General features: G+C 32.7%; 9 protein-coding genes across 19 annotated transcripts; 7 read left to right on the top strand and 2 right to left on the bottom strand.

The window, feature by feature from the left end:
• Window positions 1–6,627: 6,627 nt before the first annotated feature.
• On the bottom strand, window positions 6,628–8,475 carry LOC122520716 (farnesol dehydrogenase-like). Its single transcript, XM_043640938.1, has 5 exons — window positions 8,213–8,475; window positions 7,809–7,980; window positions 7,604–7,730; window positions 7,348–7,477; window positions 6,628–6,946 (listed from the first exon to the last, which is right to left on the bottom strand). Exons 1-5 carry the CDS (start codon window positions 8,342–8,344, stop codon window positions 6,743–6,745), a joined length of 765 nt encoding a protein of 254 aa, XP_043496873.1. The 5' UTR covers window positions 8,345–8,475; the 3' UTR covers window positions 6,628–6,742.
• A 4,054-nt stretch (window positions 8,476–12,529) lies between these two features.
• LOC122520958 lies at window positions 12,530–26,720 on the top strand. Its single transcript, XM_043641296.1, has 9 exons — window positions 12,530–12,758; window positions 17,239–17,512; window positions 18,048–18,245; window positions 18,443–18,835; window positions 19,804–20,224; window positions 23,635–23,759; window positions 24,298–24,540; window positions 26,373–26,515; window positions 26,630–26,720. The coding sequence occupies exons 2-9, from the start codon at window positions 17,387–17,389 to the stop codon at window positions 26,718–26,720; spliced, it is 1,740 nt and encodes a 579-aa protein (XP_043497231.1). The 5' UTR covers window positions 12,530–12,758; window positions 17,239–17,386.
• Window positions 26,721–32,026: 5,306 nt separating this feature from the next.
• Window positions 32,027–46,635, top strand: LOC122520821 (chromatin modification-related protein EAF1-like). The gene is made up of 3 exons (XM_043641104.1): window positions 32,027–32,104; window positions 41,432–41,640; window positions 44,492–46,635. Exons 1-3 carry the CDS (start codon window positions 32,080–32,082, stop codon window positions 46,502–46,504), a joined length of 2,247 nt encoding a protein of 748 aa, XP_043497039.1. The 5' UTR covers window positions 32,027–32,079; the 3' UTR covers window positions 46,505–46,635.
• Window positions 46,636–51,031: 4,396 nt separating this feature from the next.
• On the top strand, window positions 51,032–52,669 carry LOC122520955. The gene is made up of 4 exons (XM_043641288.1): window positions 51,032–51,424; window positions 51,565–51,922; window positions 52,041–52,213; window positions 52,295–52,669. Exons 1-4 carry the CDS (start codon window positions 51,032–51,034, stop codon window positions 52,667–52,669), a joined length of 1,299 nt encoding a protein of 432 aa, XP_043497223.1.
• Window positions 52,670–54,382: 1,713 nt separating this feature from the next.
• Window positions 54,383–56,236, top strand: LOC122520873. Of its 2 annotated transcripts, XM_043641191.1 has the most exons (4): window positions 54,383–54,553; window positions 54,708–54,907; window positions 55,149–55,449; window positions 55,728–56,236. In XM_043641191.1, exons 3-4 carry the CDS (start codon window positions 55,231–55,233, stop codon window positions 55,806–55,808), a joined length of 300 nt encoding a protein of 99 aa, XP_043497126.1. In that variant the 5' UTR covers window positions 54,383–54,553; window positions 54,708–54,907; window positions 55,149–55,230; the 3' UTR covers window positions 55,809–56,236. The 2 variants fall into 2 exon arrangements, with proteins under 2 accessions (XP_043497126.1, XP_043497127.1); XM_043641192.1 differs by lacking the exon at window positions 54,708–54,907.
• Window positions 56,237–58,205: 1,969 nt separating this feature from the next.
• LOC122520954 (helicase sen1) lies at window positions 58,206–65,387 on the top strand. The gene is made up of 15 exons (XM_043641287.1): window positions 58,206–58,486; window positions 58,892–59,953; window positions 60,053–61,660; window positions 61,730–61,902; window positions 61,982–62,253; window positions 62,333–62,580; window positions 62,659–62,755; window positions 62,978–63,145; window positions 63,244–63,398; window positions 63,508–63,651; window positions 63,736–63,866; window positions 64,069–64,216; window positions 64,307–64,704; window positions 64,825–65,035; window positions 65,127–65,387. The coding sequence occupies exons 1-15, from the start codon at window positions 58,403–58,405 to the stop codon at window positions 65,247–65,249; spliced, it is 5,022 nt and encodes a 1,673-aa protein (XP_043497222.1). The 5' UTR covers window positions 58,206–58,402; the 3' UTR covers window positions 65,250–65,387.
• Window positions 65,388–66,188: 801 nt separating this feature from the next.
• On the top strand, window positions 66,189–73,687 carry LOC122521185. Of its 3 annotated transcripts, none has more exons than XM_043641694.1 (7): window positions 66,189–66,425; window positions 67,349–71,409; window positions 71,584–71,753; window positions 72,104–72,279; window positions 72,390–72,600; window positions 72,677–72,820; window positions 72,969–73,687. In XM_043641694.1, exons 2-7 carry the CDS (start codon window positions 67,398–67,400, stop codon window positions 73,119–73,121), a joined length of 4,866 nt encoding a protein of 1,621 aa, XP_043497629.1. In that variant the 5' UTR covers window positions 66,189–66,425; window positions 67,349–67,397; the 3' UTR covers window positions 73,122–73,687. The 3 variants fall into 3 exon arrangements, with proteins under 3 accessions (XP_043497629.1, XP_043497630.1, XP_043497631.1); XM_043641695.1 differs by lacking the exon at window positions 66,189–66,425 and adding an exon at window positions 66,528–66,703; XM_043641696.1 differs by lacking the exon at window positions 66,189–66,425 and adding an exon at window positions 66,528–66,987.
• A 1,344-nt stretch (window positions 73,688–75,031) lies between these two features.
• On the bottom strand, window positions 75,032–87,572 carry LOC122521184 (supervillin-like). 7 transcript variants are annotated; one of them, XM_043641687.1, is made up of 27 exons: window positions 87,431–87,571; window positions 87,089–87,273; window positions 86,235–86,420; window positions 85,856–86,014; window positions 85,678–85,778; window positions 85,444–85,576; window positions 85,071–85,320; window positions 83,582–84,988; window positions 81,960–82,705; window positions 80,916–81,636; window positions 80,566–80,821; window positions 80,215–80,488; window positions 80,044–80,139; window positions 79,795–79,963; window positions 79,537–79,694; window positions 78,873–79,114; window positions 78,425–78,623; window positions 78,185–78,336; window positions 77,494–77,955; window positions 77,197–77,347; window positions 76,957–77,108; window positions 76,601–76,873; window positions 76,358–76,484; window positions 76,047–76,241; window positions 75,643–75,917; window positions 75,360–75,515; window positions 75,032–75,197 (listed from the first exon to the last, which is right to left on the bottom strand). In XM_043641687.1, exons 3-27 carry the CDS (start codon window positions 86,416–86,418, stop codon window positions 75,111–75,113), a joined length of 7,125 nt encoding a protein of 2,374 aa, XP_043497622.1. In that variant the 5' UTR covers window positions 86,419–86,420; window positions 87,089–87,273; window positions 87,431–87,571; the 3' UTR covers window positions 75,032–75,110. The 7 variants fall into 7 exon arrangements, with proteins under 7 accessions (XP_043497622.1, XP_043497621.1, XP_043497626.1 ...); XM_043641686.1 differs by having other exon boundaries at window positions 87,093–87,273; XM_043641691.1 differs by having other exon boundaries at window positions 85,678–85,760; window positions 87,093–87,273.
• Window positions 87,573–89,044: 1,472 nt separating this feature from the next.
• On the top strand, window positions 89,045–121,003 carry LOC122521182 (serine-rich adhesin for platelets-like). Of its 2 annotated transcripts, XM_043641685.1 has the most exons (8): window positions 89,960–90,046; window positions 107,301–107,723; window positions 110,507–110,649; window positions 111,269–111,486; window positions 111,736–111,962; window positions 112,080–112,406; window positions 112,513–118,624; window positions 118,708–121,003. In XM_043641685.1, exons 2-8 carry the CDS (start codon window positions 107,721–107,723, stop codon window positions 120,546–120,548), a joined length of 8,871 nt encoding a protein of 2,956 aa, XP_043497620.1. In that variant the 5' UTR covers window positions 89,960–90,046; window positions 107,301–107,720; the 3' UTR covers window positions 120,549–121,003. The 2 variants fall into 2 exon arrangements, with proteins under 2 accessions (XP_043497619.1, XP_043497620.1); XM_043641684.1 differs by lacking the exon at window positions 107,301–107,723 and having other exon boundaries at window positions 89,045–90,046.
• Window positions 121,004–123,540: the final 2,537 nt, after the last annotated feature.

The following is a 123,540-nucleotide window of genomic DNA, read 5'->3' as shown; positions in this document are numbered from 1 at the left end:
TAAAATTTTATTATCCAAAGTCATCATGGCACAGGGACGTTAAAACACATGTATATTAGTTTAAACAATTACACAAAAATTGAAGGAATGTTTAAATCAGAACGTTGCCATGTGAAAGTTTTTAGTGTATATTGTCTTTATTTTACTCGTTATTTTTTAAATATTTACCAAGGAACGATACACCTAATAAAACTAAATTAGATAGGAATAATTATTAATTGGATTAGTAATTAGATATTATAATATTCATAAAAATTGATATTTAATTATTGTAATAATAAATTATGTAGTTTTTCGTTCTGCTTTGATGAGTTATAGCATATTGTCTTTATTCTTTTCGTTATTTTTTAAATATTAACAAGATACGTGTACCTAAATAGTAAAATAGAATAATTTTTTATTATTTAAAAAATAAATTATCATATCTAGCTTGACTAGCGTGGTCATGAAGAAAGCGATTACGTACGTGACGGGGACGTGAGCTTGTGTGCGTGAAATTCTATTGGTAATTGGGAATTTTGATTGGTCACTTATCTCTGCAATAATTATCAGCCAATCAGGGCTCTTTGCTGATCATTCTTCTTTCTTTCGCGGCGTCGGTGCTGGAGATCGGACGGATGCTACGTCTTTCCGTTAATCTCAGGTAATTAAAAAATATTTCTAACGTAAATAATCTCCTATTATACTAATAGATTCTTCTAGCAAAGACTTCCAAATGATAATCGAAAGATTACGATAATGTCGAGGGATAAAAAGTATTTGCGTAGAAAAAAATTTCATGTACATTGGTATGCATTTTTCTACGTAATTTATATATATCTGTTTTACGGCATCATTCTATGGATATCGACTTATATGTTCAATTTTGATTGTTTGGATAATTTAAAGTATATTTCGACAATTTTTATGTTCCTATATCCTATTTTTAACTATTCGATATTTTCTATAATAGGTGGAAAAAATTCTCAAGTAGCCATTGGTCAACGGATTTCGCTATTTTTTGAAAGTTGACTACCGCGCATACTACGCGCGCAGCAGATGCGCAGCAGAGGCAACGCAGTGGCAACGGAAGGGGTGCAGGGGAAAGGTAGAGGAAACGCCATTTTCTGTCAGCTGTATATGTTCCACGTACTGCGTCATTCCGTTTAATTCAGGTAATTAAAAAACTTTTCACACCTTTCTATTATATATCAAACGATAGCTAAATAAGATTTTCATACGTGAGTGTTTTCAAAACGAAATATTGAAAAGTTCGATAGAATATGTGAAATATAACATCGATATATCTCGCGTCCCGCCAATTTCACCAATGTTACTTAACAATATTTCTTCTAATTTCCAGCTTTTTTCATGGTATCGATACTTACTACCATCTCTAATGCTGCTCTAATTAATTATTTTTCATAATTATTGTATTCAAAGATCGTATTTCGTATTAAATTCGATTTTATCACATACACACACATACAGGTATATATACATAAGTATAGGTAGCTCGTACACATACACTCATATATTTGATTTTCTTTATGTTATACTAATGTAATCTTTTTTTTTCTTTTTTAGGTACCGAGCATTAGAAGAGTCCAGCAGGAATACATATACTCAGTCTAACAATTGTGTTTACTCTTTTTTATCTTCATATTCATCGAGGTAAGCGTTATTCTTTTTTTTAAACCATACAGAAATGTATACAAAGAGTGAGAACGAAGTGAGAGAGCGAGAGAGAGAGAGAGAAGAGAGAGAGAATAAGAAAACAAAATTCTATCTACGGGCAATAACGAATGTGTACGTATATTCCAGGAATTTCTCGAACGAGAACAGAAGAAACGAAGACAGCCGAAACAAAACGACGACAGGCCGAACGTTCGACATGAAGGACGCGATTACGTGTTCATTCCAGATCGTTCCTTCAACGAGCTAACAATAAGATCTAACGACGTGACGTATTAAACTATTATATATTAATACGTCGTTTTTATTACAATTTTACTGATATTAAATACTTTATATGTAATTTTATACAAGTAGTGAGATAAGGCAATTAATATTGCTTGAATTTATATTGATTCTTTATGATAAAATATCTTTAAAAGTGTGCAATGCCTTCAGGAATGATTCACAGGATATATTGTTCTAATCTTTTTAGTATGTTTCAGCTTTTCAGAGTTTTCTTTAATTTTATTTATTCATCGTCATCCTAAGGGTAGGATACCCATCCTGCAGTCATCAATGAAGACTAAAAGTAAGTATTTTTCCTATTAAACGTTTCTATGATAACTTTAATGGTTTTTATTACGACGATGATATTAATTGTTCTTTTTCTTTTTCTGTTTCAGAACATCATTGCAATCGAGCGCGTAGGCAATGAGGTACTCGTGTGTTGCATCGTAAAAATAAAATACAAAGAATCGGAAAGTAAAGTCAGTGTTGATCGTCGCATGTTAAAGTTTCGTTTGCTCGGTTAAGAAACTCCGTAAGTTTCTTTTATTCGGTTTAAACGTGTGCTCATCGTCATCCTAAGGGTAGGATACCCATCGTGCATTCATCAATGAAGAAAAACGTAAGTCTTTTTATTTTAACACTTTCTCAATAATTATAATAATTTTTTTACTTACACAATGATATTTATAATTTTGTTTTTATTTCTGTTTCAGATCATCATGGGTATATCAGTGTTGGAAGTGTTTGTGAATTGTGTTTGTGAAGTGTTGCAAGTGTTCGTGCATTGCTATCGTGCGCGAAGCAATATACGGGAGTGTTGTATCGTTAAATATAATTAAAATCACGGATTAGAAGCACGTTCGTTCGTTTTCTTTTCAATTCCGTCGCGTTCGCGAACTATTTTTGAAATTTATATATTAAATTAACTGCGACCAATGCAGTAATTGCATTAGAGTTTGTTCGAGTAAAGTTGTATTTTTATCTTTAAACAGTCGCACAGACTGTTCGCGTATTAGAATCAGTGCATCAATGAAGATTTTCTACTTGCATTGACTGTGTGCAAAGCAGTCTTTGAATTAGTTGTGTAGAATCAGTGATCGGGCGTATAGTAAATTAAAATCATACGCGAATTAGAATCAGTGTTGTTCGACGTATAATAAAATTTCGGTTTCGCGATAAGAAACTCATCTATAGTTTCTTATTTTCGTTTATACCGCGTTTTTAGATTCACGCGAGGTGCATCGCCATGGTGCAATTGAATTTCATCCCATTGGAATGCATTGTAAGTATCTATTTTATTTACATTTTATTCGATTTATTTTATATGATTTTGGATTATATTGCAAATAACTTATCGTTTTGTTCTATTTTATTTTACAGATATGACGACGGACTTTCTACCTTATCAAAGATGTGGTGAATTCTTCGATGGATCTTCGATGGATCTTCGATGGATCTTCGATGGATCTTCGATGGATCTTCGATGGATCTTCGATGGATCTTCGATGGATCTTCGATGGATCTTCGATGGATCTTCGATACTTCGCATTCTACAATACTTGCTGCAAGTAGGAGTGTTTTGGAGCCATCGTAGAACTTCTTATGCCGTGAGTTAAAATTTAAAGTCCCTCCGGTGCTCAATCATGTCGAGGATGAAAGGTCCTAATCGGCACGAGTTACTGGTTGTAATTATTTAAATAAATTAGTGACGAGCACATGAGTAATTCCTTTCTAGGAGTTACTCATGAAAATTGTATATTATATTGTATATTGTATTGTATATTTTTATTAGTTCAGGATAGGTTTTCTTGTCTCATCGGTTAAATTCATTTAATTACAGTGCAATCAATTAATGCACTTTCTTTTTTATTACGTGTTTTGTTCGTGGTTAGTAGTGACGAAACCGAGCATTAATTTACTCGTTTTCGTCCAGAAAAGCATGTAATAAATGTCTTACATGCATTGCTTCGTACTTAGTTTATCTAATCGCGATTAATTTTGATATATCGATACTTCGATATTACAAATAAATGAGCAAGAAAACAAACTCATTCGCGACGGATAGATTCTAGCAGTTAAGTGGTGGCTCAAAGCCCAGTTCTTTTATTAGAACAGCCAACTTAATGAAAGGAGTCGTCCGAGGTTTTTAAAATTATTATATTAAAAGATATTCAAAGTCATTTTATTAAAAATTGTAGAGTCCTTAGTCGCTTAGATGAATTTTTATAAAAATGTATTTATATGTTATGTATATATGTGTTTTTAATCATATTTTTTAGATCAGGATTTTCAGCTTCTAATGTACTAATCTCCCGTTTCTCCCCCCTATACTTTCTGCGTTCTCATCTATACGTGTGCCCAGGTGCTACTCGTATGGGTGAGAAACAGTTGGTATAGGTTTAGTTTTAAGTTTTTCCCCTATTGGCGGCTGTCATTGTGCTAGTGATTGCACGGTGTACGTTGCACCTGTGTGTGCGTTTAGGTGTGTGCATTGTACATCGTTTCGCGACACGTAATACCGCGCTTATTATTTTTTTAAGTTATTGAATAAAAATAACTTGTAGAGTCACGTGTACGATACAAACTTTTTTTTTTTTTTTTAACAATCGTTTTGCATAGTAGAGTTACCGCATTTATTTGTGGAAACTTTGATATACTCGTATATTACTAGTATGCATATATACTAGTGTATACTTGTATTTTTGCTGTAGTTTTTTATGCAATAATCACTAGCCTTGGCAGACGATTACAGCAATCAGTACGTATACCCTTTAGCATATAAGTTTAGAAAACGTGGTTGAACTAGGGTGTCGGAGGTGCCCCGGGGCATGCTCTCTAGTTTAGGCTTTTGCACCCTGGTGGTATGTGAGAGAATCGTGGAGTGAGTGGGTGGGTACGTATGTGTATTTGCTCTTTTTAAATACGGGTAATTGGCAGACAGGTAGCATACTTCTTTGAGCGAATGTGAAAACTTTAATTTTAAGTAGGTAGGACCCAGGAAAGGCACTAGGCTTACTTTCACTCCGGAGTGGAAATTCCGCCTCCTGGTTTATACAGAATTGTTGCAAAATTTTATCATCTCATTCTATTATGCTTGTTTTGTAAATTTATTTTGTGACTCTTCTGTAATCTTGAGTATGTATCATAATTTATAGAGGCATTTGCAACCACTTGGAAGATTCATTTCTTTTTCGATTCTATCTCGAACGAGATAGAGTCGAATCAAATTGGCAAAGCCTTTGATGAATTTGATACTTAGTTTTAAGTATTATGAGATTAGCACTTCGCACAATAGCCATTTTCTCTTGTAATGAAAAATATTTGATATAGTTCAATATAACAAATGAATGAAATGAAAATATTGCAAGAAAATGCATTACATTTGTTGCATTATTAAATTTCAATTGAATTTTGTTATTTGATATTAAAAGTGCGACGTGTTATTAGGTCATCGAGGGAAATTATCTGCTTGGACGTTTGATTAATTGTGCTCGTGTAATATTATGCAATGAACTCTAAGTTCATCCATGGTTATACGAGCTTGAATATTAATTGCTTGAGCATTAAATATAAATTAATTTTTCATAATTCCATATTAGAATCATAACGAAATAAAAGTTAATTTGCAAAAAAAGATATGAGATATCTTATCTTTCTTGCACGTTGAAAATGTCCAATGCAGTTTTCAGGGATGAAGAAAGAAGAGGCTAAGGCCGAAGAGGCCCCCACTTAATTGTGGCTGAAGAGGGCAACTACATAGACTATTGAGTTATTTTCAAAGGTTCAACAGCAAGTTCGAACTTTTCGAGAATAGCTTTCTAGTCATATTTTATATTTATTATTACATTCTTGCTCGTCATTAATTTGTATTGTAATTGGAGATGATGGACCATTCCATCTCCTTGGCACATCAATCTGTGTGCCATATCGTCCAAAAGATGCATATGTGTTTAGTTACAGTCAGAAATATTACAATTTGTATTATTCAATTTTAAAGCTTAAATAACGTTCGGTAAATATTACAGTAATTTCTCTTTCTTGTTTTTTTTCTTTTTTTCTTTAAATTTTTCACTTTGATCGTATTTTATTAAATTTCAATTTTTCTTTTCTATATAATGCAGTTTAAAAGTATTTCTATAATTAAAAATATTACTTTTTTAGTAACTTAGTATTCTTATTTTTCCTATTTCTTTATTTTTATTTATTTTATATAAATGTAAAATCACGCGTTTAAATTTAATTTTATTGCAACGGTAATTAGAGATTTGATAAAAAGTAATAAAGGATTCAATTGAAAAGTGCATCTGCGAATTGGACCACTTATATGTTAGGCTATTGTATCACTTGACTGTATGACTAATATAGTTTGCTTTTTGTTACAGGTGATCATCGTTGGATTTATCATCAAACCTTCTGGATTCTTTTTTATTTGAGTGGCTTAAATTGCTTCATTTTAAATATATATATATATAAATGCATTTCTGAAGGCACACACATTTTTATATATTAAAAATTAATATAATTATATTAAATTTTATATTACAATATAACTATACTATATACTATCAAAGTATATGTCATATACTATCAAAGAATATTACATTCTTTTATAGTATTGTATCGTCGTCGCATTAAGTATTTACTATCGCCCATTGATGATCAGGTTAGTAACTAAGATTAATGTGGTTTCGATTACTTATATTGTTTTTTAATCAGTTCTCTATTAGACTTGAACGTATTAACATCGATACGTGTTATTGGAGAATAAAATTAAATTGTAATAATATTGTAAATAATATTACTTTTGACCCTCATACTTAAGTTCTCCAAATGGTCTGATAACTAAATCACAAATATGAACACGTTGTGGAGTTCCAATGATATAAATAACGGCATCTGCGATATCGCTGGGTTCCAACATGGGTTGATTCATATTTACGTTTGATAAATCGAAATTATTAGCTTTTGTAATATTCGTAGCTACCAATCCTGGACTGATGCCCTATATTTTTAAAATAGATTTTAATTAAACAATAATGCAATATTATATAAAAATTATATAAATTAATTCGTTCATATTATGTTGATTTTTGTATGTTCTCTTATTTTGATTTCATCTTTAACCCTTCATATTTGTATATAATTTGAAAATTTTTTATATATTTTAAATCAACTATTGTTTCATTGTTTTATAAAAAAATAATTATTTACCAATTATAAGATTTAGTATAGTATATTAATACAAATATTTATTATATTAATATAATAATAAATATCAAATATGCGAGTATAGAATACAATTATGTTGTGTGTTATGAAATAATAACTTTTTAAATAATGCAACAAAATTCAATTATAGAAAATTGATAAATTCTTTGACATATAAATTTAACATAAACTCACCGAAACTCGTATTTTGCTACCATAAAATTCCTTATGAGTGATCTCGGTAGCAGCACGAGTAGCATGTTTGGATGCTGGGTACAAATTAACAGTCATACCATCAAAAGTTATTATTTCGTGGCCACCGGTACTATCGTCAAAAATTTATATAAATAAATATATTGAAATAATTAAAAAAATAATAGTATAAATTTTATTGTTATCTACAAACAATCGATGATAACAATGAAAACTTTCATAAAATCCATTATCGAACCTGTTCATGTTAACAATATGACCTTCCACATTAGCATCCATCATTATTTTAGCTGCACGTTTGGTACAATCGATATATCCTAACACATTGGTATTGAATAATTTTTCCCAATCGAGTCTGGACGAATCTAACAAAATGAAAAAATTCGTTTTTTATTTTTTATGTGTTTCAAATAATTTCAAATGTTAAATAATTAAATTCGTACCCATAAATTTCTTATTTGTTGAAACACCAGCATTGTTCACTAGAATATGAACCACCCCCAAATTGTTCTTGACCCATTGAAATGCTTGTTCGATACTTTCAGGTTTAGTGACGTCACATTCGACAGCATAAAACTTTCCTTTATCTTTTCCCTTAACATTTTGCATCTCGGTCTAATCAACACAATTTGTAGCTTATTGTTTATTTTAGTAATAGAATACGTACGTATATAGTACGTATATATATACATAATGTGTATACGTATACAAATCAATTTTGTATATGTAATTTGATAAATAAATAAATATATGATAATTTACTGTGTTAGAAATATTATATAATATAATATGCATATATATTACAAAACAATATAATATTTTATAACATATTAATACAACAAATTACCTGCATTTTATTTTTTCTTCGTGCAAATCCAACCACAACAACGTCATGTTGTACAAGAGCTTTAGCTATTGCTAATCCATTTCCACTGGATGCACCAGTAACTATAGCTATTTTACCAGCCCACCGTTGCATTTTGACTTAATTTTCAATCTCGCTTAACAGTAAGAGAAAAATAAACAAAGAACAGAGATAGAGAAAGTTATCTCGTTAAAGTTACTTCCTCGACTGATCGCGGTGATCCTCTCGTTTGTTACTTTATTTTAACTGCACGATCCCACTTCGAAGTATTTCCACGACAAGTAGAATCATTAATCAAGGTTACATTGCAAATATAAAAAGGCACGAGAAAAAATATGATGTAACAAGAAAATTGGAGTCTTCCTATTCATACTTTGTATTGTATTATCTATACGTTGTTATAATAATATCTTGCAATCGTGTGATTAATAATAATTATGAGAGGGGGAAAAACGCAATTACTTTACGCATCATTCTTCTTCCACACACACATTTTGTCTCTTCTTTATATTATATGCATATATGTTTATTATACGCGTATTCGCGTCGATTTGTAATAATTTATTAGTCCAGTGGTTCACAAACTTTTTTCATTATTGGCGTCCTTGCTGAATAATGTTATATATGCGTTTATTTGTTTATTTGTGTCGAATATATATATATATACCTATATATATATATATACCTATAGGTCATAGTTTTCTTAAGTAATTAGTAAAGGCTAATAAAAAATATAAAATACGAGTAATATGTCTTTCTTTCAAAAATGTTATCATTGTAAATCAGTGTTAAAACAAGCATAATTCTTTATTTATTTTCTTCAAAGTTACGAAAAATTATCAACGTGTCTTTCACAAAAAAAACAAATCCTTGGACGTTGCATTTCAAGTAACAAGATCGTGAAAGAACTTAGCCGAGATCAAAGTTCAATACGTGGGCGTACGGACTTAAAACGGGAACACGATTGTGAATTTAACGAACTTTCTGTGTGAGATAAAATAAAGACACAAGTGAAATCTTCTTAAATAAGGAACACGGACATCATTATTATTCTTTTCTTTTCCATCGTTTCTTCTTCTCTTTCTTTTTTCTTTTTATTACTTTTTTTATATGTGGACATCATTCCAGTTTTAATCAAGAAAAAGGATATACGGGAACAGATCAAAAAGATTGTTTAAATAAATTAACCAGGCAATATATTCGAAAAATCATGTTTGATTCCAATTTAGAAAGTTATAGTAACATCAGACAACTCGACGATTATTCTTTATGATTTTGGTCTAATTTACAATTGACTTCTTTATCTATTTATTTAACATGAGAGAGTAATCAGATACAGAGACGAGTTTGTGAAAGGTGAACGCTAATGTAAGCGTTAGTAAAATTAAACGTGATGTCACGATATAATGTTAGAAATATAAGTATGTATGTAATATATACTGTTTAGAGATTATAACAAAATAAAATAGAATTAAATGTTTTTTACCTATTGCAACCAATTAAAATTATCGCCGACGCGCGGCGATAAATATATCTTAAAAAAAGATTATAATAAGATACAAAATAACGATTTTCGAAGTAAAATAAACGAAGAGGCAAAAAATGATGATAAACTAATTCTGTCGAAAGAAATTGAGAAACCTAACGTCGAATTGATTCACGAGCAATTATAATTCCGGAAACGTACGAAATTCACATCTGACAATTAAAAATTGTTATAAGTAAGTAAGTAAGTATTTCTCACGATTATTATACGCTAGTAAAAAGTGTAGATTTCAATTGATTCACCTTCCGGAAGATCTCGAGAGGTGTGCTTTCTTTTTCATACTCGTTATAAGTTTCAAATAATTATTTTTGTTGTTGTTTGTTTTTTTCTTTGCCGCTTACATCATGCAGAGAAAACGATCTATTCTTATTCATTTCTTTTATTATTTTACCCCGAGAAATCGGTAATTCATATTACATGTAAAAAGAAGACACGCATATATGTATATATGTTTTTATATGTACAACATGTGGGCTTTGTTATTTTATAATTTGATTTTAATAATAATAATAATAATAATAATAATAATAATATATATATATATATATATACATATATGTGTGTGGGGTTAGGGAATATTCGAGAAGTGTGCGTGTGTCGAAGTTTCTAGATCTATTAATAGACGATTTCTTTATAAGTATCACCAAGTAAATGTTATTCTATATATATATATATCATTAGGATCACAATCATATTAGGATTACAATGACTTCATTAACGTAACATAAGTCTTTTTGAAATCAATTAACTATGTCAAATTTCACTTGCATAAGATCTTACTCGCGATTATTATAAAGAGAAGGGAAAAAGAAAGAGAAAAGATAGCAAAGCGTCACGTTCGTTGACGTTTCGTCGTTGGACGAAATGTCGCGAGATAATAAAGAGAGTCTAACGTTCGTGTGCACAACGTGAGAGAGACCTTGATTCGAGTCACTTGTGAAATATAGCCGTTAATCGTATTACGCCGTAAGAAACACTCTTGTATCTTCTCTCTGGATGCTTTGCAAAGATAGAAACAAATATATTTATATATATAAATGCTTGCGGATGAGTAATCTAGTGCTCGAAAGAAAAAACAAGAAAAATGAAAAATCTATTTAATTTTAAGGTCGAGTTTTTCTTTCCAAAATTTTTTTATTTTTATTTATTAACAATATTAGTAATACTGAAATTACTCCATAAAATAAGCATAATTTACTCAAATATTTCTCAAATATCAATAAAATACACACACACACACAAACTTTTAATTCACTCTAATAATAAAAAAAGAACAAAAAGAAGAAGTGAAATAATTGTTTGTTTTAGAAAAACTTCGGATCATTTTATTATTACACGCGCGCGCGCGCGCGCGCACACACACACACACACACACACACACACACACACACACACACACACAGTGTTATTTCATCTAGTAATAATCATCAATTCTGAATGCAACAGTATATGAATGAATGATCGATCTAACAGCTGGTATTTTGTACAAAAGATTAAGTAAAATCCAGCTCCCACGTTCTAATTTGTATTCAGTGTCAGCCATTGCTATATGAATTTTATTCGTAACACATAATACGCGTATTATAATATCATAGGAAAGATTTTAGTAATACAATCATAATCATTACTTGCGTATCATTTGCACCTATTGCGTGTTACATTCTTACATGAATACAACGATCTCATAGAGTGATAAAACATAATCGCATGAAATGAGAGAGAAATTATTATATGTACTAATGTGTACGTTTATTATGTATTATTAACGTAAATTTAATCAAATTAATTTAATAGTTTTTAATTTGAATAATCAAACACTAATTAATATTATTGATGATATTGCATTAAGAATAAAATGAAGATAAAATAAAAGAGAACCATGAAAATAAATGACTCGAAATAAATGACTTAAATTTGAAACAAGTTTGAATCTTATCCATATAGCAAAATAAAAATAAAGATCCATAGATCGATCAATCGGTCGATATTTCAAGCAAAAATGAAAACAAAAACACGTTATTGAAATTTTTCAATCGAAACGCTTCACGTTATTATCGATAAAGGTTTCTACATAAATAAAATCAATGCAAAATCATGCATCGATCCATCGATTTATGGATAAATGGATTGATAAATCGAGAACATCCGAGTAATTTGAAATCGTCATTGAGACGTAGTATCGGTCACTGTGGTAACGTCGATCACCCCTCCGATATCTACACATATTACAAGTTAGAAAGAGAGAAAGAAACTCGGAATTATCCCGGTCGAGCCGGTGAAAGTGAGTTTCGTACTCGAATCACGTGCTTGAACCTCCCTGAGTATATCACGAGGAGAACTCTTGCCGGCAGGCTCAGTAACATCTTCACCATCCTTCAGCTTCTTAATTCGAAACCGTTTGGTCAATAACCATTCTCGTTCTTTAACGCAATTTATTAACTCGTGAGATCGTCTTATCAATTTATACATATTTAAATGCACACACGCGCGCACGCATATACAAAGATACAAACGACAAACGTAGCTATCGCTGATCTAATTTTTCATCTATTTGACGAATGTTTAATAAAACAAATAAATAAATAAGATCAAGCGTAAAGAGAAAACAAAAAAACAACAATTTAAATTAGTCAACAAAATTGATCAATTATTATATTATATTATATTATATTGAATTAATTGATTGATGAAATTAGTTAAATAAATTAATACATTTTGAGATTCTGTGTGTTTTTAAGTAAAAAGAAAAGAAATATGCACACGCACACACACGTATAAACAAAGAAGAAAAAGAAAATTGTTTAAGGTTGGATAGTAAATCGTCTATTTGACAATTGATACTTATTACATTTTAATATTGTGTATTTAAAATAACAAACAAACTAGAAGATAGTGTAAAATTTCTAAGTACAGTGAGAGTGTCGTATCCTTATTTCTGTAATATTAGTTTTGGCAGAAAAAATCTGATATTTAATCTCAAAGGTAGGTGTACATGTACCTTTTTTATTTGTTTGTTTTTTTTTCTCTAAATTATTAATTATCTTTCGATAATTACAAGTGTGCTGTAAAAAAAAAAGGATGATATTATAAAAGAAAGGAAGCTTTGATCGACCTAGCTATCCTTTCGAAGACGTTTCACTTCGATGAAGGATAAAGCGAGAGTAATTAACCTTCTTCAAAGTGTTTCTAATTCTTGTTTGCCATCTCTTTCCTCTACGTCCCTCTCTCTCTCTCTCTCTCTCATTCTCTTTTTGTTTTTATTCTCGTCACGAGATCGGGGGAAAGTACGGAAAGAAAGAGACAATAGAAAGAGACCTATAGTCCTTTCACGTTATGAAAGGCCACCGTCTGTCCACTTCCAAAGACGTGACATTCGTTCCATTTTTTCAACTAAAATCTCACAATAATTGCTTTTAAAATAAATGTTATATAAAATAATGTTTAAAAAAGAGAAATCATTACTATTAAAACATATTTTTGACATAAGTTGTTTAAAGAACATAACATAAACATTTTTAGGGAACATTATACTTGAAAAAAGTTGGATCAAAAATTGAATCGATCATTGACGGATGATCATTGACGGATGATCATTGACGGATGATCATTGACGGATGATCGATCGATAACGAATTGCAAAGAATACGGAATGAAATATTTGGACGAACGTTTGCACTTTACTTGTCTTTCGCCTCGGGCAGATCATTAAACACATGCCACGCGAATCGAAGCACGTCGAGCAATTTACCGCGACAAATTACTCTCTGGATATCTTGTCCATATTTTTTTCTTTTTTTTTATTCTCTCCCCCAACCCACGCCAAGAATAGAAGAGATAGAATATTAAGAATTAAAATAAGAATCCTCGAAAGCGAATCCTTTGTAAACTTGATTAATATTTAATTACTACTAATTCGTAATTAATTAATACTTTTCATGCTGAAAGATGAAGCGAAATTTATTGCAATTTATGATCTAACTAGTATTACTTTTTTTTTAAATTTCATCTTTTAGTTTGTCTCACTTCGCAATCAAACTTTTTTCATTTATCTCTTTCTTTATTCTTTTCTTCTATTAGGAGATTTTCAATATTTTAAGTAATCACAATAATCTTTTTATTTTATTTTATTTTATTAGTTTTATTTTTTTTATTTCGATTCAACTGTTGGATTCACAACCTTTAAAAAAAATAGGGAGTATTATATAAATAATTGATGAGCTACTATACTACATAAATCGTATTCAATCGTTGAGAAAAATAATGCACGAACAGATTCGATTTTATGTAACATTATAGAATACTAGACGATATATGATATATGTATCTCATCGCGAAATTCCTTTCACTTCCGTTGCGTTTTCGCACGTATCTTATGCAATATATAAACTTAGTTTAATAATCGATATAAATAAATCGATTCATCCGAAATCGAATCGTTAAGTGGCAAGAATTATATCAAGCAATGTTATTAACTTTCTCATCTCTCTCTCTCTTTCTCTCTCTCGTCGAAAGATGTTCAACTTTCTACAAAACGACGATTACCAGCAAATATCTTAGCCTTTTATAATACCACGATTACTGGAAATATCTTGAATAACGTTAAAGAAGTAAATTTCCCATAGAATTCCCATTGACTTCCCATCAATTTTCTTGTTGATATAAGAAATTTATAGCTAAACTATTCTACGAAATTATTGTTTCCGGATGGTAAAAATATTAACGACCTTTTATTTATAATTAATCTTCAAAAACTTCTCCATTTCTATTTCTCTCTTCCTTCGAGGGCAAAATAAATGCACGAAAAAGTAAAAGTAAAACATCTCGAGAGCGCGAAACGATCAAACCAGCTGTTTTTTTCGTAAAACAGGGATTAAGTCACACTTCACTACCGAAGTAATCACCTAGACTTGTTATAAACTCTAATTACGCTTATCGTCAACATTCTCTTTGTTCGTTCCTCATTTTCTTCTTATTCTTCTACAATACATTTTTTGTGTTAAAAGAAAAACATTATTTTCTAAATATTATTATTTTTTTTTATTTACAATATTCCAATCGGACTAAAAACAAATACAAATTGAAAATACAAATTATTTAAAACTATTATATTTCAAAGAAAATATTTTTAATGTATATGTAACATTTTCTATATAAATATTTCCAATTTCTTGAAATATATATTTTATTTATAATTAGTGGAAAGAATGTGAGAAGGTAGAGTGATCAAAGATAAGATTAACAATAAGACAAATTATAGGAAAAGAAAAGAAAAAAGAAGCAGGGAGTTGGCTGAGGGAAGTAGAGAAAAAGCTATAAATAGAAGCGAGCAAGACCAAATGAGGTAGCGCACCAGGCATCCGCAGAGAAAAAAAAAATAATATTGTATTTATATTATTTATTATAGTATAAAGACTAATTTAAAATAAAAAATTGTTTAATTATCAATTTCAACGAAAATGAAGAAGAGGAAAAAGGGAAAAAAGAAATAAGAATTCGAGAGAATGAAGAAAAATAACGACGTAGTTGTTTGAGAATGTTATTATTTAACCACGAACAAACGCACACTCTATTATTCGCACACTCGCTGACAGGATTTAAAATCGTGTGAACCAGAGTCGTATACGCCGGCTTGCACTTTTCACAGTTTCATCGTCGACAAATCTTCGAACGTATTTTACTACACGACTAACTATGTTGCGTAATACTCTCATCGTTGTAAAATAGAAAGAAAGAAGGAAATACAGATAGAGAGATGGCGAGAGGGAGAGAGAGAGAGAGACAGAGAGAGATAAAAGTTATTTATAAAGGAAATATATGTTGCTTCAATTTTTCTTATTTTCTTCTTTTTTATAGTGCGAAGAGACGAAGAAAATAAAATTACATGCTTCAAGTATGTGTGTTAACTGAGAACATGACACTACTTGCATCCCAATTAAAGAAAGAGAGGGAACATTTCTTTACATAGTATTCGTAGTTACTTGCTTTGCAATTTTCTCACATGCAATCGTTAATTAATGAATAAGGAAACTTCTTCAAAGATTTGTAAGGTTCATTCAACATTATATTCACTCGTTATACATCATGTCTACTTACGAAGTAATACCTTATTTACCTATTCGATAGGTATAGGATAATATATTATTATTATTGAACGAATTTATTACTTTATTTCATTATTCGTGACATAATATATATATCATATAGTTTGCGAATAGAATTAAAATGTTCAATTTTATGACAATAATTATGTAGCTTCGTAAAAATATTCAAAAATTAATAGTTTTTAGGAAAAAATGAAATTGACAATAATATTCAATTTATATATAAAATATATTTTTGTTTATTTTGTAGTAAAAAATATCTTGCGATTTGTAATGTAATTTTGTTGATAATGTTTCATATAATAGTACAAGGACGACTTGATTCGAATAAATGAAGCAAATCGAAATCTTAAATTTAACACGAAGTGAACTTCAGTCATAGATGGATAGATACGTAAGAGTATATTTACCGGCAAAGAGAGAAAGAGATAGAGATGAAGAGATAGAGATGAAGATGATTGCAACAGTTTCTTCTCGTGAGGAACGTAATTAGAACAAGGCTATGAGATCCTACTGAGAGTAGCGATCATATCGTTTTGTTAAATGGCGAAGACCAAATATAATAACGTTTGATTATGATCATCATGGCTGACGTACAAAATGAAATCCTTGTTTCATACGAAAAATCTCGGAAATATTATGAAAGAAATCAAATTATCCCTATTCATGTCAATTTAAATCCATTTAATTTATTCCTTTGGTTTCGATAAACTGATTGAAATTATTTCTATTCTTAATGTTTAAATTTGATCAAATTTAACTGTATCCTTGCTCTCCACATGAGAAATAAAATAAAATAAAATGAAAATGAAATAAGTATTGGCGTCGAAAATAAGTCAAAGATTCCGGATATTTTAATTTGCATTTAACAAATCTATGCAAGAGAGAGTTCACACGTGCGCTCGCCTATCGGTGCATCTATTTCGTTCTTTATCTCTTCATCTTTCTGGAACACACGTGACTACCGGACGTTGCATAATTTGAATATATGCGCGCGAGAGAATACGCGGGACGAAGTAACGAATGCGCATTCCATTAGCTGCAGTGATTCTAAACAAAATAACGATTGACTCTTTTTTTTTTCTTCTATAATACTTAAACCTTTAATAGCATCATTTTTACGCGAAGACGCGAAGACCTTTTAGAAAAATGGTATAGAATGAACAATATAGAAGAATATAAAAATATGCTAATAACTAACAAAATAGTATAGAAGATAACAAAATTGAATAATGTAGAAAATGTTGTTTTCTTCAAAATAGTATATAATAAATAAAAAATAAAATAGTATATTTTTAAATTAAAATGCCTCTTGTATTTTGTTCAACGCTTAAATATCATATTTCGTCATTGTATTGCAGAAAGAACGATACATCAGCATATCTATCTGACATCATTAAGCAAAGTCAAGAAAGATAGAAAGAATGCGATCACTCGTATAGATTTCAAATATTGGAGACGAAACCGAATTGATTGATCAATTGATCGACCAATTGTACGTCGATTAAAATGAACGGAAACGGAACGAAAAACCATAAAAAGAATAATAATAAGAATAATCTTAACAATAATAATTGGTGTCAGCTGACATTGATTCTTGCGGCTTTATTATTTTCCGTTACAACTGCTGAAAAGGTTAAATTGCTATATATTTGGTATAAAGAAAATGAAAAAAGAGATAGAAAGAGAAAATGAGAGAGCTCGTTTGATTACACTAATTAAAATTATAATATCTAAAGTGCCTTCATTTATTAAGAAAACTTGTTCTAAATGTTTAAAGAGCGAATTGCAATTAATTAAATATTATTCATTGTTATGAATTTTTCTTAAGATATATTATTTTAATGAAAATGATTTGAAAAATATGTCGGAATTTTCCAAAATCAATTTATCCAAAATTTAGAAACATAATAAATCGTAAAATTTATAATTTATAATCTTTCTATTTTCATTTTTCTTTACTATGTCGAACGATAGATAATTTTTCTTTAATCTTATTTCTTTCTCTCTCTCTCTCTTTATTATTGATAAGTATTCAAATATCTCATTAATTTGCGTGACTTATATGGAGAATTTGCATAAATATTTTCTTGGTTATTTGAAATAATGAAAATATTAAAAAAAAGAAAAAAACATAGTTCGCACGAAATCCTTAGGATTTTTGTTGCAGCAAAAACGTCAAATCTTTAGGGAACAAGTGTTACCGGCTCTTGGTGGGAAAATACCTGAGGAAGCATTCAGAACTGATCGTTTGGCACTAAATCGTTTGAACAAGGAAGGCATTTCGATACCGGATGGCGTTGTACTCGACGCTAGACACATTCACAAACATCCACGTACTTCGCAACATACGCCTAAGATTATCAAAGTAAATTTATTCGATTATCAAAGTTATAATATTTTAAATCTAAAAAAACAATACTCTCGGCGCTTATATTGAACTACTTGGACTTATTGGAATACTTAGTTTTATTGAAAAATCCAGAGCATATTTTTTTGTTTAGCCTACTATCACAATTATTTGCACGTATAATAAATATGGTAAATAAATAATTTTGATTAAAGGTATATCTGACTCCTGATGGTCGATACGTTTCACCCGAAGGTCGAACGCACTATGATCGTCCGAAAGCCGTGGACACAACTTATATTATTCGAACGCCTTTCGGAAAACATGACAAGCCAACGAATAACTTTGGAAATTACAAACATCATCGAGGACACAATAAACAACAAGAATCGTATCTTAATCACAGACAACAATTCGTGCCGTTAATTCCACCTAGCAAGCCTGGTGTTTACAAACCAATAGTGACACAATTAATGTTACCAGCTAAACCTAATTTCTTGAATCGACCATACTTGCCTAGTTGGGATCTTGAATATGATTGGGATACTATTTATCAACCCTTCAACAATTATTATGTCGATAATATTGCTCTGTTTAATTCTCACCAGGTAACTTGCATTTTTTGCAATTGTTTGTAAAAGGGTCACACTTATTTTGTTAATATAACTTATGTATAATAATTTGTGTGTGGTATGTAAGTAAATTATACATATTTTGCTAATTATTTTATAGATTGAGGCTTAAATACAATTTTTGAAAAAAGTTTTATCACACATTTTTCGGTACATACAATTTTCTACAGTTCGAAACGAATAATTAAAATACATTTTCTTCATTAATTTACACAAAATGATATAATATTAGAGGAATAATTATAATTATTATTATTATTACTATAAAAAAATAACTTTGGTTATTTTAATTTTTATTCGAATATTCGAACGAGAGAGAGAGAGAGAGAGAGAGTTGTTTTCTAAAGAATGGTGCATAATCAGATCGATCGGCAAGCGTATGTAATATCTAATGCAGATGTTGCAAGCAGTATACACAGACCGTGAAAGGTAACAAATGCTACCGACATAGGCGAAATCCTATTAGTTTACCTACTTTGACGATCGACGAGCACACCACAAGTACTACCACAGTACCACAGTACCACACACAGTTTTCTAATATTACCTGGTTAGGCTGAAATGAGAATATGTATATGTATGTTACCTTATACTAGACGCGAAGAAAAGAAAGAATAAGTACTAAGAATCTTATACGTACCATCTATCAAGCATACAAATCTTCGTGAAATGATCGCTCATCGTTATAATACCTTGATGATAGAGAGTAAAACGAAAAATAAGCTTTATTTTTTATACCATAACGACAACAATTTAACCATTAAATTTATATATATTTTGGTATATTTATTGTTTATTATGAGTTAGAAAAACATATTAAAAATAAACATACTTAAAAATAATCATTTTTAATACTACTATGATATAATCAAAATTGTTGATATCATTTTATTTCAAATTTTCAACTATTATCTTGATAAACACGACGTACGTATATTTTACAGATTCTAACGGATTATCAAGGATTTCTCGACGAATTTCATGAAAGATCTTTAAGACACGTTAGCAACAAATCCAACGATAAAAACAATGACAACGACGCAGATCGATACAAATACAATTCAAAAAATGCTCGTACGAATAATCATTCTAGTGGTTATCGTAATATTGGACCAATTACATCTAACATTAGTTACACGAATCTCACACAAATTCCAGAAACTGGATTTTCTTGTCGCGGAAGGAAGGGTATGTTTGCCGATATAGAAACCAAGTGTCAAGTAAGTTCGTCCGACGTATTAAATGCTATTACTTTAAATCCAATGATTAGATCGCGGTTAACTTTCGAGGCTATGTTTGCACGGTATTATTGCAATGTATTGCACGGTATTTGCACCTCTTCAAAGAGAAGTCTTTCGAGACTTCGCATATAACATTTTTTATAGGGAAAAAAAAAAATATATATATATATATATATATATATAGTTTCTACGCAGTGAGAGGAAACGATTGGAAACGATTTGAGAATGGTAAATCATTTGCATATACGTAATACGTGTATACATTAAGCGAAAGTAAATCAAAATAGCAAAATAGTGCAGATTACATTTTTGTTGTTCAAATCAATTGTAAATGAATTCTTTGCCAAATAATATTAGCAGAAAACATTTCAATTTAACTACCTACATTTTAACGATTTTTCTTCCTTTTTTTCTAGTTACATGAAAGACAAATTTATACTTTTCAATTAAAATATAGACAAATTATTTTCCAGTTATTTTCAATAACAAATAAAATTCATTAGAAAATCCTCGTTGCAAAAGATTCTATATTAAAATTACTGGATAATATATAAGTAACGAATATAATCGAATGAGGAAGTGTATTAAAAGAAGAAGAACGAGGAAGCATTTCATAGAAACTTTCTCCCCTTCCTATTTTCTCACCTAACCGCTTTAGAGTATATATAGATAGTATTAGTACTATCTATATTCTATATATTGCTAAGAGATTAAAATACGGAATATTTTCAAGCTAAAAGGTTCCATCTTATACAAAAATTATATTCTTATGAAATTCTATAAAGTAAATTTATATTTTAATTACTTGTAAAATTGATATTACATAAAACGAATTAAAAAAAAAAACATTATTTATGTATGCTGCCATAAACTGCCATAATTGCCAAAACAAGTAATTATAACTTACCAAAGTAGTATAAATAAAAATATTCCAAGTTCAGAGATCAAACGATTGATTGTGGCCTCCGTTTTCATCTTTTTCTCAGGTGTTTCATAATTGTTCGGCTTGGTCAAGAACGTCTTCTCTATGTCCTGTTGGAACGGCCTTCAGCAAGGAAAAAAACCGATGCGAGTGGTGGAACACCGTTCAATGTAGAGAATGACGAGTTGATTGAAAATAATGATCGTTGTTGTTGTTGTCTAACTGTCAGAAGTTTATACACATCCTTCGTTGGATACAAAATTATACTAAATTATCCAAGTATTCTTAACGATCTTCATTAGTCATTCTAATATAAGAATTTGTAATAGATATCAATGTGTTGGATTAATGAGATACAATATTATTCTAATGTAAGCGCAAATAATTGATCTAACCAGTTTTACTCGTTAAGGAAAGAAAATAAGAGAAGAAATAAAAGTCTCGATTAATCTTTTTCTTGATAAAAAAAGAAAAAGAAAAAAACATCGACGAGAATGATATACAGTATATATAGTCCGTAATTACAATTCAACATTGTAAGGCATTCGAATGAAAACAGTGTTTCGCTCAAAGAATCCTGTATTCGTGGTTATATAAAAAAAGTCACGTGTCACGTATATAGTAGCATCAGCTGTACTGACACCAACAGTAAAAAAAAATATTCAGCAAGAACGCCATAGCATAAATCGTATGCATTAAGATCTACGTAAATGTAAGAAATTTTGTACAAGTTACTTTTTATATTAAAATATGTTAATATACGTATAATCGTAATTTATTTAATTACGCATAAACGATCAGCTTCGTTATCCTAAAATAAGCATCTCGTCGACGAGATTTCAACCATCGTAATTGACAATAATAGTCTGTCTTTTAGTCCAACTCTTTTAGGTAAAAATTACTAGAATTTTTCCTTAAAATTACGTATAAAATTACAATTTGGTTTCAACATAATTATAAATATTGGCTCAACATTTAATAGTATAAACATTTGCATAGACGATAAATAACCATTAACGTAGTTTGAATGTTAAATAACTTCAATCTGATTTTTTATTAGATGAAAATTTTACCCCACCACCTCGAAGTCATCACTAAGCAGGAAGGAACGTTAAAACAAATATACCTTTGTTGAAAGAATTACATAAAAATGAAAAAAGTGCTAAATTCGGAACGTTATTATCTTAAATTTACTTTATTACGAATATTATCTTTGTTATACATATGTAGCCTTAGGGAAAAGTCATATAAATAACATTTAATAAAAGAAGTTTTATAGAGGTCAATGACTCAGTCTAACGGCGAATTTCGAAGAGGACGGTGCACCGAGCATATACTCAGTGCTTCTAAATTACAATATACATTTTTTTCGATTATTTAACAATTATTTTAACGCGCTAATGCACTTTTTACTTATATTACAGGAAAATTGGATGTATTCTTTGATAGTATTGTAACGTCATCGCGTTAAGTACCTACTATCGTCCTCTTGTGGTCCCGCTAGTAACTAAGATGAAAGTGATTACGCGAAAAGTAAACTTGCGAGAGTTTCTGTATTCTTATTCTCTGTAATCTCTGTACTTTTGATAGTAGAGTTCTATAGTAGAGTTCTGTAGTAGAATTCTGTAGTAGAGTTCTGTCTTACATGCCGAGCAAAAATAATAGAAACCTATTTTATTTACAGGGGTAACATAGAAGAAAGCTGTGAATAAAATGATTCATTCAACGAAATAAATAATAATTTACATTAGACAAAATGTAAAAATCGAACATACTCTTCATTATAATAAATTAAATCAAAGAAAAATGTATCTGAAAAGCTACGATAAAAACATTAATTTACTATACCATTTTCGTATTGTTATACCATCTCTAAATTATACCATTTTGATAGCATAGCGGCAAAAATCAGAATAATAGATCCTGAGTTCTGTAAATATCCGCATTATGTTGGTAAAATACCACAAAATCTTCTTTTTCACTCAAACTATTACGCTTGAATTGCATTATAATTTTCAACGGCGTTGGCATTTTCCTCGGACACGATCCTACCTTAATAAAAATAAAAAAAGAAAACAGAGTAACGAAATTGTAATTTAAAAAAAAAAACGGATAACAAAATGTCAATAAAATTATTTGTCGAATAAAAAGATATTTACCCTAATGTAAATAAATTGATTGATACAAATGAGGAAGTTCCAATTGAGAGCCTGTTTAAATTATTGAAATTATTTACGTTAGTTGTAGATATATATATATATACTTACAATTAGATATATTTATACTTATACACATATACAAGATGGTGATATGTCCCAAGATCATAATGGGCATATGATTTTATGAATTTTTTCAATGTCCTTGTCCTACGAGATACGTCATGAGAAACTACCCCTGTGAAATTATAGGAAAAAATTTGGAAATACTCTATATGGTATACCAGCGTATATACAAGTGTATAAATAAATATAAGGTGGGGGTAAGATGGATAGAAGGGAAGGAAGGAGTTAGTTTCTGAACTGGTGTTACAGAACAGACAGACTTTCTCTCTCTCAACTGTGACATAATTTCTTACACACCTGGCAAAGTGTTCTCTCTTCGCGGTTCAACAGAAACTGAACTAGTTTCGTTTATCATCAAACCCGGTACGGACATGTTAAGTATTAACGGTGTCCTTGTTGCGCTTCTTTTCGCCACCCTTGCGGTTGTCATCGTATCCGACAGCGTCGTTCACCAGGTAAATAATACAAAAACAAAGCAAAAAATACTGAAAAGAAAGAAATCAAAATTCCAACTCATCTAATTTCCCTCGTTTTCATTCCGTTAAAGAAGCAAAATTACAACTCACGATGAGAACGTTAAAACCACCGTTACAGAGGACACATCGCTTTTTACGTTTACCTTGTCCTACGATTTTCATCTTTTTTCTCGAATTTTTCTCGAATTTTTCTTTGAATGCGATAAGGAAAGAAAAAAGAAATTATTGTGAAATTATTTTTAGATCATTTATCACCGTCTTATTATCATCGATCACCATCGAGTAGATATAGTATATAATCGATGTTCGTTCGAGTCGATTAAATAAAATAACTACGACAATGATGACGAAAAATTACTTTACCTTAGCCTAATGAAGGCTAATCTAAGTGTAATGTAAGTTTTTGTGTCTGTCGCAGTCGCACTTTTTGTTAATTGACAAGTTAAGAAAATGGTTAAAAGTTATATTGTTTTCTATGTGATTATTATCATGACGATTATATTGTTGTTTTTAATAGAAACGTGCAACGAATTTCGACTACTACGACGATGGCTATCAGAATTTTCAACCTGTGGTAAATTTCCGAAAGCCAATTGTCGTTCCAGAATTCCCGAAGAAGGATCAGCAAGATTTAAGTAAGATTCCAGGTATACCTGGAGTAGACTACCCGATCTATCACAGCGTACCAAAGACCAGTTTCTCTTGTGCACATGTACCCCATGTACCAGGAATGTACGCGAATGTAGAGACCGGTTGTCAGGTAAATCAATATCTTAATAGTCTTATGGTTTATTCTTTATCAATATAAACTGTTCTTGTTTTTTTTTCTTTTTTTTTTTTGCTAACTTTCAAATTGTCTAATCATTTTTCTCGAATATTAAAAATTCTTTCGATTATAACTATCAATATATTGTAATAGGATACAATTGATTTTAATTAATAACTATATAAAATATATATTTTCTATCTAGATTCGAACACGAACATAGATTTCGTTATAGAAAGGTAAGAGAGCGTACGCCTAAACGTTTGAAATATTTCATAATGTTGCATAATCCTTCCGCGAGCTTGGAGATTGAATTTCCAACATTGATAAACTAGAAAGAACGTCCTGAATCAAGGACTCCGACAATGAAAGTCCATACCATGCGAATATCGAAAAGTATACTATTATACGTTACATTTTAACGCGTATTAACTTCCATCTATATGTACTTCAATATCGATCTACTTATAGGAGAGAGAGATCGATCTAACAATAAAATTATTTAGATTATTTATATATATATATATATATAAATCTTAACGCGTTACATTGTTTCACTTGGAAACATTTTCTTTATTCTCTCGAAGCAACTTCAACAAATTACTAATTCTATCTCATTGTTGTAATGTAATTTATCAAAGCAAATTACCGAGTATATCGCAATAGATCGGAAGACGAGAGAACTTTCATTAAGAAATCCTTAATTACGTTCGAATCCTTTGATTATACCGATCATTTAACAGGAATTTGTATAATTCTTACAATTATTTCGATTCCAAGTATCTTGTAAAAGAGAACAAATATATATTATATTAACCCTCTCTGACGTTATTGTGCCGTGAAATCGCATTTAAAAGGAAAAAAAAACAATAAACATTTAATTTTCCAAATTTTCTTTCGCATCTTATTTGATACATTTTGGAAAATTTCTTTTTCGAAAGCACACACGAATTGAATTGCATAGAGAGTTCAATTGGAATTGAATGAAATTACAAAGTCTCGAGAAATTCTTATCCATTCTCGTAGTTGGCATCGTGAGCTCAGCGAATAATCGGATAAGCAGAGCATATAATTATGAAGCAACAGTTATAAAGGAGAGTGGAAGGGAAACAGTCGTCGATGTTAATTCAGTTAATGAAGGACTCAGGAAACTCTTCTAATGCGACTTATGACTTACAACATGACGGACGTTATACTTTTATGATTACATACATATGTTACTTGAGAAATCGTATCTTATACGTAATACCTTTGACAATATATTATATTAAATCTTCATTTCTTTTCATAAAAAAAAAAAACATATTTTTGTCTACTTTCCCTTATTTTTGTAACATTTCGGTTAACATTTCAGAAATAATGTAGACAATCGATCGATAATCGATTAAACTCTCGTTCTTATTTTGCGATAGAATTTAGTGAAACGATGTGTGTTATACTTACCTGTAATATAATAACTCAAACGTACATCCAAACGCACGCGTGTATAATATTATATTTACGGTCATGCATCGCGATTTTACTTTCCGCGACGTCGAACTTTCTTCGAGAAGAATGTCACCAGTTTTCTATCCTCATTTACTTTTCTCGAGACTCTTCGCCAACGCTCTTTTTATATATCTAATATTACGTATGTCTCCATTTTTATACGTTTGTCTTTCTATTGTTAGAAAAAAAATAATCTGTGTCTTTTTTTAATCATCCTAATTGTTAATAATATACATTTTTTAAATGGTATATCTTTAATTTTAATTCTAATTATAAATTAGAATAAATAATTATCCTTTTATAATTTGACATTTATTTTTATGGTCATGATATTTTAGGCGTATCACATATGTCACGATGGCAGAGAAGGTTCGCAAGGAGCCTCGTTTCTCTGCACAAATGGTACTCTCTTTAATCAACAAGACTTCGGTTGTGATTGGTGGTACAACGTTAATTGTGCTTTAGCGCCGCAATATTATAGGTAATTAATCGATCAAGTCATCCAAATAAAAACACGAGTATCGTTCATTTACAAGCCATTTAAATACAAATCCGGTTAAATCAACATATACGTACAATTTAATTTTTATTTCAGATTAAATTCGGATCCCCTGACGAATCCTTATGTTTCGAAAGAAGAAAAGGATGCCATCAGACAGAGATTAAATCGCATCGTTGTACTTTAGTTTATAATTTTAAATCATTAGAGATCAGATATAGTCATTCCAAAATTATGATGCAAAATTAGTTCTTTCGAACGAAATTCTATGCAAATTTTAATTATATTTTTATCTTATTGCAAAGTTTATACGAAACGAGCATACATTTAAAGATGAAAATAATAGAATAGAATAAAGTAGAATAGAATCAAGATTTAGATACAATCTACATATTTATTCCTATCTTTCTTATATTTTGAAAAAATATGTTTGTCGCATTGTACGATATGTATAAAGTGGCGCAACAAGGACTGCAACAATTTGAATCCTTTATTAAACATTTTCTCTACGAGTCGTCGATATTTGACGAGGAATTAAAGGACGAGAAAAAAGAATTATATTTGTAAATCAATACAAAATAATATCTTTATAAACACGTTTCTCGTCAAATTTCACACGGTTCGAACTGTGAATCAGTGTTCGTTCGTGACTCAGGGCAACAATGTGAGGGTAATTTTTCTCGAAGGACGTGAAAGTCAGAAAGCTTTCGCGTCGAAAGGAAAGGAAAGGAAAGGAAAGACTCAAACGATAGTGAGAGATGTAAACTGTAATAGAAAGAGAAAGATAGAGTGAAGTGAAAATTCAAACGATTATAACTCAATTCTATTGGAAGAGATATCTTTCCTCTCTCTCTCTATCTAACCTCTTCTCTACCTTTGATCATTAAAAAGAGAAAATAAGATAGAAGGTAAACCAGAAACTATTAATAAGTAGGATAACGAAAACGAAAAGCATGAGAGACCGATTCGAAAGAGAAGATGTTTGAAAAATATTCTATCAACTATCTGTAGAAATAAAATAACTTAATAAAAGGGAAGAAAAAGTAATGACGTGATAACTTTCAAAGTGGATCATCGTCAAACTTGATTTCTGTTCAAGAATGTGCATTGATTCTAAGTTTCTCTTTATTTACAATTAATAAAACTTCAACTTCTCCGAGTATTTGAAATTTGTATATTTTTATTTTTTCTTAATTTTGTCTTGTAAATGTTTTGTTATTTTGTTTAAATGTATTTAAACAATTGAAATATTTGGAAATATGAAGAAAGTCAACTTTATGAGCTCATAAGTATTTTCTTATTGATTTATTTTTTGTTTTAATTTTTAAAAACTGAGAACTGTGTGAAATGAATAATTTTAAAGGTAATAATAAAAAAGTGAAGGAAGGTTATAAGAACTTTTTATAGAAGAAAATAAATTCAAGGCAGTTCTCTAGACGTTCAAAATATTATCGAAAGTCGAAGGTAAGAAGATCACAAGTGTGCGCGCATACATTTCTATAAAGATACATATGTTCCCAAAGTCTTTTAAATATAAGAGAAATGTTCTTTCTCTAGGACGTCGATCGTACTAAAGCGAAACGAGATGCGGCCGGCGACAGGATGGGTCAAACAACATGGAGAAGAAACATTTTCCTGGGTAGCCACAAACGTTTTCTACTTCCTCTTTCCCATTCAAACGAAAGATACAAAATCGGATCGTTCCAACTATGAATTATGCGAATTAATATAACCGATCCAATTTAACGGTTAAATATCCAAGAGGAAACGATTTCTATCTACGATTTTTACGTCATTTTCATATCGTTATCTTACAATCAAACCTAATGAGGATTACTTTCCAAAGTCACTCTCTAATTTCAGTAACATCGAACGATTGTTGTTAAATTCAATAATGTCGCAAAGAAAATTTATCTATTGGAAAAAAAAATATTTAAAATGATAACATCGGTCATTCGTGATACGTAGCATTCGACGTGTCAGCGCCTTGTTGGTAATATCATCGCGGCTAATCTCACAGTCGTGCGTAGTTAAGAATATACATATACTATATAGATAGATAGGTCACAAAGAACAAGAAAAAGAGAAGGTGGGGGAGAAAGAAATATCCTGGAGAAACGAAAGCACGAAAGAACGAGGTGTAGTCATTTTTCCTGACGCGATACATTAACGTGAACATGATACATTGCAATGATAAGCGTAAATACACTATATGACACCATTATATCGTATGACTTCAGTTAAATCGTGAAAACCCTAGGTTTATAAAGTAAAAAGCACATAAAAAGAATCTTATTATACGCTTGAACTAATTGTTTTAGGAAATAAATAGGTTATATATGAATTTACAAGAGGCGAGATGAAAGTGAAACTTGATTCGTCTTTAAAGTCTGTTTCTCTTTCTACGACAATGCCCGTAGTTATCCGTTCTTATCTATTTCTATACTTTGAAAACCAATGTTCTGTTAATCGTGCTGTTCTATCGGAACTAATCTACGGATCAAATTTCATATTTCATACCTCAACTATCCGCCTCATATGAATTCATATCTTTCCCAGTTGAAGTAAGTAATTTTGTCTTATTTCCTACTTTAATCCGTCTGTTTAATTATTTCACGAATTAACGGTTCACAAGATAACAGTAACATACACACAAAATACTTACATACACTTAACATACACACAAAGTACATGTGCTTTTAAATCAGCACAAACCTTACCAGCAACCCAATAATTAAATCATTGCCTTACCCGGAAAATTCGTGCCGACTTGTAGAAACAAAAAATGTGTATGTGTGAAAAATAAAAGAAATAAATCCTATAAAGAAAATTTAAAGAAAATTTAAAGAAGAAGTAATCCGGATGTTGACAGTAAGATCAGGAGACGTGGCTTGGGCACGCGTTCGTGTCGCGCGTGCGCACACAGCAAAGCAAGCGAGGAACACAAGCGCAATTTATATGTATGGATATATTGTGCACCCGCAACTTACTTTTCTTTCTTTCTGACCGATTACTTTTCCCACGAGAACGGCAATGGCGGTTCCAACTAGAGTGAAAGAATCAGCAACATTTAACTTCATCGCTCTTTTGTGTTCCCTCTCCCTTTTCTTCATATCACTCTCTTTTTCTTTCTCTTTTGTTCTTATTGTTAGTATCTTAAATGAATGTAGAATATAGAGACCGTACGATCTCATAAAAGCATGTAATATTCACAATACATGAAAACATCATGCATTCATGTACACATACGTATTCGTATATATGCGTGCATTCATACAAATCATTTATATGTTATACATACAGGGCCGTGTAAGATTCCCAATCGTAATGACGCAATCCGCGATAAGTAACAGAAATGAAGTTTTCGAGTTGATCATCTGAGAGCACTCTTTAAACCAAATTTTTCCGATGTTCATTCTAACGTTCGATTTTAATCTATCCGATCATACGATAATTCTCTTTCTTCGATAATCTACCGTTATTATTATGATTTTTGTATGTTCATTGGATAGTACAATTCAAATAATATGAAATAACTTCATATCTATGTTTAATTTTGTATTACTTCTTAACTTTCATTCTGTAATAACTGTCATTTGTAATATGCTGCTTTTAAATTATAATGTTAGAATACAAAAGGTTATTGTACGATTAACAATTACTTCTCTTCGTTTCTGTTATAATTGTAAGAGAAAGATTGACAGTTTTAAAAATGTATATCTATGCATACTACTTTCCTGTATGCTTCAATTAAAAACGTCATTCATATAAATATCATACTGAAATCATACTGATTCTGAGTTGAAATTTGAAAGGAAAAATATAAAAAAGGAATGAAGAATAATTTAAACATTCTTCTAAAGTTTCACTCGCGCGTTCACAAAGAAACGAAAGAAACAACTTGTTTTATCAACAAAAAGAAGATGGAATTCGTGAAAAAGATTGCTCTAATCAAATAGAAAACTGAATAAAAAGTGATATCTTAAACGATGACGGTCGAATGACGACCAGATGCATAGATGACTAATAAGGCAAGAAAGACAAATTCTCATTACTTCGATATCTTTCAAAGATGATTGCTATGATTTCTCGTGATCAATGATTAGATTTACTTGGCGTTTTCGATCAGAAACGTCAATGTAAATGTCATATATAATGCTATATGTATAAATAAATAAGTCAATTTCCTAACAGCAAGAGCAATATAGTGTTAAGTATAGTTCGCGAAAAACTCTAACATATATATGAACCCACAAGCTGTTTCGGGCATACCTAATAACAAATATATAAAAGTACGGTGTCCTTTTGCAAAATCTTGTGCAAGACATTAGCCGCTAACGACGAACTGTGTTTCGCGCTTCGGTCATATTTCCTATTCCTGATCTCGTCTCCTTGTCATTATGTTTGACCTCTCAAATCGAGTTTCTTTGTGGTGGACCAAGTACCGTGTGACTCGGTAGTTTGCTCTAAATTTCCATGCATTCACCGTTTACCGCGTTGACCTCAACGTAATATTACTATTCCTACTACGACACGAGACAGAACACAACCGATTTCAATCTCAATGCTTAACTTTCGATCCAACCACTCAAACTATTGCAATTATCATAGTCGCAAGTTCTCATCTTACTATTAATTAAGAACATTTTTGTCTACATTTTAAAATACATATGCATAGATTTAGTTTAAAATATATACGCGTGTATATATATATATATATATATATGTAATCGACTAATCATTTAATTTATAGTTAACTTTTTGAAATAATCCAATCATCATTTTTAATTTTAATCTAATAAAAGGAACATATTGTTTGATAATTATCATTTCAGTTATCGCGAAATAGAAAGTCTACTTTCGAAAAATAGTTTGAACTTGCGGTTAGTCCAAGTCCAAAACGTAGAGTCTATGACCTTACACGGAATTAGTAGAAAATCTGAATATATTTGTTAAATCAAATTATAAGATGATTTCGAAGATAGGATGAATTTTCTTCGAGTAATCGCATTCGAGAAAACGAATCTTGCGGTTTTCATGGTAAAAGAGTTTATTAGTACACATATAATTCTCGTTGAAATCTGTTAACTTTAAGATCGTCAAATAACTTTTTATTTTTGTTAGAGAAAATGGCACGTTAGTTAATTAAATTTAAACAATTAGAAATACCATAATTTTGATAAATAAGCTTTATCATTTTGGGCCAAAAGTATAGTCAAAAAGTTTAGATCGAACGAACATAATATCAAAATAAATGATTTTGTTATTATAAAATATCGAAGAAAGTTTATTCAGATTAGTATTGTAATAATAAAAGAAGAGGGGGTGGGGGAGATATCGTCATCAAGTTATTCCATTGTAATCTGGTTTCCATGTATCCTGCAACAAAGTTAAATAGAAGCGAGACGAGAGGATCGTGTAAAAGTGGTTAACAACCCCACCTGGTTGGCTGTTCCGGGCGCGGCCTTTCCCCTCGGTCTATAAAGCTACGAGAAACTCACTTCCACCGAACATTCGCTCGCCGCTTCGTCACTCATTTACTCACCATGTGGCTCTTGTTTATCATCGCAGGTGAGTGCACCGAGCTACGTCACGCTTTCCTCCTGCATCAAGGACGAACCTTTGCAAAGTGATATCAATATCTTTGATCCTTCCGCATGTTAATCTTATATCTTCTTCTCTCTCTCTCTCTCTCTCGCCCTCTCCCTCTCCCTCTCGCTCGCTTTTTCACGCGTGTGACAAAGAAATTCTCGCGTGTGATTTTTTTCAAGCTTGTGCAATTTTTATGTGAACAATTCTTTTCTCTCTCTCTCTCTCTCTCTCTCTACTGTTTCAAGTGTGTTGAAAAACGTCCAAAAATATATATATTTATATTTATATTTATATATTATGAAATATATATTTTTTGGAAAGAATTTTTACCTGTTCAACGCAACAAATGTTGATATTAAAATTTGAAATATAACATTGTAATATTAACATAATTTCTATTAATATAATTATATGTACGAATGTAAAATGAATTTCTCGGGTCTAAAGAAGTGAAATTTTATATAAAAGTTATACTAGCATAACTATATATAGGTATCTCTACTTAAAAGATTCAACTTTAAATATAAATTAACGATTAATTTTCTTCTTACATTTTAATTTACGTAAAAAATATTCCAAAATTGTAAGAATTCTTATAGGCTAACGCAATACATCTGTGCATGTTTTAAATAACGTAGTGCCGCCTAATCTTGATTCTATAAACTGTTAATATTTGTCTACAATTTTAAATTGACAATGCTATCGTTTGAACGCGTACACGCATCGATTTATCGTGTTTAAACCAATAAATCGGCCTTTCTCTTTTCTTTAAACGCACACATATATCCTGCATAAGTATTTACGTATTAAGTTTTTCATTACACACATTGAACGTATCTTTAAGTTTTATTTTTCAACGGGACATGTATATGTAACGTACAATGCACTTGCACTTATTCCATGTAACTTACGTCAGTCTATTACTTTCTCGAATACTATTCCCTCACTCTATTTCCCTTCTCTAGTGTCTTTAGTCACCTTCTTTTGTTTCTTTTTTTTTTTTTTTTGTTTAAATCATTGCACGATTAATGGCGTACATATGTGTTTCTTCGATCATAAATTCTAACTTGTTAAATCTAAAATCTGATATATAGTTAAAGTAAATTTGAACGAAACATTAAACATAATATTAAGCGAACAAAGTATTAAAATACGGTCTTTTGCTACTTTCCACGATCTCGTAGCCGTTTTAGAATTTCGACTCACGAAATACGCATTTTGTATTCATATTAGAAACTCGCTTACCACGGAACTGAATTCGCTTTCCCGATTATGCATAGGAACGTTAGATACTCGGCCAAGATTACTGTCACTTCGAGAAATCTAAGACAGCATACTAGGGAGTTTTAACTTGAATTTAAAATGATTTTTCTATTTCTTTTTTCTAGATCTTCCTATTGTTCTATAATTGAGAGTAACAAACTTTGATCAATTTTTCTATCTGCGATAATTACTTTCAAAAATAAACTCGACCATTTTTGTCTTATTATTGTATAAAATTATCCATTATGGTGTTTTACAATCTGTTTAAAAATAAAAATGAACAAATTAAATACAATCAAAAAATATCAATATTTGAACAAAATAAATTGGACAATTATTCTTACAGTTGACGGACAAATTCAGGTTTCGTTAATATTATCACGTATTTGTCGATCATATCGTTAAAAACAAATCCCCGATTTAGAATCTTATTTACGATATAGAACCGAGTTTATATCACCTTAGAAGTAGTATACTTTCTCTACAAATCGTAGCGTAATATTTTTATGCGACCACAAGTGAAATCTGTTCGAGGGGGTTAGTTGGAACACCGAAAGAAAAAGATCGCTAAAGATGACCAGGACATTGAGAACGTTCATTAACTTGGTTTAATCTTATTCTTACAACTAATTATATTATAGCGTCAAAACAACATCTGCTTGTTTGACTAACCATTTGAATTTTTTCACCTAATTAATTTATAGAAATCAGTTGTTAGAGTTTTCTTCATTTATTTGTGGGAAAACACAATTTTGGAAAATTAAATAGTCGAATCGTTTCTTTCTTCTTTTTATATCCTTGAACGTCTCGATCGAATGTAAAAATAGGAAATTACGATTGAAAATATCCGGTTGGTTAAGAAGAAATTATATTCAATATTCAGGTTCAATTAGTCATAGCTGAGAACGAGGATGCTGTCGGTTCTCATAAATCTTACATTTTCATTGACTTCACAACCATTTCCGTTCTAAATTATATTCATTTTCTTGCATAATATATAAAAAAAAAAAAACAAATTCGAAGAAAATAGCAAGTTTTCGAAAGATACCGCAAGATAAAATACAAAATAAGAAAGCAAATTGAAAAAAGTAAAAATGGAATCGTCCTACTTGTTCATCTCGCAAAGTTACATACACCTTCCTTCGCAAATATAAAGATCGTCCACGTACGTAAAGTCGAGAAAAACGGATGCGTGGTATTAGATTACAAGAAAGGAGAGGGCGGTGCTCGCATAATCCCACACGTTCTCGTGTCATTTACCGTTCGATTATTTCCCAATCACATCAACGTGGTGGACTTTATAAGAGAGAAACAAGCGAACCAAGGGAATACATATTCGCGAACGCATAATACATGCACACAAATACATACACACGATGATATTGCCTTTCTCTAAGCTCGAGGCTGCAACTGCAACGACGACGACGACAACTGCACGCTTATCCGTATCTTGAAACTATCTCTGAAGCACTAACATGATTTACTTCAAACTCTATGCATCGAGAAACTTTTCTCACACTTATTCGATACCTACTATCAAAGAGGTCACATTTTTTGATTACTTCTTTAGAGTCAGAACTAGAGTCTACAAGTGGTTTTTTGCCGTTTTTCACGTTTTTTTTGAAACGTATTTATTTTAGACACATATCCACATATCTAATCCAACCTTGGCGTATTTTACCTCTATCGTATTCTTATCAAATACGCATAACGCGCAAACAAATATTGATATTCGAGATATCGCATTATTTTTATTAACGATGTAAAAATACAGTTCATCGCTCTAATTTCAACAAATAAATATTTTCTCTATTACTTTTTATCAACTATACCTAGATATAAATATTTTCCTACCGATCTATCTCTTTCATTATTTTTCTCAAGAATTCTCTAATATCCGCAATCTCTTTGTTCATCGTGCATATCAAAATTCACGCAATTTCATATTCTACATCTCGAAATGCAACACCATTTTTCTTTCTCAAAAGAAGACTCGATAGAAAAATTATTATTATTATCATTATTAGATTTTTATTATCTTATTGTTCTACAAAATGAAATAGAAAAAAATGAAGAATTTAAAGAAAAAGATATGATTGGAATGTTCGTAGAGAACTCCCCGAACCTCTTTGGCCACCTTCCCTTCCACTACCGCCATTTTTTTTCATTAACCGATTGTGAACGAAATCATTATCGTCGTTACAGTTCGTCGAGTTCCGATTTATACGCCAAAATCATGCAATTATTCACGCTCGTTAGGCCTCTTATTTTCTTCTTTGGTATTTTTATTGTCGTTGTTATTATTATTATTATTGGTATTATTGTTGTTTGTGTTACTGATGAATAATGATGGTGGTGCTTGATATTAATTGGCTTGTTCGTTCAAATATATCGAAATATTATCCCTTTCTCGCTCTTTCTTGACGTTTCTAATTTCTAAATAAAATTCTATTAACAATGAAGCAAGGAAAAATAGAAAAACTAGAAAGTTTATTCCATCCTTGTTGCCTTGTTGCCTTGTCCCCGTTAGAATTCTTTGATCGTGCCGCTTTATATATAAAAACAAAAAATCGATAAATTTTCATGAACGTATAAGAGAAACATACATGAGCACACACGTGCATACACATTTTTTCTATATATTGACACTTACAATGAAAACGTCAAACGAGCTCATCTTTTCGTAATAACTTTCTTCGTTCGTTGAGTCTGTCATCGAGTAAGTAATTAAACCATAGATATGAATATTCACGAAAGATACCGACAGACTTATGGAATGATACTTCGTATTAAGAGTTATTTTTGATGTCTTGCCTATAAAATACAATTTAAAAAAAGAATCATTTTTGATTAAAATGTTTTTGTACGAGTTCGATTAGTACTTCGATCAAAGTAATGCAACTCAAACGAAACGACGATAGAACAGTTAGGACGAAAAAATGAGTGGATCGTTTTTTTGATGGATCTCGAAAAACAAAATATGAAAGTTTAAAAGCCTTGCGCTATGTCCGGTCGCGGTCTATCATCGTAATTTTTCAAGATGAACTCGATAACACCGAAAGGTATCCTGCCAACAGTTTAATACAAAATTAAAAACATTTCGACTCGCATCTAAAGTTGAAAAAAGTTATAAAAGACGAAGAAGTTTTTAAGAAAGTATCTAGCGATTATCGCGTGTGCCAAGCCCAACGGACTTTTTGTTTATTCGTTCGATCGGCAGATTTATCGTCCTTGGAATACGCCATTAAATAGAAAAAAAAAACCAAACGAAAAAGAAAGTAAGAGAAAAGAAAGAGAAAGAAAGAGAAAAAGGTAGATTTGCCAACGTAGCTCGTGTAATACTCTTCGAATTTTCACTTTAATACGATGTTAGAAGCAATGATTATTGTCTAACACTGGACGCGCGCGGTGATCGACCTTTGAACTACCTTACAAAGAATTCCAATCTCTCTCGAACGATCTAATCTTACTAATGCTTTTATTTCCAACTTTATTTCACTTTTTTTACGGGAAGAAACAATTATTTCACATTTCTTAACACTTTATTACACGATAGAAAAATCATGCGAGTAATCACAAATAACAATACATAAATGAATACTTTTATTAACAATTAGATTTTTCAAGAAAATTAATCATGCAAATATTTGAGTATCATTACGAGGGCGTTCACGTTTCTTATCTATAATGCGCTAAATTCGACCATACTACACTAATAAATTTAAATGCGCACACATGCACACATGCATTTATTTATACGTTTGACGCATAAACTGACGATCGGTCGAATAGTTTGACGATACTTACTCGTTATTTTGAAAAATAAGTTGTAAGATAAAATCATTGAGGTGAAAAGTGGAACGTTTATCGATCTTTTTAACGACCATCGCTCGTTAATTTCTCGCCTCTTAGGGAAAATAACGGGATTCTCGTTTGAAAGATTTCTCGTTTGTTCGTTCATTCGAACGTTCATACGTAGAATTAGTGTAATTATATATTATTAATTACTTCCCAAGTGCTTTCGAGATGTACGATTAATTTAATTTGCTACTTAAAAAGATATCGTTAATATCGTTAAATTTCACATTACATTATGTTACATAAGAAAATAACTTCGAAAAAGAAATAAAAAGGAACATTATATCGGACGAAAACTATCTAAATTTCTTAAAGATTTAAATGGACTTTATCAAATCAAATCAAATCAAATCAAATCAAAATTATCCGCATTGCTTGCAATAGCGGATAAAAAACTTAGCTCTTAGCTAATATTTTTTCAAAATTTCATCAAAAAGAATATATATTTATTTAAATCTAGCACTTTTGTAAAAACTAAACTCAACAAAAATATAAATTTAGGCGCTATTAACCGATATATTACTCCCATCAAAAATGAAACTTATTCACATTTTGACGATACAATACATGTACATATACACATTGAAAAGTGTTACTTAACTCGATCTATCGTGAATTTCCTTTTGGTTTCTTCTTTCCGATTTCTCACGAAAGTAACAATACGATATCGCGTTACTCTCTCGATCGCGTTATTTCACACATCGTGTGAAATTCGTCCTCGTTTGGTCTCGGTGTCTTAGACTTCATAAGGGAGGCGCGAAACTCGCCAAGCGTTAATTAGGCAAAAGATTTGTTAATCAACAACCGAAAGGATGTTACTTAACGATTTCACCATTTATAAGAACGCTGTAATAGATCGTCGTCCTAGTCGTCGTCCTAGTCGTCGTCCTAGTAGTCGTTGCTGATATTATTATTGTTCTCTTGTTTCTCTTGTGTTACATAATTATTATGAACACTACAACTCGTATTCCCCAGAATTTCGCAGAGTTTAACAAAGAAACAAGATTCCTCGCGAATTTCAATCTCGTCATTTTACACACTCGCGACATACATGTAGAAATTTCCTAAAAGATATCATACGGTTAACAGATGTTTCGCGATAGACAAAAAGAACAACGACAAAATGAGTGTGAAAAAAAAGAAATCATTTTGAATCCTCATTATGATTATAATGATCTTTAAAATCATTTGAAATTATTCATCTTTCTATTCCTATGTATCTACCTAATGAACTTGTTCGTTAGAAAAGACGAGCAAGCGTAATCAAGAATAATCTAAAATTCTAATGCTTGTTCGCGCAATTGCAATAATTTCCATTGCAAGGTCAGATTTTACACGAACGTTCTTCCCAGATAAATATAAATTCCCGTATTAATAGATGTCCCGTACACGTGATAGTTTCTAAAATAGAAACACAATTGTGTCGATTATCAACGAATATACCATTCAATAGAAAATTACATCACTGGATTCTATGGTTGCAGTTACGTAGCTTGAAAGATATCGTTAATCAATGAATCGTGCTATAATTAGAATTTTACGCAAGACATCAATCTTAGAAATTAATCATTTAATCATTTTTATCGGCTAAAACGGATATTTATATTCAATTGAAAATATCAATTCAAATATCAAAACATTCTAGGATCTACTGTAAACTAAATTGTCTTTAAAGTTTTTTTAGATTGACTTAAAATAAAGTTTTGTCTTGATACTTACAAAATAATATCGTAATATTTTAATAGTAGATATTTGTTCGATGGTAAATATTATTTTTCTTCAGTTTTAAAAATGAAAAAATTGTTAACGAGTTGTATTTAACTAAACGATCATAATTTCGAAACTACCACGTTTCTCTATAATTATGCATCAGTTGAATAAATATTGTGAAAAATATCAAGAATATATGTTATTTTCTATATAGAAAAAAATCCAAACGACCTGAATAGAAAGTTAGACTTGGACCGCGTGTAGAAAAAAAGACAGTTTTTTCTCAACTATGCGTTAAATCTTCTTCCGTTCCGCGTCCATATTACGATGCGCAATTGAGATTAAAAGTCTCGAACGTCGAGAAACGCCAAGAAGGAAGTTATTAATAGAGAAAAAGAGAAAGAGAGAGAAACAGAGAGAAACCCGTATTTTACGGTACGATAATAATACATAGGTAACTATAAACCTAAGTTCCCGTTACATCCGGTTCTCGCGTGATACACAGCAAGGAAAGTGGAGAAAACTTCCGTTCGACTTCACTTTCGGGACGATTTACCAACGATACGCGAGATTTTCTTCTTAAATTATCAAATATTTTAGGATAAAAAGAAAGGTAAATGAACATAACGATAATAACTTAACCGTTAAAAGAAGAAAAGGAAAACAGTTGTGTACGTATAGGACTTTTTGCATTGATCATCGATAGCGTCTCATACGAGCGTACGATCCGTCGATCGTAACTTTACACGATTCGAATCCAATCTAAATCGATATAATTTCGACACAATCTTACATTCCTCGTAAAGGTCTCCCACGATGGCGGCGGCGGCTGCGCGGCGTGACTTCGTGACGAAACAATCGAATCATGGGCGTATCGAACTTTGTACAATTTATTAGGCAATTCTAATAATGAATATAGAATGCGCAAAATCAAAGATTCAAAGTAAAAGTACCAAATGTTATATAATTATTATTTAGTAAAAAAACAACAACGAATAAGTGTAATAATACGTCATTTTATGGCACGTAATTAATAACATAAATCGTAATTGTTTGAAATGTAACACACATTGTCGATACCTAATGAACAATTTCAATAAATAGATATTTATAATTCGATGACGTATAGAAAATTCCTCTTTGGCAGAGCGCGCAATCGATCGAGCAATAAAAGATCGTTTTTATCGTCGAATGATCGAGACACGATCGAACGATTTTGCAAGCCAACTCTAAAAGAATAATCGTCGGCGATCGAAAGTAAATCTCTTTCTCATATATGCAACCGGACCAACTTCCTAGTAGCAATGATATAATGCCTGACCGAGCCGAGAACGCACGAAAGGACATCGGATATATTCGAGAGAGAGAGAGAGAGAGAGAGAATGGGGGAAAGTCTTCCGGTATGAGATGTCGAGCAGAATTAAACGAAATGGAATGGAATAGAAAATCTAATGTCCTATTAGATACGACTTATATTAGGAAGGGAAATTTATGATATAGAACGATAATACGAATTAGTTTTGGGATCATTGAACCTTTTCTAGTTTTTCTTTCTTCCACTTTATTATTAATATATATGTTTTTTATATATGAAGCATAATTCTAACAAAATATATTTCTCTATTTAAATTCTATGCACGTGGCGAAAAATCATAAAACACGGAGAGATCGCAGTGCGATCGTTTTTATTCGTTGCACTCTAAAAACACCCTGTAAAATTGTGAAACTTTTTTTATGTAATTTCGATAAATAATATAAATACAGTTACAACAGTTCGTAATAACGATCTTGCATATATTACAATGACGATATATTACAATTTGACAATATATCGCAATAATGTATTTTTGTAGTATTACAGAGCAAATATTCCATTTATTATAATCGTAAGGCGTATCGAAGGATAGCCAAAGCTAATGTTTATTATTCAATCGCGGAAGATCCGAATGACGATGCGACTGTCGGTGCTACACCGTTCTACTGCATGGCCAATAATGGCGCTCATCGTAAGAAGCTCGAGGAACTGTGGAAAGTGAACTCACATGCGCGGGGAAAGTTAAGTTCTTAAGACTCCTCGTGAAACTTTTCCCACGAGTTTTGCTTTCGGTATTTCCTATGCAACTACCTTTTGCTCTCCTTCGTTGTCCGTGGAAAGGAACTAAACGAAAATAAATGACTTAGATCTGAAATTTACGAGCGACGCCCATTTCGAGAGAATGCTCCCCCATCTAGGGTAATAGTTTAATCTTACCTTCTCTCTCTCTTTATCGTTAAGAACAAGATTCTTCGAGTATGGGATTTTCAAAAATAGAAACATTCTAGTAGCGCACAAATTTCATTCTTACCAAATTTATTCGCACAGGTAGGTTTATTTTATTTATTAGAAAATCTTTTATTTCTAATCAATTCTATATTTTGTTGTATTAATTTTCAATTAGATTATAATTATGAAATGAATACAAAAATATTTGGCAGGTCTATTGGCGGTTTCCGCCGAAAAGGAGTCTGCCGTATCGAACGTGGCAGAAAAATCGTCGTCGTCTCCCACGGCGAGTGCAGATGACATCGTCATGTTAGAGATCGACGTAAAAGGTCCTGCTAAGAGATCACCGATATCAGCCAATGGCGTTTATGGAGCATCGCCGAGCCAATACGTTGTTCGACATGGTGATGACGCTCAAGAGGTAATAAATTCATATAGCTCGTCAAAAAAAAAAAAGTCATAAAAACACTGTAAGTAATTATATATTTCTATTTTTCATATTCTATTTTTCTTTATAAGGACATCGACATCGAACTTTTATGTATTTTCCAAATCAATGATCTTAGAGTAACTAATTATATCTTGTTTCCCATAATAAAGATTACATGCTCTTTCAGCATCATGAGAATCGCGCGTTTCTATGCGTACTTCGATGTGCAGAATATAATATCTCGTTGTTAGTTTTACTTGTGTTGGAGTACGAAATTATTGAAAAGAGATCGGTTAAAGTTTGATACTCGAGTAACTGTGTCAGTTGATCTAACAGAGCAGACAAAAAGGATCTAATTTCTTTTTTCATCCTGCGAACGATAATCGAGGTTAAGGTTGTATGTTCAACCAACACGGATCCGTGGATTAATAAATAAATGATCCCGATCGGGTAACAATCGATTTGAAATGCATTGACGTATCGTAGCCACTATTCACCTCCTACAAGAACACGAAGGTTTCATGCAACAACTAACGCCATTATCCTCGGTCAACCGTGACCATTGGCCGCCTATCACTTGCTGCTGGCCAACGCGTGCCGATCATCGAGTAGCCATTAATAGAATATTTTTATTTTTTTTCCTATATTTTCCGTAATTTCATTTTTTTCCCAATGCAATTCTTTTGTTTTACTTTGCTAACGATAAAATGAAAATTAGAAAAGAGAATTTATAGGATGAAGAAATAATTTAATATAAATAAATAACATTTCAAAATGTATTATATTAGAAAATTTAATCAAAGAAATATAATATAATATTATTATTATTAATTAGATGAAAAAATAATGAAATCTAACGATCGACTTAATGAAACAATACGTAATGAACAATCATCACCTTCGACGTCATTGTCATATTTAGTTTGTATGGCGGAACTCGAGCGTTTAAAATAAGTAGTGCAAAATGGCGTAACGAAATCTGTATACATACATACATACATACATACATTCATTTCGCAGTTGCGCGCTCAGGATAATGAGAGATTGTAAATTCCTAAAGAGAGGGGACTCCCTCCCTCTACTTTCTATGTCTCTCTTTTTATTTTTCTCAGTTGGTAGCCTTCGTACATTCTCTCTCTGTCTCTTTCAAATTTTATCATGTTACGAAAGCATACCAATTTTCATTTTATGAAAGACACACTAGAATACAAGATTTTCAGTTTATAGTCATCTAATATCGGCAGAAATAATTATAAATAAAGTACCGAGGTCATTTACTTTAAAAACAAAATCCCATAAAATAAAAAACGCAGTCGAAGAAAATTAGTATCCATCGTAATTACGAAGGAGGATTTTATTTCCTACGTTTAAGAAAGAAAAATGATTATTATCGATGCATAATAGTTCGTTTCAGTCGATCATCGTCATGGTCGTTGATTTGAATCGTGGTTATTGATTTTTCCGTAACGTCGGCCACAATTACGTCTAAATTTTGTTAAGTTTTTTTTATGTCACGCTAAAATTGTATAATTTGTTCATATAGTTCAAGGTTGATATATCAAGGTATATGTATTTGCTAATAATAATCGTTTAACAATATATCATATAATTCTCTTATTATACGATTAGACTGTAGGAATGAAAAAGCGTACTATAAATTTATCCAAATAAAATAGTATGCCAAACTTCATAAAATAAAAGATAAAAATTGTTTGAAGAATATCTCGATCGACGCGAGCATCGAATAGGTTTACAGGGTTACATTGTTCAGAGGGAAAAGACGCGTTTCTTTTGTGGCAGCTGCTGCATGTGCTTGACTCGTGATCGTTGAACAGCATTAAATGTTCGAACACGATCCCGATTGGCTTGTTGCATAACACGAGCAACAAGTTTGCACGCCTTCTAATCGCGGCGACCTAAGATAGAACCGGTAAAACCACACCCAACACAGCTGACCGAGAGAGCAAATCTCTCTGCTAGCTATTTTATCAAATGCTACTTACGGTCGTTTCGTTTTCCGTTCCGTCGATCCTATCTACGGCCTTGCCTTGTCTACTAAGCCTAGTCTACGATGAGTCACATTAAACAATGATGGAGAAAGAGAGAGAGGGAGGAACTCTCAAGCTGCAGTTTATAGGTCATCGACTCATCCTACAACATCCTACAACATTCTACTACCTATACATACAACGATTCTCTCTTTCTATAGCCTATCTTTTTCTATACCTATCGATATATCATCGTCTGTGTTAACCTTTACAGTAACATCAAGTTCATTGCGAGCATCTTCTTACGTAATAAATTCATCTTGAATAATTTTTAGCATCCTAATGTATCTCCATTTCTTTTCTACCCATGTTTCTTATTTTCTATAAAGGTGGAACAGAAAAGAAACATGAAACCTTTACGAAAGTGTTATGCAAAATATAGTATCAAAAAATAGTTGATAAATCTTTCTTGAATTTCGAAAATGGAATACAGATTCCGAGAAAACGCGATCCGTCCGTAAAAATTGGAAAGATAATTAATTACATTAGTGGTATTGCGGATGAAATTTCACTCTGCGGTATATTGTCTTTTATTTTAGAAATTAATATGAATATGTGAAACTTGATATAGCGAAAGTTTTTCTTTTTATTTAATATTAAATATCACATTACTATGATAGCTTTTTATTTATTTCATTCTTCGTCGTTCATATCGTTCGAGAGAGAAATTCATTAATGATTGCATTTAAGAATTATTAACTATTATTTATTGACTAAAAGTGCAAAAAATATAAAAACAGAGATTAAAGAGAGAAAAGAAATAAGATTGTTTAAGAATATTTATTCATTTGTAGCTCTCACCGGATTACCTATCGGCGGTACTGCAGCAATATTCTCAATCGCAACCGCAAACGTTCGGGCCAACAACTGCAACGCCACCACCCCAGCGCAGACCATTACCAGCATACGCTAGACAACAACAACAATTGCAACAAGCCTACCACAATTATCGAAAACCAGCTGTAGTACCGCCAAGACCTCGAGCTCAGCTTCATCCTCAAGCTTTGGCTCAAGCCGAAGCGGCAGCTCAATTGCAGGCTCAAATTGATGCTAGAAATCGTGCAGATGCCATACATACAGCTCGTTTGAGTCCCAGCGGTACGTCGACTTATCAAGTTGCGGCATATTCCGAACCGAAATTGGGAACGTTCGAACAAGAACTTCTTCAATTGGTATCAGCCAACCAAGCTCAGGAATTTAAGCTTGTCCCAACGCAACCAAAATCAGCATTGAAATCTGGCTATGCGTCTGAATATTCCCAACAATTAGTAAGTTATCCGAGTCAGTATTCCAAACCAGCAGCAGTAGCAGCACCAACACCGGCAGCATCCCATTTACCGGAACAATATCACATCGAGACTACGGCGCCGCGTTATCAGCAACAAGCGCCGGCTTATCAATCCGTCGAAGAACCAGTTCAAATCCAATACCAGCCAGTGCAATCCCTCCCAGTTCAAGCTAAAGAATTCAGACCTTCTCCTCAATATCAGTACGCCGAAGATCATAATAACCTGAAAGCTGTTCAACAGGCACAAGCCCAAGCCGAAGCCGAAGCGATAGCGAGAGCTCAAGCGCATGCTCAAGCACAAGCCTTAGCTTTTCAAAAAATTACGCAAGCTGCTCACAACAAGCATCATCAGGATGCTTTTCAACAGATCCAAATAGTGAACGAACGTCACAGACAACAAAGTGCTTTGGAACAAATTCAGCAAGGTGCACAGGTCAGTGACGCGGGACGCGCTCATATCGAGGAACAATATCATCCGAAAGATCCCGAAGCCGCATACAGAGCACGCTTGAAGGCTCAAGCTCAAGAAGAATTAGCCGAGGCTAGGAGAGCTCACGAAGCTGCAGAATACAAGGCGCACTCTGACGCCATATTGAAACTTCAGGCACAACAGCAGGCTCATTTGAAAGCGCAAGAGGATGCTCATAATTACGCCTTGAATTTCGAGAAAAATCAATTACAAGCGCAGGCGCAAGCTCAAGCTCTGGCGCAAGCTCAAGCCGAAGCTTTGTACAAAGTTCATCAGCAAAATCGTGCCAAAGCGAATAAAGAAGCTGTAGCGGTGGCCAGAGCTCAAGCGGAAGCAAGGACGAAAGATCCGGAGCATACACCGGTAGTTCAATATCTTTTGCCCAATAGTACGCCACTCCCGTCTCCGAACAGTTATTACACCAACGACGAAGTACAAAAATATCAAGCTTCGGGATCATCCTACGTTCCCAGATCTGTTCCAAAAGACGAAGGACCGCATCCTCTAGCCGAGGAAATCCAAGCCACGATCACTCAGCCTCGACAAACTCACAAATTGAAGATACCAGCTGCCTCGCCATCCTCCGTTTACGTGTCTCAATCGGGTCTATTGAAAAAAGCCCCGGTTAAATCATTAACTATCGAAGAAATCATTGATCAGGACCAAGTCAATGGACCTCAAGTCGTACGTATTCCTACATCCAAGGGACATCAAACGTTAACGCAAGAAGACCTCTCGGCCCTTCTTCATTCCGGCTACTCGGTTACTCCCATTCCCCAAACTGCTAAACCCACTCAACAAACTTACATTGGAGAAAACGCATCGGCGGGATACTACGTGAAAAAACAAAGAAATCCAGTTGCCAGGCCTGAATATGTTACTTACGAAGATGTAATTCCTCAAGCTCGTAAACCAACAAGAAAGAACAGACCAATTTTAAAGCCACAAGGAGGTAGCGAAGCTGATGCTAGCGAAAAAGTTACTTATCTGGTACCTTTGGAACAAGAATTTGGAACGAAACAACCATTGGTTAGACGTATCCAAGAATGAAAATCGTATATCTATCCTCGTTCTAATTGTTTTTACCCAACTTGCATAGAAACAATCGGTAATTGAACTAAACATCATTGATAAATTATTGAAATCATCGAATTAAATTAGAAGAAGAAAATCTAACTAAATCATAGAATTTTTTCACGAGGTTTATTACCGATAATATCATGACGCATACGAAGCACAACTATACACGTATATCCTTCCCACCCCTAATGACATTATCCAATTATATTGAAAAAGCTCAATTTCTTTTGACTTTATGATTAAATATGACAAAATATGACAAAATATGATCGCATCATTTGTAGTCACAACCGATGGTCATAACCTAATTGCTCTTATCGTTAGACAATTATCTTCCTTATCATTTTCAGCTCCTATTTGTTGTATACGCGCATGTTTGCGATTAAGACATAAGTTTCTCTTCAATTTTTACATACTATTTTTTTACACATTTATCCAGTACAGCATTCCGTAATAATTTAATCAAATATTATAAAATACTTTACACACGAGGAGTGTAGAAAAGTACAAGCAAGACTCGTCTGTCAAACCAATCGAAAACTTTAAACAAATGTGGACAAAATCTCTTATGCAAAAGATGACGATTATTACTATTACTATTATAATTATTGTAATTATAATTATTATTATTATTATTATTATAATTATTATTTTATTATTATTATTATTATTATTATTATTATTATTATTATTTTATTATATATCTGTAAGTGGTAAGCGTGCTGACGGTGCTGAGTCGGATGATTTATTAATTTATATTCATTTTGTAAATACTAGATTTTTTAACTAATAAAATGTTTAAAAATCCCTATACTTTCTCTTTTATGTTTTTATTATGTCAGTATTTGCCAAGATGATTAAAAACAAATGCACTTTCTCGATAAAATTGTATTTTATCTATTTTATCTATCTAAATTATCGATCGTTATTCATTAATGACGCTATTCATTGTCGAGAACAATTAGTTGGTACGACGAAATCAAATCAAATTGTTTAAGTAACGTGGGAGTTGAACGATATTTCATGAACGTATATTTTTATACGATTATTATAAGGTGGATCAAATATTTCTAGACGAATCAAAATCTTGCGATACAATAAAAACAAGAAAAAAAATGGAAAACGTTTTTTTAAAGAAAAATAAAAGACCGATCGACGCGCTTTCACGAAAAAAAGGCAAAATGCGTTGGTGCATTTGCGATTTACATTAAACGTACACCATCCGAATATTTATTTAGTTGGAAGAAACAATATTTTTTCTTCGGCCGATACCTGACAAAGAAAGAAAAGAAAAAGAGAAGAGGTTTATACCGTAGACATAAAGCGGCTATTCGAAGATCCTGTATTACGAGAACATACCGATTACGCAACGAAGGACAACCAGTTTTCTGGGCGTTAACTTTGCTCCGGCACACACAAAGCCTTCACCGCTTGCCATTTGCTTTACTTTCGGTTTCGGTGGCCACGTATATTCATCAAAATATAAATAACAAAAAATAAGATAAAGTAGTATTCGATCCTTTTTTACCCTGCGTGCGAGGGCAAAAAAAAAACACAAAGAGACAAACGGAACGTTCAATTCCTACGTCGTACCTTCTAATGCGAATACTTTTTCTTCCCTCTCTATCGTCTTCTGGTCATAATATAATCTTACATTTTTTCTCTCAAACCTTCTCTCATTTCTGCAAAACAATTACGAATAACATCGAATTAAATTTGACCTAGAGAAGGTCTTTGTTACCGCAATCATAAGACAGTCATCTAGGGTAGAGATCGTTTTGAAAAATAAGACATAACAAACGATACAAAAATGAAGACAATTTTTTCTCCTTCCTATGAAGAGATTGAAAAATGAAGTAAAATGTTATCGCGTTTCTGTTGAAAATGCAATATATTACTGTACTTTTATAATCTTATTATTAAATAGAAATCCTTACAATGAAAAAAGATATATATATATTTGAATTTTGCAATTTCAAGTAACCTTAATAAAATCCTAGAAGATAAAAAAAAAAGAAAGAAAGAAAGTAAATTGGCGAATAAAGAGATAGGTGTGATCGCGTCGAGTGCGAGCATAAGAGTGAAAGGTGATTTCTTCGTGAGACGAAAATTCAAGTGTAAGTCTTCGAGATTGGTGTTTCCGAATGCATCCCACGAGCAATCGTGCTCGAATAACGTGATACGAATAAATTAACTTACATTAATAGACGTTACCTCTAGCAATTTCGAATTCACACGTTATTACTCGTATTAACAATATACTTTGAAAGATTTTATTTTTCGACCGGAGAAATAAATTGGCATTTTCGTAAAATAGGTATACTCGCGCGCGCGTTATGCCAATGTCAAGGCCGTCAACTCGATAACTTTATATCCAGTATACGAAACTGTGTATTCAACTTTTGAACGCATTCGATTATCGCCTCTACCATTTTTATCAAGGATTTTTGTCGAAAAAATGGAAATTCGGTCGACCTACATATACCAAACTAAAATAATACGCATTTATGTATAACGTGATATTCGAGCACCCATCAAGCACCCATAAATTGTTAGACAAGATAGTAATCTACCGAGAAATGATTACGAAAGTCGATGATTATGACGAACAAGGTGAAGATCGATTTATCGATCGGCAAACTTTCAATGGCGATAGATCAATCTCGATCTGTTTTTTCGTCTTTGTTTCAATTGTAAGGGGATCCTTTCCTTTCGCCAATGAAAAAGTTCTGTCCATACAATCGAAATTATATGGACGGAAGGTCAAGAATGCAATCGAATTTAATTCAAAGGAATAATAAAAATACTAAAATAAAATTTCAACGATCTTTCTTCTCTTCTTTGTTCTTTCTTTTCTCGTTACCTCATTGCTAACAAAATCGACCTAATTTATTTTCAAGATAAAAAGAACCGGTTTCTACTTTCATATTAACAAGTATAGGTGATCTGTTCTTTTATACTAATGTTCGGATAATAGCGAAGTAGTTATGTAATTATAATTATACGATCAAATATAAATGTTCCTATGGAATTATTTGAAATATTTCAAATATATGTGAAATAATATTGAAATAATATTGATCGTTTGAAATTTGAACGAAAAGAAGACAAAATACCAAATCCTTTTCATTTAGATATTATAATACGAATATATATAACATAATAGTACAACTTATAATTTATTTAGGATTTGAACAAAATAAATGATTAGAACATTGGAATATTTGCCACTTTCCCCCCAAATTCAATAGGAATTTAATGCGAAAAGGAAAAAACGGAAATGAAAGAAAAAGAATAAGATTCTTTTCACTTTTAGTGAGAAAGAATGGTTAGCATACCGAAATTTACACGGACTTCCAGAATTGCCGAGTTGAATTTCAATGAATTTCAACAAAGAGGAAGTCATCGACCTAGTCGAATTCTGTCAGTTTTCACTTTCGAACGATCCCTTGTCACTTCTCGTCGATATATTCGTGTTACCAGCACGTATACTCTGTTAATCTTCAAATTAGAATAGTAAAGGCGTAACCAAAAGGTGTGGCATAATCATTCGACTATGTAAAAATCATATAACGCTCGCTGCTTTTTGGTCTTTGTATCTTACAATCCCAGGAACATTTAAAGAGAAATTTTCTTAACGAACACCGTCGCGAGGACGTGCCTCGTAATAATAACAATAATAATAATAATAATAATAATAATCAAATGGATTAGAAAATTAAGCAATTTCAACGGTGAATTGTTGAAATAAAAAACAAGTAAACGAATAACTCGCGAAAAAATGACTTTTTGTCCTAAGATAAGAGTCTTTTGGATTTTGGAAATATCGATGAAAAATAAAAGAAACAATTGCTCGAAAAAAATCTTATCTTCTCGTATAATATGAATTATTTTTGTTTCTTTTATTTCCAGTAAAATATCGATCATTTTAGATGCCCGTAAACTAACGAAAAGTAACGAAAGTCGAAGATATTTATCATCGAGAATAACGCTAAGGTAATATCGCGATGGAGGTGGTTTCACGAATATGATCCAAGTAGAAATGACCCAATTCCCATTGGTTCCCAATTCTCCGTGGGCCTCGCAAATGTGAAAGAAGGGCGGGGGAGGGGGTATAGCATCGTCATGTTTTTTCGTTGGGAGGGGCCCATCGGTCCCGACACGTCGACATATAAGCACGGCTGGGTAGCATCGATGGCACACAGTCACTTACAACCCTTTCCTTGCTTCGTACATCAGGAGAAAGCGAAGATTTTCAAGCTTGACTCGGGTCTAAATCAGTTTCAAAGGTGATTCAAATCGTTTCTTCCAAGATTCCGTTAAAACAGCTATCGTTCTCGCTAATATTTATCTACAACAAATTGACATATATAACTTATAATAAATATTTCTAACAAAATAACTATTCCTGAGAAAAATTCAGGTCTTTATTCGAAAAGAGATCGAGTAATTATCGAGAAAAGTAATTTGAATTTTAGGATGCAACTGTTGTTGGCGATGACTGCGGCGGCATTGCTGCAAGTTGGTTTCGGCGGTCATGTGGCTGTTAGGATGCCATATTTGAACCCAGCTGGTGTAACGTACATCAACAACGTCCCGGAGGAATCATCCCTCGCGTATGCAGCCTCTTATCAAACTCAGCAACACTTCGGATCTCCTCTGCAATATGCCGCACCCTTGCAGTACGCTCAAGCCGCGGTTCCGGCTAAAGTAGAGGCTCATCACGTGGGATATGCCACTGCGCAAGTACCAGCCGTGGCAGCTGTTCCTTACGTCAAACATATACCCACTGTATCGCATGTTCCTGTCACCAGGATCGAGGCTCAACCGGCTGTATTTGAAAAACAGCTCGATGTCATTAAACCTGCGGTATCTACGCGTAAAGTAGAGGTCAGAATGAAACCATAATCTAGATTTTTCTTTTCCTCCAAATAGAATAAGTTGAAATCTTTCGAATCATTGATATAACTTTATTTTTTATTGCCTTAATTAGCGGTATAAGACATACAAAAAAAATGGTTATAATGTAGGTACGCCGGCCAGCTATTCAAAAACAATTCTACGATATCGAAGAACGCGTGATCATCAGACCAGCTGGTTCAGCGGTAGTAGAACTCGACGAGCCAACGTCTAAATCGCAGAAAGGGCCTGCCGTTATACAACCTTTGGCTTATAATCACGTCTCCGTTGGCCAATCTCCAGTCCAAGTGCCAATACTTTCTCATTCGGTTGGTCCGGCTCCTATCTTCGCTCCCTCCTCGACTCCAGCACCAGCGACAATATCTTCGACTCCTTCGTCGATTTCCGAGGAAGAATCCGTTGTAGTGGATAATCCTGAATTCCGTAACGCGAATTCTCCGCAAAACGGACAACGTTTCTTCGCTTCTGCTGACTTTTCTCAGGTATTTATTCGGAACATTGTTTTTTCATAGGTTGTTTTTTCTATTAATTAGAAAATTAACTTTGGTAATATCGGAATACTTGTTCTCGATCTAGATCAAAAATCAACCCCAAGTGATCACTCGTTCAAACGGAGCACCATTCGAAGAAAATTCTCCGTTCATTGCCCATGACCCATCCCCGTCCGTTGTTCCTAGTCAAAGATTAAACGCCGAAGAAAATAAATCCAATCAAAACAGACTGATCGAACTTCTGACAGCGCGCGGTAGCGTTTCCGAGGTACCTCTATCTTCATTTCGATATATTCCTTTCTCCTTTCTTTACGCCAAGAGACAAATTTTCGATCGTTGATCATTCCAGGTTGGATTCGGCGCTCGTGCAGGAGTGGACTTGAGCAGACAGAATATCGAAGCAGGACACGTACGTGCGCGCGTTTTGTCCGCAACACCGGCACCCGACGATGCAGAACCAACCGATCAACGTGTCTCCACCAGACGCGTCGTAGTTAGCAGACCAATTGAAACTCTTCAAGAAGTCGACGTTGTCGAGCCAGCGACTAAACTCGAAAGAGTATCCATTCGGCAACCAACTCTAATTAAGACAGCTCGTTTGGATCATGTTCAGGTTCATGGTTCCGTACCAGTCGTTGGGAAAGCTTATGCACCAGCCGTAGCGCACGCTGCCGTTCCTGTTTATCAGAAAACTATATCACCCGCTTACGAATATTATCATTAATTAGATTCTACCCGAACCGATCGAATTTCATAAGTTTGAAAAAAGATTCGTATACGTATTTTTATACGATTTTTCTTTTCAAACTTATCGACGCACTATTACGATACAAATATAATATAAATCTTAGGGAAAATCTTGCCTAATCATTCATTCGAAGAGTTTGCAAGGATTCCGAACGATTATTCGCGTATCGACTGACTGATTACTAAATTCCTGTTCCATGAAAATGATACAAAAAGCCCTAGCCATTAAACTCGTCATTCAAAATATGAACTACGGTTTTGAAAATATTTTTTGTATTTTATAGTTTGTTTTTCATCGAAAAACAACTTAAGTAAATATATAAATACTATATATATTATCATGAATGGAAATAAAGAATATGGAGATAGAAATTCTTATGACGATTTAGACAATTCTTTTTGCTTTCTTATAAATTATCCACGTTAAATCTACCAACTATTTATAATATTTCCAAAATACAATCATCTTTATAATAAAAAAATGAACAAAGAAGAGAGCAAATTAAGAACGCCCATAAAATAATGAATGCTCTTGGAATAAAGTCAGAACCATGAGCAATATACTTGAAATAATGATAATATGAAAATTTTATAAACGACTAGAAGGAACGCTAAAAGAGGAATAAGAAAAATAATAATAGGTCCTTTATCGAAATTCGATATGCCTGGAGATTATTAAAAATAACTCGAACGAGTTTGATTACTTCCTGAATCGATTTTTGCAATTCTAACAAGGGCGACTGCTCTGTCAGCTAGTTACCGCCTTTAAGGTCGCAACATTGACCCGAATACCAGAAAAATATCCGTTCTCCCCTTTTACTTTCGACGAACGACGACTCAAAAACAGCGAAGCTACCAACTATAGAAATCAAACGATAAAATGTCAAAGTATCCCTTTAAAAAAAGGAAAGCTTGTAAAACCCGCATGCGACTGACGCTAACTCGAATGCAATTTTTTGCGCTTCGAAACTCGATTGTGAAGTAAGATTTATCGATATTATTCGAATGTCATGATTTTCGAAAAAAGATTCCAACTGAAGTTTTCGCTTAGGCCATTGGGATTCCAAAAGACCGTCTTCGTTAAAAGAATGTCTTCGTTATTTGCCGATGGACGACAATTTGCTCGCGCGTAGGAAATAGAATGGAACAACTCGATCGTCTAAATTTGTGAATTTCTCAAAATAGCTGATGGAATATTAGCAACAAAAAATGAATTCTAACATTTTACTTATAAGCAAGTAGGGCAATGAAATTTCTTTGGAAATTGGAAGGTTTCACCAAATGTTTAGTTTCATTATATCGCACGTCACGTACGATTTGACGCGTAACTTTCGTTCGCGAACGAAATCGGTATCGTAACGGGCGGGTGCGCCCACAGAATGCGCCCACAGAATACGCCCACAGAATTCGGACATTTTCATGTGAAAAGTGAAACTAGGATGGAAATGCCTGTCGTTTTTAGGCAATAAAGCATTACTCATTATAAGTATAATGATCGCGTATAACTCGTTCGATTAAAGTGAATCATCGTCTCGTTTATAAAAATAAGAAAGTAAGGTAAAAATAGATATGGATCGATGAAAACAATTGATCGAGATTTGTCACCCTTGACTCGATTAATCCGAAGATCGGTGGCCTCGTTTCGAGGATAAGGACAAAGTTAACCGATGGAAGGACCAAAGCGACGACTAGGCAATGACCACGAGTCTTCGGATGTAACCTTAGCTCGAGTGGAAAGCACTGGTCGAGCAACTCGTATATAAGTAACGCCGTCATGGATCGTGCATTCAGTTAGGCACTTACAAGGGAAACGTCATCCATATCTAAAAGTCTTCGAGACTTCAAAACTCAAGATCGAGAGGTAGGTAAGCAAAAAAGTAAATGCGCGTGCGCGTATGTATATTGAAAAGAAAAAATACAGATAAGAGAAGAAAAATGCTTTCTAATTCAAATCTACGAATGAAGAGGAACGGAAAATAATGTTTTCAAGTTCGCGTTTTTTCTTTCTTTTCAAGGTGATTAATACGATTTAACGATATTCAATTCAATAAGAAAGATAGATCAAAGCAATATAACGATCGTAATCAATGCTTAGAGTATACTCGATAACAGTTGCGGTGAAATTTTAATCCGTTCATGGTTTTCTGCAATCTATCTTTCATTCGTCCACGAGTACAAGAATAAGAGTTAACGATTCGCGATACGATTCTTGATCGTAAGTATAATCAACAAATATTTTTGATTAATCATTAGTCCTGATTTTTCATTATTAGTTTATTTCGATTTCGTTCGTTCTTTTTCATAGCGTTTTTATACTATCGCATCTCATCGTGCGGCGAGTTGAATTTTTATATACATATTTTATAATATTTATCTTATAGAATGTTGTATATCATTTATATTATTTTGTATAATACTCCGAATATAAACAAGTTTAAAAGCTATTCCTTTTACAGGTAAGGTGGGGGGGCAAAGTATAAACATTGGAAAAATCAACTCCACTCATTGGTAATCAACTCCATCAATCCGTTTCGAGCAATGGATATCGTCATTCTTGTCCTCGTCTTTGCTGGAACTTGTGCGGCTGCCCCACAATTCTTTACGCAACCTGGAACGATTTATGCGCATCCGGCAGTATTGTTGAACGCAGCAATGGAAAATACTTTACCGTATCATCTAAGAAATAATTTTTATCAAAATCCAAGAGTCGCTTCCAGGCTTGCAAAGGAATCGTGGTTCACTAATAAAGAAATGCAGGTAGAATATGACATTTATGTGGTATCTATATCTTATACAAAATCTACACTCTCACTTGATACGATGCACTTAATAATAATACTACATGTATTAAAATATACCTAAACTAAATCCCCTGAAAATATAGCGTTACAAATTTATATTTCAGGATAAAAGATAAAATAATTATAAGGGGGGATTAAATTATATAAAAACAATAAGAAATGAAGAAAAAAAGTTTCATTTCTAAACTTCTCTAAAATTCTTATCGTTCGATATTAATGATTATTTATTTGCAGGTAATCGATCGCGAGACGGACAAAATACCGCGAGAAAAAATATTCGATGTTTTGCATAATGCTGGTCTTACTCGTAAATAATAATCTCTTATAAATATCTCATTGAAATATTTGTTTCTAACGTCATAATTCGACGAATAACAGCTTCGTATAAAGTAAGTAAAACAGTATAGAAAATATTCTCACACGCATAGTACGCAAATGAACTAATACGTGGTATATACCGTTTCTAATATGTTCAGATATGTTTATTGAAATTTTTCTTTATAAATTTGTTTATAGTGTTAGTGTCATTAGTTAATTAGTAAATTATATGCAAAAACCTGTGGCTATACTTTTGTATAAAAGTTAAGATTTATTAACCATTTGCATCGCACTTCTAAATACGCTTACCATTGTATGTGGATTATTCCACTTTTGGATGCAAATAGGTTAAACAAATGTAAAACGTTCCTGCAAGGGCTGTGAACAAGAAAGAGACTTCAAAAATACATCATTTTAATCCTTTATTATGATCTTTTATGAATTTTAACGATTAACAATTAAGCATTAAAAATTTCATCAAAAATATAATTAAGAAATATAATAAATTCATTTCTATATAAATATATGTTAAAATAGAGATTAAAAATAATACCAAAGAAATTAGGATATACTTATTTATCTAATAAACTATCAATCATCTACGATTACTTCATCTAAAAGATCGTTGTATAATTTTTCATGATTTACTTGTAAATTTTCAAAGCTCTCCATTTCCCTGATTACATTAAAATTCTTGACTATAAATCTTCTAGCATCTGAATATAACTCATCCGCTTCAATTGTATCAGCCAGAATATATGTATCAATTGCATTATTTACATTCATTTCCATTTTTATTAACTTAGCACAATTCTCTACCAAATCATCGATGTGCAATTGATGAGCAGGCATTATCAGTTCGCGTGCAATATTATTTAGACCCGTTTCATCTCCCGTATAGATGTAATTTAATATTTTTTCAAATATATCTGACGTGATATTTTCTAAAACTAGTCTGCTTTGATTTTCAGCCTTGGCTTTAATTATTAATGACTTAAGATAAGGATAATGAGACAATATCGGAGAATGCGCGTTATATTTTTTATCTTCGACATGAATAGTGATGTCACTGAATTTGCCAGTTCGAAGTACTTCATTTAAATAATTCATCAAACTGTTTTCCCATGATATTGGACGGTTAGATTCATCAAAAGCAGTTGCGTAATCGTGTTTATCTAACGCTACATTATAAGTTAATTTACACGTCAAGTTAATTTCTATTTCACAATTTTTACAAATAATAAATTCTTCTTTTTCGCATTCTCCGTAAATATTTCTTGACGTGTTTACTATTGTTAATGTCTTCACAACATTTCTAATCTTGTATTCTATATCTATAACTAAATTTTCTGGTAAAGATTGGAAAAATCGTAGATAAACTTGTACATTTTTACACAAATTTTGAAGACACTTTGGACATTGACGAAATTGCCTATCGCAATCGATGTATATTTTGTAACGTATAGTGTGATTTGAATACTTTTCTACAAATAGAGGCGATGATATTCTTTCTGATAAGTTAAACAAATATTCGGTAGAAGTTATATTCCATAGATGAGACACGGAAGTTTGTTCTGGTATTGCTGCAGGTACATCCATCCTTTATATCAATTTACTGTTCTATTTAATATCACACATATAATACTTAGTAATAAACTGTTTATTATCCAAATAAATCTATAAAAAGAATTAATACATTTTTTAAATGTTTTCTTTCTGAGAAACTATTTATATTGTTATTAAATAATATAACTTCAATAACGATCAAAGAAATTCAACTCACGCAAAGTAATAAGATTTAAAATGATGGAATCTTATCTTATATATTTATATATTAATACCTCTCATATAGCACATTCATTTCTTTCGCAAAATGTATTTTGTCTTTTCAATACTTATTCTAACAAAGAAAATAATTCTTCGATTTTCCAAGGATTTCAATACTAACGATATAATTTTGTATTTTATTTTTACCGACTTCTCACTTTCACCGTTACAGACTCTCTAATGTTCCTTTATATTCGTTAAATTGCTACATTACAATATTATTGTTTGTATACAAATCGAAAGACTCATTTGGAACGTTGATAAATTAAATATATTCAAATTGATTCTCTCGTTATTAAAATTGTCGCGCTCTTGATATTGCGCATGCGCATCTCTGTTGATTTTTTAAATACGAAATAGTGGTCACTTTTGCTAGTGAATACACTGCCAACGATGATCTGCTTTCTCATTGGCTGATCAAATACTACAAATTATTAATATTTTTAAATCGACCTTATATATATATCGATATATATCAATAGATAGATATATATATATATATATCAATATAATGTATATAAAAATTAATAATATCGAAAATTCGATCTAGTTATAAACGCTAGTTAAAAATCACCAAAAATAATAACCATAAATTCTTCTTTAGGCTGTATCTTGCCTCAATGTTTATTTTTGACAAATAAGAAAACGGAAAAATTTCAAAGTGTAGCTTAAAAGAAATTGCAAAAAGAAAACAATTATAAATAGCTATAACTGTAATTAATGTATATCTATCCAAATATACGTTTACTGTTCTTACCGATGAAATGAGTTCCAATACGTATTTTAACTTTATATTGGAAAGAAGTCATTCTTCAGGCCTTATTATCTTAGATAAACCAGGAAAAACGGTATGAGTATTTACTAATTACAATTCTTATCATTATTTTGATAATATCAATATTTTCTTCTATGGAGAGTTTGAAATTTTGTCTTATACATAAATGGTAAAACTGTCTAAATGTTCTGCTCAAAGATGATGTTTAACGTCTCTGCGTATGTTGTTTACTATTTTGGAGCGATTCAACGTATTTTTCTGTACACAATAGCTTGACTGCATCCCACTGGATTTTATTTGTAAGAGAAACTAAAACAAGAAATGTATGCAATGAAGCTTTAAATGACACGTTTATATAGCAATTTTTTCTTATTTTCGAGCGTAGAGTCGAAAAGACCTCAGACACTCTGTATATATGCTTATTTATTAACTTATTTATTATTTATTATTATTATTTAATCTTCCAATTATTTTTCAGTATACATGCGGCAGAGGAAAAGAAAATCAAATATTATGTCTTAGCCTTATGGTATCCCGTAAGCATTGTCTTTTTTTTCGTAATGATAATGAAATATATGTTATGGATTTGGAAAGCTCCAATGGAATATATGTCAATGATGTTAAACAACAAGCAAGACATATGGTTAAATTAAATGATAATGATATTATTGGAATTGGTTGTCCAGATTCCATGGATAAAAGTGAGAATATGTTTATTTATAAAGTACGTTTTGTTAGTAATAACAACGTGTCAGCGTATCAGAGTCCTATCGAATCGCCAAAGGAATCTTCATGCGATGATATAATGATAACAAATATCGATGAAAGGAATCGTTCATCGTTTAAAGACAATGTAAATAACACAAATAGTTTAGTTTCATCGAATGACATATCGGAACTACCAAAAGTTATAAACAAGACTTGCCAAATAGAAACGTCTAACAAGGAATTTTATAATGAAACCAGCAAAATTAATTCCCATCCAGAAATTGTATTGTTAAATATTTCTACAAAAAGTAATATAATAAAACAAAATACTACACATTTGGATGGTAATTACAATAGTGAATGTCGAAGGAAAAATAAAAACTTATCGGGAATTAAGAGTGCACAGGAAACGATAAAGCGGAAAGATCCTTTAAAAAGAAAAACAAATGATTTTGAATCTGTAGAAGAAAACGATGTATTATGTATTGATGATTCACCTATTAGTGTTAATACGAAAGAAGTAAAACTAAATCATGACAATAATAAAATTATGTCTGAAAGTATTCCCAAGATAAGATCCCATGAAACTAATTTAGTATATGTAACCCATAATAATGATGCAAATATACATACGGATGCTAGTAGAAATATTCAAATATCTGAAACTGTGAAAGAACTTGAAAATGTGGTACATGACAATTCAAAGGAATATAACGAGCCAATAATGACTAAAAACACATTAAACATGCTAAATGATAAATCTATAAATATTGTACATAATGGTTATTATTTTATTAAAATGGAAGAAGAAATAATAATAACTGATGATGATGATGATGATGATGATCAAGAAAAAAAAGAAAAAAAAGAAAAAAAAGCAAAAGAAGAAAAAAAAGAAATAGAAGAAAAAAAAGAAATAGAAGAAAAAAAAGAAATAGAAAATAATATAAACAATTCTAAGAGTTATACTGAATCAATAATTAAATTAAAGCAAGTCAAGCAAGAGCCAAAATTAAGATTTTCTGAAGTTGATATAGTTAATATAAGCGACGACGAAGATAATGTATTTCCTTGCTCTCAATTGTTTGATTCTAATATAGATTTAAGTTATGAAGTAAAGAAAGAAATGAAACGAGAAAATAATAATAATCACGATGAGGATATCAATAGAATCGATGATTCTGAAATAATTATTTCATTGTCTGACAGTGAAGATGAAGACAACAAATGGTTAGATAGATTATCTCGAAGTCAATTGCTTAATGATGAACCTTTGGATACAAATATAATTGATAAAGATATTAAAAATATTAAAAAGATATCCAATATAAATGATTCTTCAAATAAACTCAGCGCCAATATTAAAAGCAAAAAAGACAATAGAACGGAAGATGATAAAAAGGGTAAGGATAATAATATTAAAGACAAAGATAAAAGGATTAAAAAACATAAAAGTACAAATAAATTACATACTATAGAAAAAGATGTTCCTGATATTTCTTGTGATATTAGAAGATCGGAGATAGATCATGGTGGTACATCTAATAAAGAACAAGAAGATGTTAATAATAAAAGTTCTCATTCTCTTGAGGAAAAACAAAACGTAATAAATAATAGCACTAATAATAATGTACTTAAGCGTAGTCTGCTTTCCAAGGAAAAAATAACAATAGCTAGGAAAAGACCACAAATAATAGATCCACCTCATATGCCTGTGAAAAGAAAACGAAAAATAATTAATGACATTAATACGACGACAATTGTAAAAGAAAAACAAAATGATAATTTGCGTGTAAAAAATAAAAAGAAAAGTGAAGCACTTTCTCCTCGGAAATCGGATTTTATCCAATTTGATAAACAATTACTCCAAACACCTCTTTCAAAAGAAGAGAAAAAGAAGATTGCAGAAAATAGAAAAAACAAGTTAAAAAAGATTGCTGTGGAAGATAAAAAAGAAAGTAATATTAAACCGATGAAAAATCCTATTTCAAAAGCAATAGCAAAAGTATCGCTAAGAACGCGATCAGATTTTCTAATCGACGACATGCAATCAAATACTAGAAATACAATTAGCAAATCAACAAAACGAAAATTTCCAGAAAACAAAGAATATGCAAATAGTAGTAATTTAAAAAATAATAATAATACATTAGCTTCAAATGTTAAAGATATAAATGATGCTCAATTAAATAAGATTAATGAGACCAGTGAGAAGAATAAAAACATAGAGTCTACTGCTACCAATAACTTGAAAGATAAGTCAAATAGTAACATTGTCAGAATACAAAAAGAAAATTGTTCTCCTAATAGGCAAGGAATCGCTCAATTAAAGAAAAAAAAGAAAAGGGTTTCTTTCAAAACTGTCCCTGAAATTCGTGAATATGAAATCGAATCATCGAGCATTTTTAAAAAACTTGTAGGTAAAGATGCCCCGATACCTGTTGATAAATTGTCTTCTAAAAAATTATGCGATACTAATTATTCAAAGTTAGAAATATTTTTTTTACGTATCTTCTTCTGGAATCCTATTTGGCTTGAAGTAAGTTTAACTTTATTAAATGAAATCTGAAGACTGTGTGTGTTGACTATAAAATTTTGTTATTTACAGGAACAGCGACGTCTTAATCGAAGGCCACCTATTCTTAAAGACAATGAAATACATCCTATGCTAACTTATTATAAATCTTACAATGACTATTATAAAATTGCTGAACCTCTATTATTATTAGAAATTTGGTCGGGCATTACTAAAGAGTTTGAGGAGATGGAAAAAAACTCATTGTATGTACAATTAAAAAGTTCAATCAAAATGATTGTGACTAAAATATAAACAAATATATTTATATCCAATAATTTACAGGCGTCCTACCGTGATGTGTTCTACAATTGAACGGTCTCTTAAAAGCACTCATATAACATCTGTAAATCTATGCTTATCAACTTTGTCGGTACAAGTATTAATCACCGAAGAAAATTTTCTAAGAAATGCTTATCCCAATTACGGAGATTTGGTAGTTTTTGAATATGTTAGAAATGAAAAAGGAAAACATATGTTTCACAAAGTATTTGCTTATGTTACAAATATGAATAATATTATCATAACACCGTTTACAGAATACAACAAAGATTTAGGTTAATTTATTATTATTACATTATTTTGTGATTAAATTACTTCTTACACTATTTCTTATATAATTAATATTTTTTACAGAAAATTACGTAATAAAGCCATATGCATTATTAACGTATACTCTTATGACGAGAAATGTTGCTGACAATTTTGTAGTAAAACGAATTCAAAGAATAAGAACTGTGACATATCTACGCTCAAATATAAGAATGATTCAAGCAATACAATATCTTCCACAATCTCCGCTTTTGAATTTAATTTTATACCCACTGATTGAAGCATTTCAATTACCCGAGGTAGACATCCATCTGAGAAAATCTTTCACAAAGGTAAACTTATTAAAAATACATGGTACATATGAATTATATATACACGTTATCTAATTAAAATAATTATTATAAAAACAGGATACATTAAATAAAAAACAATTAGAAGCTGTTTGCAAAGTATCAAGCGCTGTATTTCAAAAGGAACCTAAAATTTGTTTAATTCAAGGACCACCAGGTATATAAATATTAACAAATTTGCATGTTCTATAATTTTACATTAATCTCTGTAGTCAATGGGCAAGGTTAGTACTTGGATGGGTGATCACTTAGAAACGCCATGTGCTTTTGACTTCAGAGATGCAATAAAAGGAGCGGAATGCGTGGGAAGGTTCCCCAAACCCATACAAGGAAAAATAATAACAACGCAATATTAATCTCTTGATATTATATATTACAGGAACAGGAAAATCAAGAGTTATTGTTAACATTATAACAGAAATATTGTACGGTAATAATAGATATCAAAACAATAAATCTCCTTTACGAATTCTCGTATGTGCTCCATCCAATGCAGCTATCGATGAAATTGTATTAAGACTTCTTGCCATTAGAGCTACAATTAAAGGTAATATCATTTTTGTCTATAATTTTAATGTCAAATATCATATGCGCTGCGAATGAAAAGAAAACACCATAATTTGTCATTTTTATTATATTACTTAGAAAAACGTTTTAAAATGGTCCGTATTGGTAGACCTGAAGTTATGCATACAACTGTAAAAGACATTTCTTTAACTGAATTGGGAAAAAGAGACGTTAAAAGAATGACTGCCAATTATTCTTCCAAAAATATTCCAATTGATAGTTTTGACGAAGAGGTATAATCTAATTTAACTTGATCTTATCGTAATGAATATTTATTAACTCTACATGAAACACGCAATTTTAATTTAATAATTATTACTATAAAATTTAATAATTTTGTAGAAAAAACTTTTGGAAGCACGTATCAATGCATTAAAATGTGAAATAACATATTCACAGAAAATAGATGAAACTTATAGGCAACATCTCAAATTGAAATTATTAGATATGAATGCAAAATATGAATTATTAAAAAATCATAAATCGGTAAGTATATAAATATAATATACTTAAATAATTTTTAAAAGTATTAAATACATTTATTATTTTCAACTAATACAAATTACGCAGATGGATGATATGAGTACAAATGAATTGGCAAACTTCCAACGTGTCGCAGAACGTAGAGTTCTTGAAGGTGCAGATATAATAACGTGCACACTTTCTTCGTGCTATACTAATCAAATGGAATCCATTTTCGGGTAAGATTAAAAAATAAAAAAGTAAAGTTATAAAAAGAGATGTACCCTGTTTTGGGAATTTATGTTGTTGTTGGCGGCGTCTTATATTAATACGTAATCATTTTTATATCGTTTATTTACTTTTGACAAAAATCGCATAAATTTATAAGCCAACCTAATATATAAAATGGCTCTCAAATTATTTTTTTTTTCTTTTCTATAGTGGAAATAGGGAGAAAATATCAGTCTGCATAGTGGACGAGGCTACTCAATGCTGTGAAGCAGAAAATTTAATTCCTTTACTACTGGGTGTAAATAAATTAATTCTAGTTGGAGATCCTAATCAATTACCAGCAACCATAATAAGTCAAGTATAATATTTTATTTAATATTATATATTATTATTAATATTTTTTATACTAAAATTTAATTAATACAATTACTTTGAATTATTTGTTTAGGAAGCAAAGAAATATGGATTAGATCAATCACTATTCTTTCGTATACAAAATGCATTTCAAAAAATGAAAGATAATCCAATAATAATGTTAAACACACAATATCGTATGGCACATGCTATTTCTTACTGGCCGAATAAGTTCTTTTACGGAGGACAGTTAAAGAATGATATTCCAAACGTAAATAAATTTCCATTTCACAATTATAGAATTTTTAATATTAATTCGAATCAAAATGGTGATAAATTTTCTAATACAAGTGAAGCCGAATTTGTATCTAATTTAATTTTATGTATGATGGTTAATTTCAACTTTGAAAAATGGGAATCCAATGTTTCAATTGGAGTATTGACGCCATACAATAATCAAAAACATTTAATATCGGAAAAGCTCAATGCAAAGTAAGTTTTAAGCAGATCATTTCTTCCTGACTCTCTTACACACACACACACACACACACACACACATTGATATTATTTATTTTAATATTATAATATTGTATGAACCTATTTTTTATACAGGTTATTAACTGTACCTGATAGTATACAAACAAGATTTACCATAGAAATAAACACAATTGATCGGTTTCAAGGACAAGAACGTGATATTATATTAATGTCATGTGTAAGAAGTAGTGGTATTGGATTTTTGTCAAATCCCCAAAGATTATGTGTAGCATTAACTAGAGCTAGACATTGTTTAATAATATGTGGTAATTTTACTACATTTATGGTAAGTCTCTTGATTTGCTACAAAAATTTTAATATTACACAAAGACATTATTTCCTTATCGCTATTTATATTTATTTAATATTACTTACAGCGGGATACAATGTGGAATGCATTGATATCTGATTCTAAATTACGCAAAGTTTACGATAATATCGATGTTAATGCAAATTTGTATGAGATAAACAAACACATCGATAGACAACAAATTATTTAAAAGTACAGTGTTTTTTGGCCTGTATGATACACAAGCTGTAACAGTATTACATTCTATCTTATTAAGTTAATGTACATGATGTAAATTTAGATCTTTCTTGTTTCCTATACATAATCATTAATTGAATTGTTTTTAATGTATAGAGTAATGGATTACTTATTTAATTTCTTTTTTTACGAAAAAAAATTATTGAATAGATATTCTTATTTGAATAAATATTTCCATTTATACGTAATAATTATATACGTAAATATTAACTATTTTCTCTATCATACCTATACTAAAATATCAATAATAATATTTAATATTTGTTATCAGCTGTAGGGACTAATAGAAAGTCCCTAATCATCTAATCGCCATAGCGAGCGACAGCTCGCGATAGCGTCTCAAAGCATTATCGATATTTCACAAGGATCGATGTCCTAGGATCGATGTCCTAGGACCGATGTCCTAGGATAGAAATCCGAGGTATCGGACACGCAAGTCAAAACAATAGAATCGTTCGAAAGTAACGTTAGAGCAGGTATTCGGTCCCGAGTCTTTCCATTATAAAAATCAGTGAAGCGTGCCTACAACTGAAAATCAGTGTTCTTTTATTATTATACCTCCCTAGATTTCAATACTGCAATCAAAGTTTTATCGTTGGCCAACCGAATGTCTTCTAGTCTTTTTTTTCTTTTAAATAATATTCAAATAATATAAATGCATTTATAAAATTAAAATTCATTGCATGAAACGTGCATATTTTTAATCTCTATCGCATAGTCCATAACTTAGTAAGTTTTTTCATCCCTGCTATCTGAGTGACATGATTGGTTTATTCCGTTTAAAAAAATATAGACGCTCGTATTGATTGGATGTTTTAAATGTTACTATAGAAAATAACCAATAGCTGTGAATGTTTAAAATTAATTAATCGACGACAGCTTCGAATTCGTTCTTTTTAATGAAAATCACCCGACAGTTACGCGGTAGACTGTTATCCAATGTTATCTATTGGTTAATGATTGTAATTGTGCATAAAAGATCAGTTTGGGATAAATTAAGAAATATTATGTTATTATAGTTTCATAGTGATATTATTCATTGAAGTGCTATTTTAACGATGACAATTGTTTACGGATTCATTTTTCTAATCAACAGCAATTAGTAAAAGTAGGAATTTTGACGTCAGTGGTGCGTGTCATGATTTTGTTCTTGTAAACATTACGCTTAGAGGCTCAGAAAACTATTTCCTTTTTTTTTTTTTTTTTAATATATATATATATGTGTACATATATATATACACATACAGTATATACATACATATATATACACACACACATCAGGGAAATAAGTTTTGTTGACGTTTTTTTAATCGATAGTAGATCTGAAAAGTTTATGAAAATTCGTGAGATATTATTATAAACTGTGTAACATGTAAAGTGTGTGTTCTGCTTTATTTTCGTTACTTGGTAAGGTTTACGATCTGCCATTAAAATTTGTCCACAAACTAAACGAAAATATAATCTTTCGTTCTCGAGAATAATTTCATTGATTTAAATTTATTATTACTACCTGATTTGTGGTCATTTTTCAATAATATATTTTTGATTACCTAACTCTTGAGTATCCCTGCGTCGTTTTACGCGCGATAGATTGATTACAATCGAGACTTCGATGTAAGAGACTCGGGGAACAGATTTTAATAATTTAAGAAGGATTTATCATCTAATAATGATAATTTAATAATTATTAGGTAAATAATATCTTCTAAACATATAAATTTATTTCATTTTTAAACATATAAATAATAAAGTTGATGTTTCGTGTTAAGTAAAAAAATGTTAGGTTAGTACATTTCTACATAATATTTCTGATAACAAAAATGCTCGTGTGCCTTCCTGTATGTATTTTTGGAATAAATTAACTAATATCTTTTATTGTTATATTGCATTTTGAAGTTAATATTTAATCGTAAACATAATATAAATAATATTTTGTGTATTATACTTATGTCATGTATAATGACTTTTCAAGTATATTTATATAGAGAATTTTGTATAAAATATTTCTATGTATATCTTAGCAATATTATTTGATGTCTTGTTTCTTTGCAGGAAATCCTATGATCTAATATAAAAATTGCAAGAATCTTTCTACGTTATAATGGAACAAGTAAATACAACATTGGATGAATGCATTAGTAATGACAAAAATGAAAATATTAATCTAAAGGAAGAAGTAGTTGATGCCGTGGAATGTTCTAATGTAGAAAACGATACGAAAGTAACAAGCATAATTAAAATTGAAAAAGATCTACAAGGTAATTGCAAAACGGTGTTATTCGATGATGTTTCTAATGTACGGATTGATATTGAAAATACTTCGACAGAAGAAATAGTAAAAGTAGCAGATTCTAAGGGATGGAAAAATGTAAAAAATAGTAATGAGATATTAATTAAAGAAGAGAATAATGATCTGTGCGAAGAAAATCTGACGCAAAATATCATTACTGTAGAAGAATGCATGGAAAATACCGATGATCAATTATCTGAGAAAAAAATTGAATGCATTAAAGAAATTGACTTGTTATCCGAAAAATCAATCGAAGGAGAAAATGAATCTAATCTTGTTGTACAGTGTAATAGTACAAAACCATCAACAATATCCAAAGAAGTAATAATGGATAATAATATAAAGAAAAACACAAACAGTAGTACTGTCTGTACGATAGTGAATGTAAGCGAATCAGAAAGTGCCAATATTGCTTGCGACGAATTACTTAATTCATTAAGTAAAGTCTCCAACAATAAAGAATGTTCCTTACATGAAACTATTAAACAGATAAGTAAGGATGACGATAATCAAAACAATTCAATAGTTATGGACGCAGAACTAAGTAAATTAGTTGAAGAAAATTCCGAAGTTGTTGTTCTGACAGTTGAAACCATACCTATTCCTTCCGATTCTAGCAAAGAAGTTATAGTATCGACTACATCGGAAGAAACAATAACAGACACGATAAATAGTGAAAAGGAAAAATTAATTGAGTCAAATAATGAGGATATTAAAGACGATCATAAAAATGTTGATTTGGAAGCTATAGATTATCAGCAAGAAGATACCACCGGCACTGTTATAGAAGTCATTTCAACAGAGATTGTGCAATCAAAAGATACGGAAACGCGTATATCAGAAAATAAGACTGAAACCATAGATGAAGATAAAAATGAATTAAATACACCATTAAAAAGTACTTTAGATAAAAGATTTCATAATAGCAGGGATTTACAAAATGATGATAACGACGGTGAAAATATTTCCCTAAAAACTGACAGCAATAATATCAAGCAGAAGACTTCACTAAAAGTTGACAAAAAGAATGAATTAAATAATGAAATTAAGATCGATTCTTATTCTACTGAAGATAATGACGTTGCACTTCCCATATGCACTTTCCAAAATGCGAAATCAGATATTAAAATGGATTCGAATATAGTATCGATATCTAAAAGAAGTGTTATTCAAGATATATTTGACGATTGGGAAGTAGAAAATCCTGAAGAAGAAAATCAATCAAATCCCAAAGTACAAGATTCAGTAGAAATTGAATTGAAAAGCTTATTGGATGAACCGAAAAATGCAAAAATCGTAGATAATACAACACCGATAATAGAAAAGAAAATTTCTTCCAATGATAATAAATCTGTTATTGATATTTCACACAATACTGTAATACTTGTAGATAATACTAAAGACAAGCCTATCAAGGATACGATAGTGGTGGAAGAAGAACAAATTCAAAATAAAATTATTGTTACATCTCAAGAAACCTCTGTAGCATCATCTATAACGCAAGAAAAACTAACTCATTCTTTACCACAAAATCTTGGCAAATCTGCGCGCAATGTTACTCAAGATTCAGTTTTGTCGCATCAGGCAGTACAAAGTAATGTAGCACCGATTAAAAATCGTAATCGTCATTTAACCAGTCAAATAGTTTCACCTGCCGAAGTAACAGAAGTATTAAAGGAGAGATTACGAGAGAAACAAAAAAATGTTGAAGCACCGTCTGGACCAGACATATTTTTTGTAAAAAAAATAACGCAAAGGTTATCGAGCAAATTAGCTGGTGGTTCTATATCTTCGATGCCAGCACTTATTCCATTACCGCATCCTCCTCAGCTACCATCAGATAGTTTTGGTAAGAAAAATACAGAAAATATTTCTGCGCAATCTCCAAAAGAAGGAAGTTCCGATAACAAGGAATTATTAGCAATCTTAGAAGGTGACGTTGATCCAGATTGGTCCAATTTAAAACCACCTGTACTTATAGACGAAGGAAGAAATTCAGCGAACATTATAAATAATGAACTTAATTCACCTCCTAAACTTGATCCTTCGGTCGAACGTGAACTGGCATTAAAGCAACTTCTTGAATTGCCTGTAACGCCATTAAGGAAGAATATGCCTAAACGAAAAAAACCAGTTAAATCAGGGCTCAATAAAATATCTAAAAGCATTGATAAGGATGTTGAAACTGAAAATGAAACTAAAGAGATCGTTAATATTGACTTAATAGACGAAGATGTAAAATCTAATACAATTGACGAAACCCCTCCAGAAGCTCCAGAGACTCCACGTTCAATTACCCAAGAAGAACAGAGATATCATGATGTAAGCGGACAAGATGTACGAAGTGATGAATCAAGATCAGGTAGGAAACGTAAGCCAACCGAAAAAGCAAGAGAACATGAACAGAATATAACGAAACGTCAAAAAGTTTACAAAGGAAAAGTCTCCTTGACTAAGAAGTCAGAACCAAAACAAGAGTTAATTGATAAAGTTTTAATAAATAAAAATCAATTAGCTAAGGATAACATTGCGTTACCGAGTAACACAAATGATAATGAAGAAAAAGAAGCGGTAGAAAAGGAAATAGCTAATAAACAATTAACAAATGAAATCGATAATATTATACAGAAATCTGAAAATCCACCACCAGTTAAAAGACCAAAACAAAGTCTTTCCAAGAAGGGACCACAAGCTATTGCACCAAGGAAAATGTTAAAACTCATGCGACAAAAAATTAAATCAAACAAAAAATCTGTTAATTTAAAGACTAAGTTAAATACAACGTCAAAAAAATCTAAGAAAGTTACAAAACCGCAACAAAAACGTACTACAGCAGATTCAACATCAGGAGACGTCAAGCCTAAAAAGAAAATTATTAACGAAATAGATAGATTACTTCAAGATGAGGGAGTTGTAAATTTATTATATGACGTTGAACAACCTGACAAGAAACGTTTAATACCTATTACAAAATCACAAACGAAAGTGATGGATTTACAGAAAGTACAACGCGAACTTAAAATCAGAAAAAAGTTGGTACGTAATGCAGTTCTAAGGTTGCGCACATCGACACCTGGTATAACAAAAGTATCGCCTAGATCTACGAGAACTACTATACATTCAAATGATTCACGAAATGATCAAAAAACGAATGAACAATCGAAAAGCACTAAACCAACCAGTGGCTCATCGCCAGCAGATTTTGTATACCCTGCAAAAATTAGAAATGCTGCAGATGCATCGATTATAATTAGAAGACATTCATCTAGTTCATTTTCTAGTGCATCTGGTAGTCCTAGAGTCAGTATTGATGGCCCAGAGAAACAGATTTCTGATAGCGTTCGATTAGATGAAAGTTCACATTCCCTCAGATCTACGAAAAGGAGACATTCGCAGGAAGATAGAATGCATATAAAAAGAAACAAAAAAAAGGAACCAAAATATGATGCAGATACTGTAATCGCTTCAAATGAGGACAAAACAACGGCAATAATGCGACCAAGTAAAAAAACAGATTTGAAGAGGCCAGACAAAAGTATTAAACAATTGGAGTCCTTGATCAGCGATGAAAGTAATAGCAGCATTCAAAGTAAAGTCATTACAAGATCTAATGGTGCAGCTGCGGGTAAAGTAACATCAAAAAGTAAAAAAACTGCCAAAAGTAAAGTCACTTTTGCAAAGGGAAATGACATAGACGAAAATGAATGTTTATCAAAGGAAGAAGATGAATTATCCGCCTGTCTTGCAGAGGCAGCTACTGCTTTATCAATAGTGAGTGCCTCTAATCGGCCAGGTAATACTACAATGAGCCGTAAAAATAAGGGTAAGAAGTTATATTGGTTTTAAATATAGTATATATATATATATATATATATATATATATGTATGTATTATTTTAGAAAATTATTTTTATTTTGTTTTATTCTGCATAAAACATATACTATTATTGTATACGCTAAAAAATACAAATATTAAAAGAAGTTAACATAAATTTCAGTCAGTCCAAATATTACTAAAGTATTGGAATTTACTGGTAATAAAACAAAAACAGATAGCAAATGTCAATTCAGTAATAAGGAAATAAATGTGCGTAAGCATGGCTATCTCGTACAATTGATACTTACTCCTTCATCTCCTACAAAAATAAGAAATGCTCTTACACTTCAGGTAAAATAATATACATGTCAAAATAGTAATGCTGAATAATATGTATAGTAATTGTTATATTAGCACATTGAGCATCACCTTTGCATATTGCAAAATTTGTTTTTTACTGCATGTAAACATGTTTTTTACTTGTCATTGTTCGTTTTTATGTATATTTGTTTAATTCCTAACAAAACACAGACGATGGTCTGCAAAAGATCGGATTGACAGTTACTCTGCCAAAATATATTTGTTTCAGATCTGAATCAGATCTGAAACAAGCAATGTGAGCGTACAATGTGGTGTACGATGTGTTAATATAATAATTTGTAATATATTATTACATTTATCTCGCTTAATTATATATATAGGTAATGCAAGAATTTCGTGAAACATTGACAATATTAACAAAAGACGATGACTGTAGAGTTGTACTCTTTACTTCAACTGGTACAAGTTTTTGCGAAGGCTTAGAACTTTCCTCGTTATTGCATCCTAACAAAGAAGAACGACGACTTCTTGCTCAGGAAATGGCAGATGCTGTCAAGTATGTCATTTTAAAGAATTATTTGCGTATAATATTTGTAATAAATATATGAGTAATAATGTAATAAGATATGTAAAACACAAATTTGATAAATATTTATATATTTTTAGAGACTTTATAAAGAGTTTAGCAACTTTTAATAAACCCATAGTAGCCGGAGTACAAGGAGCTGCAATTGGATTAGGTGTAACTATGTTACCCTTATTCGATCTTGTGATAGCTAGTGATAAAGCAACATTTAATACTCCTTACGGTAAATTGGGGCAAATTGCAGAAGGTGCAGCTGTTTTTACTTTATCGCATATTTTAGGAAGTGCAATAGTAAGTGTATATATATAATAAGAATATTAGCATCGAGAATCGAAATGATTATAATCATATCTGATTATCATTATAGACGAGTGAACTACTTTTGGGTGGAAGAACTTTGACAGCGAGTGAAGCATTAAGAGCTGGACTTGTTACTCGAGTTTTATGGCCAGACCGATTCCAAGTAGAATTATTACCTTCTTTAAAGGCTATGAGTGAACAATCGTCTCAGGTAAAATTATTTTCATTTTGCATTAATATATTTTTCTAATTATTATCTTTATAATCAATTCTTTGTTCCAACAATAAAACAATTGAAGCATACAATTTGCAGTTGCATTCTTTGTTATTAATTATCTATGTTTTTTCTTTATTTGTAGTCTATGGAAGCAACAAAAGCTTTGCTACGTCATAGTCTAAGAAAAAAATTGGATGCAGCATTGGAATCGGAAACATATTTATTGATACAAAACTGGTGTTCTACAGAATGTCAACTTGCTATAAAAGCTTACATCGATGGGAAGATAGAATAAAAAATGATAATGGTAACAATTGCGCGTATACTTCTCATTTTACAAATGGTTGGTTATCATTAAATGTAGGATTGGAATAAGATTCGAAAATAATTAAGAAGTGATTAAGAATATTCTGGATATAGAAACGAAAATAAATATTATATTTTTTTTTATCTTAAGATTTTGTTAAGTTAAATATATATTATCTATAAATGGATTGAACAATTTCACTTATTAAAAAGATTTATTTTAGTAACGAAAAAGAAAAAAGAAAAAGAAACAAAGAAAAGAAAAAAAAAGATGCTCAACAGAAAAATAATTTAATTGTATTTAATTTTATTTTTTATTTTGTACATGCAAAGTAATATTACATGCTGCAGATATTCATCGAATTCCAAGGAAATATCAATAATACTTATATTTTATATTGTTAATATGAAATAATGAATTGCGATTGAAAGAAATGAAGAGGCCAGATGTGTGAAATAAAAAAAATCATGTGGTGATATTGGTGTGACTTTTTTCGTCGGCGCACGGTTATTTTAAGTATACAAAAATAAAATAAATATTGAATCATTCGATCAGATGGACTATTTTAATATTAGACCATTTAGGCGTATAAACATGTATATATATATTTATATATATATTACATGTATTATATACATAATATTATATATATTATATATAATATACACATAAAATATTAATACTTTTCTGCAATATGTCACTATTATTAGAATACAATAAAGAAATAACTATTGTAAAAATATAATCCATTTTTATTCATTATGTATATTGATTGAAAGAAAAGAAAAGAAAAAAAAATATCTTTAAAATCATTTGCATATAAATGTTCCGATATTAATTTGCTTTACACTAAATGTACAGCTGTGTGCCTTGGTCTATTATTTCTATATAATTAATTTAAAAGAAAAAAGGAAGGGGAGAAAGAAAAAGAAAAGGATAACAATTAATGAAGTTGTGAGTACATTCAATTAATTGTATCAACAACAGTAAATATTAATTGCCATCATTTGAATGTAATTGTGCAAGTAGTATTTTAAAAAGAATATATTATTACTGTTCATCATTTTTTTATCATTCATGTATAATTGTTAGTTCTTATTTTATCTTATTATTATTATTATTATTATTATCATTATTATTATTATTATTATTATTATTATTATATAATGTACCAAAAAGAGTTCTTTATGTTTTAAAGTTTATATTATTAGATAAATAATGATATATAATGTGATATTAAAATGTAAATTTTTAAAACAAATAATGCGGTTAACGCATGATTTTTTCGACGCGTATTACAATTTCCCTTCAAAATACATCTTAACAATAAAATATTTCAACACAGATCAGTATTTTCTTTATGTATAGATTACAACTGTATTCTGTTTCGTAAATAATAATATATAATTTTTATGTGTATGTCAAAGTTCGTATCCTCTTTAAAAAATATTTATACTTGCTTACTATTGGATTTATAAAAGACAAAGAAAATGAGATTCGTAAAATACAATGATATATCGTTAAATACTGTTTAAAAACATAGAATAATTTGTAAAGAACACAGTATCTCCTCTTTTGTAAAAATATTACATATTGTAAAATTAAGCCATTCTAAAAGGTATTATATTATTGATAAATACAAAGCTCATACAAATATAAATGAAATATTCACAAGCTGATTTGCATGTATTAAAAATATATGATAATTTATTTTACACAAATACACACACACGTGGGTGTGTATGTGCGCGCGCGCGTATATGTATATATTATATCTGAGTGTAATAGTAAACATCACGAATATTTCAGTTAATTACAATCAATGGACAATTTTAGGCAACTCTTGTACATCAATTCATACATTCAAAAGTTAAAAAAGTTTAAAGTTATAAACGTTATGAAACAATGAATTAAGATTTTATTAAACGCTTTACAAGAACACCTATTTCGCATAAAATATAGAAACCAGGCAACTAATCAAAACAATCCTACCTCTTTCTTGAGATTCACTTGCTTCCACATAGGAAGTTCTTGAAATTCTTCTTTACTGATTCCCAATAATTCCTGTGTAAAAATATTTCATTATATAAAAAAAACATAAAAATATTAATTGCAAGTAGTTTAGAGACAAACATAATTATTGGTATAAAATATCCACTAATACTGTATCTTTGTGAATGAAAAATTAAAAGTAAAAGCAAATGATATAAGATAGAAAAAACTAACTTGGAAATGTTGTTGGGATAAATAAAGTTCGAGTCGTGTGGGATCAACTCCTACTGGTAGCGGTCGTTGTAATAATTGAGCAGGAGGATAAGTACTTTGCGTTAAACGAGCCAACTCACTTTCAACATTCAAAATTTCACCTGGATTTCGTCCCTCCTAATTAAAAGAAAACAAAAATAATAATAATAATTATTATTGCGATATGATTGATCTATTATTATGCAAGATTTAGGAAGAATGTTTATTTCTATAAATCCTTAAAAAGTTCATTTTTTATCATTACCTGCATATTTAATTCTGCGATATCGTCGCGATATGTCCACGTAGGAAATAAATTTATAAATTGTAATGGCTCTAAGCCAGCCCAAACTAGATATATTGGGAACTTTGTAACATTTGGATGAATACTTTCCCAATACTGGATTGCCATAGTCATAGTAGTTTTTCTTTCAGCTTGCCATCTCACCGCTTTACTTCCAGAATGATCTTCAGCTTCTGAATCAGGCCACCATCCTTGCCATATCCATACCTCATTTTTATTGTCAAGTAAAAATAAGGCTGTTGGCATATAATATGTGTATATAATAAATATTTTCTTTTTTTTTTTCTTTTTTTGCAAAATCGTGACACACTTTTAAACAGATAATATTTATAATAATAATAATAATAATAATAATACACCAATACCTGGCTGATTAACCTGATACAGTTCATCTTGAAGAAAAGGAAAAGGGGTAGGTAAATGTGCACGATGCGGACACAATATTTCTGTTACTTTGAATTCTTTAGTAATACTGGAAAAGTGGAATAATCTCGGTGTATGGTCTTGAATTGGATCTTTTTTAAATGAAATATATAAAGTCTTATTCATTCCACCTAATGCTAAAATAAACACAACAATGATTGTTTATAATCTTGGTAAAAAAATTAATATCAAGAATTTTATTAATATATTATTTAATATTGTTATGAAATATAAGATAATACAGTGATCTTACCGTTGAAGAATTCTTCGGGTTCTACACCCTCATTAATTTCGAGAATTTCTAAACGAATTTCCTCAAATGTTAATCCAAATTCTTCCAGTCGTTTATCTTTAATTTTATTAGCAGCAAACAATGCATTCTAAAATAAAAAAAAAAAAAAAATATGTATAAGCCAAAAATATTGTAACCACGAAGCATAAACATTTGATCTCAAATTAAAAAATAATTAGATTGATAGAATTAAAAAAGAAATACCTTTTTTATATGAGGCAATGCATTAGTTCCATGCCACACATAGATTTTTGCAAATTTTATATCCAGTAAAATAAACGAGCCTCGACTTCTTAGCTGACGAGTGCTACATGGTATTTCTGTTAAAAATATTTCCGATTCAAGAGTGCCTCTACAAATATACAATCTCCATCGTTGATCGCATTTTTTATCTGCTTTTTTACCCATGTGTATTACCATCTCTCCGGAAAATAAATTTAAAAATGCAGCTGGTTCGTGGCCTTGAACTACACGTATCTAATGCGGATAATAAAAACATTGAAACATAAGAGAGAGATATAAGAAACTTTAGTTAGTTCGTTTTAAGGAAATATCAATACCTGTGGCCCTTGTTCATTATCAAGTTCTACAGTTAGTAAGGCTGCGGCACCTTGCTCATTCAGAGATGCATTTTTTCCTTGCCAGATGAAATAGACTGAACGATCTCTTCCTTTTGCAAAATGTTTAGATTGCAATCCACTAAGTTCACGGCCTAAATACATAATGGAGAAAAAAAAGAAATATTCATAATGTGTCATGATAATTTCCATAACTATATAATAAAATGAATAAATATTTACCAGTAATAGTAACTGAGTACATCCAACGTATGATGTAACTATCCCCCGTATAAAATTGTCCATTAGACAAATTATCCAATAATGTATGCGAGAATTCATCAATATGCCATACATTTATGCTTGTGGTTTCGACAGTGCATTGCTTCATCAACTGAAATATAACAAATCCTTTTATCAGAATTTTGCTCAAAAAGATATTCAAACGAATTAATTAATTATTTTCTTTTATCATAAAACATAATATTTATCTATCGTTGATTATTAACTATTATTCACTATTATCATGCGAATAACTACCTCATCATCATACCAACCAGTTCCTCTTCCCAAATGACATCCCTTAATATTTAAATCAACAGGCGTATTGTTCGGTTCTATTATAACATCCAAATTACATGGTTCTACAATTATTGTTCCATCGATTTGGTCTTTATCTTTAATAACTTTCATTTTAATGATACCAGCTACATTTGGCCAATCAAGAAACTTTTCACGGAAAAGTACTGTTTCAACGTGTTGAGCTAATTTAGCAAATAGGCACCATGAAGGTCTTGTTTTTTCACTTTTTATGTCTGTAAGTAATTTATTACGTCTTCCAATCATAGATGCTGCATTTATTGGGCTAATTGCACATTCGGTATAGTCATAACCTTCCTTCCATAATTCTGTAGCAAGACGAGTAGCAACTTTTTTCTTATTATTTGAGGCTCTTTTACCAGTCCATATATACATCTCACTTCCAAAATCAAATACCAGTATCTTTATAGAAAGTAGGATGTAAAACATGCAACAAAATATAGCATAGTAATAATAATAATAATAATAAAATGATAATAATAATAATAATAATGATAATAATAATAACAATAATAATAATAATAATAAGAAGAAGAAGAAGAAGAAGAATAAAAACAGCAACAATAACAAAATAAAAATAGGGTAAAAGGAAAAAAATATGATAAAGGGTAAGTGGTAAAAGTTGTTCTACCTTGTTCAAGTCCAGCATTTTAATCTTTGGTATAGCACCCCAATATTTTTCAAGGGGAACTAATTCGTCATCTTTGACCTCATATATCATATTTGTATTAATTATAGCAGATTCGTATAATTCATCTTCATCTGGATGACCACCATCAATCACTAGAATTCAGAATCATAATTAATTATCATTTTAAATTAAATATATTAAATATATGAAGTAAAAAAAAAAAGAAAATGCATATATTACCATCGATATCAGTATCTATACCAAGATAATTCCAAAATTGTTTCATTTGACTTCTTGTACAAGTTATTTTATCTTCGTTAATTGTAATAACATGAGAAGCTTGACAACCTAAATCTTTATTCTGCTGAATACTTAATGCTATTTCTGCTGCACGAGCTTTTTCAATAACATTACTATACTTTCCCACATAATTATAAACCTATAAAAAAAACAAATGAGTCAACATCATTTCAATTTCTAATTTATTTCTAATAAAATATTACAAAGCAATGTGAATTAAATGAAGAAAATAATAGTTCTTTATTTTAATTACATTAGTTAAGCATTTATAAAATTAATAATAGCTAATAATAAAAATAATATAATATATATAAATATAATCTCAATTCTAATAGAATGTCAATGATATAAAAAAAAAAAAAGAATAAAACTATGAATAATACTGCACCTCTGATTTTGTAACTAACACATAAGTATCACCGCTATTGATACTATTAGCTACTGGTTCGACCAATCTGGCTTGAACATGACGCCTGCCTTTTACCATAATCAACATTAAATCCTTATACGGTCGTAATTTATTTATAGTATTATTTGCATCCGCAATATTTCTTAACGTTATAGCACTAAAATCTTCCGTAGAAGCTAATCCAGCGAGAGCTTCTATAGCCAAGGCTGAATTTTTAGCAACTAAAAATTAACAAATTTTACGCAATATGCATATTTCAATTTATAAATATATATATATATCTACACACCATATATAATCATTTTATTAATTTTATATTATTTAAATATATTAATATATATGAGCCATACACAGGTCAAAGCGATTAACTGTACTTAAAAAATTTGTACAAATTTCATTATCAAAGTATTTTAATCAACATTTAATTTTTTATATTTAAAATGAATTTCCTTAATTATTAGACTTAAAACTACACTAAATGAGAATAATTTTTATGGCCGTTCAATAACAAATGATACGATAATGTATATTACTTTATCAATTTCCTTTGCTTTTTGTTTTGTGAAGTTAATTGATTTGGCATTTGAACCACTCATATGTCTCTATGTATTATTTACAATAACATGTTAATATTTATACTTACGTTTCTCAACGTTTAAACTTCTCATTACCTTCTCCGCAATTCCTGTAGAAACTTCGGTATACTCAGTTTTCAAATCAGTACGCGATGCAAGTAATTTTATAGGATTTTTCGAAGCTGCACGTCTTTTTTGTGTTTGTATACTTCGTTTTTGACCTAATCTATACGATAGAAAAAAGCAAAAAGAAAAGAAAAAATATATATATATTTCCTATAAAATCGTATTGTGTGGTGTCAAATCAAATAAAATGTGTTACTTACAATTCCGAATTCGATGTAATTACATCAAAAGCATTTTCATCTAAACTAAAACATTCAGTCTCGCATTTTTTCAAAGATACTCCTGTGTAAAAAGATGTAAAAGTTTCGTCATCCACTTTAGGAACAGATACAGTTGCTAATACAGTAGATTTAGTTTTGTTTTCTTCACCTAAAATTATATATATATTAATTTAATCATTATAAATGTGCTCTTCAATCAAATTATTTAATTATAGTGCATAAACGAACCACTTTCATCGCTGGCAGGTTCTGAGAAACTTCTTCTTATTGTAATAGGTGAATCTTTGCTTGGACTTGAAGGCGTCGAAAGAACATCTTTCGTATCTAATAATATTGGAACAATTAACTATAAGATTGAATATAAATGAAAATTAGTTTTAAAATTAATTTCTCAAATACCTTTTCGTCCTTTAAACCTTTCTGGTCTTGGTCTTTTCTTCTTATCTGCAATATTGTTCGTAACTTCAATACGAAGTGAAGACGAACTTTCTTCTAAAATTTCGGTTTTTTCTACCTTCATTTTACCAGCTACCGTAAATTTGATAGCATCTGGTGCAGCAATTCGTTTTTTCCAACCTTCTGCAGCAGATTCTAATTTGCCAAGACAATCAGCCAATACACCTTGTCTAATAGTTAATTCTTCCTTATTAAACGTAGTGCTATTAACTACATCCTAAGGATATGAAAATATAATGAAAATAGCAGAAACAATGAATAAGAAATTAGACAACAAGAATAAAACTAATTTACCGAAGTTTCACTCATTATTCGACGTTTCCAATTAGTATTGCCACTACGTTGAAGCGCCGCTAATCGATCAGCAATACTCATACTTGGACCATCGGCTTCCGAAACTCCATCCGAAACAGATATCGTTTGAGTTGCACTACGATATAAACCTGGTAGAATAGTAGTAGCATTACATTTTTCTTTTGTTATGTCAAATGATGCACCTTCGCTACTTAATGCGTGATGACTAGCACTTTTGGATAAAGTAGCATTATGCCTATAAAATATAATATACAATTATTTATAATCAATTTCTGAGATAATCTATATATTAATAGAAAATATCATCGTAACAAAACTGACATGCTTACTTAGCTTGTTTTGCTAATGCATTCTGACGTCGTCGAAAAATAGCTTCATTTTTAATAATACCGCGGACTTCACGGCTGCCCGAAGAAGACGTGTCATCGTCCGAAGACTGAGGTATTTCATTTTTAGTTAAATGTTTATCATCGCTATTATATCTCTGTGACATAACATTGCCTTTTTTAATAATATCTACTTCATCTAAATTGAAATTGGTTCTTGATTTACATGACTTATCCTGAGAGATTATTTTTGTAAGACAAGGCACTGTGTGTTCTTGTTTTGTTTCACTATGAATGCTCTCTTTATCATCGTGTTTTTCTACTTTACGTATATGATAGAAATCTTTTGACGTTATATCTTCTTTTTCTCCGTATTGATGTTGCTTAACATTTATATTTTTACTTTGCAGAAAAGTATCATCATTATTTGTTTCTTGATTATTACAATTTGAATCACATTTGTCAGATGATGTAAGAGGATTGGTTTTTAAATTAAAACGTGGTATAATATCACAAGTATTAGAAACTTGCTGTTGTAATTCTTCTGATTCTTTTTTAAGTACAGACTTTATTAATTTCAAACCTTCAAGTTCAGGACTTTTAGTTCGAAATGTATTATTTGAATGATAGGCAGAAGATTTTAAAATGCTTTTTGGCAATTCGGTTTGAGAACCAGATGATAATTGGGCATTATTATTAGCATTTTGAGATTCTTCAAAAATATCTAAAATATAAATATTACATTATTATTTCACATTATTATATCAAGTTTCATTTAGTTATTAACACTTAAATGATATCATTTAATATCATTTTCCATGGGCTTACTCTAAGACCGGCAATTTTCTCGTTTGGAAATGAAAAACAAATACATAGAAGAAATTAAAAATGAAAACACAAGAAATTACGTTGCCGGTCTTTTACGTCTCAGCATTGAAACAACACTCGTTAGAAATCTTGCGAGCGGTCGCGTTTAAATGTTAATATAATTATAAATTAAGCTTATCAAATAATATTTATTATGTACATGTACTATATAACGTTTACCTTTAGTTAGAGAAAGTTTCTCAACAGTATTTAATGGAGATATACGAGATGCAACTTCTACTTCTTCAGATGTAATGGGTTGTGTCTTATAACGAGCACCGGGACGCCTTCTTAAAAATCTTTCTTGAATTGCTTTGTTCGATGAAGATGATGTTTCTGCTATGATTTTTTGATTAAATAATCTCACCCGTTCGGCTAAACTCAATTTTGATGGATCATATTCGTCGTCAGGCGTATAAGTACTTTCTGCTTTTATATTAGATATTTCATTGTTTGAAGCAGCATTACGTTGATTTTGCAATACAGCCTCTTGGACCTCTTGTAAAGTCACTGGTTGCGTATTAAATCTATCATTCCCTTGAAGCTTACGATCTCTATAATGTTGTATGCCATGCGATACTTTGTGTTGTACATTCGAAGATGCACTTTTTTCTTTAGACGTTACACTTTCCTCCATATTTTTAAAGTGTAAAGCCATCGCAGACACACTGCTACTATGTTGCGCAATATACTTTTCTTCTATATTACTTGCTTCCAAATCTTTTTTCGATTCATTCACAGATGGATTTAAATTAACTTCTGCTTTCTTAGATGAAGACATTTGGGTATAAAAATTTATGTTTTTTTCACAATTTTTATTTGTAACAAATTCGTGCGATTCAGATTTTTGTTCACTTGGTATTTCCTTTTTGAGTACCAATCGTTTGTCTTTATTTTCTTTATTAAGTTTTTCGTCCGCAGTTACACTACAACAAATCAACATTAAGAGAAAATCTATTATTATTTTATTTTCATTATCATGTAATTTATATATAAATTTTAATAGACGCTTAGTTGTAAGCTTTGCAAAAATGACATATACTCCAAATATATTCGTGTAACTTGATAATCAAAATTTGAAAGTTTTTATAACACGGATAAACAGAACAAAGCTACAATTTTTCTTTTAACACAGCAATATAAAAAAATGATAGAGATTATTGATAACAATAATATTAAAAAATAGATAAGATTCTATTTTGTAAAGTATAGTTTAACTGCAGTATGCATCCAACTGTCTGTGATTTCTGGTACCTATGAGGATTGCTAGGTGATCTATAATTAAACTTGGCACAGAATCAAAGTCTCAACAAACTCACATTTTACCATCGGTACTAAAAATGTAAACAAAATCATATAATATCGTTAAAAAGAAAATTAGTTGGGAAATTCGTCATATCATTGATAATAATATCCAGCTCTGCTATATTTATTATAATAATCTCTAGTTATTATTTTTATTTATATTTATTATCTCTCTCTCTTTCTCTTTCTCCCTCTCCCTCTCTCTCTCTCTCTCTCTCTCTCTCTCTCTCACTATTTGATAATTCAAGAAATAAGATTCACGTTTCGTTCGTATTACTCTTTTGTTATTACAAAAGATTAATCAAACTATTTATTATCATTAAAGTACAATATCTCTGTATATGTAATATCGCATAAGAAATAAAAATGCGAAATATAAAAAAACAAAAAAAGCAAATATATTTGTTTCCGATATCAATATATTTGTTAATTAAATGCTTACATTGAAAATAAATCTCCAAATAAAACATTCATAATATTATTGAAATATTACATACCTATCAATGGAATCACGACAGGTCATAGTTGTAATTGAACTCTCGTTAGACTGTGACAAATGAGATCTTAAATTATTACCACTTATTGATTTTAAATATGATTGATTCAGCAACATATCACACAAAGAATTAGATTCAAGAGATCTTCTTTTATCACGTACGACAGCTAACTCGTTAGAAATGTTGGAAGGTTGTACATGACCAACCGATTGTGCTCGTTTTCGTAAAAACAAGTTATTTCCAGTTACAGATAAATCACTTAATACATTTGTATCGTGAATGTGTAAGCGTACACGTGCTTCATTTTCTCGAGAAGTAGATTGTTTCAATATTGGCTTAACACAATCACTTTCTAATAATCCACTTGATCTAGATTGTAGAACACGATTTTTTAACATAGAAAGTTTCTTAGGAGAAGTTATATCCATATCGTAATTACATTCGTCTTGCGAACTTTTTCGTGAACACTTTAAAATTGTTTTCTTAGGCTTATCATCGTGCTCATCCGACTCCGTACTTGATTTTTTTTTCAATATCGGACGCGGCTCATGCGAAGGAGGATCATTACCAGAGGATTCTTCTCTACTGTGTTTTTTCTTCAATATCGGTCTCACTTCGGAACCTTCAAATGTTTCAGTACCATTTGTAAGATCAGTTGCAATTGTTACGTGATGAGTAGTATTGCTTGATCTTGTATTATTCATCGATTTTCTTTTAAGAATTCCTTGTGGTTCCGGAGAACCAATTTGGCCATCTTCCCTATCATCTTCTCTAGATGTCTTACGTTTTAATATAGAAGTAGGTTGAGGATCAGGACTTTGATCTCTTTTTATAATTTCATCTAACGACGACCGTCTTTGATTTTTTAAAATCGGCCTAAATTCGGAATAGTTGTTATCATTAAAAGAAACATCAGGTGAGTAACTGCGCCGCCGAAGTATTTCACTTTCATCCAAACTACTACGCTTTTTTAAGATACCATGCCTTTTATGAATTGGTTCTATCACAGATGGTGAAAATGTTACAGGTAATGTATTATGCGACGTATTAGATGAAGATTGACCTGTTTCACTTTCAGCCACCTTGTGTTTAAGTATAGATACTGGTGGTTGACGTCCTGAACAAGAATCTTGAGGATATTCATCGGTCGATTTTTTCAAGATAGAACATTTACTTGGTGATACAGTTGTATGAATATTCGCAGAATGATTTGCAGAATGATTTGCACATTTTGTTACATTTCTTGTAGGTGATACATTAGTTAAATAAATCTCAGACTTTTGTTTATGATTTACCGATAAACCGCTATGCGATGCAAGTCTTTCTACTCGTTCCATAGTAGCTTTCGTTAATGCAGTTAATGCATCAACCCTTCTCGAGACTTCTGAATCACTGTGACCATCCTTACTATCAATTTATATAAATATTAAACGCACAATTTATATTATTCATGTTATTAAGAAATATTAAGTAAAGGAAAAACAATTACCTGTTTTGTAGTACATTACAACATTTTGTATTTGGAAGAGATGTAACAGTTGACGATGAGAAATTAGGTTTGGAACGATGCGTGTTATTATGAATATTGCCACGCGATGAGCCTAGTTTTGATTCTGTATGCTTTTTTTGTGGACTAGCAGCAGTCTGATGAGAAGCACCAGTATCGGAAGACAATATTGTATCGGATATGTGATTTTGTTTACTTGATTGTCTCGTACTTCTTCTTTCATTACATTCAGCTAAAAATAACAGCTACTTTTACTGCTATTAATTTGATACAATATACACCAAATTAAATGCGCACAGTATTAAAAGCTATATCAAATAAAAATACAAATTTGTAATAATACTCATTTGCTTACTGTTAATTAAACGATCCGATGGAACTGCTTCTATATTGCTCGATCGATTTAGATACGATTTTCTTTTATAACTTTTATCCCTTTCTCGCACCGGATTCATTGTATTACCATTGTCCGAAGATACTGGATTGTCCTGCGCATTCATATTTTGTTTATTACCACGTGTAAATATATGAATTATATGTTGAACAATAATTACATGCCATTATTATATATCCGTATGAAAATACTTACTACTTTAGTAGATAAATTAACACTCAATTGAGAACCCGAAGGAATAGCAGTTTCCGATACAGCTGGTCGTTTCAATGTATTACCTGAAAGGAAAAACGTTCCTAATAAAATGTTACAAATTTTAGAAAATGTAAAAAGAAAGAAAAAAAAAGAACAAAAACTTAGTAAATATACTTACTATTCGACGATACAATAGAAGCAGCACGTAGCCTAGAAGCTTTAGTTTCACGAATATGCGCTACCTTATGTAATGCAAGATTTTTATGTTGATCTTTATTTTCAACTCTCTGCGTCGCACGATTAGACTTTCCTAATGCATAACCATGTTTTTTATCCTCTAATTTTTTTTTTACAAAAAGAGAGAATCAGAGTTTTTCGACATTAATACAATGAAACATTGTTGATATATTACATATGTTTTTTTAATATAAAAATACTTGCCTATTATTTATACTACGAGACTACAACTCATGTGATAGATAATTACCTTTATATATATATATTTATAATGTATAAATACAAAATTCTTAATAGTTTCAATAATAGATAATACTTACTATCAGACGAACAAGGTATTAAATTCTTCCTAGGTCTGCACTCTGTATTTTGCTCATTACACTGTATGTTATTACACTTAGAAGGATCAGTAGCATTTACACATTCCGACGAGTTATTTTCTGTTTCATTCAAAGAACTTTCTCCACTGGCTGCCATCAAAACTGTTGCACCAGCAGCTACCATTACTAAAAATAAATACTACATTACACCTTACATTGCCAATTTATCTTCCTTTCAATTTTGTCAAAAATCACGTATTCAAAAATCATGCAATTTTTAAAAGGAACATTTAATACTGTAATGACATATGTTAAGAAAAAATGTTGCTATTCTATAACTATATGTATATATATATATATATATATATATATATATATATTTTTTTAAGACTATTTTTAAACTTGTTCAAAAGTTTAATAAATATATTATTCATACTTAATAAGAATCGATCTGTTAGAAACAAAAAATTAAGTTTACGTATAATCGAATAATTATTTTTTACATCATTACTTGCACAAATAGGTTTCCAATGGTGAATAAATTTGAAAAAAAAAATGTATATTCTAAAATAAATAATATTTCTCTATTAAAATGGTAATAAATATAATCGACGTTATCGTCGATTATTGAAAATCAAAAAAATTAGGATAAAACAAACAAAAAGATTAAATATATTATCGTTAACATTATGATAGAGAAAAGATTTCGCTGTAAAGAGAAAGTTTTTTATCTCTTCTTTTATTAGCATTTTCTTTCTTTTTTTATTTCTTTTATCTCTTCGCTTAAATATACATACATGCATCATGCATACATACATACATACATACATACATATATTATATATATATTTTACCTACTTATTTACTGTATCCTTCCTTATGTTGCAGCCATAATCTTGCCTTTTAAAATTAATTCTAAAAATAATTCCGAAACTAGTCAACACGGATCAATCCGTTTTATATTGTATCACAGTTATTAATACTTATAAAAAGCACCAATTCGTAAATTATAGAATACATGTAAAAAATCACTGAACACCTAATTGATATATTTGTGTATATATATATATACATACATATTTTTATATATATACATATACATATATATACATATTTTTTTTATATATGTATATATACATATATATACATATTTTTATATATATATATATATGTATCACGTATTGGAAAAATATTACGATCGACAGGAAAAAAAATATCTTCCCTGGAAATATTGCACAGGTATTACTCATCCGACCACGATTTCTCTTGTAACTGCCAGTAACAGTCAGTTGTCATTTACAGTTTACGTATACTAGCGATCCACACATTATTCCACCGATAAAATTATTCTAGAAGGCGAATCGCCGATAAATTCTTAAACATTTCATCGAGGATAGCAGCCGATAATGTAGATTTTACTATTCTGTTTTACCATCAGTCCGATGTTATATTATTTTGTCAATGTTTAATAAATAAAAAGGAATTAAAAAAGGAAAATTAATTGAAATTGTTTTTAACATAGCAATACAATTTATAAAGTCAAGTTCGAATTTTGTAGTAAAAGCATTTAACTCGACGATCATGATCGCGTTAAAACAATCAACAAAAGTCAACTTCTTATTTTCTAAGTCAACTTTTATTATCTTCTTTTTTATTTATATATAAAGAAGAGTTTGTTTAAAAAAGAAACTATGTGAAAATAAAAGAAAAAAATTTGTATATAAAAATTCGCGAAACGAAGGTCCATCATTTCGAAGGTACATACGATTTCGTAATATCAAGGAGGGTTCGTCAAAATTTGCGTCGACAGATGGCGCGTTAATCGACGATATCGTAGTGCTCGTAGCGTAATTTAACGCAAAGTCCACTATCTACGATTGTTTAATATATCAATGATCGTACCATTGCTTTCATACTCTTCACAGCCTGTTTGCCAGCCAGCCTGGCACGGTAAATGATACGTGTATCGTGTACGAGGTTAAAAGTGATAGCCTACAGTTGTATTCGTTGTTGCTGTCATCGTCGCATCACAATAGTCTCGATTTTTGTCGACGTAGTTCGTTTGCCGGCCATTACGCGTAGTGTTATTATTATTGGTCTAGTGGTGCTGCTGTTGTTACTGCTGTTACTGCTGCCGCTGTTTCATCACATATGTTATCTCAATATTCGCACGTGCGCGCGCGTTAAAGAACGCAAGCGAACGCGCGTGTGTGTGTGTGTGCGTGTGCGTGCGTGCGTGTGCGTTCCGCGATTTGCGTTCGCGTATCCCTCCGAAAAGATGGCCGCCATGAAAGTGTACGGTGGTGATGTTGATGTCGTTCGCAACGAGGCTGCGTTACGTCCTCAACAAGCGTGAAAAAGATCTTTCGATAAATCGAATGCGTCGTGTGCCGTACTGGCACGGTAGATTATTAGTGAACAAAATAGAAGAATCTTTGACAGAGTAAAGGTGGCCTTCGATAAGAGCCGCCGCCGGCAAGTGCGCTATTTATCGCGAGGTCTCCTTTACGGTTTACGACACGAACGGAAAGAATAGAGAAGTATAATAGCTAACAGCCATACATGATAAATACTATCGAGAGAAAAAGGAAAAGAGAAATAAATAAGGAAGGAAAAAGGTGAAGTGAAGTGAAAAAGAGAGGGTTTTTAATGTGTGATTTCAACGAAGAGATTGAAAGGTAGAGATAGCGAGCGAGAGAGAGAGGGACAAAGACGAGTGTGAAGAAGAGAAAGAAGGAACGGACAAACGAAAGCATTGGAGAAAAAGAGAAGGTCTGGAGGAGGAGGAAGAAGAAGACGAAGAAGAAGAAGAAGAAGAAGAAGAAGAAGAAGAAGGACGACGACGACGAAGAGGAGGAAGAGAGGAGAAGAAGAAGAAAGAGGAACGTGACCGTCATCATTGGAAGGGTGTTCGACGAGGAATAAACGAATGAGGAAGAAAGACGCGCGTGATAAAAAAGGGTGCCAGAATTGATAGAGGAAGGAGAGAAAGGTAGAGCGAGAGAGATAGAAGAAGATTTGAGGAAAGAGCGAGAGAGAAGGATAGATAGATAGGGGGAGCGCGTGGAAAACGGGGGTGATATACGCGAGTGAGTTGTACGGGTAACGCGGGTGGTGGTGCGCTTTGGTGCCGCGAGTGAAAGAAATGCGCGCGTGAGAGGGTGTCTCTCGAGCCTCCCTCAGAACGTGCGAACACACCAACGTATCTTCCTTTCCGCGAGTTTTTTGACGCAACCCAAAGACGACGAGTGTGCCTACCGCGTCGACGCGCGTATCGAAAGTTTCGTGCTTTCGAAGGAGGGACGGCCATATTAATCCGTAACCCCCGCCGTCCGAAGCTCTTTCCAAAAAGATTCTGTGTATTTTCTCCGAAAACCATCAGCAGCACATACGTACCATTGGATATACGTAACGCTGCAAATTACAATTCGAAATTGAAAGGCTTGTCACGTATTTTGCGATATGTGTGCGCGCGCACTCGACAACTAATCTCAAACGGTTTGTTAAATAAAAAATAAAAGAAAAGAAAAAACACAGGAGTATTAAAGGACAAGTTGTACTATACGCACGGTTCGGTTCCACGTCCTTTCGGATGACGGTACGTCGTATAGCTGGTGTGTGTGCGCGACGGTACAAGTGTGTTGTACGAGCGTGTGCGAGCGTGTGCAAGCTGTCTCTTACGCCGCCCGATGTCCCTGTGCCGTCCTCGTCGTACCGAAGCAAGTCAGCGGTTCACCAACACCAGCGTGTCCTCTCTTTGCTCCAACGCTACTACTACCACCACCCTTCCTAGGCCCTATGCTACTCATGTAGTGAGTATTTCTCACTTATTTTTACTTTACATTTGTCATTTCATGTTTTTACAAGCATCTTCTATAGCTTTAGTTTTTACTATTAAACTAAACTGCTATATTATTGTATCCGCTAAAACTATCCTTTATCGACTGTTGTTTTATCTGTCGTGCTATTTCCTTTATTATTGTTTGCTCTTTTCCATAGATAACATTTTTCAAAGTGTCGTATAATAATAGTGTACTATGTTACGATGACAATTCTTTAATCGCTTTTAGTTTTTTAAGAGTTCAAAACTCATCGATAACGATCAATGCGTTATCGAATGAAGAAAGTTTAAGGTTGTCGATTCGCTCTCTTACTTTATTATCGTATCAAACATTATTCTTCGCATTATCCTATATTTAACATAAATTAATAACAATCTTATAATAAGTCTTTAAAACATTGCGTATACGTTCTGCGATAATTCATTGGCGATGAAGATTAGTTGATTTGAATTTTAGAAAATTTGGATGATCGCAGAAAGACTAGATTGTATCGATTATTGTAGAAAAAAAAAGGATATGAGAAGTAAAGTTTTTTAACATTAAAACATTTGATTAGTATCTAATAATGATCTATAGAATTTGCTTCGATGCATAATTCGACGCTTAAAGTTAGTAATTCAATCATGTAATTTGCATGCGATTAAAAAATAATGATATATTAATCTTGACAACTGTATTAACTATCAGTATATTAACGTTTATAATGATATTTAAAGTAAAACACCCTGATTGAATTCATTATAATATCATGTGTTCATAATATGGTACACATTGCAAACATAACCTCTAACCTGAGGTAAATAAGTAACTAATATTCAGGATAGAATCTAATCATCTTATAAACAATGAGTTACAAATAAATAAAAGTATAAAAAGATATCTTTTATTACATTATTTTCATAATATATTTACTTTCTATTTTCTTTCTTTTTTAATTAAAATTAATTTCAGTTATAATACCGGTAGAGCAAGGAAAATGTTGCGACGGGGCTCGAAGATGTCACTGTCAAATTCGAAAGAAAGAAAGAGAGAGGAATAGAAAAACAGAAAGAGAATTCTAAAGAGTCGAATGTTTCTGTACTACCGGTCGAGCAAATAACGTAGAATGAGAGAGAGCTGGTTTACCTATTTTGTCAACTTTTCTTTTCGTTCGCTGTTTATGTTTTGATTCTTTTTATTTCTCTCTTTCTTTCTTTCGTTATTTTACTATAATTTTAAAATACATACGATAGATTGATATTCACGGATAGAAGCATTCAATCTTAGCACTCTGTCCTCTTTAAATAATGCTTTCTACCATACTCGGCTTTTTTATTCCGATTCTAGAAGACGGTCGAGTGTACTTTGTATTTCGTGGTAGTGGCGCTACGATAACGGCGCGTGCGAGGTTTGAACTTTCCTCTCCCTCCCTCCCTCCCTCCCTCCCTTTATCACTCGCTCTTTCTCGGTTTCTCCTACCCCTTCTTTCTCTTCCCGGTGATTGGTGAATTTTTTGTCTACACATAGGGCGCGTGCATTGAATATTTCCATTGTGCATGCATCGCTCATGCATCATGCTTACGCGATTGTGCGATCGCATGGATTGAAATCGAATAATCTCGTTTGTAGTTCGAATCTTTGTTAAATATTCTTTTCATTCTCCTTCCCCTTCCCCTTCCTCTTCATCTTCCTCTTCCTCTTCCTCTTCCTTTTCCTCTTCCTCTTCCTCTTTCTCGTCGTCGTCGTCATTTGTTTTTTCTTTCTCTCTTTCTTTCATCATTCATTCGTTCATTCATTCATTCGTTCGTTCGTTCATTCGTTCGTTCGTTGATTTGAATCCTCTGTAATTCCAAGCTTTGCTCGTATTTAATTAAAAATTATATAATGTGTGATAACACGTATGATATAATAATTATAATTGAAGTAATTAAACGATTCATTTTGCGAAAGAAAAAGAAGGAGAAACGCGAGTGCGCGATTTGAAAGTTCAATCAAGTTGTAGGAGATTAACAATGCTGGGATCTGTCAAAGATTGTCGAGAACAATAAAAAGAAAAAGTGTTTATACTCGAATAGAATTTAATAGTATCTTATTAATATTTATAATACGTAAATAGAATTACAATAATTTGTTTGTTTTTATTTTCGATATATAAATGTACGATCGCAGTGTTAACAAGAACAAATTATCAACCTGTAAAAATAGTAAAAATTGAAATAATTGTCAGTGCGGTAAAGAACTCTTGGGATATTCTATGTTATCTAATAATTGTCCATACGATAATTATGATAATTGTGTTTGATTCGAATTCATTATGTTTCATTTCTATATATACGTACGTATATAAATTTATAAATGAATATTATCGGTTAATATAATATGACAAAGAGCAACTGTACTCGATAATACTTTTTTGTTCTTTTTTGCATGTAGAGTCACTCAAAGAAAATCGTTTTGGCGATAACGGGATAACGCTAATAAGATCACGACTTGTGCTTTATCTTATCGCCAATGTCTTTAATCTAGTCTTTCAGATAATGCAAAGGCACGATTTCATTTCTTATTTGTCGATATATACACGCGCGCGTCCTTTTGCGTGAATCTGCGAGTAAATGTGTGGTATATCGAATTTTCGAAAGTGAGTACGAGAAATGCGCATACGGAATACTGTGGGATAGTAATTCGAACAACGTGATTACCTAGTTAATTGTGCAAATTGCTCGAGTCAATTTTCAAAACCGATTTATAATCGCTGTATATATGTATAATATGTAGTGTGTAGATGCAGCAGATATAAATGCGTGACCCTACTTATTTCGTTATCTCTCTTCGAAAAGGAGGGAGGGATCGTTTTCATACTTTTCCCCGTCCCTGTTCCCCCTCAAGCAAGTTATAGAAGCAAGTTATAGAAAATTAATAAGGGTGTCCCAAAAGATATTTGTTTATTAATTTTGTAAACAAAAAATGGAATCGTTTACGAGGGAGGGTATCTCGTGCACGCGAGATGATACTCATAATCGTGTATTAATATATTTTTCATATTTTTGTTTTTTATTTCAAGACCTAAATCTATAGTTACGGTTTTGTTAAAAAACATTTTGACACAGATAAATGTAAAATAAAAGGGTACTTTTGTATAATACTTTATCATAGTCAATGATCTGCCGCATAATTTGTTCGTTAAATAGAATTCTAACCTTTTGTTATCATATATTTGTTGAAAATTTGTATTTTTTTTTTTTTTTTTGTCTAGAATCCGTATTCAACGGATGAAAAGGAAAAAGGGAAAAGGGGGTAGAAGGTCTTTTGAAAATAAAAAGAAAACATAATAAAACAGGCTTGCTTCCCTTTCTCGTCGAGTCCGAGTTTCGAGCACGCTGTTTCTTTCTCTTTCTCTCTAGTCGAGAGCTCTCGGTTCTATCTCTCTATTTCGCTCTTTCTTTTGGAGCAACGGCCCTTTTCAAAGTTCCTATCTAGTATATGGCTTGGCAACGCTATAAGACACACGATTCGTTACATGTAGTGTGTTTTGAAAAATGGATTGTGACTTTCCGTCGTTAGAAAAACATATCGAATTCATGCGCAAATTTCCAAGTGTAACTGTAAGTAAGTTCTTTTTCAAATGAATTAATCGTTAATCTAACATAAGTCACTTTTCGCGTACGCAAATGAAATTCATCCGTTCCGTCGTATTCGATTCGCAAAGAAACGTTATTTATACGTATTTAGATTATACTTATTGTTAGAGAGTTTGACTAAAGTCAGAGAGAGAGAGAGAGAGAGACGATGTTGTTGACGTGTGTTGGTACTATCTATCTCTCTTGTCGCGACTCGTGTTGGACTAGGCAACCCGATGCCGAAACCACGAATCCTCTTATCTGGAGCGAGGAGGGGGTTTGGCCTCTTCTATTGGGATTAATTTCAAAGAGCCTGGGAGAGAGGACGCGGTACGAAAAATAAATCTTTCAAATCTCTCCTTTTATTAACACACAGTTTTCACCGGATATTATATACCAAAAGAAACGAGTAATGCGAAGTCGCGCCGATTATTTTTCTAATTAAATTAAAACCTCTTTATTTATAAGTAATTAACCAAATTCCAGATAAAAATAAAAATCTTCAAACGGAATGTATATATCTATATTTCGAATCATTAAGGGTAGAATTTGCGCACAAGTTGGCCCAATTGCGACTAGATGTAATAGTTGTCCTTGGACCACTACTCGCGCGGTCTTTGGAGTACTCGCGTAATTTCATCGTAACGCGATTTAATTCAAGAACGGCTGGTTATTGTACGATGAAAGTACAATTTCGCCTTTTTTTTTTTTTATTTTATTTTATTACATTAATCGTTTAACGTAATAATTTATCGAATTTTATTCTCGTAGAAACTTGCGCGACGCATACGTTACGCAACCATTGCATTTGTGCGTCAACGAATCTTTCATTTCTTAATGCTATCTTTTTCTCTCTCTCTCCCTTTCTGTAAATGTATGCGTACATGGTACTTATATGTGCCGCGTGCTTACTTATGTATGACTCATTGAAAGTAATGCGATGATTCGACGGAAAGAAATGTGCTTGCATAGAGAGAACCACAGAAGCATATGTATTTTCTTAACACATTTTTATTCGCATTGCCAATTGAATCTTGAAACTATAGTTTTGTATCTCTTTTTAATAACGATATAATCAAATGAAATAATTGACGCGATACAAATGCAACATATTTGTTGGTTTATTTGAAAAAATCATCTCTGTAAAACGCGCGCGGAAACAAATTAATAACAATTTTTATTCATATATCTCGTAAATTGTAAGCTATACATTCGTACACTGTATTATAAGAATCGAGAATATATTATGTTATATGGTAACTGTTTTTTAGAGATTAAAAAAAATCACATTTTTGTATAAAAAAGGGAAGATTTTTGAAAAGCAATCAGCTGGTACCATAGACTATTAGTTATCTTATTTGATTAAAAAGTAAGAAAGAGAGACAGAGAAATAGAAGGGGGTGAAATAAGCATCGCGATACTTCCGGTAATTGCATTTTTGTTCGTCGCTAGACGAATACTCTCGATTCGAGTCCCGATCCTTCTCGAAGAAGGAAGTAATACTCCTCCCTTATATTTTCTCGACTCTTATTTTTTTCCCCGCATATTTTTCCTCTTCCCGCTACTTCTCTTCCTTCTGTTCACTTTTTTCTCCGCCCTTTTTCTTTTTTTCCTTCCTTGTTTACGAAAGTTTCGGCCGATTTGGATACGCGCCAATTTCCACGTTTCTAATGTCGACGTTCCCGAAACCGAAAGGAAAGTGAACCAACAAACAAAACAGCCAAACTATTATATATAGCGTAGATTAATAATTATTTATTATTATTATCATTGCCGTGTTGTTGTCTTGTAATTAAGCTTTCTCTCTCTCTCTCTCTCTCTCTCTCTCTCTCTTGTGTGTGCCATAATTTAATATACAGTCATTTTATACACATATATTATTTTCTATGATATGCGTATGAGTTGACAAATTTTCAGCTCAACATAGAAACAATTTCTTTTTTTCGGTCAAATTCACTTTTAAATAAAAGTTTTTTTTCTTTACACTGAAAATTCTTCAACCCAACTTCCTCGTATATTTATATTTTTTTTCTTTTTGTATATATATATTTTCCTCCTCTTCGTTGTCAAAATCATATATTATCCTTATAATATTTGATCGCATATAAACCGTCAATGAAATTAATATAAAGAAAAATAAGAAAAAAATAAAAAGAAAATATAAATCAATTATTTGTATTATACGATCTAGTAAAATTCCGTTACATGCTAAAACTAAAACTAAATAAATAAACATAAGTATTAATAGAGAAAAATGAGAATGAGAAACGCGAAGGATACATCATTTATTTGTATTACATAATCTTGTAATATTCCATTACGCGTTCGTGCTTTTTTATCTTGCGAAGGTATAAACCGTCCTACGAATAAAACTAAAAATAAATATATAAATAAATAAAATAAAAATAGAAAAACGTAAGAGAAGAAACAAAAATTAATCTTTTATTTATATTACATGATTTTGTAATATTCCATACGGTGTTTGTGCTTTTTTTATCGGTCGACAAAAATTTGTCTATAAATAAAAATAAACATAAACGTAAACGTAAATAAATAAGCGGATAAAATAAAAATTAATTTACGTTACGTCATCGTGTTATACTTCATTAGGTATAAATATTTTGGAAAAAATGTAATGTTATTAATTCGATATTCGGGTGCAGGCAGATTATACCTATAGACCTTAGGTTCGAGGGCTCTTCGAAGTAAAATTCGCGTTAAACGAAACGTCGCGTTTCGTTGGGTCGCGACATGCTTTTGAAATCTATTAAATGGTTATTAAACGATAAGAAAATGAATAAATAATGTATGATACAAGGGATAATTCGTTTGATCGGAAACGACTGCTTTGTAAGTTTGCTCTTGTTTGAAGTTTCCTTTAAAGATTTATGATAATAGTAGTCGAGCTCGTTTAGTCGTATAAATCCTTTAGGATCAATTTATCGAGTTTTCCTTGCAAATTTTTCAACAACAAAGAAAAAACAAAAAAGAAAAAGATATATAAAATAAGAACTTAATCGTTCGTTTATAGGAAGCAAACCTTTTTATTCTTCGTCGATGAAGAAGCGACGAAGAAGTGGCAGTTTTGTTTGGTCAATACGAATGTCGGAAAGAATCTGTTTACCTTGCTGCCTATGTACTTACATACATATATGTTATCTTGAAACACAAGGAAGTAGTAGGAGTATTATAAACGCTTCCTATTCGTCTTCGGAAATTGATGAAACGGTCAATATCATTTTCAGGAGTAATGTAGTACGCGATGATTTCGAATCACCGATCGATTTATTTCCGACGTTCGATGATAACGAATAAATCAATCGATATCGTTAAATTGATACTTTTAAATGTAACCAAATTTAAATATAAACAACATCGATTCGTTTCCTTTCTTTCCTTTTCTTTTTTTATTTCCCAATATTTTGGTATCATAAAAAAGCCTTGGCGGTTTTTATCATACTTTGATATAATATTGAAATCTTATACTAAATAAAATATAAAATAATCCCGTTATATATATATATATATTTTTCTGTTGAAATTGAATTACTATAGTCGAAACTTTTTTGTTTCAACGGGGTCGCGTTTTTAAAATAATAATTCGCATATACGTATACATTTAAGTATGCGACTTTGACGTAACGCGACGTTCAAAGGGTCGTAAATATAATACGCGTTTTAAAAGATAAAAAAAAGGATTATTAGATTTCAATTCGATTCGATTTTAAATCACGAGTATTTTCTTAGCCGTCACTTCGAATCGATCTTATTCAATTTGTATAAAGTATCTACGAATAAATCTAAATATAGAATGGACGTTTATACGAGTGAATATTTAACGAGATAGTTATTATTAAAAAAAAAAAGTATTTATTACTATCTCTCTGCGATAGATTACGAAATGTAAGTTTAAAGAAGATTCGAGTAAACGTTAGAATATTTCTCAAACATGTCTAATATTATAAATAAGAATATTATCTTTTGTACCAACGATATTTTTATTTTGTTAGAATTAAATTGGTTATAGAAGATAATACTTAAGCGGAAGAGCTTCCTCGTCAAGTAGGTTTACTTTTCAACTTAAAGCACCGAGATTTTCTTTCTTTCTCTCTCTCTCTCTCTATATATATCTGTATATAAGTAGGATAAAGAAAAATGACGTATTCAAAAAGCTTCTTCTTCTTTTTTCATCAAACAATAAAAATATGTATTAGGAGAAAAATTGGAGTACCAAATCGTCTCGAAACCCCAAAACGTATGAATTTTTAATATTACGCGTAAACGTTCGTTGAGATCTTCGATAGTAATCGTGGATGATATTATTTATATTTTTCATGGGTTTCATTGTAAAACTCGGAAAATATTGCGCGATTCGTTTAATTCGTCAAAGTTCGCAAGAGTTTGATCTTGTTTTAATCGAATTATCTCGAACATACGACATACGATCCTATAACACATTCCGTTTATAAAATGTCGTTAAAACGCCAGTCGTCGAATGCTAATTACACTTTTGCGAGATGAACGTCCTCGTACGTTTTCGCAAATATATCTATCCGTGTATATTCGAATGTAAAAATCAAAGGAATACGTTCGCGTAAATATTCGAGGAATAATAATGCTAACGCGGATTAACGAAAAACACGCCATATGTTTCCTGCTTCTCTAACGATCGTCATGTACATAACGCGTGGAAGGATTACGAAAAGCCGATTCTAATTTAGATAATCCTTGTTTCGAGTTAGTATGCTTTTTTTCCCCTTTCTTCCGTCGCTTTGTAAAACTGTGTATTCCTGAAATAGAGGAAAATAGAAAAAATATAGTCATTTCTCTAACAAGCTTGTTCGAAGGGAAGTTAAATCTTTTTTCTTTAATATGGTCAAATAATTACGAATTATCCTCTTATAGTTAACGTAAACCCTTTAAAACGTATCATTGAATATATGGTAGGACGCATTGCGATTGATACGATGCTTTATTATACGTTTTGCTCGAGTTTTGATGTAACTTAGTTTTCAATTTGTTCCTTAATAGCGAACAAAAGTTTCGATATCGCGTTAAATTTTCACGCGAAATGAAATATTTTCTAGCGTCGTTTTCCCGCGACGAAGGATACATTTATCTAATTTGTATTTCTACGAATGTAATCGCTTATAATATAAACGTTGTCTCGTATCATTTTGTTCCGATAACGCGTCATCGAAAGATGTTTTTGAATGATTTGTAAAGTTCTACGCGGATTTATTCGTCATTTTCTTCTCGTAGCGTAGTATTTATAGGTTGACATTTTACTTTGTATACCTTTTCACTCGGCAAGCTAGCAAAACAGAAGGACAAAGTAAGCAATGGAAGTTACCGTTGCATTATTCAGTTGACTTGAATTATGTTAAATGTTGTAGAGTAGAGTAGACACTGCGAGCAGTGGATTCTGCGAATGATTTTTCAATAACCTCCGCGTTTTCCCACATATTTCCTCGTTAAATAATGTTTCAAGGAAAAAAGACCACCCTCCGCCATCGGACAAAAAGGGAGGGGACGATATTCGTTCGATCGCGATCTCGAAATTAGACAAAAATAGGTAACGTTAGAAACGCGTAATATCGGGTAATAAGCATAGAGAGAGAGAATATGTTATCGACAGCATCGTTCCGCGATGATTTTTGTTCTCCGTTTCGATGGAAGCCAATGCGATACATATGCTTGGCATTCGAACGCGATGACGCCATGTGTTTCCAGTTGGATTGCGAAGGGCTGCTTCTGAGAGACTCGCGTGGCCTGTGCCATACGCGTATTATATAGGGTGCACCAGCGTTCTCGGTTTTCGGTCTTTGGGCTTTCGCGACGGGATAAACGAATACGTATACGGAAAGCGACGTTATATGTTCCTTTTCAAAAGGGCCAAACATATGTATATGTATATGTATATATGTAGTTTTGTCGTCATCTTACGTTAGTTACGTTCAGCTCGGTTGGTTCTCTATACTCGTTTGCGTTGTTGCTCCACGCTTCAACTTATTCGACAAAAATATTTCGATTCGTTTACTTTTCCGTTTGAAAATTTCATTTATCGCGTAATCCAATTTTTCGACGGGGTTTAATATACAAATTAGGTATTTTTATAAGAAATCGTAGAAAAGGCAACATACGAATTTATGAAAACGCATCGCGCGCCGATTCTTCGTTAATCTCTTTTTTCTAGTTTTCGAGAAGAACGCGTTTGCGGAAGAAGAAGAAAGACAGGCATGCGGGCAGGCAGGCAGGCAGGCAGGCAGGCTCATCCTAGTTACAACCCCTCTTCATCCTTCTTCTCTTTTTCCCTCTTTCTCCCGCTACTCTTGCTCGTTTCGCAATTTCGTCGGTCGGTGTTTCACGTTAAGTCGCACGATTTCGTGCTCCGAGTAACGTTACTGTGTTTACTCGAGAAATAGAACGTCCTACATTTTATACGGTTCAAGTAATAGACTCGAGAACGCACCGACGCTTAAAACCATCTCCACTCTTGAAAGACAACCATGTGAAATACATACGTATATATACATATATACATATGTAGGTACATAAGTACTCGCATACACGCTTATCAAAATTTGTCTTTATTTATTTGTCCAACTCTCGTCGAAAGTGTCCACGTTATGGTCGAGATTTGGAAGGATTTTATTCATCGACGATCGCGATACATTTTGTTTTTCTTGTTCTTTTCATATTAGAAATAAGGTCGTCTATCGGGAATCGTCGAGTCGTCGATTCAACGTCGTCGATTCGACGTCGTCGATTGAACGTCGTCGACTCAGGGTAACGACATCGTAATTACTCGTACAACGTTTGCCAACCGTTATGTTTGCTCGTTAATGCGTCACCGCTGATATGGTCGACATCATAATCGATCGTATCGACTCGCTTGCGTTTACTCCGAGAAAAGATGAACTTTATTATAGAATGTACGTTTTATATTCGTAACACGAGTATTAGATTATAATAGCTCGTCGTAAATCAATTATTAGAAATTCATTAATGGAAAATTGTAATTGATTCGTCGATCCAAAGCGAATCGTTTCGTTCGGTTAATCGTTTTCTCGCCTTTATTTTTAATCGAAAGAACAAAAAACGAAAAGAGAACAACTTTTTTTTTCTAAAAAGAAATACACATTAGCACGTGTATTTACATAAAAAGGAAGAGAATATAAAATAAATGAATATATTTTAATCAGCTACGCGTGCATCTTAGTAGTTCGACATGACAGGGGGTCATTAATTAGTCGAGCGCATATAACGCGTGCAATTATAATGTTGCTTACGTATTAAATAGCTACGAATGTTACGAAGAGATAGATTATTAATTTACGTAATTCGGATGGTAAACCTAATACAGTATCGGATATTACGATCCATAAGTAATCCGAGGTAATTAAAAAGTGCCTACTGCGTTCGACATCGATGCGCAATCTCTCCCGTCTTTCTCTCTTTGCGTATTACTACTACTATTATTAATTATTATTTCTTTTTGTTCGGATGTTGTATAACATTTTCGCGAGTCCGTAGTCCATGATAATTACCAGAAAATTGTAAACATTATCCAGCCACTTGAATCGAAACTTTTCAAATATTTTCCCTCCAATTCCAATCAGTTTAATCATATTTTCCTTTTCTATTATTAACTCGGTTGGTTAATAATTATAAGCGGTGCTGAAGTATTTAATATTTATATAAAAAAAAAAAAAAAAAAAAAAAATGTTATTACAATTGTCCAGATCGATTTAGATCGATTTAAAATTGTTGTTTCTTTTGGTTAAAACACCGTTATTCCGTTATTCGAATTAAAAACGCGCTTGTGCGAACCGAGTGTCGACTGGAAAGAGAGAACGGGGGTGGTACTCGTTCCGTATCCCTCCTCCTTGTATTCCTCCTCCATCACTGTGCCAAGCAGCAGCAGCAGCAGCAGCGCGTCACGCCAAACCAGAGGACGTTACGAAAGCTTAAAGGGGATGACGTTCTCTTCCCTTTTGTCTATTGTTACAGTTTCTTCTTCTCTCTTCCCCTCTCCCTCGCACCCTCCCTCGCACCCTCCCTCGCACCCTCCCTCGCACCCTTTCTTCGCATGATTTTTGCGCCCTCGTCCGCTCTCTTCTCGCTCTCTTTTAATCTTTTTTTAATCATATCTTATTTTTTAATCCTGCCTATGACATATAGAATTGTCCCGATTTTTCTTTATCATTTATTTACTTTTGTTCGTTTATTCGTTTTTTCATTCATTAGCCTTGTTACTTTGAACTCTTGGAAATTGGAAATAAGGAGAGCATCTTATCTACCATTTTCGACAAAAACTAATACCTTTCTCGCTCCTTTATTTTTCTTCCTAACCGTCAACAATTTATTATATATTTTCTCTTTCTTTATTTTTCTTATTTTCTTTCTCCGACATATTCTCCGACAGCTTCTTTTGATACGAAAGATATTGGAGTCGTCGTCGTCGTCGTCGTCGTCGTCGTCCCAGTCAATGTTGAAAATTACTTTGAAACGCAATGATGATTTTCATAGGATCTTGAAAATTACGTTTGCGCATATGCACCGGAAACAAAAAAGAAAAACGAAACATCCGGTAATGTTTATTTTTTCTTAATTTTTATAACACGGTTTAATCATTAATATTAACGGTCCTATGAAACTACGAAGTAACGCAAATTAAGCGAGTGCATTACGTTATTGGAAATTGCGTTTGTTTGTTATAAAGATACTTCAAAACCATACCAAAATTTGTATTTTGTTCAACGTGAAAATTTGACGCGCTTTAAATGAAACTACGAGCCGTAATATTGCAAATGAAATGATATTTCTTCGAATTTTCTATTAAATCTCTTTGAAAATAATACTCGATAAAATTGATCTCTGTCCTCGCATAGAAATTTTCGCGATAAGTTATCGACCAAGGCGCTCGAGCATTATTATTACACCATGGATCTGTTATGTTTTGCGATATATATTGCTTATGCTTATATGCTCGGTTACGGTTTATGTCAATTTGAGTATCGCGTTGTACAAAGTTCTATCTGTGATATTGCGCGCGCGCGCGCGCGCGTGTGGGTATATATATTATTTTGAGACGCGTATACGAGATTGGCGACGGAGTATCGGGGTGATAATAATGGCTTATAAATTGATCATAACCGATAAACAAAAGTTACGCTAAACTAAATGTTCGATCTAATCTGAAATTTTTCCCCGTCGTTAAATCGTCCTACGAAATTTCCGAAGCGAGTACGCTGGAAATTGATAAGAATAATAGTTAAAAAAAAAAACAAAGACGTATTTTCTTATCTCCTTTCGTCGTTTAGTTTAAGCCTTTGGAGATTTCTTTTTGAAAAAAGGAAAAGACGGACATAGAAATTGTATATGTTCCCGTTTATTTCCGAGAGAAAAGAGATAACGTTTTCCGACGTTCATTTCGAGAATATGCTTCGCTTCCTTTATCTTCCATCTTTCGCTTTTACTTTACTTTTATATTTACAGATACATAGGGTGATTACAAATTATTCGTCGTTATATGTTAGGGGGTTGCATCCACATTTTTCTCGTTCCCTTTCTTTTCTTATTTCATTCGAACGAATATTCGAGTTCACAATTTGGGTAACTTTGACGGTAACGTATATACGTCCGTCTCCCTTTTTCGCGTATAACGTTCGTTACTATGCATATAGTCCATTATCGCTCGTTGACCTTAACCCAGGCTCGCGATACAAATATAACCGGTCCGCGATCGCCTTGACCTACTCGCAAAAAAACTTCCTTAGATTATCCGGCTCGAAAGTGATCCCAACAAATGGAGGAGAGAAAGAAACAAAGAGTTACTCTAGACTTTTCTCTGTTTTATTTTTCAACCGTTTCGGTCCCAAGCAGCGCGATCGCGTTTTTCCGAGATTTTCCCTCGAAAAATCCCAGGAGATTTCGAGAGCTACGACAAAAATGACGGCTCCGTCGCCGACTGCGAAGTAGTTCGATTTTATTTGTCGTAAAATTGTAATAGGACGAGGAGCGAACGATCGTGTTTGTTCGTTTGAAACGAAGGTAGGACGAATCGATCGATTTTGATCAACAAAATAATACAAAAATGGTACATTTTATTCGTTCATTAATTTGAAACGTTTGAACAAATATTTCTCTCAAACGATAGGTTTCTTTTTTTCAAAGCAAACACCTTAGATTGAAACGTAATGCTTGGAAGGCTTACGTTCTCGAATAATGCGTTTAGTCTTGGAACCTGGAAAGCTCATTACCGGCCGCGATCGTCTAATCTCGAGAGAAAGGGCGAAAAGAAGGAGGGTGCTTCGGTACTATGGGGTTAAATGCACCGAAGGTGTAAGAACAAGAGAGAACGAACGAATCATTTTCCAGCTATTAGCTTTGCTTCGTCTTAACTCGAAAACAAGTACACCTATACGAATGTTTGAACAAACTTGTATAGTATGCGCTTGATACCGTTACTACTATTATTATTACCGTTGTTCGGTATACTCGCGGTATTTTTATTTCGGGAAAAAAAAAAGTAAAATATTATTATAATAAATTTGAAAATAATCCGCAACGTCATTTTTCCAATAAAACGAAAATGATATTATACGAAATTGATAATATTAATTAGCCAATTTGTAGCCATTAACGAGTATACGTGTATATAATATATATATCGTCCGTACGCGATGCGTTAATAAAGCGATATAAAATAATCAAAACGAGAAAAATATTATATTTAAAATGAATAGGAGAGTCGTCAAAACGTTTCAATGATTTGACGTTAATTAATATCGGGTTAAGATTATCGATCGCGACACGGCAACAAGTGGTTCTTTGTCGAAACGTAGAAAAAAGCGATAAATCCCTTTAAAAGACTTCTTTGTTTCCCAGCTATTGTACAAAAATATGCTATTGGTCGAGAATTTATTTGATCTCGTTAGAATGCATTTCGCGCAAAGTTTATTTATGCAAAAATATCGATATATTTATATATGGATTAGTCGGGTCCTTTTTAAACATTTCTATTTGATTAGACTTTTACGCATTACGTTTCCTTTTTTCTTTTTAATAAAATATAATCAACGGCGGTATATGTATTCCATAGCGGAAAATATCGTCGGATGAGAATAATGGCGGGGAAGGAGAGGGGAATCGATCTTCTCGACGGAATTTATTATACTCGATGATCGAAAATTGCGTTGTTCGATTCGCACGGGAAAAATTGAATTGGTACCGATTGTCAACGAGCCTCCTCTACGTATATACGTATACATTTTATATTTAATCGTAAGTTCGATATAAATATATTTTACAAAGCGGACAAAAAATATTTGAGAGTATCGATACTCTTGGCAACGGAAACGCAACTGCAGCGGTCGTTTCGATATTTATCGAGAATTGGAATTCGACGTTATATGAGCCACTCGTTTGCGAGGACTGTTTTATGTACGCGTATACGTATCTACGGATACGTTCGTTCGCGGAAGAATGCTATTCGTACGATATTTAAAAACATGACACGGCAGCTTACATTTAGGAATATACCACATATATACGGATATCGTTACGTGATATAACGTGCGTCGTTTGTGTGTACAAATTTTATAATATATATATTTGATATCCTTTATATATATATATATAAATTTCAACTTTCCAAGTCCAATCTAGTTTGTAAAGAATAAATTATAATTACGATGTAAATTTAGTTGTAAGTCCATTTATCGGACCAATGGGTTTGTAAATCAATAAATATATCTATAAATTTATCTATATATTTGAATTTTGATATCATTATTAATAGCCACTGTTTTACTCGAGGAACATATATACGTATATATTAATTGAAAAGTTTACTAATCCTAAAATAGGTTTACGCGTATAAGAATTTTGAAGCTTTGCACATATGTGCAAACCTTCATGTGGACCTTTAGAGGTCCATCGAAATAATTATTCCTTTCTTATTGCGTAAGACGTAGAAAACGATTTGAAAAATAATCGAAGATAATCGCATCCGACGAACGTGTCGCGAATCGCTTTCTATCCTTTTTATTCTCGCGATCGGTCACGTTCTTACGATCGTCCATCGAAGCAGGAAGAAAATACTTATTCATACGTTTCTACGCGTATGTACGTCGGGCGGGCGAATTCGCGTGCGATACATACGTAATGAAACTATATAAACGTACTCGTACATGGAATTTCTCGCAAACACGAGTTTGAATCGTACGAATAAACATTTGGACATATATATTATTAAGAGACGACAAAAAAAGTGGAACAAAAGGAGGGACGAAGAATTTTCCTTCATTTTGTAAGATGGCGTCGAGTATAATTGGCATTCCTCGTGGACTGAAAGATCTCCGGTAAAAAAAGAAGAAAATAAAGCGGAGAAAAAAGAAACGACCGATTAATCTTATGTAAAAGGAAATGGACGAGAGGAACGCTTTATCATCGTATAAGCGCATACGTACGTACGCGAATTCGTAGGAGCTCGTCAAATCTGCTCGACTAAATTGAAATACGAAAGAGACGAGTCGAAGCCTCTTCTTTCGAGCTTGGAAAGGTCGAAAACGTCGAGGACGTTTGTGTATCGCATTAATATCGTTGAAAAAGTCAAAAGAGATGTTTTATAATACGAAATATCGAAGTTACGCGCTCATTGACGGAGTTTACGCGTACGCGAATGCTATTATAAAACGTAAAATATAAAGAAAAGAAAGGGATGGAAGAAGGATAAATATCGTTTACGATTTAGATCAAAATATTAAAAATTCGTTTTAATTTTGACTATTAATTCGATAAGATGATAATTAAATTGTTTCGAGAAGATCGACGTATAAATTGGTATCGAAGATACGATACTAAGATACGATAGATTTATTTGAATTTGTATCGTTTATATTTTTGGTCGTAAGAGTCATTTTGTTATTTAAACGTAATTAATATTTTTCTACGATTACGGGAATAATTTGAAATGACGTCATATTTTCGATGCAATATCGCTTATGAATAAAATATTTGAAAGAAAACGTAAAATTCTCGTATATTTACGTAAAACTCGTTAAGCTATCTGTAATTATTATGACGATGAAAAAAAAATAAAGATAGTTATTCTCGTATTATTACGATCGATTTTCGCTCGGATTACTCGAGAGACATTTTAACGCGATTAAAAATGCCGCGAGTATATGAAATTTGAGAAAATGGATTTGAGGAATATCGTATTATATTATTTACTTGTTTATATTCTTTATTATTTTCTTTTTTCGTTTTATTCCCTTATCCATTTGAAACGTATAAAAAAATAGATCCGATCGGTTATTCTTCGAGTTAAACCAAGGATTATTATTCGTTGCGCCTAAAGTTTCGACTCTGAAATTCCTTTCTACCGAATCCGACGACCAATTGGAACGACGACATATGTGCCAATACTATTGCGATACCGAAAGGAAAAAGATATTTAAAAGGATATCGATATCGTCGATATAATATATTATTATTATCCCTAGAAAAAGAATTGTTGAAAAATCATTTTCACGCAAATTTTGTTTACGATGCAAACATTTGATCGCCGTAAAGTTATAAATGAAAAATCTCATTTTTGTCAATACTTTTTGTTGTAGCTCCTTCTCGTACCGGGGCCCTGAAAAACGAAGATGGCCGACTTAGGTCTCTCGTGTTTAACGTTAAAAAACAAAAACGAAAAGGCTGGTTCGCGTCGTCCATCCAACAACGATGCGTTGACATCGATGATGAACATTCTATTCGCGTGCGTCGATTAGAAAATCAAATCGTCCAGGCAAGCAAAGATGGCGGCGGTTGCGGCGGTGGTTGCGGCGGTGCTAGCCTCCTGACATACGAGAGAGAACAACCTTCTAAAAGACGAACATTCAAATAACGAGTAGATTTTTGCTAGACGAAACGAACGATCCGTTGATACTTTCAAACTCGCGTAAAGAAAAAATAAAGGCAAAGAAAAGAATAAAAGGCCTCGTAAGAACCTTTCCATCTTACGAGATTCGAGTACCGAACGGCTCGACGAAATGGTAGATAATTTTTCTCATTCCTCCTTCCGACATCCCTATTTCTTTTTTTTCCCCTTCCTTGTTCTTCTTCTTTTTCGATTCGGTCGAAAAATTTCCGTTGATTCGAGCGCGTCCGTGATTTTCTCAAAACTGCGATAAAACGCGAAGGATACCTTTTCTTCTATTTTCCTTTTGTTTTTTTTTTTTTTTTTTTCTTATTTTTTACGCGCAACATTTTCTATTAGATAGCATCGAAAGTTTCGTCGGAATATTTACGATCGCCGTTGTTGATAGAACGAACGGCAGGACAGGAGGGTGAGAGAAAGAAATCATAATTAAGACGTTTTAATAGGTATTGTCGAGGAAAAAATAGATGTCGCAAACTTTTAAATTGCTTTTCCTCCAAACTTTTAGCATTTTCCTCAACGAGATAAGAGTTCTAGATAAATAAAAGAAATATCGTTCGCGTTAAATTATCGCGTTATGATTGATTTACTCGCGACTCAATTAATATCGAATGACATTTATCTCGAACGCGTACACTTTGTATTTTTTACCAAACGAACATTCTAATTACAAATTTATATACGACGTTCTATATTTCCTCTTTTTACATTACGAAAATATATTATATTTGGATTTATCCAATGGGATGATTCATTTGAAAGATAAAACGAGAAAGGCGAGAATTTTTTTTTATCGAGAATTTTAATCGATCACGGAAATACTTTTGTCATTCGAATCGTCTCGATGATATAAATGTAAAACGGACGTTTTCCTCTATGCGACCGTTGTAAAAGAAAGTCACGATTTTCATTAGAATAATCCTTTATCCGAATTTATCGAAGCTACCTCTTTTTCCTATACGGAATGTACAAAATCTTACGTGGGTTTGCGGTAAATACGACAAAAAACCGCGCATACGTGCACACAGAGAAAGAGGGAAAAAAAGAAATATCCGTTGTTGGTTCTTTGTTTTCCGTTACACGAGTTAATTTCGCGTTCGATCTCTCTCGAGAAATACCTGTTCCTTGGAGAAATGCCAAAATAATGTCCTCCCGTGTTATAATGAGAAAAAGAGAGAAAGTCGGATGAAAAATATGTAAATGTTACGACAAAAAAGAAGAAGAAAAACAATTATTTATTTTTCGGTTAAAATAATTATCATTTAAACGGAAAAAGAAAACATTGTTTCGTCGAGACTTAATCTTTTATACTATATAACATTTTTATTTTGTTGTATTTCTAAATTTGCACGAATTTTCCAGACAACTTAATTAATATTACCAATCGTAACGGAAAACATAATAACGAACATTTGTAGCGTAAGGGATTATTTTGAATTTTAAGGGTAGTTGCGGATAGGACGGAGGGGGGTGTAAAAAGAGGAGGAGGCGGGTTTAATATCGTCCTCCGGTGGTCGTTACACATTTACAACATTAATTCTGCAACAAGTTTTAAAGGCATTGGACATAATGGTAGAATGAAACACACACGCGAACGCGCGCGCACACGGATGTTAGGTCATTATATAAATATAGTAGCGAAACTACTCGCATTATCGGATTAAACGGGGAAGCTGTAAGTCATTGGCCAATTATCTCTCTCTATCTTTTTCTATCCCCTCTCGTCGTTGATTTAACGTGTAGGAAAACGTTTGAAAATACTATAGCTGCCAATTAGAAATTAAAGATAATTCGTTAACTCTACCTTGATAACTTTACTTTCCGAATCCAATCAGCGCGCGAGTTGATTCAAATGTTGACGAAACATCGATAGAAAAGAATAGGGGATAGATAAATAGATAGCTGTATTCTCCGCTTTCTTTTTGTCTTTTCTTCTCTTCTTCTTTTCTTCTTTTTGAATAGAAGAATTAAGGGAAAATACGAATTGGTATTTAGCCAATGAATGTAAAGCGGTCAGTCCAAGCACGAAATTCATCTCGTTTCACCGATATTTGCGGTCGAAGCGCGAAAGGTGTGTGGAGGAGGGAGGAAAGTTGGTTTGGTTCGATCGAATCGCCATACACGTTGTTCCCTCGCACGCAAACCACATTTTCGACTATCGACGTTGTATTAGCTAACTTCGAAAGGATTAATTTCCTTAGCGTGTAATTAATCGTTACACCCGAGAATTATCATCGTCTCCCTCTGATCCTCCCAAACGAACGAATCTTTTTTCGATTTTCCAATCAATTTGCGCAACGAAAAGTAAATTTATAAATAACAAATATCGACCGGTTTCTTCTTTTTATTTTACTTTGTTTTGCTTTGTTTTTTCAAGGAAGATTCTTTAACAAAGTGCGCGTGTACCTTTCATCGAGTGTTTCTTCTTCTTCTTCTTCTTCTTCGTCTTCTACTTATACTTCCTTCAATTAACTAACGAACTAATTGCGAACGTTTAATGATATTATTTAATATTCCGCGAAGATATACCGTATCTTTCGTAAACATCATTTGCCAGGAGAGAACGTATTTTTGAAGTTGCGTTAGAGAAAAGTGCACGATCGCTTACTTTATATATACTCGTTCGCTAAACTACTCGACACGAAAATCGTGCTGCTTGGCTCGGTATCGAATAACAGTAAACATCAACTCGGTTATTTAAAACAAGTACTAAAGGATAAAGCCATAAGAGATATAAAGTCGATAACTAAATGTTTCTTCGTGAAATAATTCTTTCTAGCGGGATTATCCTAAAACATAACTTCTTCTTCTTCTTCTTCTTCTTCTTCTTATTATTATTATTATTACGTTTGGTGTTTGCGGTCAATCGAGTTATTACACGATCCTGTCAATTTTCAGGGGCTCGAAGCGACGTTGAGTGACAGCAAAAAGAAGTACGGCGACAAGGTGAATGCACTTTTGTCCGCCTGGGAGCATGTCACCAATTTCATTCCTGGGGCACCGCCAGAAGCCGCCCAGTCTCTCATAGAATGGGCTCACAAGTGAGTTTAATGCTAGACAATAATATAACATTTCCCCCCCCCCATTAAATATCTATGCATATACGATATATTATTGAACACTTTGTCGTAAATCTTTAGACATTTGTGTATATGTTAACGGTTAACGCGGAGAAAAGTGAATCTCTATAGAATCGACGAGCTATGTTACGATACGCGGATGTTTCGCGGATTGCATTCTATAGAATCGTCTTATCTCGATATGAATCGTAACATATATGCGACGTAACGGGCTATCCCAAGAATTAAAGGAACGGAACGATGAGTCGATAATAGTAGTTCATTTCTAGCTACGCGCAGTGCGTTGTTAAAATTGGGTCCAAATACCTGGGCTGAGAAATAATTTGTTCGGTTCGTTGCAGCGATTTTTGAGATATCGCGTATTCGTAATATTTAAAAACGTACAAAGTATGCGCCGATTTTGATGGAAAATAAGTATTTGAATGGGGGTCCGTTAGAAGAAGTGCTCGGTTAAATGTCGTTGCTTATGTTACGAGTTTGCAAATATGTAATATAGGAGCTTCTTTCGAGCACCCATTCATTTCTAGATCGGAATACGCTTATATTTCTTTTGATTATTATTTTCTGGTTTGTTTTGTAGACATACATTAAAACTGGTATTGCGCGGGGAGTGGCCAAAGTTGGCACCCGCCACGAGGACGCACCTCAGCGTAACGCTACAGAGGTGCGCGTCTCACCTGGTGCAACACCCCGCTGCACCCAGGTGTACCGCCTTGATAGCTCTAGTGCACAATCCATGGACGCATCCTGCTCTCGACAGCATACTTAACGGACAACCGGATTCCGAACATGAAGAAGGTAACGCGTTCTCCCTTTTTCCTCCCTTTTCTCGATCGTCAAAGATCGAGCCATCGATTTGTTTCTCGGCAAACATTTTCTTTCGTTGACTGACTATTGAACGTGGTGGGGGGGGGGTAATTGATATTGTAGCGATAAAGTTAAAAATTTGTCGAATAATAATAATAATAACGATGACGATGACGATGATGATGATTCGGTTACTTTTCGTCTCGTTTTACTCGTTTTTAACTTATTTTCCTTTTTTAGAATTCTGCTGTTCGGAAAAGGGCGAGCTACTGACGATGAGACTGAAAATACTTTGCGAGGACCGCTGCGAGGACATAGCGGTGAACCTCGCCGCGGCGTGCATACGCTCCCTTAGAAGAAGCGACCGATTAAGATCGCTTTCGGATTCCCATCACATTCATTACATGATCGACGTATATATTGTCCTCCTGTACAAATTGAAACGCACGCAAGATATTTTCGCTCAAGTGAGTAATCGACGTGTCGGCGTCAAATTTCATTTATATTTTTTCATTCGTTTCGTTCGAATATTTGATTGAATTGAAACACTTCTTTCCTCTATTTTTGTTCTTTTCTTTTTTCAGCTAAAATTAATGGATCTTAATGATGGACTCGAGTTAGTACAGAGACTCAGCGGAGAAAGACCAACTAAATATGGCACAGCTCGCGTTTGGAGAAATTCTATAAAAGCTGCGGAATTGGTAGCTCAGTATCTCGTAACCGCCGGCATGGTACGACCGGTATCGGAAACTGGTGCGAACATTTTGGAGCAAATTTTTAATTCCTGGGCATTATTACATTCAAAATTGAAAGATATTACACCTACTTTACCCGGGATGATTAGAAAATTAATAGAACCTGCCGAAAGTGCTCAGCATATATACATATTCTGTGCTATACTTATCAAGCATGTGAGTACTCTACCGACCTATATTTCGACGCGTCTCTTTATTTAAATAAAACAAAAATAACGTAATACGTATTTAGTTGTCTATACCTTAAATTTTGATATTGCAGTTCGGCGATAGCATAAAGCCATTGGTGATCGAGTTATACATAAGAGCGTTAACGACCGATATGAACGAGCTGGAAAGTCAAAAGGCAAAATCGGACAAAGAGAAAGTACGAGAAACGGCCAAACGTTTGAGCACGCAATTTCTCAAATTGGCTGACATCGTTGGTAGCAATATCGGTATAGCGAGAGAATGCGTCTTAACGGCGTTTTCTTTGCATCCTACCAGAGTTTGTTACGACAGGATAAAGGATATAGCGATAGCCTGTGGAAAAACTAAGCAAGACGATGGTCGTTCGTTGAACGACGTTATCGAAAATGAAAAACTTCCAAATTCGTTGACGAAAGATCATTCGACAGCGTTGTCGATGGCCAAAAGTGAAAAGAAGAACGTCGCGGAAAGGCCAGGCATTTCGATATCGCGTAATAGTAACGTTCTTGAATCCTTGTCGTCGTCGTTGTCGTCTTCGTCGTCGTTGTCATCGTCGTCGTCGTCGTCGTCGTCTTCGCCGTTGCCGTCAACGTTAACGTTAACGTCCTCCTCTTCTTCTGTTACCACGAATACCAGCACCGCGACAAGCATTATTTCTACTTCTACTTCTACTTCTACTTGTACTTGTACTTCTACTTCTACCTCTACCACTACATCTAATACAACCTCCACGACATATTCTTCCTCTTCGTTAGTCGCGACGATAGCTGCTTCGTCGTTCTTGTCGAATACGATAATGACCATCGCAACGCCGCCGACGACTGCAGGGACAAAAAAGCCCATCGATTTTCAGAACGGTCAAGTATCAAAGACCTTCGAGCGTACGGATCAATTGTTAAAAAGTATATTAACGGCGTCGCGAAAAAACGAAAACATACCGCTAAACGAAAAGTGCCTGTTACATTCGAAAAAAAGTTCCACTACGGACGGCCCGTTGGGCGAGCTATGTTTCAATTGCGGCGAATTCACCGGCGACGAAACATCTAATAACAAATCTCCCAAGACGTGTAACACAGCCGAAAACGTTGAAAGGACATTGGACGCTTTGATCTTGATCAAGGGAGACGCTGTTACGGGATCGGCGAATTATGACGAAAAATCTGTACCAAATCAAGTTCTCGATGCTGAGAAACTTGGCCTCTCGCCACAGTTGTGCGACGATTTATCGGTCGTTCTCAGTAGTCCGAGGTATCATATGCTTAGTTGGGTACTGGATTGGAAAGAATTGAATAATTTGTGCGAGAGGTATTTGGAGAACGCGGAAGAAATGCGGAATACGAATAAAGAGTTGAAGTATCTCAATATCGATTATTCCCAGTTCAAAGATTGGCCCTCGGAAGACGACACGAAGGATGAATTTTTTGGAATTGAAAAGGGTTACGAACAATGGGTCGATTTACCATCCGACAGCTCGGAACAATTTGGTAGTTTTCAACCGGCAGGAGGGTACAAAAGATCTTCGACGAGACGAAGTTTGGACGACACCTCTACGACGGATTCGGACAGTGGAAGTGGTGTACTGCGCGTTAGAAGGACGGGAAGGCAACGTAAAGTTCACAGGCTCGAATCTTCCGAAAGCGATTACGATAGCACCGAACGTAAACCGAAACATTATAGAAATCGCGCTAGCTCTGTCTCCGATTCCGATAGTAACACGCAAGATAGCCAAACCGATAGTCTCGGTAGCGATGGTTGTAGATTGGAAACTAAAAAGAAATCTAACAAATCTTCCAATAAAGAAATTGGTAAGAAACGAATCAAACCGTCGAAATTAACCGTAGATTCAGTTTCGCATTTTCACATGTTGGTCAACGAAAATGTTAGGCATACATCTTCCCACGAAGACGCGAGCGGTTCCGATGTAAGTACCAATGATATAATAACCCTATTTTCCGCCGATATGGATGAAAGCAAACGGGAAACCATCAAAGGTTCGGCTTATACGGCGGCGGCACCATTAATTATAACCGAAAGAAGAAGCGATCCCGCGGTACTGAAATCTTTGAGAATGTTTAGGCCACAGAATGCGAAAAAACCTACGAGGATAGCACAGATATTGCAAAAGAATTTGCTTAATAAGAGCAAAGACAATAAGTTAAACGAAGAAGCCAGTAGCGTAGCCAAATTTGCGCCAATGCTGAGTACGTTGAATTTAAGTCCAAAAATTGTATTAACTAGAGCGGATGAAATTGACAGGAAATTAGTTCGTTCGAAAAAACAACAACGGCTTAGTACCGGCGATATCACTACCGAGTTGATTAATATACAAAAGACCATGCCCTTCTCGCCTAACAAAAATGTAATGACTACGTTTCAAAAACAAAAGAATTGTACTGGCAATAATTCGAGTAAAACTGATTTAGTAGCTACCGTCGTGGATAGTCGCGATTTAAGCTCCGTTAAATCTAATTTGGGTAAAAACAAATTTGATATTCTTGCTAAGGCAGTCAGAGACTCGGATATATTGGCAAAAAATGTACCAGGTTTGAATTCCTTAGATATGATGGTACCGCCGAGGGTTCGATCGACCGTAAACGTTGTACAACTTTCTAGAAACATTCCGCAGAGTCCTAATTCAGGTTCTACAAATAGTGGTAATACGCCTCCAAGACCGAACAGAACGCCAAGCGTAGCTGGAAGTATTCAGTTACCTGGTACGCCTTCTTCCGGTGGACACGATAGCGGTGTCGGGATGAGTCCAGCCGGTCAAACACCGCCACCGAGATCATCCGCTTTGCCTGACATAGGCGAGGAAGCTAATCAGCCACCAGATACGTCTTCAACGACTCCAACGAATACGATTCATTTCGATTCCGATTCAACTCCAAGAACGACCACGACGACGACCACGACGACGATGGTAACTATGCGACGCGGTAGCAGTCAACATCAATCTCCAAAGAAATCTCCTTCGCCTTGTTCGGCAGCGACGACAACTATAACCATAACGACCGCAACGACGACGTCGTCGTCGTCGTCGTCGTCGTCGTCGTCGTCGTCTTCGCCGTCGCCATCCTCAACGGTCGTACCATCGTCATCTTCGATCGGATCCGAACAATTACAAATAGTATGCAAACCTGACGGTACTTACCAACTGGCTTCGGTTAATCCTAACGTATTGACCAATCAAAGAAACGTCCTTACCTTGCAGAACTTGGATGACGGAAACGTTGGAAATTTTTCACGGCAGGCGCAACGTAGTAACACGGAAGCAACTAGTAACTCGAGTAACAGAAATACCTACGACAGACTACCGTCGGTCAAAGTATCTTCGCAACCAGGTCAAAATGCAGGCTTGCCAAAATTTCAACAAGCATTCGGTAGAACGATTTACACGTTATCGACGGATACGAGTAGCGGAACGGTAACTACAACGGAAGCAGCACTCGTTCAACCAGCGTCTACGCAAAAGACAACAAATCTTTCGAAAGCTGTACAAACATCGGTACCTAACGCACAACAGACTAATTCGGCGACAGGTATCAATGTACAATCGATAACCAACATACCTAATTTACAATTATCTACTGGCAGACAAATATTGAATATCGTTCAAAGTTCAAGCGGTAACGCAAACGCGGGGACGAATTTGAATACGAATCAAGCGTTGACGCAGCTCGTACAAAGCGTGCAGAACGCTTCTCCAGGTGTAATATATACGCACAAATTATCAACTACAAATCCAAGCCACTTAAATATCATACCAACGATATCTCATGCTAATTCTATACCAACAGGTAGAGCGCCGATAGTGAAGTTAAATATTATCCGTACCGGTGCTTCTTTACAACCGCAAACTATTACTAGTGCGATACAGGCTGTAATTACGGCTCCTAGATTGCAACAACAGGCTCAACAGAATGTCAGAACTGACAATTTGTTGAGTCCTCCAATAGAGGTACCGAATCAAGTAAGTTCAACGACTTTGGAACAACTGCGAGAATTTGAAAGTGTTTTGGAGCAAGTTAAGGAAAGGAGTACCATTCAACCTCAATCGCATCAATCCTTATCATCTACGACAACTACTACCGTACAAACGCAAACAACAACGCAATCGAATAAACAACAACAACAACCACCACAGCCGCAGCCACAACAACAACAACAGCAGCAACAACAACAACCGCAACCGCAACCGCAACCGCAACCGCCACCGCAACAGCAGCAGACACAACAAGTATCCGTTAGCGCGCTTGCTCAACAACTTTTGATGCCAGCGCAACCAAGCAGCAATAATGAATTTTCCGGTAACGGTAACAACGTTACATTTCAACAGGACGTGTTTTCTCAAAAAGTTTCACTGGCTTATGTAAATCAAAATGCGGCTAGTGGCGGTGGAGGCGGCGGCGGCGGTGCTGCTGCCAAGGTATCGAATTCTACGCCTGTAGTCGTGGTAACGAGTTATTGTCAACCCGTAGCCTCGCCAGCATTAAGCGTTACTTCTCAAAGTTCGTCGAGTCCGTGCGTAACTCCTGCACCTGCTCCAATTCCATCGGCTGGTAAAACACCTCCTACTCCACCTTCTTCGAAAACGGTTAAGAAATCAACGCCTAAAACTGTGAAAACAAGTGCGACGAATACGTCGAAGGCCTCGCCTATACCGAAACCGCAACAAAAGCCACAGGAAGATGAACAAACGGCGCAAAGGATTTATGCTATTTTAGACGAATACGCGGAACAGTTAAGAAATTCACCGGATCTTAATAACAAACCCGCTCCGAGAAGAAGATCCAATCCACCAACGAATCCGAGTCAATCTTCAAAGAGGAAAAAATCTAGTTCGAGTAAGACGAAACCCGTGGGTCAACAAACTTCGGAATTAAGTCCGAGTACGGATGATCTTGGTAGGACAATGGGGAGCGAAGATTCTTCTAGCGGTGTAGTACACGTTCAAGATAGCCCTGCAGGTTTTGTAACTACCGAAGAAACATCTACTAACGTTACGAACGCCACCGATACCAATGCCGAAGTACGTAATCTAACCAACGATTCTAGCGACGGCGTTGAATTAAACGTTAAAAGACGCAATCTCATATTTGCCGAACCTGGTACTGGCCAACCGAGAGCTGTTATCGTTCAGGAAGCTTTACAAACTAGCTCTGTCAGCGTTAGCGAAGCTATTGCTTCGGTAACGGGAAAAGTAGGAAGTACGGCAGTCTTGGTACCAGGTACAAACTACATCTTACCGATGAATTTAATGAAAAGTGGTCAACAATTTACGATAGTATCCAGTGGATCGAAGTTCCTTGCGACGGTGCCAGCGACGGTTAGGGCTACCGGTAATACCGGGGTATCTAATACACTGGTACTGCAATCTTTTCTAAATCAAGCTGGTAAAATCATTTCTCAACCTACCCAAGTGAAACAAGTTAAGATACCAACGTTACAAACCTTATCGAGCAATCAATCCTTAAATACCGCGCAAAATGTTCAAAATGCTTCCGTCGTTATTCCACAAACGGCAACCAGCAATCAATTTTCAGGCGAAACTGTTAATGAGAAAAATAATATAATAAGTGATATCAATGCGCCGAAATCAGATGCGACAGCTTCCGGTGTTACGGAATCAGCGACGAGTACTATCGTGGTTAATAAAACTAATCCAACCATCGGTTTGATTCAACGAAATCTTAACGAGATATCCGAAAATCAGCAAATATGTAGTGTAATTACGAGTAATCCAAATTTGGCCTTACAGAGTACGAGATTGTTTAACCCTTCTATGCATAAGATATCAACGGCCACAAGATTGAAAGCTGAAAACGTGGTCTGTCTGACACCAACGGGAACTATTGCTCATTCGACGGAAAAGAAAGCGGCATCGCAGGAGAATCAAACGCATAATGAAAAATCAGTATCTATTCAAACGGCAGCTACGATTGCCTTAGCTTTTACCACACAATCGACGGATCCTTTAATAAATGGCAGTCAGCAGCAACAAAAGGATATTAAAGAATCTACTTCTGACATAATATCCGACGCTAAAATCATTTCACCTAAAACGGTTAAGAGAAAAATGGAGGACGCTGTAAGCATGCAGGAAATCGTACCTAGAAACTTAATCGCTACGAACTCTGTTGTTTGTTCCAACATCGTTACGTCCTTGCAAAATAATACAAAGATCGGTAAGATTGTAACAAATAAACTATGATAACAAATAAACTCAAATGTATGCTTTTGGTATGAATAATTTGGTTTATTTTTGCAGATTCCATGTCTACTATTGCCTCGAGCAATAAAGATTCGTCGAGTATCGAAAATTCAACGCAATATTTGGTGACAGGTGGTCCTAGTAGTTCGGACAGTCAGGAATCTCCGGTTCAACAACAATCCAGCGAATCGGTAGACGTATCTTGTAAAATTGGCAATGGTTTGTTATATGAGAATGCAAGATTACAAGAGGCATGGGAACCGGAAGGAAAAGTATCTCCGGATACACCATGGAGATACGTCCCAGCGTCGACGAATCCATTGAGTATCGAATCATTAAAGATATATTCGAGGGAAAATGATAACTCGGATAATGTACAAAGCGTGTTGCAAATAATCAATAAAGGTCAAGGAATAGAAATGGCGAGTGGCCAAGTTTATCAAACGAATACAAAAAAGTATTTTATGAACCATACTTTAGAGCCGTTTCATCAACAGTATTCGACTAAAAGTATGATGAAAAATCAATTAAATCAGAGATTAGATCGAGAATTGATGCAGCAAAAAATAGAGAAGAAAACGGCGGCGATAGAGCGCGAGCTTAGGTTGCAAAAGAGCTTGTCGGAGGAGTGCGAGGATTTGGGCGTTGACGAGCCGAGTACTAGCGATTTGTTTCCGGAAGCAGACTTGTTGTTCGATACGAATCATTCACCGTCGTTCGACCATTCCTCGCAAGACGCATCTTGCAGCCAATCACTGGGGATGAAATCTTACAGCAGTTCCTATTTTCGTCCTTTGGACTCCTCGAGCGGTAGCAGGGACGCCAGTCCGGTCGCTGATTTCAAATTGAACGAACGTAGAAAGAATGCGAGCCAACGTACGAGAAGTATAAAAGATACGAGCAAAAGAAGGAAGGGTGATAACAAGGCGCTCGAATTGCAACCGGAAACTCCTGCGAAACATATGCGCTTCACATTAGAAAATTTAAGCCAAGACGAGGAAGAAGGGTCTAACAGTAATTCGGATATATCGAGACTTTCCCCGACGCATTTACCTATGTTGGATAACGATTCCTCGAAGGATATTAGTCGGATAAAAATGGACTCGAGGAATGGTTCGAAGGAAGGCTCGCCGATCAGTGTATCCAGCATTCCATCGAACATTAAGTTGGATATCGATCTCGATTCGGAATCATTGCCACCGAGTATAAATGTAAATAATACATCGGCCGCTAGCTCAGGGGACGAGGGTTTAACGTTGCTCGGTGGTAGTACAGCTGACGTAACTATACCTTCGCCACTCTCGCCTATCGCCGGACCTTTATTGTCAACGCACAAATACACTTACGCGAATAAAAAGCGTATAGCCTCGAAAGTGACCAGGATGGATTATCTTTCTTGGGAAAGTCCCATGTCCGAAAGAACGAGGACGAGTAGCGACGAGGAGGAGTCCAGTATTACCGATGAGGATGATAACGCATTGACGAACGGTCTCGACGATGCCGTACAACAAACATTAAAATCCTCATCAGCCGATCGACGTTGTACATATTTGAAAAAAAAGGACAAGTTACAAGTGAACGCAAGAGTGGTATTGAACAGAGCCGATCACAAATCAGGTAGTTTGAGTAAACGTGTTAAGCCGACGGAATCTATAATCGATCCCGTCGTTCTTTGTAGCGACAAAATTTCCGAATTATCCGAGGACGAGACCGGTAATATAACCTCATTAGCGGAACCAGATTGTAGAGCTAGAAGATCGAGTTTGCGTGGACACGTGAAGAAAGGTTGTGCCTGTTGCAACGGTTCACCTGAAAGACCGAAGAAAAAGACAGTTAAATCTTCGGATCATCGTTTGAAGAAGAGATTATCTTCGAAACAGGCCGCCAAGAAAAGGTAGTCCTAGCGATCTAACGCTCGCTCGTCGTCTTCTTTTTCGTCTTATCGATATATCTTTACTCTAAGCATTTTCTTAGAACATGCTAAGGTAACGGTAAAACCTTCGAGCGATCTAAATATTATTCTTATATTCAAACTTTTTATTGCTAATTGGAATTAACATGAGATTTTTTCATATATTATGTACCTCGACGAGAGTAACAGGTCCCTCTGAAAATTGCGTTTGTAAATAATTAGAACACGTGGAAATTATAAAAAAAAGGGAAAGAGAGAGGGAACGGGGAGGGGGAGGAGAAATTTTATTGTTATTTTTTTTTTGTCCTGAAATATCTATCTAGTGTCGAAAAAGAGTTACATTTACGATACGATTTACGACAAACGGCAAACTCCTCGTACGTACGTACACTTATACATAATATAATTAATATTAAAATTGTGTTTAAATCGCTGGTAAGATATAGAGAAAAGAGAGAGACGGACAATTTATAGTGTGTTTCTCCATAAATTAAATTAGATGATCATCCTTCTTACATTAGGTGTTATTTACTATACTAGAATTTAAGGTAAACAGATCATTATGTGGATGAAAAATAATAATTAAACAAAAAAAAAAATACTTAGATTACGATATATTAAGATCACATTTAGAGATGCAATCTAGTCAAGAAATAACGCTGATGATTTTGAGGATGATAATTAAAGAATAATTAATGATATAAACCTGTAAAAACAATAGGACGACGATGATGATTATGATGCTAATGCTAATGCTAATGCTAATGCTCATGCTAATGCTAATGCTAATGCTAATGCTAATGCTAATGCTGATGATGATGATGATGATGATGATGATGATGATGATGATGATGATGATGATGATGATGATGATGATGATAATGATGATGATGATAACGATTATGATGATGCTAATGGTAACAACGACGACGATGACGACGATGACGATGACGACGACGATGATGGTGATGATGGTGATGATGATGATGATGTAGATGATATAGATGGTGATGATGATGATGATGTAGATGATGTAGATGATGATGATGATGATGATTATGATGATGATGATGATTATGACGACGATGATGATGGTGATGGTGGTAATGATGATGAATATGAGGATGATGGTGATTATGACGACGATAATGATGGTGATGATGATTATTTAGATGATGTAGATGATGATGATGATGATGATGATGGTGATTGTGATGGTGATGGTAATGGTAATGGTTATTGTGGTGATGATGACGGTGATGATGACGATGATGATGTAGATGATGATAACAGAGAAGGGATGGGAGTCAAACAAATAGGCAGCGTCGATGATGTGAGCTTGTTTGATGAAAAACATAGTTTTAAATGGAGGGAGGTCAGCGAAGAAAAAAAAATGATAATGAAAGAAATGATAAGAAAAAATAATGATAATATTAAACAACAACAACAACAAAACCTAAATTTCATCGATCATCAGTAGAGTACCCTCGCAAACTAAAAATAAATAAGAAAAAAAAAAGCCTGGAAATTCGTAATTCTACTTGCAGTATCTATATCTATTGTAATGAGAAACTATTCCACGTTCTAACACGGTGTGGTCAGACTGAGTAGACAAATAATAATAGAGTTCTTTAATGAAGTAAAAGAAGAAGAAGAAGAAGAAAATAAATAAGTAAATAAAAGGAAGAAAGAAAGAATGAAAAAAGTACTGGGGGTTGGGAAAAATTGTGTAAAAAAAAATACATATTCTTAAAAAAAAATACATATTCTTAAAAAACGGCTTTACAAAAAAAAAATTTACAGAAACATAATAATAAGCAACAATTATGAAATGAAATAAGAGAGAAAAGAAACGGAATATAGAAATAAGGATTAGGGAAGGAGTGGGGGAACCATATAATCCTCGCCTTTTTCTGTAATGCTTCTGGAAACTTTATGATCAAAGTTGTTGTCTTAAATTTCGATACATATTGCACTGTACGAAGGGAAAGAAAAAGAGAGAGAGAGAGAGAGAGAAAGAGAAAAAGAGAAAAAATGATATAAGCAATGATTTGTGAAAAAAGAAAAGGAGAGAGAGAGAGAGAGAGGGCACGTATGTGTGTGTATGTGTGTGAATATACGTATGCGTGTCGCAATAAAGATAATATATTATAACCGTTGTCTGTTGTAAGGCCCAACCATACCTTATCATGAAGCATGTATAAAAAGAAAAGAAAGGAGTTAAAGGAAGAAAAAAACAAAGAAATCCACGATTGTACATTGCGTAGGTAATTCATTAAAAGTAATATTATATATCGCTGCACTTTAGTACAAAAACGCTTAATCTTATTTCAGAGTGACAGATTTATACATATATATCATTGTTTTTGTTTGTTTGTTTATTTTTGTGTATTTTTTATTTTTCTTTTATTTTTTTTTTAGTCCGTGTGCTATCGTGACGTATAAATGGCAACAAAAGAGAAGAATTAATCAGAAATAAAAGAGACAGCATTTTATTAAATAATATAAATCTAACTTATACGTGTAAAGGGTCACATCGTGCATAGATAGATACGCTAAGGGTTTAAAAGAAAATGAAAAAAAAAAAGAAAATTAAAAAAAAAAAATAAAAATTATTACTTTCCGTTTCCTGAAGAGTATAAATGCGCCAGGCGGTGAAACTTTGTATCGTAATTATTATTCGTACTTTTTATTACAACAAGCAACAACAGTATTATTATAACAACAACAACAAAAACAAAATTATTACTACTGAAATAATAAAATAAAGCGCGCTAATAAAAAAATTAAATTTATTCGAAATTTCATTGAAGTAAGTCATAGTTGATACGTCTCTCTCTCTTTCTCTTTCTCTCTCTCTCTCTCTCTCTCTCTTTGTTTTTTTTTTATTATTATCGTAATTACAAATCTTTTCTTTTTCTTTCTTTTTTTCATTTTTTATATTTTTTATTACCTGTACATATCTTATACTTTCTTTT

Source organism: Polistes fuscatus, unplaced genomic scaffold (genome assembly GCF_010416935.1).
Source record: "Polistes fuscatus isolate 324 unplaced genomic scaffold, CU_Pfus_HIC Scaffold4, whole genome shotgun sequence".
Classification (NCBI taxonomy): Eukaryota; Metazoa; Arthropoda; class Insecta; order Hymenoptera; family Vespidae; genus Polistes; species Polistes fuscatus.
Note: the sequence above shows the minus strand (reverse complement) of the source record. Positions and strands in the feature narration are given on the sequence as shown.

What these genes read in the sequence shown, in the direction of transcription:
- LOC122520716 (XM_043640938.1), bottom strand. Translation starts at nt 8,344, where the DNA reads ATGCAACGGTGGGCTGGTAAAATAGCTATAGTTACTGGTGCATCCAGT. An exon ending in GAAGAAAAAATAAAATGCAG is followed by an intron (nt 7,981 to 8,212) that starts GTAATTTGTTGT and finishes TGTGTTGATTAG; the next exon opens with ACCGAGATGCAAAATGTTAA. An exon ending in AACAAATAAGAAATTTATGG is followed by an intron (nt 7,731 to 7,808) that starts GTACGAATTTAA and finishes TCATTTTGTTAG; the next exon opens with ATTCGTCCAGACTCGATTGG.
- LOC122520821 (XM_043641104.1), top strand. Translation starts at nt 32,080, where the DNA reads ATGTGGCTCTTGTTTATCATCGCAG. An exon ending in GCTCTTGTTTATCATCGCAG is followed by an intron (nt 32,105 to 41,431) that starts GTGAGTGCACCG and finishes AATATTTGGCAG; the next exon opens with GTCTATTGGCGGTTTCCGCC. An exon ending in ATGGTGATGACGCTCAAGAG is followed by an intron (nt 41,641 to 44,491) that starts GTAATAAATTCA and finishes ATTCATTTGTAG; the next exon opens with CTCTCACCGGATTACCTATC.
- LOC122520954 (XM_043641287.1), top strand. Translation starts at nt 58,403, where the DNA reads ATGAGTTCCAATACGTATTTTAACTTTATATTGGAAAGAAGTCATTCT. An exon ending in TATTAAAAAATCATAAATCG is followed by an intron (nt 63,652 to 63,735) that starts GTAAGTATATAA and finishes CAAATTACGCAG; the next exon opens with ATGGATGATATGAGTACAAA. An exon ending in TCGGAAAAGCTCAATGCAAA is followed by an intron (nt 64,705 to 64,824) that starts GTAAGTTTTAAG and finishes TTTTTTATACAG; the next exon opens with GTTATTAACTGTACCTGATA.
- LOC122520955 (XM_043641288.1), top strand. Translation starts at nt 51,032, where the DNA reads ATGACTGCGGCGGCATTGCTGCAAGTTGGTTTCGGCGGTCATGTGGCT. An exon ending in TATCTACGCGTAAAGTAGAG is followed by an intron (nt 51,425 to 51,564) that starts GTCAGAATGAAA and finishes GTTATAATGTAG; the next exon opens with GTACGCCGGCCAGCTATTCA. An exon ending in ACAACGTTTCTTCGCTTCTG is followed by an intron (nt 51,923 to 52,040) that starts CTGACTTTTCTC and finishes AGATCAAAAATC; the next exon opens with AACCCCAAGTGATCACTCGT.
- LOC122520958 (XM_043641296.1), top strand. Translation starts at nt 17,387, where the DNA reads ATGAACGGAAACGGAACGAAAAACCATAAAAAGAATAATAATAAGAAT. An exon ending in ATACGCCTAAGATTATCAAA is followed by an intron (nt 18,246 to 18,442) that starts GTAAATTTATTC and finishes TTTTGATTAAAG; the next exon opens with GTATATCTGACTCCTGATGG. An exon ending in TTAGCGCCGCAATATTATAG is followed by an intron (nt 26,516 to 26,629) that starts GTAATTAATCGA and finishes TTTTTATTTCAG; the next exon opens with ATTAAATTCGGATCCCCTGA.
- LOC122521184 (XM_043641687.1), bottom strand. Translation starts at nt 86,418, where the DNA reads ATGGTAGCTGCTGGTGCAACAGTTTTGATGGCAGCCAGTGGAGAAAGT. An exon ending in GTACTCAGTTACTATTACTG is followed by an intron (nt 77,109 to 77,196) that starts GTAAATATTTAT and finishes TTATGTATTTAG; the next exon opens with GCCGTGAACTTAGTGGATTG. An exon ending in TATCCCAACAACATTTCCAA is followed by an intron (nt 75,198 to 75,359) that starts GTTAGTTTTTTC and finishes ATTTTTACACAG; the next exon opens with GAATTATTGGGAATCAGTAA.
- LOC122521185 (XM_043641694.1), top strand. Translation starts at nt 67,398, where the DNA reads ATGGAACAAGTAAATACAACATTGGATGAATGCATTAGTAATGACAAA. An exon ending in ATATTTTAGGAAGTGCAATA is followed by an intron (nt 72,601 to 72,676) that starts GTAAGTGTATAT and finishes TTATCATTATAG; the next exon opens with ACGAGTGAACTACTTTTGGG. An exon ending in TGAGTGAACAATCGTCTCAG is followed by an intron (nt 72,821 to 72,968) that starts GTAAAATTATTT and finishes CTTTATTTGTAG; the next exon opens with TCTATGGAAGCAACAAAAGC.
- LOC122521182 (XM_043641684.1), top strand. Translation starts at nt 89,924, where the DNA reads ATGTCCCTGTGCCGTCCTCGTCGTACCGAAGCAAGTCAGCGGTTCACC. An exon ending in GTGCTATACTTATCAAGCAT is followed by an intron (nt 112,407 to 112,512) that starts GTGAGTACTCTA and finishes TTGATATTGCAG; the next exon opens with TTCGGCGATAGCATAAAGCC. An exon ending in GCAAAATAATACAAAGATCG is followed by an intron (nt 118,625 to 118,707) that starts GTAAGATTGTAA and finishes TTATTTTTGCAG; the next exon opens with ATTCCATGTCTACTATTGCC.
- LOC122520873 (XM_043641192.1), top strand. Translation starts at nt 55,231, where the DNA reads ATGGATATCGTCATTCTTGTCCTCGTCTTTGCTGGAACTTGTGCGGCT. An exon ending in TCACTAATAAAGAAATGCAG is followed by an intron (nt 55,450 to 55,727) that starts GTAGAATATGAC and finishes ATTTATTTGCAG; the next exon opens with GTAATCGATCGCGAGACGGA.